Below are 121896 nucleotides of genomic sequence, written 5' to 3'. Positions count from 1 at the left end.
TTGTGCGATGATATTACAAACGATAACGTCATAACAAAATATCTTACTTGTAATTCAAATAATAAAGTTTTTTTTCTTTTAAATTACCGAATTTTTTACATACTCTCTTAAAACGTGTACCTAAATTTAATAAGTTGTATAAATTATACAACAATGACTCACTCTGTATAAATTTCCGGAGAATATCGTTGTCGGTGGTAGGTAATAATTTATTAAAAAGCTAAACTAAATTTAAGTTTTTATTAAATGATACTGTTTAACTCAATTTTAAATATTAATCTCTCATTGCCCTTCTTAGATTTCGTTCTGAGTTGGGTTTTTACGTCGACGGACGTTTGAATTTTGCTCAGAACGAGCCTCTTCGACTTGTTTTTGCTCTTCATTGGCATTTTGAGTTTCCGTAAACTCGTCCAAAAGGAACACGTAATGGGGCGTATTGTTCTCAACTTCTTGCTTATTTTTCGAAGCAGCGACGATGCAGGCTTTTCTCAATTCGTCATCGTTTTTGCAAACTTCGTAATGCGTGCGATCTTTAACCGCAAACTTAAGAAGCTCAGCTGCGCCTTGCTCGCTGGAAAAAATTAAGAAACTTTTGTTTACACATTTTTTTTACTTACTGCAAAACTAGCAACAGACGGAGGCGAATGAATTCAGAGTCTTCTTCAGCCTCTTCATCATACTTGGAATACGTTGCCCCCATTTTGCTTCCTTCCAGGTGTACGCTCAATAATCGAATAAAAAATGACACTAATATCTTGCATTACGCTTCAGTTGATAAAGAAGCAATGGAAAACATTTAATCTAACGAAATGGCAACGGTTACGTACGTGTTCCAAGAAGACTCGTCGTAATAGGAAAATGATTTAATCAAACACTATTTTTTAATAAAAGCCGAACATTTATTGCGTTTTTGATTTAATTATTTTGGCAAATATTGACAAACATTACCCAAAAATTTGATTTTGGCCGAAAAATTTAGTTCGAAAATACTAAATCACCAGAACAATTTCTGACCAAAAACGCAACTGTTTTGGCAAATTTTGTCAAAAATTAGCTGATAAGACACTAATTGGTGCTATTTCTTGCTCCAGTTTCTATTGTAATAAACTGAAGTATTTTTCACCACGCATGACTAATTGGTGAAGTTTGTTTAAATTAATTTATTTTCATCAATAAAAATATTTGATTCTTTATGGCTGTGGTGTCTTTGAGACAATAAATGCCTGTTGAGGATGTAAGATGCCGATAGATTAAAAAAAATATAATTTTAATTATTCAATTGTTTTTCAACCAAATTCTGTGGTGTTTATTTTCCAAAAATCGGGAAAAATTTCGAAGTAACGTAGCCGCGGTCGAGCGTCTTGGTGAAATTTTGACCCATAAAGCTAAATTTTCGGAATTGATCGCTATTAACTTGGGGGAAAGCGTCATCACGCAATATTCCGCGCGGAGTTAAATCAGCGCTCGGTGGGGTTGTGCAGTCTACCCTTTGCTTTCTCAAAGACACAGTGTTAAGTGCAGTGAAGAAAAAATGACTCGGTTCTGTTCATTTTGCTTGTTTACGTTTTGGACGTGTTTTGCTGCGAGGGAACCACCCACCGTTGATATCCCCGGGCAGGGGCGCATCATGGGGAAGGAAATCTCCAGATACAGATCTCAGAAAATAATCGGATATTACGGCATCCCCTACGCACAACCCCCAATAGACGACCTCAGGTTTGCGCCCCCGGACACCTCCAACCTGGTTTCCTGGGAAGGAGTGCGCAATTTGACTGATTACATGCCTGCATGTCTCCAAACAGAGAGTGACATTCGAGAGGAGTCTAAGCCCTTCCTTCAGCTCATCTACCCTTCGTACAGCAATCTCACGACAGATGAGGACTGTCTATACCTCAACGTTTTCGTTCCTTTCGGTAGGGAAAATCCATAAACTCTGAATTAATTTCGAATTCATCATCGGACCCTAAAGGAAAATATGACCTATAACGTAACACCACGCACGGGTGGGAGCATTTTTTAATGGCTTTGGTACTTCTAGCACTGCTTTTAGAATCGAAAATGCGATTGTTCTTGCTTTTTTAACATTTCATGTCATAAGGACGTAAATTGTGGCTGGTATATGTTATCTTAAATCAATAACTAATTTCCATTCAGAAAGCTACTGCAGTGCACTGTTAACTTATTCTTATTTTAATAAAACCCCAGATTTGTGGAACTGCAAAAACTGTGTCAAGTTTAAGTCCGACTTGGCCAAATTTTTCCGGAGGTTGCATGGGTGTTATCGCAAAAATAATCGTACATATATAATTTCAATTTCTTATATCAAAATACATTTCTTTAGCCTTGAACTCGTGGCTGGAATATTTCGTGTCGTTTTAGCATATCCCGTCGCATAATTTGATTTAGATTAGTAATAGAGAATTGTAAGTCCGGTCCTGGTCTACTATTAATATTCCCCGATCTTCGATCGATTTTAAAGCAACGTCTTGTTGTTTTCGCAAAAAGATAATAATCTCTTCCTTTCCATTTCCTTTACTAGAGTTGTCCAAATCGCATGAACATAAACCAAACATAGGCGAACAGGACCGGACGTGGGTAATGCTAAATGCCGGTTTATAGCGTGTCTTTGGCTCATTAAAGGCTTTGGCACGCATCAAAAAAGTCAAATTTGCAGTTGAGTTCTAAAGCAGAAATCGCGTGCCGGGAATTTGTCTTGATCTCAGAGTTGACCATCTACACGTCAAAAATTGCTCCTAATTGCATCACACTTTAAACGATGGAGAAAGAAACGAGACAAGTCGAAGAGAAATTGGGTTTTTTAAAGTCGCTTAACCGATCGATTTTTCCTTTAAAATTAAATCCACAAAGGAGGAATGGCGTGACTCGCTTGACATTCTGAGAATTTCATTACATGGGCGACAAATTGAAAGATTCTAATTGCGGCGGCTGCTTTATTCCGAATTGTTTGCCTTGCAAATTTGCAAGAAGTGGCCAAAACCACCTTTTCTTGCGAAACAAGAGTACGCTTATATTTTTAATTATCCACATCACATTTCGTGATTAGATTAAAATTTAAAAAAATGCGAATCTCAGGCTGTAATTTCATTAAACTCTTCACCGCAGTTTCCCACATAATCGTGAAACAAAATACCGAAAAAGATTTGGTTGTGTTCACATGAGGCTACGTTTCCTCCGCATATTTGAGAAAACTGGATTTTGCTTTCAGGCAAGCCCCCTGCCAGCGGCTTCGCCACCATAATGTGGTTCCACCCGGGCAACTACACGACGGGTTCGCCCTCCATGTGGAACCCCCACACCTTGGTGTACCGCTACCGCGTGATCCTGGTCACGTTCGCTTGGCGGTTGGGCATCATGGGGTTCTTCACCACCATGGACGGGGAAGCCCCTGGCAACTTCGGCCTGATGGACCAGCAAGCGGCGATGATGTGGGTCAAGAAAAACATCAAGCTTTTTGGCGGAAACGAGGACAACATCAGTTTGATGGGTTACGGGACCGGGGGCGTCAGTGTCGGGATACATATGGTCAACACCCAGTCGCGCGAATATTTCCACAAAGCGATCGTCATGAGCGCGAATTTTTTGAACCCTTCTGTCATCAAGTACCCACAAGAGGACAAGAGTTTGTTGGATCATTTAGCGAAATTCTCCGGGTGTATCAGAAAGCCCACCAGTCGGTTGATCGAGTGCTTGAGGCAGCTTGATGGCAAGCCTCTGGTTGAGCAAACCTCCAATATCAACTGGAGGCCGCTCCTGGACGCCGGTTTGAGCAACACGACCACGTTCTTGCCCGAGCTCCCGAGGAATTACTTCGAAAGGGGGGAGTTCCATAAAGTCCCCTTCCTGACGGGTTATACCAACAACGAGGATATTTTAGCGGTGACCACGATAATCGATGAGTTTGAAACCGGTAACATCACAAACGAGAACCTCCAAGAGCTACTTTCGGAAATTATCAGTAGTGACATCCCTGTTAACAACAACACGGACTCTTGTGCGAACAACAACGACCATTTGACCGACTCAGTCATGTTTTTCTACGGCCCTGATGCAACCAACAGCGTCAAAGACGTGGATTCTTTGCGAAAAATCGTGGGTGACTTCACCACGGAGCGAAGTCACGGCGCTTCGACTTTCCTGCATGCGACGTACGTCAGTCGGGAGCAACCGACTTTTGTCTATCGGTGTGACTTGAAACCAGTCACCGAAAAGGCAGTCAGTAGTATACCGGCGTGGGTGTCAGTCCCGCACTTGTATGACTTGATTTACGTCTGGGGGGTGCCCTATTGGCAGGAGTTCGACGGGAACATCAAGTGGGAATTGAGGGATAAACGCGTCTCCGAGATCATAATGACCTTTTGGACGAGCTTCGCCAAAAGCTCAGACCCCACAAATGGGAGTCTGTACGCCATACGGTGGCTGCCGTTCACACAGGACAACCCGCAGCTGATGATTCTCGACGGCTCGTTTAACATGAGCGATAACAAAGTGTTGAATTACAAAGCGTTCGAATTTTGGAATAATTACTACCCGAAAGTGCTGCAAATTGCCACACAGTGTTGCAATGCCACCGATGGGTCGTCCCACATTCAGGCTTCCTACAACGTACCAATCTTTTCCCAAGTCTTTCTATTACTTTTACACGGTTTAAATTGTGCCTTCCTCATGTAAAAATTTCAAATGTTCGGAGAATTTCTAGGATGTAGATAATAATAATTGTCACAATGTAAATAGTCGTTTGATGATTCCTTAGACTGTGGTAGCTACGACACCTCAACTTTATCACAACATAAACAATTTTGTTTGAGATGAAGTAGCTATTTATAAGTGGTTGAATTTCATGTTCTCACGCATTTAACTACTTATAACAATGGTAATTGATAACACAAAGGTCGTATTTTTCTGATGTAAAAATTTGCTAAATATACTATGATAATTAAATGATTCATCGTGCTCTCGCATTTATTTACTAACCTTGGTAAGAAATTTAAACCGTTGATTTTTAGTTTTGATTTTGGCAAAAAAACCAGTATTTTTTTAACAATTTAATATTTGAATGGTTGATAAAACAGAGTGCGTGGTTTGCACGCCAATTTGTCTGGTAGATGGCGGTGCGTCAAATTGTTCTTTTCGTTCAGTGTGTGGGTTGCAAAATTCGAATTATAGGCCTATAAATCATAAAAATTGTTTTTAAAACTCTACGGGTGAGAATAGTATCTCACGTTAGTGTTTCTAGTTTATTTATAATTTTGGACTAAATTTAGTCGAGTTGTTTTTGTTTTACGGAAGCATAAAAATGTCAGTGGTTACTAGTGGTTAGGGATTTTTTGATTGGAGAGTGTAGGATTTAATTCCATTGCATTATTTTTTGGTGTAATATTTGTACAACAATCGTGTTCTGGGTTGTTGTATTTGTTGTTTTGCGTTAGTTGCGTTGTTTGTTGGGTTTTTTGTGGGTCTCGTGTGAGTATAATTTGAGTTTAGCGCGCGGAGAAACTTCATTGATAACCTTCAAAGAAAGTGAAATATCCCTAAAAGGTCTAAATTAGAAGTGTCGGCCGCAAAGCGTGATTATCGTATGAATGAGTGAAAGAAAGAACTTTTCTATTCGTTTAGGTGTAGTTAGTTAAAAGTTGTTCGTGAACATTAACTACGTGTTACATAACGTGGTTTGAACAATAGTTGTAAATGTTGTCGTGTGACGGTACATATTATCAAAGTGTGGTTGCCATGCTTTCATAAACCAACATGGTTACACTCCATATTGTTCGTTTGAACGTAAAATATCATTAAACCTTGAAGATTTGCATTTAACCGTCGAAGATTAAATTGAAGATGGAAGCACATTGTGTAGCAACACCAAATACTGCCTCCAAGGACGCTGACAATAAGGCTACGTCTTCAGATAACCCTGGAGCTTCTTATGCACATGCTGTTTTGAACTTCAAGCAGAACCACAACAGCAACAAGGAAAACATCGCGGAAAGGCAGACTGAGCACAGTGCGGCCACCAAACCGGAGAAGGTCTCGTCCCCGGAGCCCCAGGACCCGAAAGACGATAGTGATAACTTTACCCCGGTTCCAACACACAGTCGCAAGGACCGAAAGCATGATCAGTTAAAAAAAGACAAACATAAACATTTAGTGAACGGTAACGTTGATAAAAAGGACAATCACGATAAGTTCAAGAAACCAGCCAAGCACACCAAAACCAAACCGGAAACCCAGCAGCCCCCGAAGGAACCCTCGAGCAGCAGCACGCAGACGAAGGAAGAAACGGCCGAAACTAAAAAAGTGTTTGTTGCAGCACCGATACCCAAAGTGAACGCGTGGCAAATCAAAAATGCAGCGCCTGTTGCAGCAGCTAAGGAGCCCTTGAGTGATAAGAGGGTCCTGCAACCGCAAAAACAGGAAACTGTCCAGAAGAATCAAGCAGCGGCTGTGGTTAAAGCTCCCAAAGACAGGCGCAAGTTCAACAAAAAGGTCAGTCACAACCCCAAAAATTCACAACACAATCGCAGACTTCAATTTGACTGAGTAGAATTGCCGATTTTAATTATTAATACACACCAACACTTTGATAAGTTCGCCACAATCATCACTTATCAAAGGTGGAATTAATTAAAATTGACCATTGTGTTCATTTCGCAAGTGTTTTTTTCTCCTAGTTACAGTTTTAATATTTGTTATATTATTTTTAAATTCATGATCACGAGCTTGATAAATCATACTATTACGACGCAAAAATGCACCAAACCGGAAGTGGAAATTCCGTTTAACCCATTCAATGGTTTTTTTTTTTGTTTAATTTATTGCAAGCAAAATTCGCTATGAAACCAGCGATTGTCAAACACCTCAAATGCCGAAGAAATTCGAAAATTGGGTCACATCACATTTAAAAACATTACGAAATTCCTATATCACAAAATACTATAATTTCACTTTTATTCCGAGTTTCGAAATACCACATCGTGAATTTTTTATTATAATTAATTTAATGTTTTTTTCGCAAATTCCACTTGTTAAATAATGTCTAGGACAGGTTTTAAACCAGTAGTGTGATTCGATTTGTATCGATCGCAAAGGGCACTGTTTCTAATTAAGTGAAATTGTTGTAAACTGACCCGAAAATATTTCATCAATTAAGTGAAGGAACTGAGGATGAGATGTAATAGCAGTCACCAAACCGTGACACTGTTCAGGTCGGCGCTTCTCGACGTCAAAAATCAAATATTTTATATTCTATTATGCAATTAAAATATTCGAACAGGGCGTATTTTTATTGGCACATATTCAAAAGATTTGGGTCGCAGGTTTGCTAGATTCGAACCGGAAGTCTTTTAAATGACATTATTAAAAGTAGACAGGCGTTGTTACCCACTACAGGATCATGTTAACCTTGACTGTAAAAGGTATTCACTTAATTGAGAAAACTAAATCAATTTTTTTTTCAAATTTTTCGTTGTTTCCACGAGCCTGAAAACTCTCTAATCGTAAATATTTAATACATACATAACGCACAACGGTTATATTTTTTTCTATGGTCTCCTGATAATTTTAATGAGTCGACTAAGTGTAGTTTTATGGTGAACTGTATACGTCAAATTTTACGAATTTCTGCAATTCCACACTTGTAGGTTGAAGATAAAATACGGCCACGTGAATTCTACTGCTATTGTTTTTAGTTATGCAGCTGCAGCGCACCGAAACGTCCAAAAATATTTTCAAACGATTTTTTCGCCCAAAAATTTTCAATGAATTCGCGTGGAAAGTTGGTATGTAAATATGTTAATTAAAAAATGGTATTACATCACTTTATTCGCATAAATCTTTTAATATCACACTTAATCGTAGCATTATCATTCGCAAGAACAGATATGTGACCGTCATTAAATGTCGTGTATTTGTATTTTGGTTCAAACGACCTTGAAAGTTCTATATGCCACTGATTAAATATGTTACAATTTTTCCCCCAATAATCTCGTTGATCTTTACGTTATCAAGTCATTTCTTAAGCAACTTAAAATAGAAATCGTGTGTGAAGGGTTAAGTTAATTCAAGCATGCGTGCTGTCACATTTCCCCAAAACCAAATAAAATAAGTTTCATTCAAGTTGATCACGCATTTAACAGTTAGATCAATTTACATATGTAACCAATAGGAGTGAGAATTCGTGAAACTTGACCTTCCTGTAGTAAAATCGCAGTAAACATGATTTTGTCGTTTTTTGACGCGAGCGTCGAACTAAATTAAAAAATTGCGATACGATGTGTTTGCTTTGTTATTGATTAGAACTTATTGCAGCCGAGGTTCTAATTTTACATGTGGGTCAGTCAGTAAAATGATGACATTATTTTGCACTGTTGGCAAGAAATTCGAGCAAAATTATCATCTCACATTTTCTGTTTTTCGTGCTTTTAGGCCAGCAACTTCTCGGATATTTGTGATTGGCCAACGCTGAGTGATAACGTCGCGCCGGAGGTAACCGCGGTCGGAAATAGGGGCACATTGTTATTTTTTATTTTTAGTCCAAGAAAGCGGCGCCTACGCCGACCCCTGGTCAGTCGTCGACGGCGTCCAAGGAGAAGGTCCAGCAGCAGACGTCGCATGAGGAACACGACGACAAGAAGAAGTCCACCAAGCACAAGTGGGTGCCGCTGGAGATCGACTTGACTAAAGCGCATAAGAAGGATCAGTCGCCGAGGAGACGGGCTGATCGGGACGCGCAATCGACCGTTAGCGATGGAGATAGGGATTGGAGGGCGGAACTGCGAGATGGTCCTCAGGTAAATGGGAGATATCCCAGACCGGCCTCAGTGGCCGCTAGAGGTAGAGGCCGTAATAGGGGAGGACGAAGAACAACGTTTAATAGACCAACCAATAGAATGCCCACTGATCCAGATTATATAGATTTTCCCGCGGAATATGCCCAGGTATTTCCCTACTCCACTACTCCCCATCAAAATTATTTTGGTAATTTTTTTTTCTTCAAGTTTGCCACGCAAAACTTTGTGCCATACATGGGCACTTTTTACTTCAATAGTAACAGTTACGGTAATTTAGACAAACCGACGCTGAAGGAGTACATTAGGAATCAAATGTAAGTCGTGGTTGATTCACGCCGGTCACTGTTTATTCTATATTTATTTCAGAGAGTATTACTTCAGCGAGGAGAACCTTTCACGTGACTTCTTCTTGAGGCGAAAGATGGACCCTCAAGGCTACCTCCCCATAACTCTGATCGCGTCGTTTCACCGTGTTCAAGCACTGACTGATAATTTACCTTTGATCATTGATGCCGTTAGTAGTTCAGACAAAATCGAATTTTCTTCGGGATTCAAAGTTCGCCCGAAACACGAACCTACCAAATGGCCTCTATTAGACGGTAACACTGATATTAAAAAAGTTGCATCTCAATTAGTTCCTCCTCCGCCGCTGCCGCGGACTTTACGAATAGAAAATTTAAATCCGGACGTGCCTGAATTTATCCCCGAACATAACAATAACAAAACCAACATCAACATGAATAGCACAGAAGACAACGATAACAATAAGGAAAACACTAGTGAGAATAATACGGTCAATAGCGCCGATAGTAAGGAAAATAACGGGTTAAGTACGGACGAGGAAAGTTGGCGGGAAGTTAAGCGAAAAAATAAGGAAAACAAGGGCAAGAAGGAGACCAAGACGAAAAGCTACGAACGAGAAGAACTGGAATTCTACTTCGACGAAGAAATCGATCACTGCGTGCTGAGCGGACGGCAAAACACCTTCTCAAATGAAGGGTAAGACGACTGCTCAATTAATTTAGTTCCAATAAAAAAATTCATTCTAGCGCCGAAGACGACTCAGACGAATTGAGCGACCACGACGTTAGCAAATTACTTATCGTAACGCAAACACCGTCACGTCCACCCAAACACGAAGGTTACGACCGCACTGGTGATAAAACAACACGTGTCAAAATAACACAAGAGTTAGAACAGGCCATCAACGATGGACTCTACTATTATGAAGAAGACTTATGGTGTAACGTAAGTCACACAATCGTGTCAATTAACCCGTAAAAACAAACCACTTTTGTTAGGACTTTTCCTCGTTCGGTAGTTACAAAACCGTTAATGTGATCAGTCAGGAAGATTTCAAAAAGATGGCGCCCCCGGCGCCCAAGAAACAGAATCCTGAAGTACCGCCGCCACCTCCCCCTGTTGTAAGTTAGTTGGGTGTCGTTCGTTCGTGGTTGTAACGTTTTTAACAGGTCGACGTTAGTAAACCTTCCGGTAGTAAAAATAAGAGTCCGAAGACTCCCGGTCATAGAAACGTGCCAAGGTTTTATGCTGTGGTTAAAGACGAAGTTCCTGATCCTCACACGCCTAGGAAACGCAAGACGAAACATTCGAGCAATCCACCTGTTGAGCAACACGTCGGCTGGATCATGGACGTGCGGGAGCATCGCGTTCGTACGAGCTCTGCTAGCAGCAGTTACGGGACAAGCCCGAGCGAAAATCACCTGGGAACGAGCTGTGGAAGCGTGCCGCAGGCGTTGCCCGCTTTCCAGCACCCCTCGCATGCTCTCCTGAAGGAGAACAACTTTACGCAACAGGCTTATTCGAAGTTCAGGGCAAAGTGCTTAAAAGGTACGTTTTTTTGCTAAGTGAAGCGTTTCGTGATTTTCGGTGGTTTTTCCAGAACGTAAACGTTACGGTATTGGTCAAAGCAATGAAATGAATACGCTATTCCGATTCTGGTCATTCTTCTTGCGCGAGAATTTCAATCGCACGATGTACAACGAATTCAAGACAATTGCACTCGAAGACGCGGAAAAGGGTTATCGCTACGGACTTGAGTGTCTGTTTAGATTTTATTCGTACGGTCTCGAAGTTAAGTTCCGGCCGCATCTCTACGAGGATTTCCAAGAGGAGACGATCAGAGATTACGAGAACGGGCAATTGTACGGCTTGGAGAAATTTTGGGCTTTCTTGAAGTATTACAAGCATAGCAGCGACTTGCAAGTGAATGCGGTACTAAAACAGTATTTATCGAAATTTAAGAGCATTGAGGACTTCAGAGTCGTTGAGGTAACTAGTCAAGGTGAGTAGAACGCGGTTTCATTGGTGGTTGTTTCAGCCGATCAACGATACTCAAAGCGGACGTCCTCAATATCGTCAGAAAAACCGAAATCGTAGTCTTTCCGAAACACATTCGGCTGAACCGGGAACATCACGTGATGACAGCACTATTGGGCGACGCTCCTCTGGAAGTAACGTCGCTCATAGGTAAGCTGATTTGGGTGTCGAGAGTCGGGCAGCCATGTTGTGTAATTTCGGCCAGATTAGATTGTTGCTTACTTACCTCACCAGTGATCTATGCAGGCTGAAATGGCGCCGGGATATCCTATATTATATGCTGATACATATTGTTAATAATAGGGAAAGGTTTTGCCAAGGATTTGCTTATAATAATATTGATAGAACGCTGCCAATAGAATGAATAGTGCAGCCTGAGTTAACATCGTTTGATTTTTTGAGGCAACGTTGTGCCAAAAATTGTTGTTTTTTAATCAGTCAAGTTCAGAACGACGCGATTCTGTTTAACTCGCCATTCAATGTATAGATTGTTTAGTCTGCGGTCCGTTACGAAGATTATAAGCCTTATTTATCCTCTTGTCTTATGAATAAATGCGCTGTTATTAATTTATTATTTAAGAAGAGCACCTCAGCCAAAGTTGATTGATTATAGGGGCTCTCCGGAAATGCATTTATTTTAGTTGAGTGATTTTTTAGTTTTTTGTTTGTTGTTAGGGGAACTAGGCTGTTAGTTTGGTGTTAGGTTTCATTGGTGCACTACTGTAACGAATCAAATGGGAGAATCGCCAAATGTGTGTACATTCTCAGTTTTCAGATCGTTTTAAAACTTAATTAATTTTTTAATTCATAGTTGTATGTAATATTGTATTGGAACATTGTTTTTTTTTTTCATTAAATTTTCTTAAACTTTATTCTTTTTTATTTACTAGTAACAAAGCGACACAGTAAAATAAAGTGATTTGAATCGGGAATTCTTGCTAAACCTTGAACTTTCCCTGTTATTTGACGTTTTATTTATATGAACTGTTGGGGTGCATGGAGTTATAAGAGTTCCAGGGGCAACAGTATTTGTTGCGGGCGCGCGTGGGGAGTGATATGATGTATATTTTATTCTAGGCTTGATTTTGCTCACGCTCAGCCTGGAACTAGTGCTCCAGCTGGCACAGGTTTTAGATACGCGGGACGGGCTCGTACTCAGTCTTTTGGATCTGGCCGTACCAAAAGTAACCGAAATACCGGTGAATCTTGGCGACAGAAAGAGCCAGATGGTAGGTTGGGTGGGTTTGAGTGACTTTTGGCCTGAATTGAACTTTGTTACAGGCAAATTTGAAAATTCCACAAACGCTGCTTAAGTTCCAACAAGTGTTCTAGTTAAGTGATCAAGGTAATTTTTCGTACGTTGCTCGGTCTTTTCTTTTGTAAATTTTAAGTGTAGGTTATAATGTTTTAAATTATAGTTATAATTATTATAAAACTATCAAGCACTGATGTTTGTATAAAAATGAATAACTGATGTATAAAAGTGTAAGTAGATTTGCGCAAGTGCCATTGCCTTAAAATAACTGACAGTTTCATATTTTTCTAGTAATTACAAGATGAAGCTATGCAACGCAATATTTTTTAAATGTCAGTGGAGACCGTATCGGTTCTATTATTATATAACGTGAATGATTTAGTCATAAAGTTTTGTGTGAGTTTGATGGTTACATTAATCAGTTGTATTGTAATGACTGCGCTATACTTTGTACATACATATGGGCTCACTCCACAATACTTTCATATATAAAATCTAAAAAATAGGCTGTTTCGTTTTCGCTTTAGTGTGTACCAATATATTAAGCATTATGTAGCTGGGCTACACGTATAACTGCTTAGCTGAGATTTCTTAAGGTTGGTTCATTAGAAAACAATACAATCAATGTACGTTTAGTTGAGCTAAGAATGTTTGCACTTTTCATTGAAAATGGCAATCATACGATGGTAAATTTTACTTATTTACTTAAGGTATGCATTTCCCCAAAAAAATTTAGTTGTAATGTTGTTTCAAGACTATAGATAAACGCCACTCGCCAACTCGTTGTTCTAATACCATTTAATGACACAACCACCGTTTCTTTTGTTATTATATTATTGTTTTTTTTTTGCGCGTAGCCTCGATCTAAAGTAGGGACTACTCTTTACGTTGTTACATTGCCGGATTTTCTTTCACTCCTCCCGTAGTAGGGACTACTTTTTACTTTGTTACGTTGCCGGATTTTCTTTCACTCCGCCCGTAGTAGGGACTACTTTTTACTTTGTTACGTTGCCGGATTTTCATTCACTTCTCCCGTAGTAGGGACTACTTTTTACTTTGTTACGTTGCCGGATTTTCTTTCACTCCTCTCGTTTGATCTAGCTTGAGGATATTTATAAGTTGTGTTAGGACCCCTTGACAACTGGTTTAGGGGCAAGACTAGACAAAGGTGTTGTTACTTGAAACTCTGTTTTTATTAATACGACTAAATCCCATTTGTTTTATATTGTTAACAGTTTTAGGTGTCAACTACTCTTGATATATTTTTATAATGACCTTCCCTTTGGTATGTTTATGAAAATGTAAATCATAGGACAGGCAAGGAGTTCTTTTGTATGTGTTTTCGTAATATTGTATTTAGAGTACTAATTCATCATTTTAAGATAGTTGAAAATCTGCTTTTCCGTCTCGCCTGCAACCAACCACGTGCAATCGACAATTGATTGCAGGCGAGACGAAAAAACACATAAATCTTGTGATAATTAAACGTTTTTTTTGCTCAACTCCTTGCAATTTATTACATAGTTAAGTTAGTTTGTAAAGTGTGTTGTGGAAGTGTGGTCAAAGATTTGTCTTCCTGTAACACGTAAAAAAAATTAAAAAAAATTACAAAACTAGCTCGTCTTTTATTTCGAATCTCCCGGTTAAGGCGGCCCTCAACACCAGTTCCTTCAAGAGATGGCAGGGCAAGCACCTGTCATATTACACCACTCAGATGACTTGATTTGTGTTGTTTCTGTTTTATCCCAGCTTAACATGCTTAGCAACAAATTCCCTTGGGAAAATAGTGTCATAATTATTTATTAAAAGTTCAAACCCAACCGTGTCAATATGGATTTTGATAGCCCCGACGTAATGAAGGATTTCCCAGGCTTGTACGCATCCGAATTAAATAAGCAGTGCAATAACGACAGCGACTGTAATAATAAATTAAGTGAACCACTAATTCCCGATTAAAACTCGTTTCTAGATAGTGACGAAAATGAGAAAGTCTTGAAAAAGGACATTCTCATCGGAAAACGCAAAGAGAAGAAGGATAAAGACAAAGGTTATGCCGCTTTAGAAGGCGAAAGTTCAGCTGATGAAAATTTCAAGTCGAGGTAATCACACCTGCAATCACTCAAACCCTCACTGGGATGTTTCAGAAGCCCGTCGAAAACAAAAAAAGCCAAACCGTTCAAATTCTCCACCAAAGCCAAAGAAAAACGGGACAAATCCCGCGAAAAAGAGAAAGATCTCGACAAGAAGAAAGACCGGGATAAGAAGAATGACAAGAAGCAGGACAAGGAGAAAGTCAAGAGTGAGAAAACGAAGAAACTCAAACAGTCAATTGACGAGACCGCTGACATCGGCGGTGAGAACTCTTACATAATGACAATAAAATTGGAATGAATTGTTCGTTCCAGATATTTTACCGATTTTCGGGGCTAGTTTAGACGTGGCTGTTGAGAGGAGCCGGTGCCATGACGGTGTAGACATTCCTTTACCCATTCGGGAATGTATAGACTATGTAGAAACCGTAGGTATGTCGTTCGAAGGCATATACAAAATCAGCGGAACAAAATCAAAAGTTCTCCAAATACGTAAAATGTACAATCAGAGGGGCAATATCAATTTAAATGACTACGACCCTCCAACCGTCACAAGTTTAGTAAAAACCTATTTAAGGTAACCTTTTCTTAGGTGTAACATGATGGGCAAAAACTCTTTGCAGAGATTTACCAGAACCACTTTTTACAAACGACCTTTTAATACGTTTCGAGGAAGCCGGAGCCATCCTTAATCTCAACACTCGCGAAAAACACTTAAAAATTTTAGTGGACCTTTTACCTCCCCACAACAAAACGCTCCTCGGCTGGCTCATCACCCATTTACACAACGTTTCTCTGAATGTGAGTGCCTTAACACCCCAGCCCCCATAGTATAGCGCGTTTCGCAGGAAAAATGCAACAAAATGAACAAACAAGCCATTTCCACAGCCCTCAACCACACCTTCCACTGCTCCTCGCGCCTCCTCCACGCCCTGCTCCACCACTGCCTCGCGCTCTTCCCCACAATCACAATCGCGCGCTACGTGCCCCCTCTCGAGTCCGGGGCCAAGCTCCCCGAGGAGCCCCCCGAGATCGAGACGGAGCTCAAGAAGCAGGAGTCGCTCCTCACCCAGATCCACAAGGAGATGAACGTCTGCTGCATCTCGAAGCAGCGCGAGGAGCTCCTCTGGGAGGTGCAGAGGATCATCACGCAGCTGAAGCGCAAGCTGAAAACGGCGAACCGCGACAAGGAAGCGGTCGAGAAGGTGGAAGCCCCCGAGCCCGAGGCGCAGCCCGAGGAGGCGGCCAGCGAGGAGGAGTCGGAGCTGGACGGCAGCGTCGCGCTGCTGAAGTTCAAGAACGAGGGGCTGCTGCTGCTCAGAGACTCGCTCCTGAAGGACATCCAGGCGGAGCGCGGCCAGATCGCCGTGCTGCGCTCGCAGATCACGGGGGAGGTGCCGCCCGTGGCGATGGTGCCCAACGAGGACCTGGACGAAGTCATGGACCTGTTCCTCAAGGAGAACCAAATTTTGCAAATCAAGAAGATCAACTTGGTCCGCCAGATCATCGAGGAGCAGGAGATGTGCATCGAGCTGAGAGCGCAGATTTTAGCCAAGTCGTAATGTGTCCAGTATTATTGTAACTGTATATAATAAATGTTCAAATTGACGCTGGGTTTAAATTTAGGTAGACTTGACATTGGAGTGGGCCTAAGGTTACGGTATGCAACTAGCAATGCGCCTGAACTAAGCCAACAGGCGGCGCTAGCACTACTTAAGTCGAGTATTTTTACATGTTTTTGTGCGTGTTGTTTTTATTTTTAGTGGGGAGTGAGTTCGTACTGTTTCATGTCCGATATTATTTTAGAATAGGAAGTGGTTGAAGGTGTTTAATTTTTTAATTGTTATTTGTTGGATTTTTACGACCGTCCCTTGTGATGTTTGCTGGCGTTTGGCAAAGTCAATAAATAAGATAAGGAGTTTCGTTAGTGTTTAGTGTGTATACATTGCTCATTTTATTATATTGTTATAAGTCACATTTTGAATCGAAGCCTCAAGGGACCATCTCGTGGTAAGTCTTCTGTGACCCAAAACCCCATTTATGACTCCCACGTCAATAACAATCATAATCAAGTTTGCTCAACTTTTGATTAAATTGTCGACTTTGTTTACACAGATGATTCCGTTTAACCCAGAAACTTCACCAACCCGGAATTTTAGCCCATTCGTCTTCGGCACCCTTTCTTTATCTTATTTATTGTACGAAATGTTTTTAAAAAGATTAGATTATAATAGTATGTAGGTAGTTTACTTTGTTCAGGTCTTCAAGGTTATAATAAGCAACCACGAAAACATTCTTGATTTGTTTAATTTTCGGATTTGAAGCCGTTCCAGTAGCCGAAGACGTCTGTAATTATTACAGTTTTATTTACAAACTAAAAACACCGACTTGGGCATCCAAGCATGAAATTGATACGATAATCCAGATTGAATCTTTTTCCAAAAGTGGAACAAGAGATTATGTCAGATATCGTACATTTAATTCGAATTGTTCTGCCTTAGGAGGCAAGAAAGTGAAAAAACGAGATTTTAAACTAATTAATGCATTTTCTAAATCACTTTCGTTTTATTGTGTTAATCTGCCCCTCATCCTTATCTAAGATTACGCACATGCACACTTATCAGTAATAATAATTCATTCCAAGCTCTTTAACGTGATTTATTTTATTATCTTTCTAATCTTTTCATCGCTTTCGAATCCGATTCTTTATCCTGATTCGCGCTCCAATGATTCTGGGTAATAAGATTTTTTGTCCTGCTGTGATTACATTTTTTGCTAATTATAGTCAAATCTGGAGAAATCGAAAATGGGGAGAATGTAAACATTTTTCCAGCGCACAATGCCTTTTTAACTGTAGCCGAAACAGTAACCAGTGAATGTAACGGTCAATGTTACACTTGCACTTTAATATTTATAAGTGTTACACAACTAGAAATCAAAAAATCAAGATCAGCTCTCAAGAATTCAGATAAACTGATTAGCGAGAAGTAATTTACGATTCGTTTTAAGTTGCAAAAATTTTCAAATTTGAGTAATGGCTTATGAATATTGATGCTAATCAGCGGTCGAAAACTGGTCCAATTAATGCACCGAAAGTAAAATGAGTTAAATGCCTTCCAAATAAGTACGGTGCGGTCGAGCCGCGGTCTATTTTCCAATTTCCGTTCGATTATTTGAGTCGAGACAAAGCAGCTTTCTAATTTTTTTCTCGATTTGATTGTCTATCAAGGCTGTTGAATTCGCAAGTTTGAGATGAATATGACGTCATCGGGTACAATAACACTGGTAGAGTCGTAGGATGGAAATTATAGTTTGTTGAAAAATACCAAAGAAACACTTCGTTCCAATTTACGGATCGGAGGAAATGTAGAAAGTAGCTAAGTAGTTCATTTATACGATTAGATAACTTCGGTGGCCTTCACCGTTCATAATTTTCACTGTTAATGTTTACAAATTGACCTAGCCACATAAATTTGAGCACAATGCGGGAAAAGCGAAACCGAACACACGAATGTTATCGTCGAGTGGATTTGTTTTGCAACTTGAATTGTTTTGTTTTTTCCTCAATCAAGCCATAGCGGGATGATTAGTCTTACTTACATATTTAGTCGCGCTTAGTCAATCTGCGATAGTTAATTAATTGCCTGATTACCTCCAGGTAGTGTCGTGTAAACAGACTATCCGCATTGTAATAGTAAGATTAGTATTGCTGATCACGATCCTGTAGAAACTCTGTTCGCATCAATTGTGTGGACATTCCTTTGTAGCCTTGTTAATTATGCTTCCAGATGTGTAAAGAAAGAATTGCAATCATGAAGAACATATAAGTGTCCTAGTTATGGAATCAGAAGAAGCGCTCAACTACTACATTAACGAAGTTAAAGACACTAACAATGAGATAGAAATCGAGGAAGAGCAAGTCCCCAATGGTGGAACCTCGGACCGTTTTGGCATTACACGTAATAATTTTCCGCGTTTTAGAAGCCGAACAAGCTGCTGACTTTCTGCAAAAGGTCGGTTTATCCGACTTGACGAAGTTGTACAACCAGGGAAAAGAAATAACAGAAAATGTAGTTAGCGATTCCGTCAGGCAGAAACATTTGACTGAGAGACAAGCCGAAACTGTTAGGTCTAGAATCCGGACTTTAAACAAAACACTGCACAGCAGACAGCCAAGGCGGAAACAACGGCAAGACATTCGAGACGTAGCGTGGAATGTTGAAGTAAAACCAACAGAGTAAACGAATTAGCGCTGATATTTCACCGTTTCAGACATCGAGTACCGGTACCAGGTCTAGAAGTGCTACACCAGATTCACTCGACTCGGTCGGAATCCTAAACGATGACCTAACTTCGGACGAAGACCAGCAGTCGTCTTTACCTCCTTTGTACCCAACCCACGATTTTTTTTCTAAGTGTAACTCGCTCCTTTCTAGCCCACTTGAATCTAGTCAACCAGTATTTAAAGCAAAAGTTAAATGGACGTCCAGTGAACCGCTCCAGAACAAAAAATTGAGCCGTGATAAGGGAGATGTGGCCCATCTTGGATCTGAAAACGTTATCTTGAAAGGTTACCAGCCGCTGAACGAGTACTCGACCCTCCCGCGACCCCAAAGAGAGCGGAGCGGGAGCGACCCCACAACAGAAGTGCACCTCCAGCCCCTCAAAAACCGGAACAGTTACGAATGCAAACCGCTCAACCTCCACAACGAATTCTCCCGCAGCCAGAACAACTGCAGCAAAGTGTACATAAACGGCGACGAGAACGAAATCCTGAGCTTCGAGGGGTTGATGAGGCAAAACAAAGTCAATCAACTGACGTCCGAAAGCTTCGGTTTGTGCGACCAAGGCATCGACATCGACGAATTCACCGACAGCGAATACCAGTACTTAAAGCCCCTACTTTACGTAGAGTTAGTCGCTATATTCGACCAATACAAGATAGTTTTTCTGAAACGGAAGGCCAGTACTAAGTACAAAGGCAATTTTCCAATTTGTTTTTTTCGTTTTGTTTGACTGTATTTTCCAGGTGGGAACGTCTTCGGCGTTAATTTGTCGACTCTGGTAATGCGCGACATGCAGCGACCGACTGATAACCTAATGGTGCCTAAGATATTCCAAAGCGTCGTCAACCAACTGAACACTCGCTGCGTGTGCGAGGACGGGATTTTGAGACTGGCCGGCCAGAAGCAGAAGCTCGAGTTTTTGTGCAACGAGATCGAGTCGAAATTTTTCACAAGCAGGCTGGAGGTGGAGACGCTCCTGGCGCAAGCAACGGTGCACGAACTGACCGGGGTTTTGAAAAAGCTCCTCCGGGACTTGCCCGACCCCGTGTTCACCATGGAGCTGTTCGATATGTTCTACAAAACGAGCAGTAAGTCGCGGTTTTGCGTTTCGTGCCCTAAGTCCCGGTTCCAGTGATTCCGAACAGCGAGGACAAGTTGAAAGCTTTAAACCTTCTCGTACTCCTCCTGCCGATCGAGCACCGCAACACCTACAAATTGCTTCTGCAATTTCTTTTGAACGTGGTCAAGCATGAAAAGCAGAACAGGATGAATTTACACAACGTCGCGATGATTACAGCCCCGTCGTTTTTTCCTGCAAGGCTGCTGCTTCCGAAGTGAGTCAAATTTGGCGTAATTGGACACCTGGCGAAACGCTTTTTTCAGAGATAATAACAGTAAACTGATTATGAAGCAACTGTCGCAGGAAGAGTTGGCCAAACATATAAACGGCGCTGCGGTTTGTTGCGTCATTATGGAGACCATGTTACGTGCAGGATTGAAATTGTGGCTAATTCCGAGCTACCTGGCTCGGCAAGCGAAGGAAGCACAAAAAAGAGCGCAAGACAAAAAGGACAATAGTAGAGATAGAGACAAAAGAATTGTATGTTGTATTATTGACATCATATTATGTGGGTTTGGTATGGGAAATAGAGGTGATGGTTTTTCATTAATGCCGTTTTCCCAAATAACTGTGTCTGTGTGCCTCTAACCCCCTGATACTGTCTCACCGGCCGCTTTTTTGCACTTTTCAGTGGCATTATTACGCTTGGTTTTCATTATTTCTGTTTTCAGCCGTGCGGTAAAACAAAGTTGGTCAGGAGCAGCACTCAGTACGAGCCTGGCCCTATCAACTCGCCGAGGATCAAAAAGGACTTGTTTATCTAGACCCAAGAATCGAATTGTATAACATATTCCTCAATAACGTACCTTATCAACCCCTTAATATCTAGTAATATATTTAATACTTGGTTTACAATTCTCTGTGCCAAAATAAATTTTAATTTTTAATTTTAACCAGTGTTTTATTATTATTACCCACACCCATAAAAAAGTAATATAACTTGAAAAAGACAACAGCGCATTTGCATTTTCTGGCCTGATAAATTTAAAGCAAGGGAAGAAAAATAATTATTAAAGATCCTCGGAAGTTATTTATGCATTTAGCTATCGCCAGTTATGTCACTTCACGTTTTTTCTGTAGAAGTGCACTCATTTCTTGAATTGAATTGAAATGGATTACAAATTGGTTTTTTGCGTTAAATAAAAATCCGGGTTATGTTTAACGGTTTTATCATTAATAGTAAAAGAACACCTAATGGAAAAAATAAATGTTCGGTAATGCAGGCAACCAAGAATACGGCAAAACAAACAAAGTCACAATTTTAAATAAATTACAACCGAAAATAACTTTGCACTCCGCTGGCAATGAATCTAGCTATCCAAAAAACTTATTCAATCCGTTATTCGTTCACGTTTTTTTGCGTCTTTGTTTTTTATTGCAATACCAATTTAGCCCCGATACTAGCCCACATCAATACGTTCCTGCCTTCGACGATTTACACAATTTCTATTTCAACACATCCGGAGAAAAAATACGCAGCGGGAGGTGTACTATACAGGCTGGCATAAAATCCAAGCCACAAACCATCAGAAATGCCTCAACTCTTTTTTCAAACCTCTAATACAATATATTTGAGTCAAAGATTTCAAATAAAAAGTACACCGCTTTTACAGTTAAACCACTCTAATCCGACCACGTGCCAGGTGGATGAATTAGCTTTGTCTCCGCACAGCGCAGCAAAAAAAACTATTATTATAATAATAACCAATCAACAACTTATTAATTAACTTATTTTGGTTATGAATGTTTTGCGAATCTCATAGTAAACGTGTCCAAAAGAATTGAATTTAATTATTGCAATTTATTGTAACGTGTTAGCAACTTCGATTTAAGTCCCTCATATTTTATGACTATGTAATGACTGGACGATTCCGACTAAAAATTTAGTTTTTTTGATAAAAGTGCAGTTGGAGACTTACTTATGTAACATAATATGTAAGCAAACAATCGAACAAACCAATAAATTACCTGTTGAATTAATTTGTGTGTTATTTTACCTTTTGTTGTTCCCTCCTGTTTTAATTATGAAAAAAGACATAAAATATTCGAAGTTCACGTAACTGGTCCAATAGTTGTGGGGGCGCATTAGGCCGGCCTGTATGTTGAATTTTTAGATAAAACTGCATCGGAGCCTGTTCGTCGTGAATTGGAGAGCGCTCGAGAAAAACGCTTGAAAAATTAGCTGTAGCCTGGCATGCTATTTTCGGTAGTCCAATTTAGTTCGGCTAATTCCAGTACAATTAGTAAAATATAGAACAAAACAAGACGACAAATTCCTAAATAAAGCAGTGTGCGAACCGGTTGCGATTTTCCGCAACAATTGTATGTGATAATTTCCTCAGGGCCACTCACCTTTCCGCCATGTGTTTTCCTGTTCAAATTTAGCATTTTTCCGAAAAATCAAGAAAAGTGTCGTGGTTGCCAAATTTTCAAACAACTTTCCTTCTAAAATTAAATACCCATATGGTGGGGTGTTTCAGCAAGGAGATGAAGAGAAAAATCTAAAGTGCGTAAAGAAAAAGTGATTGTTTTGAAAGCGACTGGCGTCAAACACTGGATCGCATACGCTTTCAGGAATGAGTGTTGCTTATAAGATTTATAAATTGTTTGGCGAACATCCCGAAATTAGGTGAGCACGGAATCTGGTTGCGACGCTGACCGTCTTCTCTCGCACAGCTTCAACGTGTGTATATGTTCATATGAAAGTGACCCCGTGCGAATTATCGCCAAATTGTCCGATTTTTTCGGTAATGTGGGAGTAGTGCCGTCGTGCGAACTTTCCAGTGAAGTGATTACGTAATTGATGCACGTTTTCTGGGCCCGATGGTCCAGCGCATCTCCATTTTCTCCTAATCCCAGTTTTTGAGTAACAAATACACAGTAAGTGCTGTTATTCCCCATTCGTGAATTTGGTAAATCGAGTCAGGGTCTTGCAGCAAATACAAATGTGCTGTAGCTATATATAGACGGAACTCACGACCTAAGATGTTGCAGTTGTAAATTGTGAAACCCTTTCACCAATTTTTGTCTCTAGCGCTGAATTCGCCCAATCATGCATCACATGTACCCCCTTGCCAAGGGAGACCCCTTGTGTCCCCTAGGGTTCCACCCCCAAGTCAGGTGGCCCACTAGGTGTAAACGGTGCTTCAGGTACATAATCTAGTTTCGTTTTCCGACACAAACACAATCATTTTAGAGACTATAAGGAACATGGGGGGAAGCGAAGGGACGAAGAACCGTCCCTCCGAAGAGACGACACCACGGCGTCGACACCTAGTCTGTCTTGGAGTTCAAGGTACAAGATTTGCTTTTTCACATCATTCACGTGCTTGGCATCCTTCAGCGGTGTCAATTTTGACAAAAGTCAAATTACTACACGGTGCCAAATTAATTCAAACTCAATTATCTTTTTTATACCCAACTGCACGAGCAGATTTCATGGCAGATCAACAATTCAATCAAAAAACAAAAGTGGGGGTTTTTCTATTTTTGAATTTATCGATTAAAAGGAGGTGTTTTTTTCACTTTTTGTGCAGCCTCTAGCCGAGCGTAACCTTAGCAATGGGTTACCTAGACAATATCTTCATCAGTTTAATAATTATCTCGGTCCGAGTTGATTCAGAGAGTAATTCAGTTGATTTTGTTATTCGATTTAGGGATGCAGATAGTGAGAGAAGACGTAGCTGGGTATCTAGCAGCAACTTAGCGTCTGACCGTGACAATAATTCTGTAAAAAGTGAAAGTAATTATAGCAATCCATCATCTTGGACGTCCACTCCAGATTTAGCAAAATTGGAAGACGATACTCAAGCTGTCACAACAGTTAGCATAAAATTACCAAAGAGAAAACAAAAACCGATCGATACGGGACAAAGAACTGGTAATTAATCCAACACGAGAAACCACCGATCAACAAACCATGTTACAGTTTCTGATAGTTTCTCCATTAAACCCGAAAAGTCAGTATTTAGTAAAAACGATAGTTTAGCAGCACGCGCTAGGAAATTACAGCAAATCAAGGAAGCAGCGGAGGAAAAACACAAACGAATCCAAATAAAAGAAGTCAAAACAATATCAGAGGAACCAACAAATCACGATGTACAATTTCTCATCCAAGTAATTAAATGTTGTGTTGTGTTAACCCTTGCACTCCTATTCAAGTAATTAGAGCTTTGTAGTATTTGGGGCTTGTTACACCCTTTATTTTAAATTTCATAGTTTTGGGGAACCGCACGAATAGGATTGGTAAGACGCATGCCAGCTCATCCATCAAGAAGCACCCAGGACTGGTCAAATCATCGTGTTTTTGTACCTTAACAATTATTTTACCCCGCACTCGCACCGCTTGATATTCATCTAACTAACCATATTAACAAAATTTACTTAAAACACAAGAGTCAATACTGAAGACAATTTACGTTAGGTGAAACGAAAACCTACTGTAGTGGAAGACCATCATTCAGAGCCCGAAGACGACGCTGTAAGTATAGCCGGAACCGAGACAACTGACACCACTTTGGTGGATGCGCACGATCACGAGTTAAGAGAACAGTTAGAGAGTTTAAAAAAAGAGCTAGAAACGACGAAAACAAAATGTGAAAGACTTGAACGCGAAAAGAGTGACATTCTCCTGCGAAGACTCGCAGCGATGGAAACAACAACCAGCAAGACCACTGCTTCGGAAGTCCTGAAACTCCAGCAAAAGTGTAACGAGTTGCAACAAACTCTCGAGGATTTCCGGGACGAGAAGAAGAGTCTAACTTTTAAGGTGAAGGAGCTGGAGGAGGAGTTGGAACAGAGACCTACGGCCCAAGCGGCGCAGAAAATCGCCGATGAGCTGCGTTCGAAGCTGCTCGCGGCTGAAACACTGTGCGAGGAGCTGATGGACGAGAACGAAGACATCAAGAAGGAGCTGAGGGACATGGAGGAGCAAATGGACGAAATGCAGGACAACTTCCGCGAAGACCAGGCCGTGGAATACACCTCACTCAAAAAAGAGTTGGATCAGACCACCAAAAACTGCAGGATTTTGTCGTTCAAGCTGCGAAAAGCCGAACGCAAAACTGAACAGTTGGAGCAGGAAAAGAACGAAGCGGAGCGGAAGTTGAAAGAGGTAGAACGGTTAACACTTGTGGCCCCTTCTCACTTTTTGTTAGATCTCAGGGGGACAGTCAACCTTGGCCAATTTGGAGAAAATGAAACAACTCGAACAGGATTTGAAGCTAGCTAACGAAGTCTCGATTCGGTTGCAAAAGGAGTTGGATGAGACGAATCAAAAGCTTCAAGAGGAGTCCAAGACGAGCAAAAAGAAAGCGCCGAAGTTGGGATCCATCGGCAAATTCCCATCTGCTGATGGAGTAAGTTAGTTGAAAGGTTTGGGCGTGTCTGATCCCTGTTTGTAGAAAGTTTCCCGCGAGTCTCTGACTCGGGGCGGTTCCCAAGACGATCCCGCTCAGTTGCTGAGAGACCTCCAAGATTCAATGGAACGCGAAGCTGACTTACGGGAACAACTGAAATTTGCTGAAGAAGAGGTAATCCCTCCACGTGCCTTGTTTTCTAATTCATTTTTTTTCATTGGTCCAGATTTGTAAAAAATCATGCGGACATTTCAAATCCCCCGAATTGCATATTTTTCAACGCAAATCCCCTTTAGTATTGTTTGAGTCTCAAAACGTGGAGACCAAACTTTTCACAGTATCGACCCAAACTTTGTTAAATCTTGACTCATCTGAAGCAGGAACACAAGCCGCATTTGATATCTGTGACGCCTCTAGTCAAACAATTGAATGGCGACCACAAAGTTTCATTTCTTCCATTCAATTCCATCATCTCACAATGTCCAAAATTTACCAACCAGCGAGACATTTCTCACCAATGGCCACTTTCCTGAACGCAATGGGTAATAATTTTTTCCTACTTGCAGGCTCAAAATTTACGCAAGAAAGTGTCACGGATAGAAGATGATAATGAATCTTTGGTTTTGCAGCTGAAGAAAATGGCTACTCGAGCCAGAAGTACGTCAAAAATGAGCTGTGTATTGCATGATCATTAACAATTATTGGTCCTCTCCCTACTAATCCTTCCCACCATTTTCTACAGTTGCAATTCTCACATTTCTTGCTTAAGTTTTTTGGCTTTGTAGTCGTTTAACCGAATTAATTAATACAATTGGTAGGTCGTAAACTAAGTCCCACCAATAATTCAAGATTGACCCCAGAACCACCTTCTGAGAAAGGTGACGTATCAGACGACGAAGACCCCGCAGAAATCAAATTACAGTTAGAGTTGAGCGAACAAGAAGCTTCTGTTCTTCGACGCAAAGTTGAAGATTTAGAAGCGGAAAACCATAGAATTAAAACCAAAAACAAGGAACTGCAAGACAAACTTACCGCGAAAACTACAACAAAACGCACGGCTGTTGGTGGAGAAAAGGGCACGACACTGCAAAATCAGAAGCTGAAAGTTCTAGAAGACGAGGCGAACGACCTTCGGAAAAAACTCATCGAGAAGGAAAGAGACTGTGAAAGACTACACGCGGAACTTAGTCTAAACCAAAAGAGAAGTAAAAGTGTTCAAAAAAGCAAGTACGTGTTTTTTGGGTGCTTTTACACCAAACTAATTGCGTAAACCCACAGGTCTTTGGATTTGGATCAGCAAACTTTGGACTTGAAACGTCAACTTCAAGTCATTGAACAAGAAGCGAGCATTTTACGAAATAAAATCCAATCGCTTGAGGCAGAGAACGAGAAGTTAATAAGCGAGAATAAAAAGCTTCAACTAGTCCGAGGAGCGAAAAACCTCAAATCTGCGGACAAAAACTTAGACAAATACATTGACCAAATAGCTTCGTTAGAAATTGAAATTTCCGAGAAAAACGACAAGATCAAAGCGCTGGAAGAAAAATTAGAAACGGCCCTTACGCAAGATTCATCAAGTCTTAAAGTAAGAATTGTGTTTTATTCTACCATAACTTCTAAAAAAATATTGACAGGGAGGAAATTACAAACGATTTGTAGAGAGAACACCTAAGAAGGTTTCACAGTTAACATCGAAGGATCAGTTGAAAACTATGGTGCATGATTTGGAGAATGAAATTGGTACCTACCTACAATCAGCAAAGCTGACACTGTTCAAAAATTCTATTTTAGGTGAGATGATTGTGGCAATAAAAACCAGCGAAAACGAGAAGATTAAACTAGAGGAAGAAATGAAGAAAATGCGACACCAGAACGAAGTCAATAAAGCGATGCAAGAACTCGAAGAAATGAACAAGAAATTTGAAGAGATGAAGACTGAATTATCGAAGGAAAAGGAGAAAGTGACTGAAGAGAAAAGTAAATACGACGAACTTAACAAATCTTTGGTCAAAACGAAGGAATCCTTAACGAAATCGAATCAAGAGAAGAAGAAACTTAAAGAACAAATCGAGAAATCCAAGGAAGAACAGAAGAAAGTACAAGAAGAAAAGGATAAACTGGACGAAGAAATAGCTAAATTGAAAGCTAATTTAAGTAAGCATAACTAACGTGTTTGCGGCCATTCATTTAATTGTGACTTTTAGAAACTGCGACTTATAAACAAGATGAATTGACCTTAATAAGCCAGAAGGCTGAGTCGCTAAAATTAGACCTTGACTCTAAAGAAAAAGAGTTAAAAACCATCAAAAAAGAACTTGATAGTAAAATCAATGAGGTAATACGATTGATTGCCACTATTTCGTAGATAGAATTTTAAATGTGTTATAGTTATCTGAAAAAGCTTCGAAGGTGTCTCAGTTAGAACGGAAATTTAGCGAAACTGAAGAAAAATTAAAAATTGCAGAAAAACGTGAAAAGGATTTGGAAGCTAAAGTAGCGTAGTTGGTGTTTAGGAGAAGTAGTTAATTTTTCATTTCAGATTGAGGAAGAGAAGAGTAAAACCAAGTCGAAAGAAGGAGAGCAAAGTAAATGGAACGAAGAGCGCAAAAAGTACAATAACCAAATTGAGGAATTAAATAACAAAATTTTAAGTCTGGAAACCACAGTTGAGAGCAAAAAGAAATTAATCGAGCGATTGGTATTCATGTCGTTGGTATCGAAGTAATTTTTATTGTTTTTCGTAGGAAGAGAATTTGAAAAAAGAGCGAGAATCGTTTTCCAAAGTTGATGAACTGGAAACTCGCGAAATCACAAAATTAAAAGACGAATTAAGTAAGAGCAAAGCTAATTTGGCCGACGTTGAGTCCAAACTGGCATCGTCCCAAAAGAGCCAAAAGAATCTCGAAGATAAGTTGAAAAAATCGGAGACGGACAGTAAGAATGATAAACTGTCTCTTGAGAAGAAGAAAGGAGAGTTAGAAATTGAATTACAAGTAATAAAATGAAAAAATAGAGGCATTGTTAAAGGAAAACTGTTTCAGAACGAAAAGAAGAAAATCGAGGTGATGAAAGGCAACCACGAGAAAGAGAACAAAAACAAAGAAATGGAGCTCGCTTCGCTGAAAAGCAAGATAAAATCACTGGAGTTAAACGCCGGAGCTGGGACGAAAAGACTAGCAGAAATCAAACAATTCCAAGAGACTATAGACAGTAATTTGACACAATTTTGCTTTCTGTTCGTAATGTTGGGAATTTTAGAATTAGAAACTAATCTAAATAAAGAAAAGCAGAAATATGAAGACCTCACGGCTAAGTATGAAATTTTGGAAGAAGAACATGTAGTAACCAAGGCAAAGTTGGTTATGGAGAAAGAAACTATCGAAAAGTGAGACCATAGTTGGAAAAACCTTACAATTGTTTATTTTTTTTTAGTCAACTTTCTAGTACAAGGTCACAACTGGACGAATTGGAAGTTGAGTTAAAAACACTGAGAGAAACGTACAACAAACAACACGATGAATGGATAAAGGAGAAACTGAGCATGCAAGAAAAAATTAAAGAGATTGAGAAACGTAACGGAAACGGAAGCGAATTAGATAAAGTGCGATATAAAGCAATGCTGGACGATAAGCAATCCGAGTTGGACCAGCTGAGGAAGGAAAATGAGGCGATGCACGACCAAATGGAATACATGAGGAAGGAGACTGACGAATTGAGGAAAAAACTGGACGATTACGAAAAAGTGAACAAAGTACAAAGGAACATAAGTGCGGATAGTTCGGCAATGGAGAAGGAAATAAGGCAACTTAAAGCAAAGTCGGTGAATCATTTCCAGAGTTTGGTTTCCAAAAAATATGTTCCAGGTTGAGTTCTATTGAAAAATCCAAAAAGCTCGAATTGGGCGAGTACAAAATGCGATACGACAACCAGCTTTCTATAGTCAACGGCGAACTGCAACAGCTCCAAGGCCAAGTGATGCGGTTCAAGCGCGAACGAGACACGTACAAGCACATGCTAGAGTCGGCTCAGAAAACTATCGGCGATTTGAAAAATTCTCCAAGAAGTGCCAAAGACAATACGAATCCTTCTGCACACTACGATGAGGTAAGTCGCCATCCAGTCAAACAAAACTAAAAAATGCAGTTGGAGGAATCGAAAACAAAAATTGCAACTCTTGAACAACAAATCAGTTGCATGGAGGACGAACTTTCGGAAGCTCGCCTTGAATGTTCTCGACTGAAAACCGAACTGGTGTCGGAAAGGTCCACATGGGAAGTGAAAATGTCTGAACTGCATTCCCGGGTTAATGAACTAGAAGAGGAGAAAATCCTTAGTAGCGGAAGAACGAAAATTGTAGGACTGCGGACTCGAATGGAACTAGCTTGGCAGAAAGAACGCGAGGAACAGCAGAGATTATTGCAGGAAACTGCGACTTTGGCCCGAGATCTTCGGCAGACGTTGTTCGAAGTTGAGAGGGAACGAGACAAGGAACGATTAGAAGCGAAACGCAAACAAGAACAGTTCAAAAAGTCCTCCGAGGAGGATCAAGACGAAAATAAGAAGAAAATAACCGAGCTACAGTGCGATTTGCTGGAACTAAGAGACGCTCACGCCAAATTGCGAACCACAAACGAGAAGCTTCGCCGCGAAAAAGAACGCTACGAGAAAGAAAGAGAAGAATTCAAGTCGGTTATTCAAGGCAAGAAGCGCCTGAACCAAGAAGACGAACGAAAAGTCAACGTCCTGATTGAACAAATCGACTATTTGAAGCAACTAGCACCAGAACTGTTCTTCTCCCGCGATAAGGAAGCCTCATACACTCCAACTCCCCCACGGAGGAGCAGAAGCTCGAAATCGCGCGAGACTTCACCAGCCATCGAGCGCCGCGAGTCGTCTTTATCACCAGAAGACAAGCAACAAGAAATCCAAAACATGATGCTTAAACTGGCAAACACTGCGGAAGACCTGCGCCGACTCCAGAAACTAACCGAAGATGAATACGAACGGGAGAGAATCAAGCGCAGTATGGGGATGAGAAGAGCGACGTCCACTGAACACGAAAATGTCTCCGAAAGCAGATACAAGTCGTACCAGAAACGCAAAACCGACGGGAGCTTACACCGAAAAAGCTTGTCTCTAGAGCACACCATAGCCCAGAACGACCCCAAAATCTGGAAAAACGACAACGACAGCATGTCCAGTCTCCACTCTCTGGACATGTCTTCAGACGTCGAAAGGTGGACAACGAGGGACACGAGTCTAGACAGTCGCCTCTCTGGTGGTTCCACCCAGAGCGAGTTCGCCGGCGAGAAGAAAAAGAAGAAGGGAATCATGGGCAAGTTGAAGAAATTGACCAAATCTCGAAGCATCGATGACGAAGATCCTGGGACTTTCTCGCCCTCAAGATCACTATCGTCAAAGGTTGGTTTTCGGGATTTGTAATTGTTGAAATAACGTAGATTTTAGCAAAATTCGAGTTCCGAACTTCTGGAGGAGAAAGGGAGCAAGAAGGATTTGAGGGAGCGAATCACGGGTATTTTCAAGAAAAGCGGCTCGTCATCACGGAGCAACAGTGTGGAAAGACACGAAGTGAGACACGACACAAGTTCGACACACAGGCCCTTGATGCGGAATGGCAGTGGCGGGAATTTGTCCTCACGAGCGTCTCCAGCTGTAAGCTCTGAGCCCAAACACCCGGCCAAATAATTTTACTAGTTTCAGGAACCAGAAAAGACACCGAACGCAAAAGCTAAGAGAAATTAACATTTGAAACAATTTCCATTTTTTATCCCCCAAATTACGTGTTTTGTTGTTTGAAAATAGTGTTTCATGTTAATAGACCTGTAAATTTATGTTTGTAAAGTGATTCTTTAAATAAAGCCGCTATTCGAATCAGTGAAGGTTTCATTCCGATGAATAACATTTCATAATTGCCGTTTCATGTCTGGACATATTTATGCCGCAACTTTTAATGACACAAAATTACAGCTTGTCAGAGCACAAATTCGGAAAATTTTCAGTCTCATCTCAGCAGTGTCGACACAAAATGAATCTGTAAGTACGTCACACCTAATCACAAAATTTAACAAGTCTTACAGAGAGCGCGAAATAAAACTGTGCGTAAATGGCACCGAACACAAAGGTACAGTCCAACAAGCGTTCAATTTTCAAAAAAAACATTTTAGTGGACATATCTTGCCTAAGTTTGGACACAACTTTAAATGCCTTCCTCCGATCAAAATTAAACCTAACTGGGACCAAACGCATGTGTTTGGAAGGCGGTTGTGGGGCTTGCATTGTAGCAGTTCAGCGTAAAAATCACGTTGCAAAAAAAATAATTACTCAAGCGATCAATTCGGTGATTATCCCCTCTTATTTTATGAAAGTTTTATTGTTTTTTCCAGTGTTTAGTGCCACTTTTTTCGTGTCACGGCTGGAAAATCGTAACAATTGAGGGACTAGCCGGCTCTCAGAATGACCATCATTACTTGCAAAAAGTTTTAGCGGAATTTAATGGCAGTCAGTGTGGATTCTGCTCACCTGGCATGGTCATGAATATGTTTGGTCTCCTACAGGAGAAAAAATTGACGAAACAGGAAGTTGAGAATTCTTTTGGGGGTAATATCTGTCGGTGTACGGGGTACCGGCCGATTTTAAGCGCGTTCAAGTCGGTTTGTGACATTGAGGACATAAAACCCTGCCCCAAAGTTGCAAGTCGAAAAAGCGCCCCGTGTTATTTTAATTTAGGCAAAACAACGTGGATTAAGGTCTTTCTCTTCGATGATTTGTTGCAAGTTTTGAGGACTTTTGAGAGTTCTACGTACAAGTTAATTGCGGGAAACACCAGCACTGGTAATAAAAATGGTACAATGAATTTGTAATCATTATGATTACCACAGGTGTGTATAAATGTGATGGTGGGTATCAGGTCTACGTCGATGTGGCCGATGTTGACGAACTTACATCTTGTAAAATGGAAAAGGGGCACCTGGTCGTGGGTGCTAACATAACTCTCACAGAAACCATGAATTTGTTTGATAAAATTTCGCAAGAGAACGGTGATTTTTCGTATTTAAAAAAATTGGAAAAACACGTTGATTTAATTGCCAATGTGCCTGTCAGAAACGTAAGTATTTATTCATTTTAAAGCCAGAAAAACCAATAGTTTTAGTTGGGAACATTGGCTGGTAATTTAATGATAAAACATCGACATAATGAATTTCCGTCCGACATTTTCCTAATTTTTGAAACCGTTAATGCAGTTCTGTTGTTAGGTCAGTTGAATAGTATGATCTTCAATTTTTGATTCCCTATTTGTAGTCGATACTGACAAAAACGAGAGCAAAATATGTGTAAAAGACTTGCTGAAAACGCCAATGGGGGGAAAACTGATCAAAAAAATCATCCTCCCGCCCTTAAGCCCCAAATTTAAATACGAAAGTTACAAGGTATTTGTAATTAGTGAGTGAGTTCCCCACTAAAAAAAATTCAAGATCATGCCGCGGGCCCAGAACGCCCACGCCCTAGTCAACGCGGGCTTTTTGCTCGAACTAAACGCCCAAAACATAGTGCAGTCTGCTCGAATCGTCTTTGGTTCAATCAACCCCACTTTTGTCCGTGCCACAAACACGGAGAAATTTCTGACTGGGAAAAAGCTTTTCCACGATGAAATTTTGCAATCAGCTTTTGAAATTTTGGATAAAGAACTCGTCCCCGACGCCGTTCCGGGAGAACCGGAGCCGCGTTTCCGCAAACAACTCGCAATCGCCCTATTTTACAAGTATGTTTTGTCCATAACGCCGAAAAATTTGATCAGTCGCCAAAATCAAACGGGGGGTGTTTTACTGGAACGGGGTTTAAGTTCGGGTAGTCATGTTTACGAAAGCGACAAGTCCAAGTATCCGTTGACTCGCCCAATGGCGAAAAGGGAGGCACTTGCGCAAGCCTCGGGCCAAGCCGAGTATGTCATGGACATGCCAGACCGGCCAAAGCAGCTTTTCGGGGCTTTTGTCTTGGCCAAAGTGCGGGCATTGTCAACGGTACGCAAAGTGGACACAAGCCAGGCAATGGTACCACTTTCCGCGTCCGGGCAGGAATTAACTCTAAACTATTTATTTTGTAGAAGTTGGATGGGGTTGTCGCCTTTTTCTCAAGCGATGATATTCCGGGACGTAACAATTTCACGCCCAAGGAGACAAACTCGTTGTTTTTTTCAGTCGAGGAGGAGATTTTTTGTAGCGGACTCGTCCAATATTACAATCAACCGGTGGGTCTCGTGGTTGCCACTAGTCAAGAACTGGCCGAAAACGCAGCAAGTTTGGTCCGAGTCACGTACAATGCTGGGAAAGCGCCACTTTTGACTATTCAAGACGTGGTCAAAGCAAAAAAGGAGAGTTTGGACACGGAAATTGGGCCGAAAAGTCGCGGCAAGGACATTACACATGTCCTAAAAGGACGGTCCGAGTTGTCCTGCCAGTACCACTACCACATGGAGACGCAATGTTGCAGTGTTGTGCCAACGGAGGATGGTCTTGACATGTACCCCTCGAGCCAATGGCTCGACTTATCGCAAACTTCCGCAGCTACCACACTCAACATCCCGATAAATAAGTAAGTTACGAGCATGTGACTTATTTCCATCGAAAGATTTTTGAAGGATCAACGTTGCGATTCGCCGATTGGGGGGCGCGTTCGGTGGCAAAATCTCGCGAAACGCTTTAATCTCATCAGCGGCTGCTCTCGCAGCTTACAAATTGAAGCGACCGGTCAAAATTTGGCTACCGTTCGAGACCAACATGGACATGGTCGGTAAAAGGTACCCCATGTTATGGGATTACGAAATGGGGGTTGACGGTAGTGGCACTATCCAGTATTTGGACCTGACTTTGTACTCCGACTACGGTGTTGGGGGCAACGAGCCCAACCTTCCGTACGTCTTGGACGCAGTTTTGGGAGCTTACAGAACGGATTTTTGGCACGTTAAGGCCTACAAAGTCAGTACTAACAACCCTGCAAGTTGCTACATCCGAGCCCCTGGCACGTGCGAAGGGTTGGCAATCATCGAATCGATCATGGAACACGCTGCCGTGACTCTCGGCATAGACCCGACCGACTTCAGACTTAAAAACATGAAGGCGGAGCACGATTTGCTTGCACAGTTCGTCAAAGAACTGTACAAGTGGGCTGATATTGACGTGCGCAAGCAACAAATCAAGAGATTCAATGAGGAGAACCGCTGGAGGAAGAAGGGATTGGCGGTTGTGCCAATGGTTTATCATTTCCATCTTTTTGGCAACTATGAGGTCGTTGTTTCCGTCTATAAATCGGACGGGAGTGTGGCAATCGCGCACGGGGGAGTCGAGATGGGGCAAGGTATCAACACTAAGGTGACCAGTGACTTTGTTTAAATTTGAACTAATCGTACACGTGTAATTGAAGGTCATTCAAGTGTGTGCCTACAAGTTGAAAATTCCAGTCGAAAAAATTTCGGTCAAGCCTAGCAATAATTTGATCGCGCCTAATGCCCACATGGTCGGTGGTAGCTTAACATCGGAAACAGTTTGTCACGTATTACCTCACTCTTGTTTTTTTTGTTTTTCTCAAATATCTATCACAGGGTGTGATTAAAGCGTGCGATATCCTGTTAGAACGCATGGAACCGGTCAAAAAACAGCTCGAAAATGCCAGTTGGGAGGAAATTGTGCAAGAATGTTACAATCAATATGTTAACTTGTCGGCCTCTTCAATGTATAAGTGATTCGTTAAGTAATTAATTTCCGAATAATGTTTTTAGGGGTAGCCCTTCCGAACTGAAAAATTACGCGATTTACGGCGTTTGCTCCTCCGAAATAGAGCTGGACGTTTTAACCGGGCAATATATCGTGCAAAGGGTTGATTTACTCGAAGATGCCGGTACTAGCATGAACGCTGGTATCGATATGGGGCAAGTCGAGGGCGCGTTTGTCATGGGCATGGGTTATTTCACGTCGGAGAAGATTATTTTTAGCGAAAGCGGCGAGTTGTTGACCAATCGCACTTGGAATTATAAACCACCAGGCGCGAGGGACGTTCCAGTTGATTTTAGGATCAAATTTCCGGGCGATACGCCCAATGGCGTTGGAGTTCTCAATTCCAAAGGTAAATAGCTTGAATATGGAATCATAACTGTGGAAAATTGTAGCTATCGGGGAACCACCGCTATGTTTGGCGTGTTCAGTCCCGTTGGCGATACGCAACGCCGTTGCGAGTGCCAGAAAGGAAACGAGAAATTCGTGCGATGAATGGTATCCTTTTTGTGAGTTTTTTGTTAATTTGTTACATAATTGGATAATGAATACAATTTTGTAGCGGGACCCTCAACTGTGGAAGACGTTTTCACGAACTGCTTACACGATTTTAAGCAATATACGTTGTAAAATAAAAAATTGTATTAATTGGTTTGGTTTAATAAATGATAGCTGCGCAGTTTGAATTTAATTTCGCGCCACTCGCAGGTGGCGCCACCGCTTTTTACAATAAAAACAAGATGGTTGTCGTAAATAAAATTTGCGGTAGTTTAACCGTCTGTTGTGTTTTTGTGGCAAAATATTAGTAAAAACCGTCGTGTTTTAATGTGGTGTTAATGAAAATCAATCGCTGCATCTCCTGTGATTTCTATGGATGCCTAACCAATTGTGGTCGTAAATATGTATCCCAACTTTATGAATAAGCCAGCATTCATGAATAACCCACCGAATTCAACTTTTGGGGGTAAGTTTGCCGAACTGAATCGGTGGTTGTTACCGTGGTTGGTTTTCTAGCGTCCACTTCGACTTTCGGACAACCTGCCCCCAACACCTCTATGTTTTCATCAATGCAGCCCTCGAACATCTTCCAGTCTGCGAGCACCTCGTCCTTCGCATCGGCGCCCACAAGCCAAACCAGCTTCGGTACGTACACCCAACAGTTGTTAAAGTTAGTAGGAAACAGAAGTAGTATAACCTCACACTTGCCCCCATGATTGCCCATTATTGTGCAACACGTTCCCTTTTTGTTTACTAACACCAAATACACTAATTTGTATTTTACTAACCCGTATGATGAGAATTGAGTTGGTTTGCGCGAATGAGAGAGTGATTTTTGACAGATCAGCATTGCGATAATAAAGCGTCTCGAATTTGTATTAATTTTATTATGATTGTGACAGTTGAGCCGCCTCTCCCGCTGTCTCCAGATGAGGAGAACTACCTGACGGCCGCCTGTGAGTTTCTATTTTTTTGTTACTTTCAATATTTTTCATGAATTTTTTACAGATAATCGCGAAGCTATACGTAGATTTGAGGTGCAGGGTGGTGGTGAGTAATATTGTTCTACTACAGCCTCGTTTACGTTTCCTTGTCTTTTCAAAATGTACATTCTTTTTTTAAAAAAATAAATAAATATGTAAAAATAAAACAGATAACGTTTCCTTATGAAGTTATGACGGAATATCCCATACAACTCTTGTAAAAAGACGATACTCTCTAGGTCTTTTATTTTTTGTATACAGGGTGACCTGACTAATATTTCTATGCCGTTTTCATGAATTCATAGATCTACTCCAAGTACAAACTAAACACCTTATATATAACATAGTTACATTCCACGTAAAAAATAATGTAACCTTTATACTTTTATACTATTAATAGTATCTTTTTCCTGGAGATTGTACACATTAGAACTAGAACTCGCAGACGTTTATTATTCTCACAGAATTCAAGAGTTCAACTAATAAAATAAAAAACAAAGTTATAAGGCATTTTACTTGATTTTAGATAGCCCGGGCTTGGTTGATCCAGCCATTTTGAGATACGCTGGTGCTGGTGAGTTTTTTTGTCATAAATTTATCTTTATTATTTTCTGGAATTTTTAGGTGAGATTTCTCCCAGACCACCGTATCCCGAATTTCATTCACCTCGCGCTGCTGAGCCGGGACCCTCTGGTAAATCGAAATTATTGTTAAGTTGGAATTGTTTCTATATTTTTTTTTATTTAGGAGAACAGAGAGTTCCACAGCCATTAAGCCCGTTTACTATTACACGTAAGTTAATTTAAGGTATTACGTATATATTAAGTAATTTTCAATAGGCCAAGATGGTAGACCTCTTAACCGACAATTGACCCAATATCTTCAAAGTAGTAAGTATTGCGACAGTTGAGCTTTTCGATTTTATTTTCTTTTAAGTTGGTGGTGGCGGTATTTCAGTTGCTTCATGTGTTTGTAAGTAACGGTTTGTTATTTTCGGCCAAAATTTTTTTAAATATTTGATAGGTACAACAACCAGTTCTATGACTTATTCTATGGCCAATATTTCCGATCCAGAGTTTGGTAAGCTAAGTCGATTGAAACAATTAATTTAAAAGATTCATAGGTTTAGCTGATGAGACAATGAGCGCCCATTGTAAGTATACTTCTTGTCTCATATATCGGGAGACACTCCTATGATTTGTATTTATTTGGTTATTTTATTTTATTGTTTAGCTAGTTTAACTAGGATGTCTTGTAAGTCGTCGTCTGGTAAGTGAGATATTCAATGATGGTTTTAACGGAATGATGTGTGATCCCTATCCATATCCTTTTTTTTTCCCAAGCACAGAATGGGCAATAGTCCGATATTTCATCATTCAGTTTCTTAATAAATCTGTCTGTAGGCACAAATCCCTTTGGCCAGCAACCACAACCATCAACTAGCGGTTTATTCGGTGGCTCAAATGCATTCACTCAAAATAAATCATTCGGATTCGGCTCGGCCCCTCCTCAGCCCGGATTATTCGGCCAACAGCCGCAACAACAACCCGGAACCTCTCTTTTCCAATCAAACACTAATACAATGTTATTCGGAAGTAACGCTTTCGGAAACCAGACCACCGGCACTGTTATTAAATTCAATCCGGTTACGGGGACCGACACCATGCAAAAAAACGGGGTAACCCAGTCGATAAGTACCAAACACCACTGCATCACGTGCATGAAAGAATACGAGAATAAATCGCTGGAAGAGTTGCGATTTGAGGACTATTCGGTTAACCGGAAAGGACCCCAACAACAGGCCGGTTTCGGAAGCACCCCTTTCGGGGCTTCGACCACTACAACGCCCTCGCTTTTCGGGCAAACTGATAACAAACCCGCCTTCGGACAACAACCGCAAGCATTCGGCCAGGCGCCGGCTTTCGGACAAACAACACCAGCTTTCGGATCGACCAACACGACAAGCACTCCGACTTTGTTCGGAAAACCGAACACTTTCGGCGCTACCACTAGCACCCCAAGTTTTGGGTTTAATGTCACACCGGCAACCAACCCTTTCAGCGCTAATCAAGGCGCCAAACCCTTCTCCCAACCCCTGTTCGGGACACAAACCACGCAAGCGCCCGCCACCTTCGGGGCCGGCGTTTTCGGCCAAACGAACACCCAGGTAAGCGCGGTTTTACTTCAAATTTCCGCGATTTTTGTGCTTTTAAGTGCGATAGTGCACGATAATTTTTACTTTAATTATAAATTTATATATCGTCGTTTATAAAAATTTTATTAGGATTATAATTTTGCAAGATATTCAGTACTTATTTATTAAGTAAAGTATTTTTGACCTTCTAAAGCTTATAAAGAATTATATAATGTAAATTAAAATGCATTAAAAATAAAGTAAAACAAATCAATGCACTGACCTTATGGCATTTCCCATCGCATCATCTTCTTAAACGGACCTACTGAAATAAAAACAATGAAGTTAGAACAATACGCCTCTAAATTAGTTGAAAATATTACAGATTTAATGTAATTTTTATGAAAGTGTTGCAAACTAACCCTTTAATCCGGATTGTTTCTTCCTTTTTCTCCCTGGAAATCCATTCTAGTAGCACACACTAACCACTAGCCGCACACGTTCAACACGCACTAGCAACGAATTTAAATTTTTAAACTACAAAATTTTTATTCACGTATTCGCGACAACAGTAAGTAACAAACTGATTGAAATTAAATGGCACATTAATTGTGTAATGTGGATAAAATGCCACCAACAAAAAATATAATCTGCTAGATAATGAATTGTGACAAGGTGGCAAACAAAGAGGTTGTTAGGACTTCGCTATTTAACGTTTTTTGCGGTACCTACCTGAAACATATACAGGAAGGTGCATTTTTAAGGTCAAGTATTCGTAACTTTATTACTATTAAAAAGTACACAGTTCTACCTGTGTAAAAGTACAGAGATTTTATAAAATAAATATTTCCGCAACTCAGGTATCGAATAACCAAAAAAAAAAATTGCTTTAAAATGAATTGAATTAGAAAGTATGAAACTACTTTGCAATATTTGCGAATAAAATACGCTACGTTGGTAAAACGTAGATCAAAAAATCTAGCTTTTGATTTGTTCCCGTTCTAGAATCCTGCGACCAATTTGTTTCAAAAACCGGCGCAGCCCACCACTGGGTTCAATACCGCCCAGACGGGCTTTTCATTTAATCAAACGGGTACGACCCAGAGTTCGAATTTGTTCCAAGTTTCGAAACCCAACACCGGTTTCGGAATTTTCGGCCAAACTAACACGGGAACGACTGGGTTTGGCCAAACGAGTCAACCAGCTTTTGGCTCAAATTTCGGCAAACTAACCCCTAGTACGTTCACACAACCTACTCAACCTACATTTGGTACGAACTTGACCACCGGCTTGCAACAACAACCACTGTTCGGTGCTGCGACGGCAAAACCGCCGAGTCTTTTCGGCGGCACGACAACCGGAAGTGGTAGTCTTTTCTCTAATAATGTTTTTCAACAAACGCCGGCTTCGTACTCACTTAATCTCAACCAGCAACAACCTGCGTAAGTGGTTTTTGTCGGTTTGAAGAGTTTTATTGAATTTGCGAAACTTTCAGTCACTTTCCGCCAGAATCGGGCGACGACAATAAAAGTATCTCGCTGCTTGCAACTGATAGCTTTCCCGATGGGCCGTTCGTTTACGGTCTGGAGCCTAAACTTTTAGATTCGAGTAAAAGTACCACGAACCCGCAGGATATTAAGGCGCTTTTGGATTATTCGAAAAAGAGGGATGAGAGTGCAGGGGCGGGGTCGAAAATCAAAGTTGACTTGCCGAGACCTAAACGAGTAAGTGCTCGTATTGTTTTTGTCGCTGTGTTACTATAATTATTTGTAGGGTACTAACTACAATAAAGAGTTTTTCGAAACGAGCCAGATGCTTAAAAGTTCACATAAATGCCTCGTTATTCGTAAATTCAACGACAGTAATTCCACTATTTACAATAAATACAACAATGAGCTTATCGAGGAAGCTGAGGAGTGTATCAAAGCATCGCCACCAAGTGAGGCCGGTACTTGTGTAATTTTGAGCCCGCGGAGTCTTGTCACTGAGAATGACTACACGGAAGATCTGACCGAGACAGATATCACCAAAAGCAGGAGGAGTTTGAAGTTGCAATTCGACCCATCGGTCACTGACAGCGCCAGAACGAACAAGTCGTCCTATTCGTTCGACGATTCTAGTTACAGTCCCAAAACAGGTTCGAGCAAAACTAGCTTGAGTGAGTCAACGACTGCAAAGTCAACTCCTCGGTTCGGCAACGGGAGTATAGGGATAAACGACGACGAGACAATCACGGACACGGTTCCTGAACTAGCTTTGACTGTGTCGACGACTGACACAGAAAGTACCGAGAATCCCGCCGGTGTGGTACTGACACGACCGGAGTACTACATGTACCCGGCTTTGAAAGACTTGCATCAATACATGGATGAAAACGGCGACTGTATCGTGCAAGGACTGACGATTGGGCGTCGGGGTTACGGCAATGTCCATTTCCCCGACCTGATCAACATCGCCAACATGAACCTGGACGAAATCGTACATTTCCGTCACCGTGAAGTGATTATTTACCCCGATGATAACAAAAAACCCCCAGTGGGCGAAGGTCTAAACCGGCGCGCTCAAGTGACCTTAGACAAAATTTACCCGCGGGAGAAGGGAACCAATAACTACATCACCGACGTCAATCAAATCATCCAAACCAATTTCGTCGACAACCTCATGCATGTCACGCAAAAGCACAACAGCAAGTTCGTCGATTATAGGCCCAACACCGGGTCGTGGGTCTTCAAAGTGAAGCATTTCTCCAAATACGCGTTCACGGACAGCGACGAGGAGGAATGCGAAGTCTCGGCGGATAAAACCGTCACTAAGAAGGCGCAAGACCTTTTGAAAAAGCTTGATGTAAGTAGATATTTTCCTCTGGGTGTGGGGGTCTTATATCTGTTGAAGAAGGTGGACGAGGTGCCGCCACTTGGGTTAGGGGGCAGTGCCCAGGTAAGCAAAACGCGACTCATGCAGGACTCGGAGGGTTTCGCCTCCGAGCCGACGTTACTCGACTTCTGGCCCGAAGAGGATCAATACACCATTTCGGAGGAGATGTACCACACAGAATCGTCGATCCAGACGCTCAAGTCGTCGCTTTTTGTCAATTTGGAGAGTCAAGAACCGAAGAAGACGCAAAGTGTTCTCAAACAACAGCTAATCCCGAGCAAGGTTATTGTGACGCCTAAGGTCTACAAACTACCGGATATCAGACGTAAGTGTGCAGGAAATCAGCATTCTAAAGTAGATTATTTCCATGGCCCTTAAAACAGCTCGAATTGTTCCAGTAACTATTGTGTTACCAGTTTTTTCTAAAATATTACAGCGTGTCTATTACGTACGATTAAATAATTTTCAGTTTGTTATATAATATTTTAATAGTATTTTTGTTTTCTAAGAAATAAAGCTATATTTGTTTATTTATTTAGTGGCAATCGTTCCGGAAAAAGTCACCACAACTCAAAAGTGTTACACGGAGATGGGCGTCTTCCGCTGCAACACGTATAAAGTGGGGTGGGGGAAAGGTTTCAATTTCTATAACTATGATCCTGTTGCTGACAACGAGGTGGTTTATGCCCTCACTCATTGTAACGTCGATGTCATGAATGCGAACTCAGCAATGGTTAGTTGTGCGTTTGTGTTATCTTATCATGTGTTGTATAATTTGATTGTAGCCAAACTTGACTGATTTACTTAAAGTAACCCTTGAGGAAAGTGATATCGTGCTTGATAATAACCAAATACCAACTCTTCGTATTAAATGCGACTTGAATTACCTGCAAAAACAAACCGATTTATTCAACGATTACGTAAAAACTCAGCCACTGTCAGGCCGGGAAAAGTACTATTGTAGCGTTTGGAATTTGTGTTTGGCGCTGTGGGGACCGGGCGATAACACGCCTTGTATGCGAAGACAGTACGTCAGTGACTGGTTGAGAAAATTTTCGTACGAGTTATCCGGCGACGTAACTTTGCATGACCGAATCGGTCGTGACGAAAGTGAGGCATTTAAAACGATTTTCAAACTATTGTCATTCCATAAAATTGCTGAAGCGAGCGAGTTGGCCGGTAGCAACAATTTGAGTCAGTTGAGTCTGCTGATCAGCCAGATGAGTGCCAACGAGAGGGTGAAAGCCTGGTTGAGGAAATACGTGGAGAGTTTTGAATGGAGGGAGAGGGATGTAATCACTGATGATTTCAAAAGATTGTATTTGCTTCTTGCCGGCATACCGGTGCATGAAATTATAAACACTTGTGAGGATCTGGACTGGATGAGGAGTTTCGGGGTGCATTTGTGGTACGTGGCCCCAGCTGCAGCTCCGATTAGTGTGGCGTTTAATTTGTATAAGAAAGCGTTTGAGGAACTTGACTATGCAGCAAAGCCGGTACCGCCGCACTGCGAGGCTGATTCGCCAGTAAAACACTACGATATTCTCTACCAAATTTTGACGCTTTATGTTGATGGTACGCATCAATTATGTAATGTTTTGCATCCCGAAACACACACTGATAATCTCATGGACTATCGGCTTAGGTAAGTTTGCAAAAAAACAAACAGTTTTGTGTAAATTGAATATTGTAGTTGGTTTTTGCTTCAATTGTTTGCGTCATTGCGAGTCGGGTTGATTCGCGAGTCGGAAAAGGATCACTTGCACACAACGTTCGCCACCCAGTTGGAGAACTTGGGCCTTTGGAAGTGGGCGATCTTCTGCCTCCTCTTCCTTGAAAACAACTTGTTGAAAAAGAATCTGGTGATGAGAATCCTTGATAGGAATCTCTCGACTCGAACCGAGTCAGTTGAGAGAGAACTTGTGAAGACTTTCAAAATTCCCGCATCTTGGATCCACGAAATCAAAGCTACGAAAGCCAAAATCGCCGGTCGCTACTACGAGTACTTCCAGCACTACATCTACATGGGGAAGTGGCAAGAGGCCAATGCCGCTTTTATTGACAATATTTTACCCGAGCTGTTCATTAACGAACAGTACGACTATTTGAATAGCTTTATCAATAAGATCCAACCGTATTCCAATCTCCTAGTGAACTGGAACACGCAGGTTGGACTTGTTAAGGAATTTCTGGAGTTGCAAGAAACATTGGGTGGAAGTACCGAAGTGTCGTCCGTTGGGGGAAAACTAGCTTCCTTGTTCCGAAGAATTAACTGCTTTCCGACTAATAACGACAAACAGAAGCTGTTCGTTGTTGAACTTTCGCGAAAATGTGCCTTGCTGTTTAAGATTTTTCACAAGAGTTTAGATAATCCGGTGTTCCAAGCCAAGTTTGTTGAGATTTTGAACAATCTGGCCATGCCTCCTGATATTAAGCATTATGAGTTCTTTCATCTGTTCAACAAATTCACCGTAGAGGAGCCAGAAATTCGTTAGTTATGTATTTTTAATAATTGTCATTTTATGTTTATTGTAATTCCTTTCTGCTTAATAAATATGTTATTGTGGACGAGTGGTTTTAATAAAAACGTACGCGATGGATTAAGGAGATTCATTAAAGAAGTACATACATTAAAAAAATAGTATTTCACACACACATTTCGTTTATTGGAAGTCATTCTCGAGATCATTCTCGTTATACATCTTGCTTTCTTCTAAGTAAACACTCGACTTAAGGCTGTGGTGAACTTCAATCAGTTCAAACAACGACTGGAAAAACTCTATTGTGCAAGCCAACGTTCCGTCCCGCAGTTTTTTAAACCCTTTATCTGCAACCACGGCCGGTTTGTGTTCAACGCGGCAAATGCAAAAATACAAACCTATCGGTTTCATCTTCCCTTGGATTAGCAAAGTTTGCTGCGAGCATGCGGCAATTATCCGTTTTATCAAATCCTCCTGATTCTCTTTACTAATCGGGTTAATTTTACTGACAAATCGGAGCAAATATTCCATGAAATAGCCTTCTTCCTGGAACAAAAAACTAGTTATATTGCGTCCTCACAGAGGATACATACAGCTGGAAACTTCTGGAAGCAGACTTCAGGTTGCTTGTAATTGACGACAATGTTTTCAAAAAACTCGCGTTTCATGACCGGATGCTTCAGACTCTCGATCCACTCAAAAAGCAGCATCGCTAAAATCCTCAAGTCCGTCTCAATCGCAAGCTTCGCCCACCCGACTTGGGACGAATTAATTTCGATTTGAAACTGTCTCACTTTCTTTTTGATCTCATTCGATAGCGTTGAATAATCCAGTAATAGTGCATCGACTGCGACATTTATGTCTTGGATAACTATTGATTCCTCACTCATTTCTTGATTGAAACACTTTTGTGTTTCCAACTCTTGAAAACATCGATTTTCTATTAAAAGTTCTTCCCTTATTTCGTCACCGTCTAGGGTGCTCAATTCGGAAAACGAGTCGCTCGGGTCGCCATTCTCGGAAGGGTTTGGACTAGAAGGTGAAGAGATTTCTTCAGGAGACTTTAATTCGTTGGAAAAGAGCGCTGAAAAGCGGCATAAGCCAAAATAAGCGCACCAAACGACTCACAATCGGAGTTCGTGCTGCACAAGCTGTAGGTACTTTCGTATCTTTTGATGTTCCCGTTGAGTTTCGTGTAAAGGAAATCGAAGGTGAGTGGCGTGTTTGACGAGAATTCGTCAATCCAGCAGCCACACAGCTTCAAAATCCGCTCGCAAATGCAGTGGACGATCTTCGGTATGAATTTGAAAGTGCGTTCCTCGTAGCCGTGGAGGATGACCCTCTGCCTGTGCAGGAACCGCACCAAGCTAAACTCACTCATATATTTGTTTTTGTTGATGTTTTCTCTGAAACGTTAATTTTGGTTTCGGGACAATACCCAGTTAACATACTTGAGACAGTAGGTTATAGTTCGGGGAAGTACAAATTGTGCGAAATGGCGGACACATAAAATTTGTCCCCGGGTTTGGACCGACCCCGGCCTTTTCAACCGGACGTATCTTATGGCATCGTTTGCGCTAACTCGAAGCGAGTAAACCAAGTAACACGCTATCAGAACCCCAGTTCTCCCTAGACCTGAAAGTTGATCGTTTGATCAGAATATTTAATGCCCGTGGCCTTGAAACAGCGATGTTGATTATACATCATGTCAACACAGAAAATAAAGTTTTCTTGATAGCAATTAATAAAAAATGAACGTGGTGTTGGACCAATAAATATGATTGACGGCGTGTTTACACTACTTAATAAAATCAATACCAAATACAGAAATAAAAGTAACAAACTCATCAACTCGGTCATATCGCATGTTGCTTATATTCTTACCGGCGTGGCAGTGAATAGCCACGCGTCCTTCCGTTACGGCAAACGCCAGGACCTTCACCATGTTGAGGAGGCCCACCAGCGTGGCATCCCCGTAGTCCTTCCAGGCGAAATTGTAATAAAAAACTGGAAATGGGCATGGATTTTAAACTGTGCGACTTGAGTGTGACTAAAAATCCCCCATTAAAATAAATGAGGCTAATTAATTATGGAAAAAGTCGATATCAAAGCGCACTTTGCACGTCACGCGAGCATAATTGACCGGGAAAGGAATTTCCCACGGGATAAAAACCCTAATTCCCTTCGGGTAATTGGAAGCTTATTGGGTTTGTCGATTTCGGCCAAAGCTCGGCCGGTTTATAGTTAGAACAATGCGTAAATAATTTACCCTAATCGAATACGGTTCTTCATTAAATAAAGTTCAGATAGGGGTATTCAACAAGTCGATTCATTTACGAATCAATTCTGCCCGATTTAAATAGACAGTTGGGCTCAAGCACCAATTAATGATTAATTCGATTTAAACACGTTAACGGGGCGAATTCACGCGATTTTATGTAGGTTAACTTATCAGGTTTATACCCCTATGTTGTACGACCCGATTTCCTTATCAACGGACGAGAAATTTAGAAAATCTACATACGCGTAATAACTGACTGAAAGATTTATGACGGGGGTTTTTCGCATTTGCATTTTCCGGAAACGCTATTTTTATACTTTGTTGTTTTCGGGGGCCGATATTGTGGCAATGTTTTCCATTCGCAGACGTAATTACAGTTTTTTATTTATAGAATATTTTCTTTTCGGAATCAATACAGATAAAGTCTTTAGGTAATTATTTCGTGTAATCGCGATTGCCCACGAGGGAATTATCTCTAATTTCAGTTAGTTTTGTTTTTCGTGCAGGAAATGGTATTTATGTTGTTATGTCAACGAAAGCTCATGCACATTATTGAATAAATTTACTTATGGGTTTGAGTAGGTGAAAAGTAGTTCAAGTGTAAATATCGGATCGATTCCTCAACCGAATTAGCAATTAACATGCACACAAAAAGATGCGGTTGATAACATTGTTATGACTTACTATTGTGTTCCATGAATATATTTGGGTCGTAAGAAAAGCCCGATTCTTCCAGCGGTTGCCCGCAACTTGCATGCTCTCTCGGTGATTGTAAATTAATTATCGATTTTATTCCTAAACTAAAGAGGTATCATAATAACTAAATAATTTAGGAGCTCGGGTGTACCTTTCAAATTGTTGAATTATATTCTTTTGTACAATCACCATAGTACTAGGACGTGCCATCGCTAAAATATCGTCAGTTATCCTGCAAAAACGTGCCTCATGATTTATCACGTTAATTGCGCAATTTGAGGATTTTTATTCCAGGAGATACTCACCAATGTGAGTATATCCCCTGTATGGCCAAACTGTCGGCTTTCCAGTTTTCCGGATTTTCGTATTTACAATTAGTCCCGCCACAGAAAACGCTACACTGAATACCTTGCGGTGTCAACCGTCTTATATGATCAGATAATTTACTGTAGTTCGCTTGCACGGTTTCATTAGTCGCACTTTTAACTTCGTACAGTTCCATGGTAAAAAACTACATACACCCTCACCGCTTTATTTCAAAATGATACAATCAAACAAGCACATTTTTAATCGAGCTTTTAGCGCATGCTTGAATTTATTATTAGATATTATCTGCATAAAAGCTGAAGAATGGTCGCTAAGGTAAATATCCGACACGTCAGAAACACTGAAAAATAAAAATTATTTGCGCACTGCGTATACGGACGATTCGCCGATTTTGAATTAGTCATGTGGGGCAGGTAAACAGGGGCTGTTCGGGTCATAAGAAATATTCAAAAAATTGCGTACCGCGCTGTATTTTTTGTGCAAATAACAAACAAAGGTGAATTTTATTAGTTATTCTACTGGTTAATTAATAAATTAATAATGATTTGAACAAAAAAGTGTTAGTGTAGGCAACCAATTAAACACGCACTGCGCTAAAAATTGGAATTTTGGCGCTTGAAGAATAAAAACATGAAACCAGATTTAATTGAGTTTTTTATTGATTGAGTACCGTTTTGCATCACGTTGAGTAAATATTTGACATTTGGGATTCGAACATTGCCCAAGACCTGTTTGCATCAATTTTAATAAATTACGATTTCGCAATGCAAGTGATGAGCGAAACAATTAAAACCTGACCCTGGCTTACATTGAACAATTCCGACTTAGCGTTTGTCTCACGTTTAGCTCAATTTGTTTATACTCCAGACGTGATTAAATAAACCAACATTCCAAATCGGTTCGTTACAATTACATAATTGTAGCAGAAATGAACAAATCCATGGCGTAAAAGCGAAAGTATTAAATAAAACAGCGAAGGTCGTCCAGGTATAGCCGACTTGCTCAGATTGTACAAACTAGTCTTTGTGGGAGAAGTTATTTTGTGTGGTTCTTGTTGTGATGATCACGTTCTTTGGAATTATTCAAACTGCGACCAACACTTAATTATGTTTAAAGTGCTCCCCAAAACAAACTCTGCAAATAATCCAAGGTAGTTTTAAAAATTCATTCAAAACTTGTGAATTACCGTACTCGGCACAATTCACTTTCGAATTTAGATTAACAATAATCGAAATTATGTCACACTTATGTCATTGGATAAAGTGGGTCAGAGATGTGTAATGCGGGGCGACACATTTATCGTTATTTATTCTAAACAATTAACAAGGGCATTTATACATTTTTTTTTGCTTTTTTTTTCAGGGGGCATGCTGTCCATAGCAATGTATGATGACACCTTTCCAAAATCCCTTTGGAATTTTATCGTGTACATAGTATTTATCGTATTAGGCCCTATTCTCCTATTTATCGCAATTTTTGTCCCAAATATACCCCTCTCAATTGTACGCAGAATATGTTACATACCGTTCGAGTCAGTCTGATTTTATAAAATTAAGTATAAGTTATTTGTATTTATGTGTAAACCATGTAAGCAATAAATGTGATATTATTTGTAATCGGTGTTTTAATTCCGGACCTATACCATACATTATCTAGTATACAGAAATGTAGGCCAATAAGTCGCTTAACAAACAGATGCCTTCCGCGGCGCCATCCAGTGGCGAGTAGCAAAACCGTATCAGCCAATTACAGAACTATTTCGAGACCACTGAAACTTTCTGTTACGCTGCCAGCATGTGGCGCCTTTTACGAAAATCGAATATTTTTCAAAAATTTGAACATTGGTTGTGAACAAAATCACAATTGTGTTCGTTGTTTTTTGGTATTTTTGTTATTTGACTGAAGGGAGAAACGGTGTGGAGCTCCTAGAGCGCGTTCGGAGCGGCTTGAAAGTAACCGGTAAAAAAGGACGCCATACAAAATGGAGCTCGGGGTAAAACTCCTCCCCTGCAATTAATATTTCCCGCCTCTGTCGAAGAATTCGTAAAGATCCAATGAGAACAGTCGGTGCGAGCGCAAGGCTGGGCTTGAAAAGGCCTGCGTACCCATAACTTTTCTAGTATGATACACATTTTTGATCACACTCTCTTAGATAAACCGATTTGTAAAGTTAACTACAAAGCTAAGCCGACAATCCCATCAGAAAATAAGCCGACAGTGATTTTCTTTGTGCGGTTGCTGAACACCATTATGTACACTGGTGCGGTATAGTGTTTGTGTACGAAGGACTGTACAGATTTATTTATTTAATTTGTCATGTGGCACAAATGGATAAAGGGGACAACTTAAAAGTCGTCAGCAGGTAAAGGGTTTTTTACAAAAACTGGATAAAGTTTCTGGCCCAGTTGACCGACTGATTAATCCACTAGAGATAAATTGTGTGGAGGAATCTAATTTAACTTCAAAGTTGATGTGATAAATGGTTTTGGTTTGTCCCTCTATTTTCCTGCTATTAATTATCAATGTCAGCTGTATAATCGAACATAAAAGACCTTATTACATACACCGTATAGATAACTTTAATAAATTTCACGTGCACAATAGCGCCGTGCCATAAATAATTAATATTTATTAGTGCAAACACTTTTCAGTACCGGTACCAACCGCAAACAAACGAACAACTAATCGCACATTTTCCGACCACTCTCTATCTCCAAACTATTAATCAAATATTTGGAAAGTGCCTCACTGGCCGCCGCTTTGATCTCAAACGGACTTAACAAACTAATCTTCAATTCCTACACCAGATTATTTTTATAGTTCCACAAAACTGAATCTTTCTATGAAGCGGCCGATAATTTATGCACCATTAAAGTCACATCCGACATTATTTATGCGGGCCCACTTTTGTCTAATTTTCGGCAGAAATACCAGGAGCTATTATCCAATCGCACTAGCCGACTGCTTTTACTTATTAAAAAACTGACCCAAAACGACTTTTTTAAAACTTATTCTGTGGATGTACTGACTAGTAAATAACTCAAAGTCATAAAGAGATTTTCTACTGAAGAAGCTTCTTCTAAATTTGCTTTAATAACAACAGATTTAAAAATTTGCAACTATTTGCATCTTTTCACACAGTACAGTGAAACCTCCATTAACGGACACCTCTTCACAACGGACACTTTTGCAGGAACGTAACGTAAATTTTCACCTCCCATTAGCGGACACCTCTCCACAACGGACAGTTAAAGGTTTCCCAAGGGTGTCCGTTGTTGAGAGGTTTTACTGTAATCGTATTAATTGCAGTAGCGACAAGTGACGTGAAAAGAGTTATCCTTTTTGGCTTTTAACCTGGTGGCGATCGGGCCCAGCAGTCTCTGTTTTTGAGCATTTGCGACGGTTTGTCCGTGTGTAAATAGACAATAATCGCGCTGGTCATTATTTTAATTACTATCTGTCGAGCGTAATGGTAATAGAATTATAATAGCCGGCGGTATTCGTGGCATATCATTAGCACCCGCTTAATTTAAACATTGTTTTCGCTACTAATTACGAAATGGAGTAATTGTGTGCAACCCCGGGTGAATAAATTTGGGACGTCTTGAGGTGATGAGGACCCCATTAGTGGGCGCGTGAGCGGCGGCTGATTCTTTCGTGTTGGTAATATTCCGACATCAACTACTGTTTACATAGTTGTAATACTACATGTTGACTAAGTTTTAATGGGATGGTGCGACCCTCCGGGGGCTGAATGACCCCTTAATAACCACACAATGACAATATCTACAATCGGTCCCCAAGCCGCCGCAGCACGTGCCGTGAGTGCACAAAAAGCAGCTCTCTATTCTGCGTTTGCAAAAACTTAGTAATAGCGCCGTTGACAGGAGAGATTTTTGCGATAATTAGAGCGAATTGTTTTAATGTGTATTTTGTCGAGTGAGAAAAATTGCTGTTGCCGGGCTCCCCTAGCTGTTACAATGCGTCGCATTTGCCCTTTTCCCACTAATGCACACTTTGTGATCGCGGGGAAGTCGTTCATTGTGCAATTTGTGAAATTGACTCATTTGATACACTTTTGCATTGTAGCTGACTTTGTAGCGTTCTTTGCACATTTATTGCCACTAAACAAATCATTCTGATTTATTGTAAGTCTGTATTTTAATAGTAAATTGATAAGTGACATTTTAATACTATAACTAATCAAGTTAATGACAAACAGTGAAAACTATTAACCATAATTCACTCCAGCATTGTCTGTGTTATTATATTTTTCAACGCTCGATATTAAAAAATACGCTTTGTGGAATGTATTGGGTAATGTAAATAAGACTTTGCAAGAATCCGACTATTATTGCTCGAGAAATAATGAATAGTTATTTATATGCATTTGCAGACATAAATCATTTAACATAACTACTAAACTACACTGTTGTAACATTCTGACATTTACAAAGCTGGAAGAGTGTAACCACATTACTTTGTAATTTGTTCGCCTAATCAACTTCTATTTGATTACCTCAAATGGTGTCAAAGTTTAGAAAAATTTCCTCCGTTATTTTATAAAGCAAAAGTTTGTTTATTTCTATAGCACAACAAATAAATTTTAGATTAGTTAACACGACAATCTACTCAGAACTTGCTAAATCACTAATTGTGTAACTAAGTGAATTTATCAGCCTCGTTAATCAAGTTGTATTTTTGCCAGGAAAAAGAGTGTACTTTACTTTTATATTATTTGCAATAAAATTGTTATTTTACAACAAATTGTTGAGTTTATTTTTAACTATGACTAAAAACAGCGAGATTCGTTTTAAACGGGTTCTGAAACTTGTGGCTGTTTTCAAATGTTAACAAAATGCCAAAAGTGTTTCATTCATGCAGAATTCAAATTTGAAACCAGTTCCTATCAATCGATCATTTTGTCTATATATTATACAGTTCAATAAGATATAAAGAAAATTGCTTTTTTATACTCCGATATTATTTTATTTGACAATTATAAAGAAAATCAATTAAATTCACAAAATACGTAAATATACATAAATTTACCTGTAAATTTAAGTTAGTATTTAAATTAATTTAAGTTAAGTATTTTTTCTTGACTTTGTAAAAAGACAGAAATTTGTTAATATCTTGTATTGCCACTCGCTAAAAAATAAATTTTCTTTTATTAGTTCAAGTCAGTTCTTTTTTCTAATGGAATAGTCAAGTCATTTGGTTCCAAATATTTTTTAATTCAGAAAGAAAGTTATCTTGCGGCTCACGTTTACGTTTTAAGTTATGTTACGCTGATATGCTTACGTCCCTTTTCTTATATTTATTCAATAATCACGTTGATTGAACGGTATTTATACTTTTATTTAGTTGTGGTCTTTTGTGTGTTTACCTTTCGCTGCATTAGTTTCTTGTTTTTGTGTTTACTTCCATCATATTTTACTTATTTCTGCTTTTTTTGTAGAAAAATTGTCATACTTGTTGTTTGCACTCTTAGTTTACATTTTTTTGTCTTTCTGATTTTTTTTTATATATTTTCAAGTTGATTAAACTATTTTTAAACTTCTATTAAACTTGTGGTTTCGTTTCCAGCGGTTTAGCGCCTTTATGTTTGCGCTTCCCTACCTTTAGCTACCTTATTTCTGTCGGTTCTTTTATACTTGACCTCTCTTTACGTTCTTCTTTTTTTGTATATGTGTTCTTATCTTTCTTTATGTTTCTGTCATACTTTATTTATTTCTGCTTGTTTATAGTTAAAATTTTATAAATGTCTTAGTGGAATAAGTCGTGTATTTTTATTGTGTTATATATTTTTTTGTAATTAGCGGTCAAAATATTAAAAATTTCGGTTGCAGATCTCCAAGTTTGTAACTTGAACTAGACCAGGAACGGGTTTTGCGCACGTGATTATAAACTTTGATTGGTTTTGGTAAAAAACGCCCGTTTTAGAGCTCAAGTAGCGCGATAATTGAACTCTTAATACACTTCTGTTAAACAATCATTGTCAGTCTGATTTATAAACTTTGTTTTGTGTTTTTCACCAGATTCTGGTTATTATCTGCACGTTCAAACAAATCGAAAACCGCAAACATGCGACGCTCTTTGTTCGTCGTGTAATTTAATGTCAGTAAATTTTCGGGGATATTTACACCAATTTAATTTGTTTTTTGATTACTCTGTACCAGTTATGAAATCTGGCGTTATTTTCAAAACAGTCAATCAAATGTGCATGAAACCATATTAAAGTTCGTTTTTTGACATGTTAGGAAAGTAATTAAGTGGGACCAAAAAGTGCAGTTTCTTGTCAAATATGGAGTCAATTAAGAAATATTTACTGAGCTTTCCGATGCGTTCTAAACTGCGAGTCTATTTGTTAAAAGTGTCAGTAAATCTCCTTCCTTATAGTCTGTTATCTGCTTTGCTCTACCCTGTAATTATTTCGAGATTAGCTCCAATATTTTAACGCAGGAAGTTTTTGATCTTTGAACTCGGATAGTGAACACCGACAATAGCTAAATAAATTGAAATTAAATTCGTATTTGTAAAATCCAAATTTACAATCGGTGGTCGGTTTGTTCTTTGTGCAGCGCGTTAAGGTCATGTTACTGTGCTGCGAAAAATATAATCCACAAATTTATTACCTGACTTTATAAGACATCAAAAATTTAACGATCATTTTATAAAGCAAACACCATCACTGGGTTATTAGTGCTGTTTCTGGCCATCATTTTTTATTTCGGTCCAATTCCTTAGTCGATAAATGTTTGGGGTCGCATGAAATAATAATCCCCCAACACGAAAATAAACCCGACTTTTGTAAATCCAACGCAAATATTGACTTTCCTTTAGAACGCAATCACGCGGAATCATTAGTATGTTAATTAGGCATAAAGTTTAAGAGATCGTTAAGTAAAAATGCGTTTTTAATTAAAACAAAAACCAGTAGTGGCTGAACAACTGACCGTGCATTAAATTTTATAGTCATTAACCTGTAGGAGGCGTCGCTAATATCCACAATTTCGGCCATTTATCTCCAAGAAACAAATTAATGCAAACATAAAAAACACCTTCAAACCACTGTAAATTTTTGAAATTAATAAAGCCATCGTAAAATATGCTAATTATTATTAGCACAATTAAATGTTTCGCTCATAACACGTGTTACGTGCTTCATGTAAACAATAGTTACTTTTAAAAATCCATAATATGGTCAGGAGATCTCTGATACTATTGTATGTAATAATTTGTTTGATAAACTCACTTAATTAGAACGATCTTTATCGAAAGCAAACTTTACACGAAACCCGAAGCTCGCCAACCAGCAAACGAAAAAAATCCATAAATACGAACGATTTTCGTTTTATTCGCTCATTCATCCTGTCTTATCTACTCGCTCAAACATAAATACGATTTTTCAACAGCCGCGCTGCTTGAGTTATTGTAACACAAAGACTCATCCTTACAGCTCATTTGCATCAAAAAGTACTATTTTCCGCCCTTGTTTCCAGCGCTAACAACGCCACAACTCACCAGGAAAACGCTTTCCTCCCGGTTGCAACTAACACTGGTCCTTAGCCACCTAATTTAATAATATTATAATTTTTTTTTTGTTGAACTTCTGTTCAAATATGTATAGGATCAACCGATGGTTTAGTGATTAGGAAACTGTAGAAAATTGATAAGAAATATGTTTCATTTTTTATTTCTGAGGTATATTCTGAAAATTTTTTTTAAAGGGCTCTAAGACTCAGAAACACATTACAAAATATATTATAATATCACAGGCCGACATGTTTTTTTGAGTTTTTTTAAATTAAAACTAGCAAAATGGCAAGAATTTTTTCGAGAAAATCTGCAATTATTTTCGAAACTAATGTCACAAGAGAGTGGGCATAAATAGAAAATACTTTAACTAACTTTTCGAGATCGTATTGCAGTCAGTATTATTATTTATTAGAGGCTTACATTATAAAAAAATTAGAAACACTAAGTAAGATAAAACTTAATTTTTAGTAATGATTACCATTTGCTAGATTTTTTCAAAAAAATATTTAGTTAATCTTCGGTTTTCGTATTTTACTTGAACACTTTTAAGTCATTTATATATTTAGTATTGAATCACACGATTTCAAGTTAAGGAGTTTAATCTGAGCGCAGAGTTTATGCAAATTCTGTTTTGTTTTGAGCGATTGGGAGTCATCGTGTGGAAACGTAATGATATAATTTCCGTCGAGGTTGTGATAGACCAATTCCATGAAAGATAATCTTGTGTAAAGACACCGCATATGCATAAACAATGTTGATCAGCCCCCATGCGTTCCTGATTTGTGTCTAGTAAATTTATAGCTAGATATTCCTGTCAGTTGATTATTAGCATTAATGTGGTCTGAAAGGACAGCGGTTCTGATTCAAAGCATTTGCTGAATAAGAATTAAGACCACTAAACAACCTACTAGGTATAATCATAATAAATTACCTATGTATGTATTACACCTTATAAACCGTTTGCTATTAAATTCAAGTTTAATATTTGCTTTGACTTAAGTTGCGGGTATAATTCTTTAAAGCGACTTCCTTTGAAGTTACGTAAGTTATCAGGTGGATGGAATTTATTTAGCTCACCAAACGCATTATGCGAATTCCAGCTGTTAATCCTCACTACACGAAAAAATGGAATTGTCGGACGGAAGAAGCGAAATTAATGTGGGGTAAATTATATACGGGCGAGATTACAAATAGAACATTGTTAACAGTTTTTTCGATCACCCATCGATGACATTTATGATTAATCGGGGTGCGTTTTCGTTGCAGAAATGCCAAGGCCACCTCGTGAAACATACGGGGACCAGAAACCACCATACTCGTACATATCTCTCACAGCGATGGCCATCTGGAGCTCCCCGGAGAAAATGCTACCCCTTTCGGAGATCTACCGATTCATCACCGACCGCTTCCCCTACTACCGGCGGAACACCCAGAGGTGGCAAAACTCCCTGCGACACAACCTCTCCTTCAACGACTGCTTCATCAAGATCCCGCGGCGGCCCGACAGGCCCGGCAAGGGCGCCTTCTGGGCCCTGCACCCCTCGGCCCTGGACATGTTCGAGAACGGGAGCTTCCTCAGACGGCGGAAGCGCTTCAAGCTGCCCAAGCACGTCCACGAGGAGCTCGACAGCCTCTCGAAACTGAACAGTTCCTTCATGGGGGGGCAGACCATCAGCCCGACCCCGTCCGCCTGCCCCCCGATCGTGTGCCCCCCCGAGCTGCCGCTCCCGCCCATCACCCCCGTGGCCACCACCGCCCCCAAGTCCTTCAGCATCGACAGCATCATCCAAAGCGAGCCGAAGTCGCCGCAGTTCCCCACGAACGTGCCCCCGATCCAGGCCCTCCCTAGCCTGTCCTGGGTCAACATGATGACCCCCTCCACCTCCCAGAGCGAGCTCCAGAGCCGAGACGACTTGATCATGGCCCAGAAAGCGGCGTTTTTCGAATACGCCGCCGCCATTTTTTCGATAAATGCCTCGACGAGCGCGAAGACGGGCACTGGGGTCATACGACCCCTGCCCATCATGCCCAACGCTCTCTACCCGGCGACCTGCCATACGGTACCGGTACCAGTGCAATACTCCTTCTGCATGCCCAATATGCGCAACTTGGAATTTGAGACTGAGCACGAATGTGATAGAACCATCATGGACAAAAATATCTCACTCAACTATTTAATCGCCCAGAATGGCCAAGAGGACAACATCGAAATCTCCTCCTCGTCCTCGGAGGAGGCCACCAACGTGTAAATACTCCGTGTGCAAACTGTGTTAATGTATTTTAGTTCTTATAGTTATATTTAAATAAAAGTTGAGAAGAAAACGCTGTTTTTTTATCCCCACTCTTTGCCTTTTTTATAATTTCATACAAAAGTAGAGAAAACTTTGACCACTATCATAAAATTTCTCTTTAAATTCTTCAAAGTTGCCAACGTAATATGTAGAATCAATGGTAATATGAGAATTACTTACGAAGGTATTTCAAAAATTATTGTGCCTGACAACGACTTGAAACAGATTTTTTTATTTTGTAACTTTTTTTTTTAATATATATTTTTTTAATACATTAAAACACTATATAATGGGCTCAAACCACTCCTAGTCACCTCTTAGATGACCAACAAAGTTATCTACCTCAAGTCGGCAATTTTTGAGTTTTTATTCAATTTTTTAAAGCAAAAACGGAAAAAAACTCTCGCGAAATAATTGCCTTTCCGATGAAAAATATACCAATCAACAAGCGCATAATAATTTCATCTTTGAGTCAGTTTAATGAATTTCCAGCTCGGTTTAGCACTGTTTCTCAAAAATCTGCTTAATTTAATCTTATAATTAATTTTTCGGTTGATTTTGAATAAAAGTTCTTAATTTTTAGCTCAAAAAGACATTCAAGCGCTGGATCAAAACAAGTCTAACAAAACTGTCTAAACAATTCAACATTTTTTTTTTGGAAAATTTTTGACGAAATTTTAGAAAAATATTGCGTTTTTGAAGCCAAAATTTGCTTGAACGCTCGAAAAATGCGTCTCGAACTCAGTTTAGCAATTTTCTGATCATTTTTTAAATCTCTATGAAATATACAAAATAATTCGAACTTGCTTACATCTAATCCAAGAATAATGGCAACCTGATACCGAAATTTCAAAATAAATTTAGTACAAGTACAAGATTCGTTTTATATTTAATGTATTTTGCAACAAAAAAATTTTTGTTGTGGATTTAAAATCGGAGAGGATAATCATTTAAATTGAAGTCATCGGCTTCCAAAATATACATACATGGGCTTGTAGCCGATAACATAAGATAACTGTCTTTAGCTGATGTACTACAACTGTTGAATAATTTTTGAAGAACGTTTTTCTAGTTTCTGATTTAAGAAAATGGAAATCGGTAAGTAAATTAATTAGTAATATTACTTTTTAATCTTCGTAAATTTTATTGTCCCGTCCGTTTTTGCAAACATGTAAGTGCCGCTCTTATTTCTTAGTCGTTAAACTAAACCAAAAAATTTTAATTGCCATTGTCTAATTTTGATATTGTTAAAGTTTTTAATAATTAAAACCTGTCTGAATAAATTTTTTCGAGTTATTTTTATACATAAGATTTTTGTCCCGTACGTCAAGTGTAAACAATAAGTAAATCAATCAAAAGTCGTTACACAGTTTCAAAAAGTTCCACCTTTTACTTTAATAATAATTGTTGGAATTAGTGCCTTTAAATTAACAGAATTTTAAAACGATTATTCAACGATAAATATGTGAGGTTTTTTGTGTCCCGTCCGTCATCAATTTATATTTCGTTTTCCTGCTCGTATTTAAAATTTTACAAATGTGGCTCCAATTATAGGTTGCAAAGTTTGTGCAAAGTGTCCCGTCCGTTTTTCGGCTTGTTTTGACGAATTTTTTTCGAATTTTGACGAATTTTTGAGACAATTTACTGAATTTAAAGACCGGTTTAGCATAATTTCGGAAGTTTTGTTTTAAAAAAAAGAAAAACTGCGTAGTTTTCCAGTTTATTTATTTGAATTTTTGGTTGAAAGTGTCCTGAAACGCACGAGTTTTCGGTCCGATAATGCAGTCATGCATTATTTAATAAAATCAATGTAACCGGGCCATAGGTAAATATTTCGAAATCTAGTCAACCAATTTTATTGAAATTTTTAGCACCCATATTCTATTTATTTATAAAACGCAAAAATGCAAGCTCTACACAAAATAAGTATGAGGTAAAGTGTAGGGGCGGGCAAAGCGGTGACGCGGAAATGTCTAATTCGGGGGTGAAGCATAATCCATTGAATTAATAACACATTATTGTTCCCGCTCGTTCGTCTATTAGCCTTATCTGGAGATATCGGTAATTCCGCTAAAATGTCTGTTTTCAATACACCAGCAGGTCAATAATTATAATAGACCCGTTTTTATCTAACAGCCCATTTTTCTTGCCAGGTGTTAGTGATTTAATTTGCGGGCCCGTTTATTCGGTTCCGTAAAACGATCACCTTTTTTTAAACGCCATCCAATTTAAATTCAAATTATTAAAAAAATTTCTACACTGTGGCTGCGAGAAGAAGTAAGACAGATGCAGTCATTATTGAAGATAACAAAATGCGATTTTAGAAAAGGGGTAGGTCAAACATGACCACGGCGATCTTATTTCAAAAATAAACATCGAAAAGCTCTCAGACCGGCTACCCGGTTTTTATCACCCACACGGTGTAATGGGTGGCTCACAAAAAATACAAACACTGATGATAACTCATTTAAAAATTTAGACAAATATGACTTTCAATTATCGCCAAGATTGCACCTCTATAATTTGCAAAAAGCCACCTGATGTACAATCCCGCCCGCATTTCATTGCCTGAACAATTTGTGTTCTATTGGCCGTACATTGAGGCAAAAATTATTATTGCAATCATTATGCACAAGTCGGCTGATGGCTTCTTTACACGCAATTTCAACGACGAAACGCCGAAAAAGCAAAATTATAGCATAACACTATTAAAGTGTTACGTAAGGAGCGAATATGATAAATAAAAATAAAAGCCGACCTACATGCTCGGAAATGAATTGATTTAACCGCCGTTGTATTATTTCGGGCAGAAAATCGTATTATTAATACATTAGTGACGCGATATTAACTTATTTAAATAAGCCTGAAACTGTCAAGGATAATTACTCGAAATGCTCTTTTTGTTCAAACATAATAGGATTTTCTGATGCAAATCCGGCAATGTTAAGATTCTTGCAGTGCTCCTGAATTAATTCTGTTAAACGAGATGGCGAGGGAAAAGCTTTTGTGGTTTTTAAATGGCTGATATTGAATTAATTCTTTTAGCAAGTTGCCACAGCCGGAAATATTATTAAAACGTGAATAATTCATTATTTTTCTAAAAGCCAAGTTGCACACTGGAAATTTAACAAACATTTTCTTTAATCGAAGCTTTTATAAATTATTGGATTATTCATTAGACGGCGTCCATTTCGGGCATTCCTTGATAATCGTTAAATTGTCACCGAACTTTTTAAATTACTGTACCATTAATAATAATTTAATTACAGCGGCACTCTCAATTGAACTTTTAATGCAACTAATTCTGGATTTTAAATGACTTTAATTCCGCTCGGAATTGTGCTGGTTTCCACAGAACGGTTGTTCCCAGAAGCGAGCGCAAGTTTGGTATTAAACAAACTAAAGTGAATAATTGCAGAGCAAAGAAAAGTGCATAAGTAATCTCAGATTTAATTGGTAAATTACATCTCGGTACTACTTGTTTTCCTTCACAATTATGAATGTGATTAATTACGAATCTGTGTTGAAGGAATGTCAAACTATCTCTCGCTAATGATATCAGACGAACTGGTGTGAAAAATGGATGACGTCAGTTTGTATAATACGATGTAGGTCTATTTATTCTAAGCTTGACCTATAATTAAGCGCAATTCTAAATTAAATTTAATTTTATTCCAAAAAGTTTTTAATTAGTGAAGGTGTTTATCATGTCGTATTGTTAGCATAATTGCATAGTAGGTACATTTTAGTGGTAGTTACATAACAATAAGTATCGAAGTATGCAATTAAATGAAGCATTTGCCTATTTAATTATGACAGATAACCAAATTTGAGGCAATAATTTACGTTTAATTACCGCGCACTTGCCTCTTTGGAAAATTTTCAAAGACAATGGTCCAGTCCCTCGCAGTCGCAGAAACAGAAAAAATAAATTTAAGTGAAGAAGTACCGTGTAATTATCTCACCCCGCGAGCTTTTTTACCTTTTGCAACGACGCAGTCTAAACTACAAGCTGATTATTGATGAAATACTGTTATTAAAATGAAGCAAAACAAAACGCATAATCCTATCAATAACTTAATGACAATTTCCTGTGAGCATCTATCCTCGTCAAATGAGAAAATTAAATTTGCGCTGTATTTTAAAACGCGACGACCGTACCTTCATATTTCACTAAAACGCATACAAAGAGTGCCACATAAATTAAGCGGGGTTAAATGTCAAATATTTTGAATTGTGCACTTGTAGGTTTACTGGCAAACCTCAATATAACTATGGCGGATTTCCTACAATGTATGCACAATAGTCAGCGATTTTGAACCGACTTAAAAAGATTTATGGCTCATAGGACGGCTTAAGCCCCACCAGCGAATTAGCAAATTTCTAGACGATTCGTCAAAACCCCAACTTTTTTTGACCTTACAGCCAAAAACTCGGAATGTGCGTTCCGCAACGTTTATTCAAATCACTGCAAAAACTCACGAGACGCCGTTTCAGAATATCTAATTTCCTGCAAGACACTTTTTAGCAGGATGTTCTAACAGCTGTGCTGTGAACTATACCCAACAAACTGTCTGCGCAATGCAAGGAACCGACTAAACCGATCAAAAAATAAGCAGTGCAACCAAAGTTTGCGATTAAAGAATTTAATACGAAAAACGAAAATTTTATTCGATTTTTTTAGGTACATTTTTACATTTTTAACTCTGAACATACCATTATTCCTTCCTTCCTTTTGTCAAAAATTCTGAAACTGTGAATAAAGTTTTTCAAGATTATTATGCAAATAAAAAAAAACAGTAACAAGTAAGGATTAATGATAAACTACAATAGGTAGGTATATACAGTGGAGTCCGGTTATAACAAACTTTCGGATATAACGAACTAAATTTGACTTAAAAAAACATTTTCAAAAAAGTGTGCGAGTTATTCTCGGCCCTATCTACAAATAAACATTTAAAAATTTATATATTATACAAAATTATTCGATATTAACTTCTTGCATTAAGTACCTGAAATTATTTTTAAACAAAATAAAAACCAATTTGTGTTATTTTTTGAGACTCTTTATAAGTATAGTATCAGTGCAGAACTGTTTGTCAGTAATTCAGTCAAAAGCCACTTCTGGAATTTCAATTTTTGTAAAAACGGAGAAGCAAGCAGTTGGTTTTTGGTGTTCTGGTGCGACTGCCATGCCGATTGCATCTGGCGTTTGAAGAATGAAGGTGATTGGTTTCGGTGGTGTACCCAAAAATAATGGTGGTGAAAAAATGTTGACTGTTTGATGAAGCGTCTATTTAAAGTGTGAATAAAAGAATGAAGAAAGGTTCTTTTATTGTGCATTTTGTGTGAAATAAAATAAAAGTGCGTTGTAAGAGCGGGATTTGGGATCAATTTGGTCGGAAAAGCGCCGAAAGGAGCATGTAATAGACCATAAAATGATATAAAATTTCAATTTGTGGGTGAATTAAAGAAGTGTGTGCGATGGCGCGGTATGTGCGCGTTGTTTGTAATTTTTGTGGAGGCATTCGTTGCCACATGACTCTCGTACGGAATGTTATTTACGAGCAATAGGTATGCATTGTTTTAAATTTAATCTTGTGATGAAACCGGCCCTGTAATTGGGGTTGATGAGACCGAGTGAGGTGTGAGTTGAAACGCTAACACCTGTGCAGGCCCGAGGCGTTCGATGCGTGTTGGCATGCTTAGGATACCTAAACTGGCAGTGCTTTAAACTCCATCAGAGGCAAGGCGGTACACATAAAAAGATATTTATAACCATATGCCACAAACATTTATAATAAAAATAAGCCGATATTAATTGAAAATCTTCACTTAATCATTTTGCATGCCAATTCTAACGCCATTCAAGCCACAACCACCGATCGTTTCCACACAAAAGCGCCATAATTGCTATCCCGATTTTGTCATTACTTAGCCCCACTGGAGCCAATTAAACAAACACAACGCCGACGCGCCAGCGGACCTTTCTCTGATTGCATTTTCGAAACTGTCGCTCTGCCGCAATGCAATTTCACGCCTCACCCACGAAATAGCACCATTTTAGACCACGGACCAGATAACCAATTATTAATTACCTACCCCACCCAACGACCGAATCGCAATTATTCCTCTCAACAAATAAAACAAACACAGAACGAGTTTCCGAACATATCGATTTTGAAAAAGTCAAATTTCAATAAACAAGGTAAACTGCTAAGTACACACCATTATTTGACGAGATAATTTACATTCCGATTGCAATTAATTGCATCGACATGAGCGTGTTCCATTGATGGATTTCCGCGCAGATTTCACTGATAATAAATAATAATTGTGTTCTGTAACAATCTTACAACACACTCGATGTGATACGTTTTAAATGATTGTAATTTAGCAATTAAAACGGCTGTAATGGCAGTTCCAGGCACCGATTTGAAAAAGCTGATTTTTTGCTTAAACCTATAATAAATATTTTTCTTGTGTTTAACCTTTCAAGACACCGGGTATGCCTACAATGATGAAGACCAGACTTAATCTTACCCCCATATCTTTCATCAAGAATGCGATAAGAATCCAGAAAATTGCTAATTAGTGGCTTTTACGAACGAGGGTTTGACTCCACCTACTAACGCTTTGTAGAATCAGGATAATTTCTACCATGGGCCGAAATTTTATGCGTCTAATATAAGTAAAGTAAGAAAACGTAAATAAATCAAGGTGTAATTACGATAAGCCATAAATTTCTGCTCAACATAGGGATAATCGGTCTGGAATTATGTGTCGATTAAAGTCGTGTCGTCCATCAGTTTGCAAACATGCTAACTAGCAGCGCAGTGATGTCGCTTGAAATGGCAAATTGTTTTTGATGCGGTTTTTGGTTTGCGCCGCGATTTTGAGTCGGAGGTGCAAAAAACGAAGAAAGTAATAAAGACATGTAGAGACGAACCGGTTATTGTTGAACAAAATGATTGCATTAAAACTGTGCGCAGTGATGAGAAAATTACTGACATTTAAAACTGTATTTTGAAGAGCGTATGTGAAGTATGTCAAAATAGTTTGTCATAGAGTGAGTACTTAATAAAATCGAGTTATTCTCGAAAGCACGTGCTGAAACACGTCGAAAATTCTCGAGACTGGTCGGCTCGCCCATAATGATAGACAAGCCATTGTCCATCGGGAGTAGCCCATTTAGGGCCGAGCCATCAAACGAGAAACAATTGCATTAAGAAAATATTTCACCTGCCGTAATCGTGATATAAAATCTTTTACAATACGGCCATTTGCATTTTAAGTAGTCATCAATAAGGAGCGCGTACCTTTCGACAAAGCCGACATAAAACTTATCTCAGACTGCTTGGCGGCGAAACAAATAATCACTTTTTTCCCACTAATTCACATTCCATAAGCCCATTAGAACCAGGTAAAGCCACCTGTCATCTACATTACGTTTACCGATTCTTCAAAATTATTACCGACGCTCAAAAACATACATAAATTCCCCGGCTTTATTGTCAAACTTCCTCAATGGAAAAATTTGATTATATTTTATTTACTTTAGCTTTGTTGGGGACTTAATACCGACTTTAATCTTCCGAGTCGACTACGCTTGAATAGAATTCTTTCACTGAACAAACATTCGGATTCAATTCAAACCTGGCATTAAAAAATTTCTTTTTCTGGATATTAACACAGTTTTGTCTGCAGACAGGAGAAAATTAATTGCCAGAAAAGCGAAACAATAAGCAATTATCATAATTGTGGAATCGAATTAATTAAGAACAATATATCAAGTTAAAAAATTAATCTTTAGCAAAACTAGAAAGAAAAATTCAGAAGCGAAATAAACTATAATCGGTACTTGTTTCGTTCAAAAAAAATCATGTGGTGCACCTGTATGGTAGAAAATAAGGACGATTATTAAACTAAACGTTTTTAAGAAGCATAAATGAATAAACATGTTTTAGCATGTTTTGTTGTTGGCTTAAAAAGAATTTTGTGTCGCTTTCTTTAAGCTGCCATAAATCCACTGTCTTAAAACAAATTAAATTAATTTATTACATTAATCGTTATTAATTTGGGCAATTAAAGAATAAGTACTGTATACATCAGCCCAGCGTTAATTGACGTATCACATGTCAGGAACATCTGCATCTGGAATTAAATATAATTATCCCAAAATTAATACTCTTTGTGGAGCGGATAGGTAAAGTAAGACTGGGAGTAGTTATTTTTCGAAAATATCCCCGACGGTTTAATTTGGTTTTGTAATAATCAGTGCTAAAATAATGACTTTATAATTGTGAGTGTTTTGAGAGTAACGATTCGGTGTTTTTCTTGTTGTATAATCAGCGTAATAACAATAAATTATGGCGTGTTATTATTGTGTTAAAAGAGACATGTTGTAAATTTAAATTATGAGCCAGGTTTTTTTTTCAAATAAACCGCCTATAAATAACGCTAAAAATGAAAATTTCGTAATAATACAATGAATTAAAATGGTAATTAGAAAATGAGCGGTTCAGTAGATCATCGACGAAAAAGCCAAGAGAAATGACATCGTAAATATTAATTATTAGAGTAAATAAATCATGGCAAGGTAAAAGCCCCTCTAATAGCGTTTCATAAAATAACGGCAACAAGTGAGCTAATTTGTGCCTTTAATGAAAAATGTTGTGCTTTAAGCGCTGGTTTTTTGTTAAAGTCACATAAACGTTGATGCTTTTTCTCGACTAAAATGGATTCAATTTTATGATGAAAGACGTTCACGCCGTTTCAAAAGCTAATTTATTTGTTTTGTGTCGGTAATGGTTGAAATAATTATGTTAGCAATTTGATGCTATGGGTTTAGATAAATGCCCTCGTAATGATGTTGTTTTTGGAAATATAATAATGGAGCCAAATATCCACGAATTGGGTGACCACCGGAACGAATCTGCGGACGTTCGACGAAAAAATCTTACACAAAGAGCACGTTTTTGCACTCTTACAGCGATTTTATCGAAACTAAACCAACATTTGCAGTAACAACAAAATTATAGGGGGAAAAAATAACTAAACGCTTCAACAGAAACAATATTTAATGTTTAAAATTAAATACATATATTTGCCGTAAGTATTTTTTTAAAGCTTTTATTGTTTTTTCTTTTTTATTTCTCTGTCAATTTCGGGAAGGTTCCTGTTGTCCGAATGAGTTGGAATTTTGCATACTTACGTAATCTACGTAGCAATGCAATTCTATACTAAGTAAGGTTGAAGAAACGCATAAAATTAATATTTTTGTTAGAAGAAAGTACCCGAATTTTGGATACCTACTTTATTTAAATGCTCCGTCTAAAAAAACTTACGTTTGTATTGAAGCTAATTGAAAATAATTCGAGGTAAGTCAGAGGTTAGTATTTACGCCTTTGGTAAAAGTAACAAATTGCTCGGACAATCTGTGTGTACTTTGAGTTTTCGAGAACTTCTGCTTTGAATATGTATATTTGGGAAGTTTTTGTTGTGACACCCCGTGTATTTGTTTGAGGGGATGTAGCGTTTTTCCGGTGTGTTGCCCGAAACGCGAGTGGCTCGTCTCCCATTGGAGCGGATAGAAAAAAGATAATTTATCGTTTAAGGCGGACAACGTTTTGATGCTTTAACGTGTAATTTATAAATGATTTTGTTTTATAATGCCTTTGTGTATCTTAAAGTCATCACAGCAAAGCGAGTACAATCGAGTCGGACGCTAGATAGAAGAGTAGGCAGGCAATTTACCTCATGATATGTTTGCTTAGGGGCAAGGCCTCGGAGAGGCGTCCGAGCCGAGCTGCGACCGGCCCGCGCGGCGGGCGGAGGCGAGCGGCCGAGCGCGAGCACGTCCCGAGTCAGGTCGCAGCTCGGTCGGCGGCCCGAGCGGCCTAATACAGAAACGAGTTGGTCCTATAATTAAAGGAAACTCATTTGTGTTGGCCTGACACCTTAAAGATAGGCATTTAGTCAGCCGTCAGCGGCACCTTTGTAGCCGCGTACCCCACTCAACCCGCGGACGCGCGAACTCACCTACCTACCTGCTCTAAAACAATTCAACGGTTAACAAACTGCTGGATAACACGGAAGGCGGAGCCGATATCTGCAGAAGCGAGAGAGATAACGCTAGGGAACGCCCCCGGGGGGCGTGCGTCGCGACACCGACTAACGACGCCCAGCGTCGCTCCAAAGCTCACCCCAGCGCCAAGCGCTCGATAATAAGGGCTGACATCCGCCACCAACCGCTACAAACATTGCAAACCGACGCACCGCGACCAAATTTGCACACTCTCCCATACCAAGGTTCAGGTTGCAGGTTGAAGAAAAACATGCGCTAAGTCATATTTTTCTCTGGTTTCGCAGAATCATAATGAAAAACCAACTGTTTTATAAATTCGATAATTTATTCAAATTTCTGGGGCTTTTGGAACAAGATAGAATACATGTAATAAAAAATAGAGTACACAAATCTTAATTAATGAATTTAAAACAGAGTAACATCAAAGAACATCCTAAATATAATTTTGTATAAAATACTGATAGCAAATTAATTACGAATGAAAAGAATTCGCTGTGCTTAAACACTGGTTTTGTCAGAAGATCTGCTAGAGGAAGATGACGGGGCCAACTTGAAGCAGGGAATAATTTCACAATCCTTTGGGAGATCGTAAACTTTGGCTTTGACATAATTTCAAAATATCTGAGGCTTTTGGAACAAGATAAAATACATGTAATAAAAAATAGAGTACACAAATCTTAATTAATGAATTAAAAACAGAGTAACATCAAAGAACATCCTAAATATAATTTGGTATAAAACACTGATAGCAAATTAATTACGGATGAAAAGAATTCGCTGTGCTTAAACACTGGTTTTGTCAGAAGATCTGCTAGAGGAAGATGACGAGGCCAACTTGAAGCAGGGATTAATTTCACGATCCTTTGGGAGATCGTAAACTTTGGCTTTGACATAATTTCAAAATATCTGAGGCTTTTGGAACAAGATAAAATACATGTAATAGAAAATAGAGTACACAAATCTGAATTAATGAATTAAAAACAGAGTAACATCAAAGAACATCCTAAATATAATTTGGTATAAAACACTGATAGCAAATTAATTACGGATGAAAAGAATTCGCTTTGCTTAAACACTGGTTTTGTCAGAAGATCTGCTAGAGGAAGATGACGGAGCCAACTTGACGCAGGGATTAATTTCACGATCCTTTGGGAGATCGTAAACTTTGGCTTTGAAGTAGTTTTCAATTAGTTCATTTGAATATCCAAAGCCAGAAACCTCTCGAATTTTCCTTATCAGTTTAGCTTCGTCCAAGGGTTGGGGCTCAACGAGCTCACCTACAGGAACAACTCGACCCCAAATGTAGTCGTCAAGATCACTGTTCAAAGGTTTTCGTCTGTTTTCTTCCATTAGTTTCCTGTATTGTAAAATGGTCTCTGGGACTTTACGTTCACGGGAATCTTGACCGTTTTCCAGAGGAACAACGTATTCAGCCATCAGGCGAATATCCTTTTCGACGTCCTCTTCGGTTTCCCATGTCTCTTGCACCCACATTTTGGAGAAGTATTAATTTATTAAAGAATAAATAAATAAAACAGAAATTAATTTCGGGTTTAATGCAACTTGAGCTAACCTTACAAAAACTTACGGGCGCATGCGTATTAGAATTGTTGCGGCAAACACACGTAGTTAGAAACACTTTTTCCATTTTTTCTATTCTCTGTTACCCTCTGATCTTCAAAAGTAGTAAGAGCTTTAGAGTATAACGAGTGACCTATTCTCGAGCTCGCTTTCTAGGAAAATAATTTTGGTCAAAACCATTTTTAGTAGAGAGATGGCTGCGCCACAACTTTTAGCCAATCGGCAGACGGCGCGCTAAATATGAAAATATGCATGTTTGTGTAACTTGGAGAAGAATCAAAATTTTAATACAGAAGATTATTCCAAAAATACATTGCCACATTTTAAGAGATTATTGCAGTGGAAAGTGTTTGCATATCAACCCCTAGTCGAAAATGAGCCTCTGGAGCCAGTCTTGTTATACGTATTGCTATCTTGTTCACATTAAAATAGTTCGATATTTATTAGCAAAAATATGCGTAATATAGAGTTTTTGAGTTAATTATTTTTTTTGACATTTTTAGTCATAATACTTTAATTTTAAGCCAATTTGTTTGCTTTTTAAACAAAAAAATATAGATTCGTGTTGGAAGAGGAGAGTCTAAAACTAGCATAAGGCCTAGCTACCCTTAATTAAAAATTTTAAATAGTGTTTTCTGCTTTTTGAAGGCACACCTACTCAAAAACAAATCAACAAATATTTGTTTTCTTCACGATTATATAAGTTCTTCCCTCTTTTATAAAAATATTTCAAAAAAAATATTTTTTTTTGTGTAAAATTTTTTTATTTTGTTCGCACATTTTCAGTTTTAATAAAATTTTCTATAATTTTGTCAGCCACTGCAATTTGGGGGATAGGTATAAATAAGTTTCTAAATCGTCTCGTTTGAACAATGGAAAGCGGCAAATAAAGCCATTACACTACACTTTTACGAGCAATTTTTATCGAGAAAATGGAGGGAAGACACATCGCGTGCGAATTCTCGATTGTCCCATCAGTTGTAATAGTCATTACCTACTTAAAACTCTTTGCGCTTCCGATTATTTGCATCAAACGGCAATTTCATTCTGCCATAAACTAGTGATTTAATTTTTTTCAAGGGGTACAAACTACACGTTTAGAATAAAATCAGAATAAAATGTTGCTTTTGAATACTCAATTAATCGGGCGCTGGCCGTTGATAATTGAAATTATAATAATGAGTTTTAAGGCAATTGAAACGATGAATAAAATTCCGTTGTCACCATTGTTGAAGATGAAATCGAGATCTATTCAAATTTTGTGTCGAACTGCTCTTTGATTCGCACCGCTGAATTATTCAAACCAAAAAATGTTTCATTTTGCGGGAAATAATAATGCAACAATTTCCAATTTTTAGTTTCCAGGAAGTTATTTTACTATTTTTCCCAGAATCGAAATTGCAAAATAGACAATTTCAAACAACAAGTTCCTACTTTTAGTTATTTATAAATAAAATATACAACTGTGAAGTGACTTTATTAATTCATGATTTTGTGAAAAACTTTATAAAGTGTAAAAAAAAGTTCAAGCAGTCAAAAAAAGGCAAATATCCAAATTATCTGCACACTAAGTGAAATCACGCTTTTGAAAATTTTTAGTTTTAGAAATTTTGATGTTTTTAATTTTTGTTGTGTTTGATCATTTGTAATATTAAAAATAAACAATTTTCCGATAATTTAATGCATTTTTATTGAATTAAGCTGTTTCCTTTTGTACTTATTCCCAAAGAATAAACCGGTGAAGAAAAATTAAAAATAGCTTACAACTGCAGTAATATGGTGGTTACTTGAACGCATTGTGAAGACAGTGCTTTTGCAAAGTTTTTGGCGGAGTAGCAAGGTTGTACAGTGTGTCCCGATAGTGTCAGTCCGTGTCGTGTCCGATAAAAATCGGGTAATAAAAATATTGAGTTTGAATGACTTTATCAGGTATCGGTTTTATTAATTGTGTTTAGCGGTTGTCGGTTTATCAAAAATAGTATAATTACAATGTGTAAGATGTGGATTTTAAATAATGGCTGTGTAAAAAAGCGGTCTGTTGTTGGTTAAAAAAGGCCGTTTAGACGTAATCGTTTAGGCTGTGTTGTGTGTATTTATTTAGATCCCAGCACCTGACTCTAACAGAACGAAATGTGGCTATGGAACATAATTAGATTGGTCAGCTATGGTTTGATATATATCCTGGGGCCGCGAATGCTTCAATTGGTAGCTAGGGCCAGAAAGTTTGTCGGCTCGGTTAATAATCACAGAACTGGATATGCGGTTCAAGCTGATCTCAACAGATCAAACGCGCGAATGGACTCGGTAAACAGCAATTAAGCGGCAACTTTAACCACCTTAATCATGGGTCTTAACGTGCTACTTTGGTCTCATAATGACAAGCCAGTCATGTTTATAATGCCAGTATATAAAAGTGCAAATATACTCGAAATTTTGCCCACTCTATTCCACATAATTGATAAATAAATAGCCAACCACCAACTAGTCGCTCCTTAATTACGTCGCTTACCGCGACAGACATTGCGATTAAGATGTTACCACCTTAATTAACCGACGCAATTATGCCTCATTCCCTCAAAACTTATCCTTATCGCACATTTGAGCATTGTTTGAGTGCTCCAAGGCAACGTCTTACACCTCCGCCTTGACATGAAATGCGCAAATAGATTGCAGATAGAATTACGCATCCAGGCATTTTCTTTATTACCCGTGCACTTCCATAACCACGACCCGACCAACAATTCAACTCGGAAAAAAAACGCACAAATGCACTCACATTTTTAAAACCGATGCACATTTCGATAACTACGCTATCATTACCAGCTCCTCTTTCATCTGGCCGAACGGCTTAAAAGCTAACAAACAACCATTCTCTCACCTTCCATACCTGACGTGACATGTAAATACCAACGCATGTACGCCAAAATATGATAATTACACGCTTTACTACAGATTTTGTACAAACAAATACGACGTAATTGCTAACTAAGTATTTACACGAACGATACAATTCGCCTCAAAACCAACACGAACAGATACGCCAATTACAACTCTTCCCAAATAAGAGAGTTGCAAAGTAAAGAGGACAGAGTTTTTGATTTTTTGTTGATCAATTTTTTCACGTTTTTGGTGGTAGTGTAAATAAATAACAACTTTATCACAGAAATTTAGTTGGTCAGTTTTAATATAAATTTGGGAAATTTGGACGGAATAGCTTTATTACAAGCGCGGTGAATTAAATGATTTAAAATTGGCCCCAGGAGAGTAATTTGGAGCGAGTAACGCTGTGTTCCTCGTAACATTGTTGACAAATTTGGTTGGAGCAATTCGCGTGAAACGTTCGGGATTTGGGGAAGAGCGTTTCAATGGAAAATGCTAAAATATTTTATTAATATAAATGAGAACAATGGGGAACGGTAGCGAGTACATGAACAAATGATCTAATACAGCAAACAATGTTGGGGCGTTAGCGCGTGACGCGCTTTCTTTAAAATATAATAGGTTTTATCCCCACGCAACTCATATCACTCAACTTCGAACCATATTGCACTCCATCTCGCATGGACCATTACTTAAATAGGCTCTCCACGATTTTGATGACCGACAATAAGCAAAATAAGCCGTCGCAATTCGCATGATTCGATTGCGAGTCGGCCGCATCCCGATGAACAGTGGGATGAAGATCGTGTCCGCGCGGAGCTTTTCCTTCAATTAGTGTACTTTTGAAAGAAGGGTATGGTGAGCAATAAAGGAGAATGAAGTGATGGAGGCTATCAAACATAGGGCAGAACTAACTTACCGTAACCGTTAGTACACATAGCAGCTAATGCATTCTTTATGTTACTCTAATAGAAACAGTGACGCGGATAGCAATCTAAAAGTTGAGGGTGACACACTGCCGCCATTTGTATTCAATATCCAACAATAGCCGCGAATAATACCATTAAAAAATTAATTGTCTTATAAAAACCGCGCAATATTTGCCGCAGACCTATTGTCTTAAATAACCTACTCGAGGAAGGATCACAACTGGATAGGATCAAACGATTAATTATTTCAGGATAAAGAGAAAACGACCGTAATGGACTTCATAGAGATTTCTCATTATAATTAGAACCATCCATCAATTATTACCACAGGCGCGCCACAAAAATCACATTATAAAATCGGAAATTTTATTACTTAAGCACACACAAAAAATCACATTACACGAACAACACCAGACGGTTAATCAATCCTTGAACGTAATAAATTCAGATAAATGCCACGACTTGTGGAAAATATTTACAGCATGCACATTGCCTTAAAAATTAAATTCGTAAATAATAACACTTTTCCCCTCTTATTTTTGGGACGTTTGAGAAAACTTCACTTGTAGAATATTTTCATTTCTACTTTTTTTACCCATCTAAAGTAAATGGCCCTTATTGATTTTTCGGTGCAGAATCCAAATTTGTCTTACGTTTTCGTACAATCAAGATATTTTAACTACAAAAAATGTGTTAAATTTGGAATTCTCGTGGATCCTAGACTTAATAGCCTAGACTTATAAAGCTTCATAGAGTGAGCTTTTTTACGTTTCTGAATATTTAATAGAAAGAGCTTTATGATCAATTTTAAGGAGAATATGTTAGTCTATTACAATGTAATAGATGTGTAAAAAATTAAAAAAATAATTGTGTTTTAATAAAAGCAAACAAAAAATAAAGCCAAATTGGCTCACAGATCTTTTTTTATTAAAAATAAATTATAGATTTTTTTACATTGGTCGTTAATTAAGAGCAGAATTTCGAACATTTTTTATTTTCGAGAAATATGGAGACATAAAAATAGACATAAATCATTATACAGAGATGGGCGAAAGTATGGCCCCAAGCGTTTTGTACCTTACGAAAAACTAATTACTTTATCATCAAATACCTAAACTTTAAAAAATGTGATAATTTTTCAAGAATTTGATTTTTCGAAATTCTTTTTAGTTTTCAAGTTTATTTAAATGACACTCCTGTACGGTGTTTTTTTTTGGGAAAGGAAATGATCTAAAAATGACTTCTAAGCCAGTAATATTGTTCTTGAATTGTTTTTAAGCTCATTACGGAGATTTTTCGAACTTGACCAAAACTGTTGTATCCGTGGATTTTTTATTCGCGAAAAAATTGACAAATTAATTAATTATTCGAATTCGAATAAAAACATCTATGGATACAACCTCTTCGGCCAAATTCGCAAAATCATCGTAATGAGCACTGAACGCAACTTTAATAATTTATTCAAAAAAACACTTGTTTAAAAATAGAACTGTTGCTATTTTAGAGCATAATCTTTAACCAAAAAAAAAAAATTGAATAAGTAATTCGACAATAAAAAAATTCGAAAAAATTCTTGAGAAATGATCACAATTTTAAAGTAGGTACTTGATGATGTACTAAATAGTTTTTTCGTAAGCAGATAGTTTAGGCACAAAACGCTTGGTTCCATACTCTGAACCTAGAAAATGGTGTTACAGGACAAGGGATAAAAATAAAACTATTTAACTATTTATTCGATCATCTTCAGGCTGGTTAATAATAAATAATAAATAAATAATAATAAATTTGGAATTCTCGTGGATCCTAGACTTTATAAAGCTTCACAGAGTGAGCTTCTGAATATTTAATAGAAAGAGCTTTATGTTCAATTTTAAGGAGAACATGCTAGTCTATTACAATGTAATAGATGTGTAAATGCCTGTCAATATCGCAAAAGAAGCAAATTAAAGAAATAATTGTATTTTAATAAAAGCAAACAAAAAATAAAGCCAAATTGGCTCACAGATCATTTTTTATTAAAAATAAATCATAATTTTTTTTTACATTGGTCGTTAATTAAGAGCAGAATTTTTATTTTCGAGAAATATGGAGACAATAAAAATAGGTTTTCATATATAATAGTGCCTATTTTACATGTCATTATACAGAGATGGGCGAAAGTATGGCCCCAAGCGTTTTGTACCTTACGAAAAACTAATTACTTTATTATCAAATACCTAAACTTTAAAAATGTGATAATTTTTCAAGAATTTGATTTTTCGAAATTCTTTTTAGTTTTCAAGTTTATTTAAATGACACTCCTGTACGGTGTTTTTTTTGGGAAAGGAAATGCTCTAAAAATGAGTTCTAAGCCAGTAATATTGTTCTTGAATTGTTTTTAAGCTCATTACGGAGATTTTTTGAACTTGACCGAAACTGTTGTAACTCTGGATTTTTTATTTGCAAAAAAATTGACAAATTAATTAATTATTCGAATTCGAATAAAAACATCTATGGATACAACCTCTTCGGCCAAATTCGCAAAATCATCGTAATGAGCACTGAACGCAACTTTAATAATTTATTCAAAAAAACACTTGTTTAAAAATAGAACTGTTGTTATTTTAGAGCACAATCTTTTACAAAAAAAAAATTTGAATAGGTAATTCGAAAATTAAAAAAATTCGAAAAAATTCTTGAGAAATGATCACAAGTAGGTACTTGATGATGTACTAAATAGTTTTTTCGTAAGTCAGATAGTTTAGGCACAAAACGCTTGGTTCCATACTCTGAACCTAGAAAATGGTGTTACAGGACCAGGGATAAAAATAAAAACTATTTAACTATTTATTCGATCATCTTCAGGCTGGTTAATAATAAATAATAAATAAATAATAATAAATTTGGAATTCTCGTGGATCCTAGACTTTATAAAGTTTCACAGAGTGAGCATCTGAATATTTAATAGAAAGAGCTTTATGTTCAATTTTAAGGAGAACATGTTAGTCTATTACAATGTAATAGATGTGTAAATGCCTGTCTATATCGCAAAAGAAGCAAATTAAAGAAATAATTGTATTTTAATAAAACCAAACAAAAAATAAAGCCAAATTGGCTCGCAGATCATTTTTTTATTAAAAATAAATCATAATTTTTTTACATTGGTCGTTAATTAAGAGCAGAATTTTTATTTTCGAGAAATATGGAGACAATAAAAATAGGTTTTCATATATAATAGTGCCCATTTTACATGTCATTATACAGAGATGGGCGAAAGTATGGTCCCAAGCGTTTTGTACCTTACGAAAAACTAATTACTTTATCATCAAATACCTAAACTTTAAAAATGTGATAATTTTTCAAGAATTTGATTTTTCGAAATTCTTTTTAGTTTTCAAGTTTATTTAAATGACACCCCTGTACGGTGTTTTTTTTGGGAAAGGAAATGCTCTAAAAATGACTTCTAAGTCAGTAATAATGTTCTTGAATTGTTTTTAAGCTCATTACGGAGATTTTTTGAACTTGACCGAAACTGTTGTAACTCTGGATTTTTTATTCGCAAAAAAATTGACAAATTATTAATTATTCGAATTCGAATAAAAACATCTATGGATACAACCTCTTCGATCAAATTCGCAAAATCATCGTAATGAGCACTGAACGCAACTTTAATAATTTATTCAAAAAAACACTTGTTTAAAAATAGAACTGTTACTATTTTAGAGCATAATCTTTAACCAAAAAAAAAATTTGAATAAGTAATTGGACAATAAAAAAAATTCGAAAAAATTCTTGAGAAATGATCACAATTTTAAAGTAGGTACTTGATGATGTACTAAATAGTTTTTTCGTAAGCAGATAGTTTAGGCACAAAACGCTTGGTTCCATACTCTGAACCTAGAAAATGGTGTTACAGGACAAGGGATAAAAATAAAACTATTTAACTATTTATTCGATCATCTTCAGGCTGGTTAATAATAAATAATAAATAAATAATAATAAATTTGGAATTCTCGTGGATCCTAGACTTTATAAAGCTTCACAGAGTGAGCTTCTGAATATTTAATAGAAAGAGCTTTATGTTCAATTTTAAGGAGAACATGCTAGTCTATTACAATGTAATAGATGTGTAAATGCCTGTCTATATCGCAAAAGAAGCAAATTAAAGAAATAATTGTATTTTAATAAAAGCAAACAAAAAATAAAGCCAAATTGGCTCACAGATCATTTTTTTATTAAAAATAAATATTAATTTTTTTACATTGGTCGTTAATTAAGAGCAGAATTTTTATTTTCGAGAAATATGGAGACAATAAAAATAGGTTTTCATATATAATAGTGCCTATTTTACATGTTATTATACAGAGATGGGCGAAAGTATGTCACCAAGCGTTTTGTACCTTACGAAAAACTAATTACTTTATCATCAAATACCTAAACTTTAAAAATGTGATAATTTTTCAAGAATTTGATTTTTCGAAATTCTTTTTAGTTCTCAGGTTTTTTTAAATGACACTCTTGTACGGCGTTTTTTTGGGAAAGGAAATGCTCTAAAAATGACTTCCAAGCCAGTAATATTGTTCTTGAATTGTTTTTAAGCTCATTACGGAGATTTTTTGAACTTGACCGAAACTGTTGTAACTCTGGATTTTTTATTTGCAAAAAAATTGACAAATTAATTAATTATTCGAATTCGAATAAAAACATCTATGGATACAACCTCTTCGGCCAAATTCGCAAAATCATCGTAATGAGCACTGAACGCAACTTTAATAATTTATTCAAAAAAACACTTGTTTAAAAATAGAACTGTTGTTATTTTAGAGCACAATCTTTTACAAAAAAAAAATTTGAATAGGTAATTCGAAAATTAAAAAAATTCGAAAAAATTCTTGAGAAATGATCACAAGTAGGTACTTGATGATGTACTAAATAGTTTTTTCGTAAGTCAGATAGTTTAGGCACAAAACGCTTGGTTCCATACTCTGAATCTAGAAAATGGTGTTACAGGACAAGGGATAAAAATAAAACTATTTAACTATTTATTCGATCATCTTCAGGCTGGTTAATAATAAATAATAAATAAATAATAATAAATTTGGAATTCTCGTGGATCCTAGACTTTATAAAGCTTCACAGAGTGAGCTTCTGAATATTTAATAGAAAGAGCTTTATGTTCAATTTTAAGGAGAACATGTTAGTCTATTACAATGTAATAGATGTGTAAATGCCTGTCTATATCGCAAAAGAAGCAAATTAAAGAAATAATTGTATTTTAATAAAAGCAAACAAAAAATAAAGCCAAATTGGCTCACAGATCATTTTTATATTAAAAATAAATCATAATTTTTTTTACATTGGTCGTTAATTAAGAGCAGAATTTTTATTTTCGAGAAATATGGAGACAATAAAAATAGGTTTTCATATATAATAGTGCCTATTTTACATGTCATTATACAGAGATTGGCGAAAGTATGGCCCCAAGCGTTTTGTACCTTACGAAAAACTAATTACTTTATCATCAAATACCTAAACTTTAAAAATGTGATAATTTTTCAAGAATTTGATTTTTCGAAATTCTTTTTAGTTTTCAAGTTTATTTAAATGACACTCCTGTACGGTGTTTTTTTTGGGAAAGGAAATGCTCTAAAAATGACTTCTAAGCCAGTAATATTGTTCTTGAATTGTTTTTAAGCTCATTACGGAGATTTTTTGAACTTGACCGAAACTGTTGTAACTCTGGTTTTTTTATTCGCAAAAAAATTGACAAATTAATTAATTATTCGAATTCGAATAAAAACATCTATGGATACAACCTCTTCGGCCAAATTCGCAAAATCATCGTAATGAGCTCTGAACGCCACTTTAATAATGTATTTAAAAAAACACTTGTTTAAAAATAGAACTGTTGCTATTTTAGAGCATAATCTTTAACCAAAAAAAAAAAATTTGAATAAGTAATTCGACAATAAAAAAAATTCGAAAAAATTCTTGAGAAATGATCACAATTTTAAAATAGGTACTTGATGATGTACTAAATAGTTTTTTCGTAAGCAGATAGTTTAGGCACAAAACGCTTGGTTTCATACTCTGAACCTAGAAAATGATGTTACAGGACAAGGGATAAAAATAAAACTATTTAACTATTTATTCGATCATCTTCAGGCTGGTTAATAATAAATAATAAATAAATAATAATAAATTTGGAATTCTCGTGGATCCTAGACTTTATAAAGCTTCACAGAGTGAGCTTCTGAATATTTAATAGAAAGAGCTTTATGTTCAATTTTAAGGAGAACATGTTAGTCTATTACAATGTAATAGATGTGTAAATGCCTGTCTATATCGCAAAAGAAGCAAATTAAAGAAATAATTGTATTTTAATAAAAGCAAACAAAAAATAAAGCCAAATTGGCTCACAGATCATTTTTTTATTAAAAATAAATCATAATTTTTTTTACATTGGTCGTTAATTAAGAGCAGAATTTTTATTTTCGAGAAATATGGAGACAATAAAAATAGGTTTTCATATATAATAGTGCCTATTTTACATGTTATTATACAGAGATGGGCGAAAGTATGTCACCAAGCGTTTTGTACCTTACGAAAAACTAATTACTTTATCATCAAATACCTAAACTTTAAAAATGTGATAATTTTTCAAGAATTTGATTTTTCGAAATTCTTTTTAGTTCTCAGGTTTTTTTAAATGACACTCTTGTACGGCGTTTTTTTTGGGAAAGGAAATGCTCTAAAAATGACTTCTAAGCCAGTAATATTGTTCTTGAATTGTTTTTAAGCTCATTACGGAGATTTTTTGAACTTGACCGAAACTGTTGTAACTCTGGATTTTTTTGGAATTCGAATAAAAACATCTATGGATACAACCTCTTCGGCCAAATTCGCAAAATCATCGTAATGAGCTCTAAACGCCACTTTAATAATTTATTTAAAAAAAACACTTGTTTAAAAATAGAACTGTTGTTATTTTAGAGCACAATCTTTTACAAAAAAAAATTTTGAATAGGTAATTCGAAAATAAAAAAAATTCGAAAAAATTCTTGAGAAATGAACACAAGTAGGTACTTGATGTACTAAATAGTTTTTTCGTAAGTCAGATAGTTTAGGCACAAAACGCTTGGTTCCATACTCTGAACCTAGAAAATGGTGTTACAGAACAAGGGATAAAAATAAAACTATTTAACTATTGGTCGATACTTTATTCGATCATCCTCAGGCTGGTTACACTCGTGAAAAAAGAACAGAAGAAGTTTTTTTGATTTATATCATTGCAAATTTTAGTTTTTAATTATTATCACAGGTGTTACAAATGACAATATTTCAAACTATTGAAAACTAAAACAATATTATGTCTTATTATGTCTATTACTTGAAAGGAATAAACGGTTCCAGGAGCGTTATTTGCGATAAGATAAAAAGTTACGTCTTAGCCCCTCAATTGAAATAAAGTGGGTATATGGATGGAAAATAAAGTAGTAAATCAGGTTCATACGTTGTTAAACAATGCGAAGTTTTATGAGCCGAATGTTGTACATATTTTAGTGGAGGGTGTATAATAATACCACATTTTATGAGAACTGTAAAATATTTGCTACTTTCCGAAATAACGTCTGCGATTTATCTTCTCTGCGCTGTTAAGCTCGGTCTCAAAGTTTCCAAGAGTCAGCGAAACGTTATTTCAATAAACCTGTGTCATCTGTATAAAAATAGGGTTATTATAAAACGCTGCTGCAACCATTTTAATGCCCCGCTCGCGTATAAAATATTCGGGATGGCTTTTTCGAGAAAATCAATTAAATTCGGTGGATCAAGCAATGGTAAAAACTTTGTTTGCAAGATTGAGGCGAAGGATAGACAATGGAGCGTATTATTGTTTGGTCGATCGACTAGTTAATAGATAAACTAGATGGCTTCACGCTCAATTACTAGCTGATACGATCAGCTGTGTGCATTGTTATGCCGACATGGACTCTGCTTCTTCAAATTTCATGCGACATTAAGCCAAAATAGTATAATTCATCAGAAAGATACTCCGCCATAGCGAGTGCTTGACTCGAGGCGAAACAAGGGCGGCTTTTCTCTCACAATCACATCATTACGGCCTTTCAAATCATCGCCACATAATAAATAAGCTTTCACACCACCATTCCCAATTGCTTTTTTAATTACAATTTTATGCAACCGACTGACTTTGCTGCGACTTCCGCGACACTACTTGAGACGTCCATAATTGCTTAATAACACACCGAACTGACCATAACAAATACTGAGATACAGATCATGTCTGGCCACTTCGAAACCGGACTATTTTTACGCACAAAGGGCAAAAACCTCGCTTGTATCAATATTGCAAATACAGCACTCGCACTGCGGATCCATCAACTCTTATCGACATTTCTAATTCTCCACCATAAATAATAAATCACAATAATGGACGCTGAAAAATATTTATCTATTAAATATTCAGTAATCTGTCCCAACAACTTAGCTCGAAAAATTCACGATTTACGATGGCTCAACCGCTGTATTAGATAAAATCATTAATCTAATATATATTATTTCTCGCAATAAACTAATCTCTCCTTTCACTACAGATTTCAAATTGTATAGCGTTTATTTTTGCTGTGGCGTTTGTAATCAATTGTTATTCTCCGTCCGATTCGACACAGATGAAAGCTCACATTGTCTAGATTAAAAAATCTAATTGTTCTGCAGCGCCGGCAAAACCTACTTAAAATAAATAAAAAACGCACAAATATAAATTTGGTATTTCTTCAAAGATTAGCCATTAATCCGCGCAATAAGGGTGTGGGGGTAGTGGCAGAAGTGAGATAATGCCAGTTGAGGATGCCGAAGGGTGTGTTTATCTATCATTAGGTGGTGTTCGTTGGAATTTTTTAACCACCCCCGTGCTGTCATTCAGCGCAGCTTCCCTTTGTGTTGTGGTTGTTTGTAAATAATTTAGCTGTTTTGTGTTTAAGGCCTCTTCTGTATGCCGCGCCGCTTCTTTAATCAGCACTTTGACCCGTATTTTACAAATTTCTTCACAGCTCTGGGTGATTTATTACATACAAGTTCCCCTATTGTTTAGCACGGCAAGAAGCAGGTAAAAGTTTGTTGGGCGGCCAGGTGTGATCGAAAAACGACCGCAAAGCTGGTGTTAGTATTTAAAAACTGGAGATGAAACTATAGCGAATTCCGGCGTTTAACCACCCCCGTGATAGAGCAGTCACATTGTCTTGCCCGATTAATAGATAAATACGCGCTTGTGGGCTAGAACCGGCAATATTTCGTACTTTTGAAAGTGCCGCTAGTTAAGTGTCGGTTAAAGCATATTATGATCCAAGCGGGAGGTATGTATTTTTCGAGGCACACAATGAGACTCCCGGGGGAGCTTGGGTGTTTGACATACCGACCTTCAGGACCGTCTTGACCCATTATGCCACTTTGTGGCCGCCGACGCCCGAGATCGGGCACTAAATCAGGTGTTTGTTTAATTTTTGATTGTTTTTGGGTGGGTTTATCCCAATATTTGGCGCTCTTGCGAGTGTCGCTAGTTAAGTGTCGGTTAGAGCGTATTATGATCGAAGCAGGAGGTATGTATTTTTCAAGTCACACAATAAGACCCCTGGGGGAGCTTAGGTGTTTGACATACCGACCTTCACAGGACCGTCTTCACCCATAATGGCTTTGAAGCTCGCCGACAGTGCAGCGAAATAAAACTAAGTCTAGGTGAAATGACATATTATGTAAACAGATTTAAGGCAATTTGCGAACTATATTGAAATTACTCCGGGGGAGGATAATGAATAAGTGCGACCCTGTGAAATTTTGGAGAAATTTTAACCCAACAAAACAACAATGGCCTGACTCACTATACCTTTACATGAATAATGGTAATAAAATGACTTCAACAGATTAATGCTATTATGAACACCGACAACAAAAGAACTTTTAGTTATTGATCTTTTTGATGTGTTTAAAATTAGGTTTGTGGATTTTTTACCATTGTGCCTTATTAATAGAAAATTTTAAATGCTATTCAGGTCAACACAGTCAATTAATTCCTCTTTTAATTTTACGCTAACAAGGAATTGCGAAAAATTAATTCTAATAACGACAAGAAAAGTACTGTTTTTCGTGGTGCAAGCTGCGAAACGCATTACTGAAATGACATGTGGTATCCTCATTTGGGCCCACAAAATATTTATGGGCGTAATTACGGAGACATTTATTTTATATCTGCTTTTAGTTTTTATACACTATCAATATTACTTAAATGACAAATTAAATATGTATCATTATAGTAAGTAAGCGTGTAAGCCACGCCTCCTATATCATTTGACGTTTTTCCACTACAACTTCATGTTAATTTGATTGTGGGTTGTTCCGGTTGTGCTCTCAGTAATAAATTCAAACTTCCCGTATAATTTTCTTACTAATGTCACTTTGATTCCGACCATTAAGTGTTTTTCTAACGCACTTTTTCAATGCTGAAATATTCAAATGTTTCAAAATACAACGAGTAATTGACGCCTCAAAACATTGTGTGACACAACAAATTGTTTCAACATAATTGATAAATGGTCTAATAACTTAACTATCTCCCCACCGACGGAACATGTTTCACAAAAAATCATTTACGGAAATAAAAAAGAACAATAGTATATTTTAAACACGAACTTTAGGTACTTTAGGTTTATATGTATACACCCAACGGCCATGCAAAGACCATTAACAAAATGAAACATTAATAAATAAAAACGAAAACATCAAAAATATGTTTACGTTTGCTGGGGCTTTCAGGTTTGAGCATAATAGCTCAAAACAAAGAAACTTATTTTAATACATTACTGTTTTTTATTTTGTTTGAAATCATATTTTATTATAATTTTCTATTTAAATTGTGAAGGCTTTTGGGCCTAAATTGACCGGTAGGATTTAGTTGTGTACAGATTGTTTTTTTACACAAAAATCAAATGTTTGTGGCTCATTTTATCTCACTAAAGACAGTTCTGACAATGGTATATGTAAATGTGGCGAGTGAAAATTTTCGACGTGTAGTACTATAATTAAACTTTTAAAAAACTAAAGTCCTACAGCAAAAGGGTTTGTTCTAGTGAATTCAGCGGTTAATTTTCTGTATTATACCAATTTTTCACAAAATTTAAAATTTTGATTTTTTTTGGGAAAATAAACAAAATTAAAAAAATTAACACCCCTTCCCCCTGCAAAATGGTCAATTTTAAAAGTGTCTCAAAACCAAATAAAACTTATCCCATTTTATAAATTTTAATGTGCTCTTTTTTTATAAAAAAATTATTAAAAAAAAACTACAAGTCGTAGAGCAATGCGGTTTATTCCATTGAATTCAGCGGCTCATTTTGCGTATAAAACCATCTTTGAACAAGATGTAAATTTTCGAAGTTTTTTGCTAAACATTAAGATAGGCAGTACCTATAGTAAAAAATTTTATTTAACAAAAAAAATTCATAACTCTAAAACTAAAAATCGTAGAGGAATGCGGTTTGTTCCATTGAATTCAGCGGCTCATTTTGCGTATAAAACCATCTTTTAACAAGATGTAAACTTTTAAAGTTTTTTGCTAAAAATTAAGATAGGCAATATCTATAAAGAAAAATTTTATTTACCAAAAAAAATTCATAACTCAAAAACTAAAAGTCGTAGAACAATGCGGTTTGTTCCATTGAATTCAGCGGCTCATTTTGCGTATGGAACCATCTTTTAGCAAGATGTAAACTTTTAAAGTTTTTTTGCTAAAAATTAAGATAGACAATGTCTATAGTGAAAAATTTTATTTACCAAAAAAAATTCATAACCCAAAAACTAAAAGTCGTAGAGCAATGCGGTTTGTTCCATTGAATTCAGCGGCTCATTTTGCGTATAAAACCATCTTTTAGCAAGATGTAAATTTTTAAAGTTTTTTGCTAAAAATTAAGATAGCCAGTACCTATAGTAAAAAATTTTATTTAACAAAAAAAATTCATAACTCTAAAACTAAAAATCGTAGAGGAATGCGGTTTGTTCCATTGAATTCAGCGGCTCATTTTGCGTATAAAACCATCTTTTAACAAGATGTAAACTTTTAAAGTTTTTTGCTAAAAATTAAGATAGGCAATATCTATAAAGAAAAATTTTATTTACCAAAAAAAATTCATAACTCAAAAACTAAAAGTCGTAGAACAATGCGGTTTGTTCCATTGAATTTAGCGGCTCCTTTTGCGTATGAAACCATCTTTTAGCTAGATGTAAACTTTTAAAGTTTTTTGCTAAAAATTAAGATAAACAATATCTATAGTGAAAAATTTTATTCACCAAAAAAATTCATAACTCAAAAACTAAAAGTCATAGAGCAATGCGGTTTGTTCCATCGAATTCAGCGGCTAATTTTCTGTATTATACCAACTTTTCATGAGATTTAAAATTTTCAATTTTTTTGCTCAAATTACCTGAGTAAAACACCTTCAAAGAGATGAAAAAAATTTTTTTTTAAACTCACTCCAGCAAATTTTTGTGGACTTCTATATTGTCTTAACAACCCACAAAAGTTGTTAAAAGTCCACAAAAAGTCCATATGTTCAATTTGTTGATGTTTGATTTTGTCAATTTTCGTCGCAGTTTTAGTCGATTTTTGAGTACCCAGAACATTTGTCGAGCAATAGCTCCGGAACTATTAGAGCTAATCCTATGAAGGGTATTATCTATTTTTAGCTTTTTCTATTATCTATTTTTTTCAAAAAAGATTATTTTTCTCCGACTAATAGTTTTCGAGCAAATTGCAGATAAAAGCAAGAATTGGTAAAATTTTAAAAAATTCATAACTAAAAAACTGTTGGGAATTTGGCAATTTTCTTGATGCCAATCGATTCCTCGGATCATTTTGCATTGTCATGGATCAAAATAGTTCCACTTTTTTGAATAGTTTAGTCGTAATTAAAAAAAAATTAATTTAATGGTCAAGCAAATACCTTCATAAAAATGAAAAAAATTTTGTTTTAAATTTTACTCTAGCAAAGTTTTATGGACTTTTATATATCTTAACAACCCCCTAAAGTTGTTAAAAGTTCAAAAAAGTCCATTTGTTCGATTTTTTTGTTTTATTTTTAAAAATTTTTAAAATTCTGAGAACTCGGAACATGTTTCATGGAATAACTCCGGAACTATTAGAGATAACCCTATAAAATTTATTATCGTTTTTTATTACCTATCTTTTTCAAAAGTCTATTGTTCTTCCACTAATAGTTTTCAAGAAAAGTGCAGATGCATGCAAAAATAAGTATAAATTTTTAAAAAATTATAAACAAAAAAACTATTGGAAAGTTGGTAATTTTCTCGACGCCAATCGATTTCCTGGGTCATTTTCATATAATAAAATTAAAATAGTTTCAGTGATATTTATTACTCATGGTTATTTCGTACCTATGGGCATTTATTTTTGAGTAAACATTTAAATAATACAGGAAATGTTGTGGGGTGTAATTTATATACAGTCCTGTGTTGGGTTCCTGAGGTGTAATAATGTGAGGCGTCAAAAAAATACGGCCCAGCTTTCGTTGTTGGAAGGCATCGCTTTTAAAAACAAATTTGGGAGGTAAACTAGCCGAAATCCTATTTAACACCTGTCTAATTCGTAGCATTAGGTGTAAGAATTTCCGGAAAATGTGTATAATTAAATGAATAGAATAAATTAATATGTGATATTCGTAATGTGGCAGGTAGGCAATTTTTGGCAATAATAACACAGAAAACGGAGAAAAAAGTGTCAGGAGGTGAATTTATTTGGCACTTAGTGGGCAGGTGATCAGAAATTGGACCCACCATTTTGAAATCCGGGCATTCCGGGAACGATGCGAACTTTTTCCCATCGAGATTAGATCGCAGTCGGTGCGCAGAGTTTAACAAAAAACAAATTTACTTTTTGCCTTGTATGTATTGATTGAAATTTTTTTCGATCGATTTATCAAATTTTCACTTTTATGGGTGGTCAATTACAGGTAAGAATGAAATCAAATAGCTATAATGGGCTTCATTTCACACCATAATTAAGTAAAGCACACGTACATTACCTGTGACAACAGCGGACGTGTCGGCTTGCCTTCTTCAGCTCTTTGTGTGATGGGAATGGTGTTTTTCTATTATCTTCATCATTGTTGTGCCCAGTTTGACTGTTTATATACTCTTATTTCCAGGCATTATTTCGCGCTTAATAACGACCCGATCTGAATGCCATTGATTTCTCGCGGACGGTAATTAAGCACGCACGTCACGCCTTGCAAAAATCTAAATAAACATTTATCAAGCATTATCTTTCGGCTATTGATGCGTTCATACGAAACTATTTAATATGATTTCATTTTCCACGTTACGTTGCATATGCTTGTGATTTATGTCGGTTTGGGGTGCATCTGACACTCCCCTGCGCTTATTTTACAAAACATAACCCCAATTCTATTCTATTAGTGACAATATTTATGCATAGACCATTGATAATTGCTTTCAATGCTGATGTGACTTCCATTTGATGATACAACTGTTCGATTAGCCACGGTCTGATCTGTTTGCGACACAATTTTTCAAATTTACACACGTTAAAAGGGACGACCGAAATCAAACGAGAAATAACCACAGCCGATTCTGCTTCATCATCCGAAATCGGCCGTCGGATCACTTATACGCTTTAAGTTTTTACCATTTTTTACCTCCATCTAAAGCACTCTTCGGCTCCTCTTTCTTATCTCCAATCGGAAAGTACGACACGTCTCAACTTCGATAGAAATAAACTGCCAATACCTGATAATCGATTAATCCAATTAATTTAATATTAATGACGTAATTAAAATTGGTTATAACATGAAACCGACTAATTACTTATTATCAGGCTGTGCATCAACAGTTCGACTTAATTATATGATTCTAAACAATACGCTTGATTAAAGTAACAAGTTTTTCTTGACTGGATATTGATAGGAGTTGGCAAACAAAAGCTAGCCCAAATTTAATGACAACTCCATTAATTTACATGTATAAGCTTACACTTTCCCATATTAATTTACATCAGATAATTCCGTTTTTTATACCAGACACGTCGGAACCATTTATAGTTATGGAAATGACCTATTGTCAAACTAAACACCTACGCCGGGATCATCTCAACCTATTTACATTTCGAAATTAATGCAAAAATAATTAGAGGTCTAACAAAGTCGTCTATTATAACTGTACCGGCCATATGGACTCTTTCGGTGCTACAAAGTTATAACACTCGATTAGAATTTCTAATTTAGCCCTACCTTATTTATGGATATTTAACATACATTATAATGGTCTCATTATGTCAAATTTCATTGCGCTATCGGTTCATTTCTACTTCCTTCTAACACCGGCACCCACAACCAGGCGGAAAAATTAAACTAATCAGGCAAATAGCAAATATACACAAATTGTGGCCCATTTTTCGCAACGCGACAACTAAATAAACATGTTTTCGTACAACCACATGTTTGTTTAGCACCTTATCTTAAAATATGCAAATTAGAGTCAAAATTAATGTTAAACCGTCACCACAGTTTGCCAATTTTTGTTTCGGTTTTGTCTTTTATTTAGAAATTTTTTTGTTTATTTTATTTAAAATTCATTTAGAAATACAAAATTGTTCCAGCAACTATTAACTTTTAAACACGTTTAGTTTGTCGAACCAATCTAAACAAAATTTAACGTGAGGCATAAGGGTAAGGATACAGAGTGTCTCAAAAATAAATAAAACTTCAATTTTTTTATTCGCCTTCTAAAGTGTGATGTTAAAATAACAACAAAACTCTGACTTCTTCGTGATTATTAGCTTTTGAGCTAAAAAGTACACTTACTTTTAGCATTAAAAAATGAAAAAAAATGTAATAAAAAAATATTGACAATGAAATATAATAATCCTTTTGTTTTTTACTTATTTTATAATCGGCAATTGTTTTTTAAAATTTTTTTGTATAATTACCATGAAAACACTTAATGAAACACAAAAAAACAAAAAACAATCACTTTTTATAAAATTAAGAAAGACGAAAAAATAAAGCCTTTTGTGTAATATAACTTTTATAACATTTTTATTTTATTTTATTCTTTTTTTATTTTTTTGCTTTATTTTTTGAATTTTTATATTTACCAGAAAGATGAAAATGTGTACCTACTATATAAATAAAACACTACCAAAAATGTGAGTTGTTATTTAAAAAAAATAAAATTGACGTCATTACTCAAAAATATAATGACGTTAGAAATGCCAATATAGAGTCAAAATGTAGCATTTAAAAAATACTATCGGCTTTTTCAAAAAAAATTGAAAAATAACTCATAACGAAGATATGAATTTTGTGCGTTACTTTTTCTGTAGGTATACCTACCAGTGACATGGGTCATTTGCTGTATTTTTAAAATAAAAATAAGAAGTTGTTGTAATATTTTATTTCAAATGACTAAACAAATTACTGAACAATTTAGAATGCACGTATCTCACAAATGAACAAAAATACAAAAATAAATAAAAAGTGGTCGCACTCTTACGGACTTACCCTATTTATATTCACGACCTGTAATAGGGTTTGTAAGTTGTGACGGTATATTATATAATAATAAATATAAAACCAATTTAGAAATAGGTATACAATGAGAAATTTAATGAAATTTTAATTAATTGTTATTGAAATAAATGCAATAGACATTCTGTTATTAGTGTTATTAGTTATTACCTCCGTTCAATCATTTACAGAAAAAAAACAAAAATGGTTATTTTGAATTTGAAACAATGTTTTTTGTTATAGAAAGACCCACTTTGCTATGGTTCACTAAAAATTTAATATTTTTATAAATCAGTGTACTCATCTGCAATAAATAAATCGGTGAAGCGGCATCAACTCATCAGAATTGTTTAAAAAATTCATTTGCATACAACTATTTACAATAAATCATAATACATCAACAAGGTTGACAACACTTTGCGTGGCGTTAAGCCGCGTCCACATCTGCACGTATTATTTATAGTTGTGAAAATTCTATAATTGAAGCTTCTGGTTGTAATTGCAGCTGCCTTTTAAATCCATCCATTGTAGTGGTTTGTAAAAAATCAATGGTTTTTCTATTAATGCAATCAAAAGTAAAGCTGCTTCTTTTTGCTGGCCTCTCTCCAAAAGTCCACTGTCATGGAAACAATTTATTTGTTGTAATTGTTTGCTAAGAGGATCCACTTCGGCGAAAATAACGATTCAATGACTTTGATACGTTTTATTAAGTATATGTACAACACATATTGCATAAATGTTACACTGGCTTGCACAACTTAAACAGCAAATAGTTAAAATACAAATATTTACATGCTCGTATCGTGATAAGAGCCAATTCAACAACGGCCAAATATAATTTTCTCGCGTGCTGGGAAACAAATGAATAAAATACACCTTTGTTCTGTAGTATTATACAACTTAAATAATATCACATTTAGTTTTCTAGTAGCCTATAGTACAGGAACGATCACCTTATAAATACTATGTTCTGCACGTTCACTGAAACACTATCAAATCGAGCGCAGGGCCAACTGCGACAGTCCTATGAGATCTTTGCAGGGCGGAATAGCGTAGCTGCCGTAACAGGGCGATTGCATCAGGTTGGCGGGCGCCACCGCGATGTCGCAGTACGAGGCCATCGTCCAGGGGTGCGGGCGCGCCATTAGGTGCACGTTCGGCGCCTCCTGGGGCTTGTCGGGGCCGATGAGGCTCTCGATCGTGAAGGGCCGCTTGGGCCTGATGCACGTGCCCGTGTCGGTGAGCTTGGTGATGGGCGACGGCTCCCGCGCCGGCTTCGGCGGGCTGCCCGCGAAGTCGGCGCTCTCCGGCGGCGTGAAAAAGAACCGGTTGATGTTGGCCAGGGCGGCCAGCTCGTTGTCGAGCGTCTCCTTGTCGCTTTTCAGCAGCTTGAAGCGCTTCCGCCGCCGGAGGAGGCTGCCGTTCTCGAACATGTCGAAGGCGGCGGGGTGTAAGGCCCAGTACGCACCTTTGCCGGGCCTGTCGGGCCGCCGCGGGATCTTGATGAAGCAGTCGTTGAAGGAGAGGTTGTGCCGGAGGGAGTTCTGCCACCGCTGGGTGTTTTTCCGGTAATAGGGGAACCGGTCGGTGATGAACTTGTAGATTTCGGAGAGCGGCAGCATTTTCTCCGGGGAGTTCCAGATGGCCATCGCCGTCAGGGAAATGTACGAGTATGGCGGCTTCTGGTCCCCGTAGGACTCACGCGAGGGTCGGGGCATTTTCGCTGCTTCCAGACACCACACCACCCGCGACTGCCAACAGTGTGTTCTACCTCTATGACGGGTTTGAACTGAACCCATACAACGATAAATACATATGGAAAACGCGAGCCCCGCCCGCGAACGCCGCGATTGGCCGCCGCAACAATGGCACTTAAGCCACGCCCCGAGAAACGCCCCCTAATAACCTGTTCTCGGCACACCATACAGCCTTCTTTATTTTTCTGAGCAGCGGTTGTCATATAAAGACTTTATCGATGTTATTCCCTTGTGTTGATATAAATACGCACGATTTATTGCATTTTCACACAATAATTGGCAGACTTGTCGCAAATTGGTGCATGCTCAGACAGTTTGAAACAATGCAGGAGTTATGGTTCGACTAACATTGGCTTTCGCGGTCAGACACTTTTTCCTGTATATACTTTGATTTCAAATTTAAATAAAAAGACTAGAACGAATTCGTGACGGTTCTTTAAATTGCCTGATGCAACGAGTCATTTTGCAAAAACTGTCTTATCCTGTTATACACGTGCGAAGCGTTTATGTTATTTTAGAGGTGCCCCAAGTGACCTAGCTCAATACCAACACTAACAGTTAAAATAATATTATTAGGTATATACAAAGAGCAGTAATGTCATTTTTGTTTTTCACTTTGAATGCGTTAACTGGGCAAAATGGATTTTCCAATAAATTAATAAGTAATTGCATTATAACTGTTACAAGAGACACATAATGAATAGAATTTTTATTCAATTAGAACGCCAACTGCGAACCTCAATTCATAATTTAATTTATTCCTTTAGAAACGATGCACTTTAAAAGATTAATTTTTTGCTCTTATTTCACTTATATCGTCTGAAAATAACATTCATTTTCTCGCGCTACAACAGCTGCTAAATTAAAAAAGGTACAATTTCTATTAATACAACGAAAAATTTCACCATCAAACATAAAAAGTCTTAACAACATACTGTTGCCTATGTATTTTTTTATTATTTATGCTGTCTGATTTTCTTTTGCTTTATGAAAATAAATTTTCGGAAAAATTTATTAAAATAACAAATCTTTTATAACTTACCTGAGATTTGTTACGTGTCCACATTTAAATATTTTTTCTTAGGATTTAGTCAAGATGTTAAGTAGGTATTAAAATTTTCTAAAAACTAAGAGCACATAACAGACACCATTGCAGAGTAAAATTCTCCGTCATTTAATAAAAAAAATTAGGGCATTTTTTTGGTACTTAAAGTTCACCAAACGTAACGTTAATTTGGGGTTTGTTTTTATTTTGGGAAATTTTTAATCATCAAGGAGATCTAGGTATCTAAGCTTTTTTTTAAAAGCCTAAATACGATTCCAAAATAAACAAAATTAATAAATAAGTTGCCGATTTTTAAAGGTGCAAACTCAAAACATGATTTTATAGGTTGGCAAATTCATAATAAAAAACAATTTACAGTAGAAAAATAAAAAGGAAAAATAGTAGGTATATTTTATTCATAATAAGAGCCATCTTTGTGGTAGGTAGTAGCCTGTAATGAAACCTTCCAGACCCATCACTAAAACAATAAGGGTTTTAAATCCTTTTTTCTAATAGTATGTAGATATAGTTACTATTCGAGCATTTGTTATTAAAGTAGGCGACTTTTTTCGTGCGGTTATGTAAACTTGTGCAAATTAAGAAAAAAATATTAAATAATTTAGTAATTCAGTAAAATAAGTTAAATTTCTTTTGTAGAAAAATTAGCTTTAGGGAAATATATCCCGAGTTTACTCTAATACGAGGTCGCCATTAAGTGGTATAATAAAAAAATCACTAATACTTTCACCAGAATTAAGTTGGCTTTGCACTTATTTTCAAAAGTTGTACATGAAAAATTGTAAAAAAAACTCAACTTGTTTATATTTCCCTAAAATCTTAGGACTTTTCAACCGGTTCCGTACATAATAGCAACTTTGTATACTCGCTCGATTTTATATCAACATTACCTAAATAGGTACAGTGTAATCATTATATTTATTTTTTTTGTGTTGAATGGCAGAATATCATATGTTACAGTGCTTTTGATGTGATGGACTTATTTATTTTTATTTGTTTACTTTATACACTTTCCGACCAGCTCGTATTTTGTGTTTTATATTTTTTGCAAGAGCCGTCATTACGTAATTTTACGTAAATCATCATGTATTATGTATACCTACAAATCTTACCTATTCGAAATTTTCTAAATAAATTTTATTTTATTCCTGGAAAGTACCAACCTAATCGGTTTTCTTCTTATTTTTTATGAATTTGACCAAAAATCGTACTATTTTATTCAAACTGGAAAGCAATAAATAAGAAAATTACACCCAACAGTATTTCGAGTATTCAGAAAATCTTGGATTAACGTAAATTTACCAATTAATTAATTGAAAATTAATTTGAAAAATTGAAAAGCAATTTTATTCAAATACAATTTTGTTAAACTTTATAGTTCGCAACTGGAAATTTGTTTTTTAAAAACTAAAGAAAATAAAAAATAAAAAACGATCACATTATATAATCCACAAATTAATTTTATCAGAATGTGAATTGGATCAAATACGCTTGGCTCCACGCTTTTTGATGACTGACAAACGTCGTTTACCGGTGTTTGGAATTTAGAAATCCCGAGAATATAATTAACAGTTCAATTATGTTTGAAGAAACGTTGTTAATCAATTAATTACACATTATCTTGGTGCAACTGCAAAATGCAAATTTCAATTTTCCGCTAGCGAACTTCATACTAATCAAATAACGTCACTTGAATGGGTACAATCGAAAACACAACCAGTGATCCGATAAATCAGCTCAAAACAAAGAATTTCAATTAAACCATAAATCAGCGTAATTATTTGTCTGCTAGTGCAATCAATTACTGCGACCAAACTCCAGCATCACATTAAATTGAAAAAGTGCGAAATAACAAAATAAAACTTTGTAAGGAATTTCAAAGTTGATTATGTAACCGTTAGCTCGTTACCGTAATATAATAGGTAATTTAATTCGTCTTCCAAGCCTTTCTAAACCTCATACTTGTTAATTTTATCCAAGCAATCGCGGAATAATTCAATTGTGATCCAACTTTACTGTTGAAAATAATCGAGAACTAACGGTGGTTCTATAATGCTACACATCTGGTAAGTGAAATAGATTACCGGCAAAGTCGAAAAAATTATTTGAAATATTTTTAGCGGCAAAAATTGACGCGTCCTGCCCTCGGCCGGCCGGTAGCGCAGCTACGCCAAACCCAACGCGTTTTACCTCACTGTTCAAAGGTGGCGTTCAGACGCGGCAAATTAAAAACAACTCCGATTAAAAAAGAATGTCTTTATTACTGTTTACTGCTACATTAAACTGCTATAAAAATACAGAGAATGTAATACATGACATCACATACAATAAATACTAATTCATGGACGGATTGGAAGGATCGATGGTGGTGATGAGCTTCTCAGGCTGAATAGTGGAGACGTAATCAGAAGCCTGATCAGCGATAGCTGCCGGATCATCTTGCAATTCATCGTGCGAGTTAAAATTGTCGTACGGACCATTTGTGGCCTGCTCCAAATTCTCCTTGTCAGTCAGAATTGCAGAATCATCCAGTTTGTCCGATTTTTTAGCTGTTTGAGTTGAGCGAAGCTTATTTATAATATTACTAATATGAATAAAGTTATTTTTGATACTTTCGGTCGTCGGAGTCGACTGAGTGGTCGTAACTGTGGGTTTTGGTTTCCTGAAACAACGTGTTTACAAAATGTGAAACAACTGCGCTAGTTCGAGTCCGGTTAATCGAAGCCTTCTCAACCACCAATCACCTGGGTTAAACACTAGCTAATTCTACCACCGTGTTAAAAGTTGGATTATAATCGACTATTCAATTCAAATTAGGTTCGGGACCTTAACGGTTTCTAGAAGCTTAAGCTATTTACACTTAGTAGAGTTACGGGACAAGGTGGTAGTTAAAAATGACGGCACAATTTATAAATAACCCAAGATGAGTCGCTGTTGAGCTCTCACCTTCTTACCCCTGCGCAGTGGACACAGGAATAGAACCATAATTGTAATAATAGCAACGGGTTTGCTCGCAAATGAAATCTTTAATTGACACGCAATCGTCAGTATCCCACTCGAAGTTCGGGGCCTTCAGGACCACGCACCCGTTGGCCGACCCGCTATCGCTACTGAAACAAAACCCCTTGTCAATCATCCATTAAACATCAGTGAAATTAAAATCTGTGCAAGAACGAGTTTAACGAGTGGTCCAAGAATCTATTTAAAGAAAACTGTAAATAGGGTGTCTAAATGTAGCATTAAAAAATAAAATGTATGAAAAAATATATCTTTACTACCTACAGAATGGTCCACCTTTAGTAAAGTTTTAGTTTTGGTAAAGTTGGAATAATTTTTTAATGACATGCTGTTATTTTTGTGCCCCTTTAGCTTCTTACATATGTGACTAAGTCTTTCAGATAGGTTCAGGAATTACTGTTGAAAAAATAAAAACCAAAAAAAAAGTTTTAGTCTTAGTTTTACAAACTAATAAAAAATGCAAACAGTTATTAAGGAAGCACTGTATGTATTTTTTATTAATTTTTAAAATTAAAGGTGTAAAACATTTTTTTTTTATTTTTTAACAGTAATTTTTGATCCAAGTTGAAAAAATAGAGATATGTAAGAAATGAGCACAAAAAATAAAGCATATTATTATGACCACATACATTTTCAAGACATTGTATAATCAATTTTTTTTCCTGAAATGCGTCCTAAAGCATAAATAACATCTACAAAATATCAAAAGTCCAAATTTAATAATAATTGGGCTACAGAAGACAGGAGCTGCGCTGGACACCCGGTATAATAAAAATATTTTGTCTTTCATCGGGTGTTCAAAAAAATATAGACCGATTATTTAAACTAGATTATGTCTGAGTTGGTAATTCATGGAAATTAGGCCGAGTACCTCTCCCTTGCGGTTCTCTGAGGGCTAGTGCTGCCGCTGACGATGTCGGAAATAGTGGCCCCGTTCTCGTCCTCGCCGTCCGCTTTTCTCATGTAGTTGAAAGTGGCGTTAAAGGGGAGTCCGGTGCTCATCCAGAGGAACATGTGAGTCCCGAGCCGATTCCCCGAAGTCCAGAAATCGAATTTGTCGTAGCCGGCGTTTTTGAGGTATTGGGTGATCGAGTCTGCTTTTTCTTTAGTTTCAAACGAGACTAATTGGAGCCCTAAAGACCTGCAGTACTGGTAAGCCAGGTAGTAGTTCAATTCGGGCGAGTAAGGGTTCATCCTGCTGACGAAGTACTGGACGCCATCGAGCTGGATGGTGGTTATTCTTTGCCCTGTTAATTGATGATTAAAATGAGACAGGTACAAGTGAGATAAGACTGGTGTTCGGTTTATCCAAACACGGAGTCAGTGACCTGGTAGAAATTTCGTTGCAAGAAGATCCTCTTTGTTTAAACAATTAAAATATTTGAGCAGTCACGGACTCGTCCGCTTTTTGGTCCATTCAAGGACAAGGAATATGAACAAAAAAAGTCAAAGACCTGCAAAATGCTAATACCGATTTATAGAAACGAATAACTGATCGGACCTGAGCTGAATATTTATTTAGTATTAGTCATATTCCGGAACTAAGCGAGACTCTATCGGATGTAAAGATGTGAAAAACGGCGTTGCTATGAATACAAAAAAGGTCTATATCCAGACAGGATACTAAACCTGTTAAATTTTAAATACATCGCAACCTTGAAAAAATTCAAATGCTTCGCCCCGTGTCGCCGAGCCGGAGAAACCCTTTTTTCCGAAAAAAACCGCGAGACGACTCGCGGCAATAAATATAATGTTTGTGCGAAATCAGAAAAATGAGACCTGCCGTACAAGACTCAGGCCATAAATAGTACCAATTTCCCATTCAAGGGCGATTAACTGCAAAGAGATATTTAAGATTTTTACAGCCGTGGTAAAAACTTGTTGTGCTTTTTACAATTTTTCTCAAACGAAATTGCCCAGCATTCCATGCAATCGTTCAAACAAAGCGCATGTGTGACTTGACAATGAGTTAAGTGCGATTCAAATTTAACGCATAACGAACGCATTCTTGCAAAAATCGCCGCTAATCACTGATAAGCGTGCTAGATGAAGTACTTACCGGTGGACAAACTAATAAAAAATATTAAAACAGCAGATAAACCACTAACGTAACCCATGATGTTTCTTTATCAAAAGCGAACTCGCCGACTGAGAAGCTTTACAATCGCTTGTTGTTTTTGTGGCTGTGATTACCGGATGCAACTTCCCCCTATCCCTCTCCCATGGATATTCCTATTATAAACTTCAGATGGTTATTTTTTGACCTCTTCGTCGGAACGTCACAAACGGACTTTTTATTGCATCATAGAGGCTTCGAAGACATCTTTTTGCAGATGCCTGACCACCAATTTAATTTAAAACATACACAAAACCGGCGCTTATTTACATAATCATAAGCTCATTACGGCAATTTATTTCTCCCCTCTACGCGCATTCTTGCGACTAGCGCGATTTTTTCGCAAATTCTTCCAGAAAAACATGCAAATTAAACTCGTTTCGAAAATGTTCTGTTAGATTTCGAATCTGTGCGAAACCAAGCAATTTTGAACAGTTAGGCAGGGTTAATGGACCCATCGATTTATTGCTAATAAATTTTTTATTTTTTTGATCAAGCCACGAAATTTATGTTTCCTGTGGTCCTGTGAACGAATCTTAAGTCAATGTGCACTGCTGGCGTATAATTAAAAATTACCCAAGATTAATGACTTAAGTAAAGGTGCTCATATTTATGTTAATCGCTGTAATCTTCCACTTTGGGAATTATAACCATTCTGGGAATAAAAATAATTCGGTCCGAGTTATTCAAACCAAAAAATAGACAAGACAAAGAAACCACAACAGCATTATTATAGTTCGCCAAGGAAGTCAGAGATTCATTCTTTTCAAAGTGCTGCCCAATTCTCAAATGGCCCAGCGATTTTTTTGCTCGAGAAGAACACACTTACGTCACCATACGAAAATGTTGGTGCGGGTTGAAGGTCTATTAGGTCCATTAATTTTTTGTTACGATGAATTTAATTCCAAAAATGGAAGGCACAAAACATCCTAACAAAATTTCCGAAGCATTTTTTTAATAACGGTAAGATTTGATAGATTAATTAAAAAAGCGTGTAATTAATTTGAAATTATGTAAAACGGAGAGCTTGTGTGGTCCAATAAAAACCGGTAAAAGTTGTAAAAATGCAAAGAATGAAGAGGAATCTACAAAATAGTACCTAGCTTTGATCATAGATAGACACACTACAAGATCGTGCAGATTCCTGTAATCGCTTTTTATTACTAGTCAAAAAATACTCAAGCAGAACATCCGTAATACGTATTATTACGAAATATATTTTCATTATTTTTTCGGAATACGAGGCCTACTAACTTGAGGACATTTCAGGATGAAGGTAAATTTATTTCAGGAGGCGAAAATGGGTAAAAATTGTAAATAAAACAGAACAAATCGGGTTTGTAAATTTTTTATTAGAATTAATTAATTATACAAAAACGTCTCTTTTACTTCTTGCCTTTTGGCTTAGCCGCTTTTGTTACATCATCAGGATTATCGGCGGCTTCCTTCGCTCTCTTAGCACGGATACCAACAAAGCGAGCATCAGCACGCGCCTAAAAATAACACATTTGATTTACAAAATTTTTACCATTGTAGTTTTTTTTTTACCTTTCTAAGAGTGATAAAAGCGTTGAAGTTCTGTTCTTCTTCAGTTGGAACTCTCGCTTTTGTTCTGACCGCTGATTGGCGGATTGGCAACACTTCAGATGTCAACTGAGTGGCGACCTAACGCGAAAACATACTAATCAAACAAATGAGTCTTTATTCAGTTATTTTAATTTGAACAAGTTGTCTAAAAAATAAACTGATTGCTTCCAAACAAAAAAGAGATTTTATTTTACGCCATTACGACAATACCTCAATTATACAATGGGAGAGTTTGATTAGTTTTGTCTTAGAAAGGGTGTAGGAATTAAGTTTAACGTTTATTTTGGGTATAAATTCTTATAATTGATTAGTTACAAAAATATTGTAACTAACTTGTTTGGAAAGCAATTTCCCACAGCACTCCTGCGCTCGTGCTGCAGAAAAATTGCTCCAAACACGTAAAGCAAATAACTAATGTCGTATTTACGACTTTGAAGTAATTACAGCAATAAGAAAAACAAAACTTTAAACATACAAAGATAAATAAAATGGCATTTAATTATTGTTAGAAAAACAGTAATTATGTACTTAAACAATTAACTATCAAGCCGTGTCATTTTTATTTGATAGTCAATTTCCATTGCAAAGGCAATACAAGTCATAACAATTCACAAAGCTTCATTGTCCCAGAAATATTTCTCAATCAAGCTTGTGAGCAAACTTTGGAAATTACCTTTCTTTCCTCCTCAGTGGCTTCACCAGGCCTCAACTTCTTCTTGTTGTTGATGGGGAACAAGATAAGTTTGGACCTGTATTCCTTCAAACGTTGGGCGTTTAGGAGCACAGATTCAACGGACTTATTCCTCCTTCTGTAATCAACAGCAATGCCAATGGTCTTAGCTAAATTGCTGTTAACTCCGGCAGCCTACCAAAACAAGTCAATAAAGCCAACAACTGGCACAAACTCAACACACCTTCAACTCCTGTAGGGTAAATCCGCGCCCTGCACGCACTTTAGTGTGATACCTGACTGTGGGGCACCTGACGATAGGTCTCAAAGCCCCCGCTGCAGGTCTAGGAGCGACAGCCCTAGCTTTCTTGATACGGTTCTGCTTCCTGCGTATTTTCCGCGCAGGTTGGTTGAACCAAGTTTTAACAAACCTTTGCCAATCCTTGTGAAAGTGACCATTCGGGATCATGTTATTTCCCTTCGGCGCCATGGTTGATCCTTAAATCACACCAAAACTATCAATTTCAGCCACGTTTTAGGCAGCTGGCGAAGCTACAAATTCACAACACTGGCGCACATAACCTTAATTCGGCTTTATTTGGTCGTTTGAAGGGTTTAGGGCGCTCGAAAACGACCAAAATTGGCAAGGTTGGAAGCAAGGGGGCGGTATTTCGGGGCATTTTGTGATTTTAAGGGCGGATGTGAAGGGATTTACCAGATTTTTTGCGAAACTTAAACCAACCTTTGATGGAAGAACCAACGCGGTACAAAACAGACAACCAAATGACAGAAGACAGCCACCAAATTTGTCACGTGACACAAACTATGCGTGCGCAAGAGTTTCAATAACCAAAATGTACCGCCAAATCTAAAAAAATAGTTTTTGGTACTTCGTTTGAATTTTACCTCTCCGAAAGTTGTTAAGTGTCTTTATCTGTCTGGTTTGCTTTGTTTTAATAAATTTGTGTTAAATGAACTCCCGGAAATGGGCTTTAAAAACGTAAAATCTTATTGTGTGATAAATCATAAACGAAAAAAAAGTACAAGTACTTGCTGATTGAAAAAATGTTTTCGTGTTCGGCTTGAGGCGGCAACCAGTAATACCGTTACCGTCATTAACAAAAATTAATGCGTCAAGTGTTAAGGCGGCTTTTTGAATGGGGTAAGAAAAGCGTGCAAAACATTTAAATTTTATTGCAAATACAATGCCTTATAAAAAGTATTTAATTTTTTCGTGTTTATCATTAACAACACGAAGTCTTGAAAGACCAGTGTAACTTTAATACCACTTATAACTTATTATAAGGATATAAAAATATACGGGAAGTATAATATAACATAGAACATATCAAAATAATAATCTTATGCTAGAAACTATGATGATATTAGAGGTACACCAACATCTGCAAGAAAAATTGATCGATAACTAAATGTTAGTCATAAATTTGAATAATGAGATAGTTCTTGAAAATGTGGTAACAAACTAAAACAATTCAGTCCAGCAAAACATTTTAATTAATTAATGAAGATAAAACTACAATATTTTACAATAAATTACCAATTATAAGGCAAATCCGATTTAAGAAAAATATACAATTTAATAAAAATAAAATCAAAGGGAAATGCCTCATAACGAGCGCTGGTCCAAAAATGTACAAATTCCGATCCTATTAAAACAGACAGCAAATAAATAAGTTATAGCAATGTATTTGTCATAACTTCCAAGGCGAACTATATATATATTTTAAAGAATATCACAATTTTTGTGTTCACAACTGAAAATAACAGACCCAGTTACTTGATAAACACACATCCAAAAAATAAAATCGATGAGTATTGTATAAATAAAAATAATTGTATAAATAAGAATGTGTTTAAAATCCGCGATAAAAAGATAAATTGTATAAAGTTACTCTCCTAAAATTAAACCAATATTTACAAAAATTGAAAATCCTGATAATGTTGTTTGTCAATTAACTGACTTCATTATTTTCCCCATGATTGCCCATCAAATGTTAAAATCCCAACATCAAATATGAAAATGTGTTGCCGAACAATGATTTCTTTTTACAAATATAGACTTTCGTTTAAAAAATATAGAACGCTTAAACGTCTGTTTAGTATTTTTACAATACATTTTTGTGCTGTAAAAATAGTAAAAATATCGGTAATCTCCATTTTTTATTCCTTAAAACTAACGTAACACAGTTCCTTATAAACTATCGATGTAAAGTAAAGATGACACGAATGGGGCATGATGAACAATATAAAAAATGGAGACCACTTTGGACCTATCACATTCATATAGCATCACTAAAACAGTCAACAAATATAGAGATACTATCATTTTGTATAGGTAAATCAATTTTGTGATTAAAACGGCCGTTTAAGGGCACATAATCAAGAATTTACATAAGAGTATTTACATTTTTACATTGTTATCTACGTATTGTTTATATACAATGCAACTGTAATAACTCTACGTGGATCTACGCGGACGTTTCACAGCTTTGTCGGGGGGACTAGTGGGAGACACAGATCGCTGCTTCTTTTTGCATGTGGCACATAGGAACACCTAAACCAAAAAGAAAATCTCCATCACCGAATTTTGGGTCACTAAGTATGTTAAAAAGGCGGTTGGCCCAAAACTACCGAAATGGGGGCGCTTACGGCACTGACTTTACGTCTGACTAAACCCGAGTCGAATAAACGAAATTGACTTACTTCTGGTATATTATTTTTTTTAATCCGAGCGCAGGAGAGGTGTATCCATGTTAGACACTCCAAACATTCTATCATAGGTCTACCTGCAAAGGGTTTGCCACAAAAACAAGTAACTAAGTTAAAAGAGTCGCTATCCTCATCGTCTTCACTCTGTTTATCCTTCTGCCCTGAGCTGGTGGACTCAGAATTGACACTACTCCCTGAGCTGTCCAAGGGAGGGCTTTGGTTAGTCTCGTTTCGTAGATCCTGGGGCACAAAGAGTCACAAACGCCAACATGCAGGGTTCAGGCACACTTACGTCTTTTTTCCAGCCTTCGTAATTGGCATATTGCAAAACCACTGTACAAAAATCATAAAAATCGGCACTAGTTCTTGGACGTCTATAACCATTTGACATTCCAGCAACTTCTGTAACAGACTGAAAAAAACAAGGGGAAAATTAAAAGCACGAAGGGAAAAGAGTGGCAGTTTGGTGGTGGTGCAGTTTCGAGATGTGCATATTGGAATGAAATGAAAATTTGCTAAACCTAACCTAGAGTTATTTTAATAACGCCTGGATTAAGGCAAGGGACTTACGTTTTTCTGTTCCATAATTGCGGGGGGTACTGGAAAAATCGCCTTCAATTAGAATCGGATGAAAAATGCCAAATATGATAGCAGAAACCAAATAGCAAAAGTAAATGCTATTAGATGTTTAGCATACTTACATGACAACTCCTTATTTGTCATTACCTGGGAAAGGACTATGTTTTGAAATTTTTCGATTGGTTAAACATAAGATAGGCACTAAGAAGAGAGTTATTTTATTTATATTTATTCGCGTTCTACACTAAACTTTGGAAAATTCTGATGTCAGTCAGGTTGTATGTCAGTAAGAAGGGGCATCAGAGCGAGACAGCCGACTCAGACATAGCCCTGTCTCGCTCCCAAACATCCACGAAACGTATTCAAATAGCGCTATGCCAGCAATGGGCTAGACAGAGACGTCAATATTGACGCACCGCCAACAAAAGTCCGACACCGACGCGGCAAATTTCAAAAATGAAACGAAACAGGCACTTTTTAGTAGTTTTATTTGTCACAGGTATTAAATTTAAAAAACATTTTATATTAAACATATGTTTTTTTCTTCGTTAGGTATAAATATATTACCAAGCACTCTTAAATAGGAATGGTAAAAACACACAACACTTATACACATGTAACCCCTACGCAAAAAATTCGTCCTAACAATCTCATCTGTCCCTGACACTTTAGTAAAACTAAACGGATACAAAATCAGTCTTATGCATAATGGGTTTTATTAGAAACGAAAATAACCTAAGCGGTGCAGTAACACAAGTCTCCAAACTATACATATCACATTTTTCCTAAACAAAACATAAAGTGACCATTATACAACTACGTCGACTGCAAGGGCATCGCGAGCATGTTGCTTTGTATATTAGTGAGCGTCTGATGTATGGTGCGAAAATTCGGCCTGTCGACCGGTTTTTGGGCCCAACAGTCCTTCATAACTTGGTAAATAGCTGCCGGTGTGTTCTCCGGAGATGCCAACACGTTCCCCGCCTTCAAAAACCTGACGACCTCTTCATGCGTCATCCCGAAGTATGGTTGCAACGCAAACGAGAAAATCTCCCAAAGACACACCCCAAAGGCCCAAACGTCCGACTCTGGCGTGTACTTGTTGTAAAGAATGCTCTCCAACGGCATCCACCGCACCGGAATCGCGTCCCTTTCACTCCCTTTGTAGTAATCCTGAAACCACAAACGAAATACTTATTAATGTATTTATCCATTTGCATTAACACTAAAAGCCGCGCAGTTCCTTACCCACAAAGCCCAGCATGTACCTCATATTCTATGTATTTACATTGTATCACAAGAGAAATAATATGTCCAAAAAGTATTTTCACTGTATGGCATTTTTTAAAATCACAGAGATGTGTTTTGTATGATAATTATTTTTTATTAATCATTGTTTTCCTCATCCTTATTTCCTTTTTTCCTGGCAAGAATGCTCTAAACCTCCACGTGGTTCTTGCTGGACAAATTAGTTATTAATTTGACTAATTAGAGCAATCCTTAAATCTTTAGTTATTATTATTAAGAGCTGTTTTTGGAATTAACATTTATTTTTAGAGTTTGTTGTTTAGTTTTCTTTAAGCCTAATATTAAGGAGAAATTTTAAGCCAAGGAAACCCACGAGAAAATTTCTATTTTTGCTCCATTTCACTCAAAAGAATGCAAATCCGTGTTGGAAAATTCTTCTATAAACTCAAATTAGAGATATCTAGTGTATTGGACTCGGATTTCGCCACTTTTGAGACACTCTGTATATCATATCACACTAGCCAATTACCAAAATTTTAGTGAAAAATGCGCCTTTTATAAGTCACGCACGTTAAATTAAATTAATTATCATACAAAAATGAGAACAGTTCTGTTATTTTTGATTGTTTTCTGAAGTTTTGTTCAAATTATGCGACAACCGGTTTATTTTTTAACTAAGGCGGCTGGGAATTTGAATTTGACGTATTATTGACAGCGGACAGTAGCATCAACAAATTTGTTGTTAACAAGTTTTAATTAATTTTCGCAAAAACGTGAGGTGTTGTGTAATTGTGAGTGATCAGTGGGGCGTTATTTAAGCAGGTATGTTGAATTGTCAGTTATCAGTTTACTCACTTGGAGATATATTTTTTGCGAAAGTCCGAAATCGGCGATTTTTACGACCATGTTCTCGTTAATCAAGCAATTTCGCGTGGCTAGGTCCCGGTGTACGAATTTTCGGTCAGATAAATAGACCATTCCTGACGCTATCTGCAGCGCTACTTCGAGCAGCTCCAGGTGGTTCAATTGGTTGTCTTTAAAGACGTCCCTGCTCCCGTATTCGCCGTCCACGACGCTGCGCACCACGTAATTGCTGGGGGAGCACTGTCGCAGAAATTCGTTGAGGTCCCCTTTGCCCATGTACTCGAATAGCAGGCACATGGGGCGTCCGATGGCGCAAACCCCCAGCAATTTCACGATATTGGGGTGGTCAAATTCGGCCAAAAGACACGCTTCTTTTTCAAAATCGTCTTGCATGTCTTCCGACGCGTCGTCTTTCAGCATTTTGACGGCCACTAACGTGAACTCTTCGCCCGAGACAAGCCCCGGGGCTTTAGCCTGGAAAACGCGGCCGAAGGCCCCCTGGCCCAAGTCCTTGATGTAGATAATGTCGTTGCGGGGAAATTCGAGTTTTTCTAACTTTGGGTTCAGGGTTACGCCGTGCCGGTGGTAGGCCATGTTGCTCGGTAACTTGTCCAGGTCGATGTTAACCTCGGCGGTGTCCGTGGGGTTGTACCCCAAGCGGTGTTTGTGAATTCGATGGCAGAGTAAAATTAGTAGAGTCAGGATTATTACGCCCAAAAGCCCGATCACGGAGTAAATAATGAGGAAGGAAGGGGAGAGAAAAGTGTCCATTGCGATAGCTGCATCTTCTGACTCCTCAGAAGTGGAGTTGGGACACCTGGGGATGTCACAATGCTGCCACCGTACCGACGAGTTCGTTGTGAAACACCACGGTTTCTTTTCCTCGCCGCCGGCGTTTCGGCAGTAATTTTCCGAGTTTTTCAACTCGGGGAAAATGTCAGGAGGGGAGTTGTGCGAGTGGGGCTTTTGGGAGTCCCATCTTTGGCAAGCTAGGCCGTCTTTGGTCACGTTCACGTTGCCCTGATAGAAACGACCGCGTCCCTTAATACAGTCGTCTGGAAATTGCAATTTTCACCTAGACTGGCTATTAACCGACGAATAACTTACGTGTTATTTCGTCCACTTTTAGCTCCACGAGGCCGGCGTATGAACATGTCGCTGTGTTATTTACGATTTGATATTTGGGTAATTTTTCGCAAACTGGTAATCTGAAGTGGCCCCTAGATTTGAAAACGAAACCATTGGACTTCCTGTCTTCAATATGTGCCCACTCCTTGTAGCAGAATAGCTGCTTCACTGCAATGCAATCTTCGTGGCACAGTGGAAGAGGGTTGCCCAAGTAGCAGTCAGGAAAGGCATAGAAACATAACAATTTCTGGAAAAGTATTGATAAAGTGGGTTTTTCACACCCGGATGTGTTACTTCAGCTGCTCGGCGACAAGGTTCATTAAAAGTCTCGATAACTTCCCTCCAAAGCGCCTTGGTTATCTCCTCATTCTCAAAACCTCCCGAATTATTGAACCACACCATCTTCGAATGTCCCACGTAATTTTCACATATCTTGCCCCCGTAAATCCCACAATAACTTTGTATTTCTCCATTACTTATACTAAAGACTACCAATAAAATTACAAGGAGGTACATATTTTTCCTTTTCCATTAAACCAGTCATTGACTTTATTTGGTACTCCTGATCCACTAATCACATTTCTACTTTTAAATTATAAACAATTTCATTAAACTGTCAAAATGTTGCCAAAAAAGGAGCGGCTACGACCCCATTCGATCATATCACCAGCTCCTGATAACACCGTGTTGGCTCAGTCCAACCGAAAGCACGAAAAATACAGTCGACCGAATAAATACTAGTTATGCAACCAATGATTCGATTCATCTTTATTAAAACATTACAACTCTCCCTTAAAATCTATATTGCCGATAAGATTAAGTAGCACGTAGGACACACTGATATTTTAACGCAATGCGGGCGGGGTAAATTAACTGCAAGTTTTTCGTTACACTTTTAATTTGATTTGTTTTGTCAGACAGGCTATCAACTTAAAATGGTTAAAATATCAAATATGGGCCTACACACTACCAAGTTAAAATAAATAAAATGTACAATAATGAAATACACAGCAAAACTGACGGTTGTAACATTAACGTGTTTGTATAAAATTTTCTTACTTTTAAATAGAGATCACAGACATTTTTGAAAAATTACTTAAACGTTGTAACAAGTAGGTTTTCTATAACAATGGGCGTCTGAACGATATGTTCCCTAACTGGACGAGGTTCGCCGTATCACTAAAAGCCTACACACACTAACACAAAACAATTTTTAGAGTACAGCGAACCGGCTATCTGCCACTAGTGAGTTAGTTATGGAATATTGCAACAAATGGCTATTTGAAAAGGGCGGCAAGTTGGGCTATTGTGTGTTCTTGAGCAAGAGCGGCCAGTTCTTTGACCCACTCGTCCAACAAAACGGCGCATAATGCCACATGTTGCGCTTCGTTAAATTTCGGATAAAGCAAATTGCAGCTGTATTCTTCAGTCGGAACCATCGCGACGCTGTTTTCGGCGACTTGGCTCGGTCTTCGGCCCAGCATTTTCGTAAGTGATGGCAAATTCAAGCTCCGACGTTTGGGTTCGTTCCGTTGGAACGGCTCCGGTTCCACGTTAAACGAGGATGATTTTTCTAAAGTGTTACGTCTCGCATTTATTAGTCTTGTTTCCCTATCAACGAGAAAGTCCTTCGCTGCCCTTATCAGACTTGCACTATCAGATCGCCTACTCATATACTCATCAATGCTTTGTTTCAAAGAACCAATAATCTAAACAAACAACAGATAATCAGCGATAAGCAGCTGATAGATACTCACTTGGAATAATGATGGCACGTTCGGTTGCAACACTAAGCTGTCGTCGAGTAGATAAGTCCGCAAGAGGGGCTGCGGGTACACCGCCAGCCTCGAAATTAACCCAGTCACATGCAAATTTATATAAAACGAGTTTGAAAGGAAATTTTTCAGTTTCTCGAGGAGGATAGTCAGGAAAAGGCCCGCACTTCCGGAACTATTCAAATGATCGCTGTCTATGACCGCAGGAGTGGCTTTTTTGATTTTATTTGACGATATTTGCCAAACTGGAGTATCATCCGCATCGTCGATTTTTATTTTCAAACTTTCGTAGCCACTACTTTCGCCCAAAGAAGACAAACTATTGCAATTTTCTTCCGTATTGCTTAGGTCTTGAATTTCGTCACACCCCGTATATGAATTATTCCACGACTGACAGGCCGCTTGGCAGCTCGCAATTTTGTTCCTAGCGTCGTACAAATACGCGTGATATTTTCCACAGAGACTTTGCTGTCCCCCGTAGTGATTCCAATGTATGTTGTCGGTCCGCGGCGAAGTCGGTAAATCACAACAAATCGGTGCTAGATTTAACAATTTCTCGAAACTTTGACAATGAGGGTCCAATGGCAACAACATTCTCCTTTGAGACAACATCAAGTGCAGACACGGCTGCAAGTGTTGGAAAACCAACTCAAGCATCATATCCTCGCAGTTTAAATTAACCATGGTCTCGAATAACGACAGAGAAACTAGGCACAACTCGGACGCGGAATTAATTCGTTGTATTAAAATGTTTAGGAGTCTTTGTCCGTCGTAATCCATATTTATCAGAAATTTTAATAAGGCGTATAAAAGACCCGGTTGCGTAACTGTGCGTAAAATTAATTCCAAATAAGCGGTAGCGGCAACTTGCTCGTCAATGTTAGTTTGTAAAAGCGCAGGGCCTAAGACGGGTATCAAAAAACCGCGAAATAAAAATTCCTGTAGTTGTTTTCTAATCATCGGATGTGCGACTTGTGCTACGGCGTTACTGAACTCCAGCGATGTCACAAATGTTGATAAACCCTTAATGTCGTTCACGTCATCGGGAGTTAAGCGACGCCAATCAGGTACTGATATATCGTCCAGAATATTTGGTAACAAAGAATATAGGCCGTTTAAACCGCTGGCGGCCAACACCGCGAAGTTCGAACGCTCTACTATGTAAGTAGCGACGTCTTTATTTTTCTTCGACAGCGACATGCAGAGCAACAAACCGTCCCTAGCCCTCATCCCTATTGAATCCTCGCGGTGTACAAACGGTATCAACAGCAAGAAAATTATAAACCTGCAATTGTCAAGTCCAGAACTGGCTTTAATTCAACTTTATTTTATTTACCTTGAGTTATTCTCACTCTTCTGGAAAAACAAATCTATCAAATCAATATTTTGCATTAGGAGAGCGCATAACTGATTTAGCAAGTCAACAAGAAGTTTTTCTATTTCTCTGGAAAACAGCTCGTCTTTACAGGAATTCAGTAGTTTCAACAAGGGTCTAAGAAAAGGTTCATGGACTAAAAGGACGTGTCTGGATCTACTGATCAAAACTTCGTACAACTTCAACTGTTCGCACCTTACGGCGTCTTTAAATCTGCGAAAAGGTGTCATTAGTGTGTTTGTGGTGTCTGGTGACGTACTTTCCAGCACGGACGCCCCATTCAAACAACTTGTCAAGGATATTCTCAGCGAGCATGTACTCCAGACACTGCGAAGACGACGATATTGGAACCCGCAGCTGGTCAATTTTCTTCATATCGTACAATAGGAGCGTAACCATCTGCTCCAAATGATTGACAACCCCCAGAACATCGTCATTTTTGGGCAATTGCTAAAATTGCATTGACATTGACAAGTGACATAACCTCAGTTTTTCTTTTGTCAAACCTGGGTCCGATTGATGATTTTTAGAGCTTGATGCCAGTGTTCCTTGAAACTGTCGTAGCAGGCCTGAGGGTCGCACTCTTCCATTGTGCTGCCCATCAAAGCCCGCGGCTGCTTATTTAGCATGTTGTAACCACTGCGTATCCACTCCATTTTTGGCAACTTCTATTTAACCATACTGTTCGAACCCCATCCAGTTATTATTAATAACACCGACCCAATAAACTTATTTATCTCATTTCAATGCACTTCATTTAAATTAAAGATAACATAATGCTGGTATTTACGCATTTTTTGACGGACCACTTTCTCCGGTTTGAGTCCGGACTACCATACGTCAAAACGCCCACGTGACCGGACGTCACTATCTGGTTGATTGGCGCATCAACCCAGAGATGTCGACACGTTTGGTTGATCACGCGCTCATTTAAATTTGGGTTGAAGAGGTTCAGTAAAACAGGGAGTTTGTTTATTATTTATTCGCTTAAACAGATGATACAAATATACATAAGCTAAGGAATGTAATAGTCTCTTTTCACTTAACTCTAAAATTTGTACATTTCGTATTTACTAAAAATTGCAGATTTTCCCTCTGTGTGACTGCCAAATAAAGAAAATAGGCACTATAAAAGGCAACATGATATACTTTTTAGACCTACAGTTCACAGCCAAACAGATTGAAATAATTTCATAATTTTAAAACTTAAATTAACATCACCTATACGACCTAGTTATTTACAATAGCGCTTCGTAAATCTAAAATTAGCAACAGAATATAACAGAGACAACGTTACACAAGTGTATCTTAAGGTATTGATTTTTCGATATAAAAATTTCACTTCCGGCTACTTTTAATACTTGACAATACTGTAAAAAACATGATCCATTATCGTGTAAGTTAGGTCATACGCCTCTAGTGAGTATCACAAAAACACATTTGTTCCACAGTCATCATACATAAAATTACGAATAAAACATTTAAAAACGTAAATAAAACTTTACGTCGTTAGCATTGAGCGTGAGTTGCTGCCAGAACATCAAGGAATGGCCTCCCTCCATCACCACAGGTACATTCACGTAGTAAAAAGTCGCACTTAAATGTAAGTCTTCTTGATTTTTTGCAAAGTCCCGTCACTCGCAATGTTCAAGTCTTTGCTGACATCGAGATTGTCCTTTTTCGGCGGCGGCGTGCTACTCGACACGTTCACCACCAAATTGACCGCTTTATTGGCCCTCGGAGTCAAATACCCCGTCTGGTTGGCGCTTAATCTGCAAAGAAATCAGTAAAGTGTCGCCGCGAAAGGACAAAGAACCAACCTTTCCAAATGATTGTGCTGCTCTATAAACGGCGCCTCAGGATATTGCGAATGCGAGTGAAATTTTTGCGAAAACAGATAACCCGCTATAAAGCCAAGAAATAAACCCACGATGCTGACGACGACCACGACAATGTGTAGAGTCCCAGCTGTGTATATAACAAGTTGCTGGCGGACGGCGCATCCGCCTATGCTGTTCTCGCTGACTGGATCACAATCGGAATCGTCATCGAGACCAGTTTTGATGAGCGGATCGCTTGAATCGAGATCCTTTTCGTCAATGGAGTTCGTAATCTCGTTCTCAACCTCGCTGGGCTTATTCTTAATCACAGTCTTTTTGTCTGTTTGCGGCGACCAACATTTGTTGTCGTCGCCGCGAACTACGTCCTGGATCAGGAAGCGATACGAAGTGACGGTGTCAATGCTGACACACAGGTTTTGTTTGGCGTCCCAGGCGCAATGTGGGTCTTGCAGTTCCACACAGTCCCTACGACAAACACCGGTAAGGCAACGAAACAAAAAATTCGATCATAATTACTTGCACCGCGTTTTGCTTGCACAATGGTTGAGATTAGCAAGTCTGATTTCGTCTTTCCCGACCACCACAACTTTGCCATAACCGGGAGCGATCTTCAGCTGTTTTACGGGAGCTCCGTGCGGTAGTACGGTATTTTCCGATATAACAATCGCTTTAGCGGTGTCCGCGTTTGGTATATTAACAGCTTTTAGTACCTTCCCATCATCTATAATCACCCACGATATGATCGGGCCGAGTCAGGAATAATCAACTCACCTGTTCCGATATACAAAACATCGAGATACTGATTATTGATTGTTTTCACTTGTGGATCCACTGTTATGGCTGTAAACCGATACTGCAGACTCACTCGGACCAGAACTGGTTTTCCGAAAAGAGCCGGAACGGCGTCCTCCATCAAAGAGTGGGTCTTAATAAAGTTGACGTTCTTGTCGGGCAGGATCCTGCTGTCGCGTACGCACTGCCCGGGCCTGGGTTCAGGGACTAGGTTCTGGGGCACGGGGAGCCAGTTCGAGTTGATCGTCTCTTGGTGCTTGAAGCTCCCTTCAAACACGCGCAAGATGTCGGCCATTTGATACGCGCAAATGGCCGAGCCGCCGATGGCATTAACTGGAGTTGTGAGGATTCCATAAATGATCTTTTTGCTGTCGTCGGAATTGTACCGACCCTCGACTATATCACTTGTTGATTCTAAACGAACCGAGTTGAATACAAATCAACTTTGGAAAAATTGCAATACTCACGGATTTCATCAAAGTAAAAGGGGTACTCGCCGGGAATTGAACAATTGAGACGTGCTTTGAGGAACGACGTCCAGCGGTCGCGTGACTGGTGAGGGCCCCCTTTGTCGTCCTTGCACACCCTGGCGACCCGCGAGTAGATGACTTTTCCGCAGTTCATGTACTCGACGGCGGTTTCACGGTAGAAGAAGAATATGTAGTCGCCATAGGCCACCGAGTTTACGAAATTCGGTGCTAGAATAGCGCAATTAGCCAAATATTTTGTTTGGTTTTGTGGTAGGTACCGTTCAGTTGTTTGAGATCTGAGAGTTCGGTGCGCTGGGGCTCCCTGTATATGAGAGGGTCGCCCCCGGAAAAGTCGGCGACCGTCGCTGAAAATAATTGGCCATTGTAGGAGACAGATGTGCTGTTGTGTTCCGGATTGTATGGACACAAGCCTATCCCTTCTACTTCTTTCTCAACCAGGTACTTTCCCTCCTAGAATTATGTGGAGTGTAAATGACGATTGCGTCAAACCGACTGGACCTACCTTAAATGCGTACGTCCGACAGAGGGGTTTGTACGAATTGGTCCCGCAAATAACTAATTTCCCCGGTTCTGAAGAGTACAGTATTCTAATGTAATTTTGGCAGTCGTCGTCCGTTTTCCCTTTCAATATACACAACTGGCCATGTGCATCGGACGATGGCCAGTCGATTCGCCCCCCTTTACGCTCACTGAGGTCGAATATACTTAAATTGTAAACCCTATTTCTACCGCCTACTAATATCGAAGTTTCGTCTTGATTCAAGACAATAAAGTGATCAGGGAACGTGGCGTTCCCGGTAAAGCTTTTACTTTCAACTGATTTAAAATGGTTTATTAATTTGGAAGAACTATCCGGCATCCAAGCATGACACAGCGCTATCAGACATATCGACCAAACCAAGATCTTCACCACCATGTAGCTACATTGCAAGATCAATTGGAAACCAAACATTTTGTCGATTGTACGCGTCTGAAACGCGTTTCAAAATTTCCTCTTCATTGTAGTTCGAAGATTATCTGTAACAAAAAAAAGAGATAAATTGATTGACTCCGGAGACGTGCTCAGGTAATTTGTCAAAAGTAATGGATTTTAAATTACTACATTATTAACCTTGGAATTTCTACGACTTGGGAAAATTTTCGAAAATATTTATTCGAACTACGTGCTCGGCTCAAGAAAACTAAATTGAAAGTAATCACTCTTCGGGCACTACTTAACAAGCTTTTCGAACCTCATTTCGTTCAGGCATTATACAAATTTATGCAAACGTAACACGATGTGTTTTTTTGATTTTTTAATGTTATTATGAAAGTTATTTTTGAAACTGGATATAAAAAAAGAGATAGTAGACGTAAAAGTAATCAAGCCACTGGCTTCGAGATTGGCTCGAATTTATCATTTTGAGAATGGGATGGTTGTGGGTCGCTAATTGTCTAGCCATGGTACGAAATGGTTGAGGCACGTTCTGCAGATGGCCAAAGAGGGAGCCGCTGTCGATTGAGCTCGGTTGATTTACGTGTGCCTTGAACCTTGCCAATTAATTAAGGATTTACATATTAATGGCATTAGATTGGTGGTCTTTCTCACGATATTTAAGATCGTTTTTGTAATGTTGGAAGACCGCCTTATGAGTCATATTGTGCAGTTTAAGCGAAAGACGTGGTCGTGGTCGTTACCTTTTTGAGTTGGTTGATACACGACGATGCAATAGTGTATTCACATCCAATTAAATAGTAAATTTAATGACGCGGTGTCACATCCTTTAAAACCAGCTTGGAGCTAATCGAAGTTGAAAATTTACGGTTTTAAAAAATATGGTAATTTGAAAATCGAACGGTGGTCACGTTTGCCAACTGAATAAAGTCGTTTGCCAACAAACTCGGCTCGGTCTAGACAACACACTCGCTAAAAATACAACACAATGCAAGTTGCAGCTGCTTAATGTATTATTGCTTGGATTATGACAATGAAAGTTTTTATGGTTCCAATAAGAGTACCGTTCGATTAACAATTTACCGCAGCGAGCGTCAGGAAGTTCCCAAGTGTGCAGAATAGGATATTCATAATTTAGGTAAAGCACACATGTTAGCCAGGGTTGGCAACCTTATCTCGTTAAAAATTTAATAAACACTTTATAATTAAAAAACTTTGTTAATTACTAAAATCGTTAGCTTACGTAACAACAATCAAGTCGCGGTCTAATGACTTTAGCAATGAAATTACTTGTAATTTTAACGAAACGCGGAACGCGAAACTATTTTCATATCTATGCTTGTTAAGGTTTCAATGTTTCTAAATTGTTATTTTATACAATTCGTGACGTGCCAATTGCTTCATTATTTAACGCTTGAAATGGGTGGCGCAGAAAAAGATATGTTTTTTGGTCCCCTTTAAATCTTTGTTTCGGCTGTGGTTGGGCCTCACCTTGAATTTCCCTCTTACTTTTTACAAATCTAAAGGTAAATGACAACAATCGGTGACCTTAGCGAGATATTACCGGCGACCCACCGTGAATTATCTGGTTTTAATGATTTGTGTGCGTTCCCAACAAGTCTAATTACCAAAACATTTAACTACAATCAGTCTATGAGTGATTTATTTGTGTAAACAACGAGACCATGACTAAACAAATTACCAATTATCACCCATTACAATCTACAAGTCTCAGGTTTTAAAAGGAGTATACCCGAGGGTCATTAAAGCAGCAATACTACTGTTTTGAAGCAAGCGTGTAAATTACAGATGGCGTTTTATGCAATAACATTACTGCCTCTCCCAGATTGTAAATAAAACGCGTTCTACAAACAATAAATAATTGTGAGCCATTCTTCAGTCACGTAATTGGAGTATAACGCAACTGGAGTTTTGTGCGTTTAGTTGTCTCAAAGTTGATGCTGATTTACAATATATTGTGTGTGGGAGCTAGATAAAAGCACTCTTGTAATGAAAGGAGCATTTTTCCCACTCCACCATTATAATCCACATCTCTACATGAATCGAGAACTAGATCCTCACTGATAACTGATGTACAGTCATCGCGAAAATCAACGTTCCTCATTATAGTAGACGGCATAAACCTGTTCTTGGTTCGATCCCGACCGAGATTAGTAGCAAACGCTGCACACACAGCTGCCACATCTCGTTACCCATTGGCTGGCTAATACAATTTTTGCACAAGTCAGTCGACGCAAAGGACAAAAGACTGCCAGTCAGTCGTGTGTCACATCCATCAAGCAACTCCCGATTTTTAAAAAGCTCTTACACAACGGAGGGATTAACAGTCATTAACCACACGTGACACAAAAAACCTACTTCCTCTCATTTCAATCGAAGGTTTTTTTACATAAAACTGTATTGTCAAGCGAGATGCCAACTTCCGGTATTACTCGTCAACAGGAAATTTACTGATGTTTAGTAATAAAAATTACAGGCCATTAGAGCCGATCTACGGATATTCCACTTTTTCCATACCACACACATTACCATGGAAAGTGTCGCTCGAGTCGACGATGTCATCATTCTCGCTCAAGCGACTAAAACAATTGACTCGTTTTTCCAATAAGTTAAGTGGGTTAAGTCTGTTTTTGACTACGGGAAATCAATTAGCTGGAAGAAATGTCACATCTAAACTGATGAACCAACAAAGAAAGTCCATCAGAAACGATGCCGGCGAAAGTTTCATGATTGGCAGATTTACGAAACCGATGTTGTGTCTTCTATTGCTTGTTGACTTTCCTATACGCGAATTTTTATATCGACAAACAACATTGAATAAGTGCCAACTTGCAACGCATAATGTTGTTCTTGTAACTGATTTGCATGTTAATACTTTTGAATAATGGTGGCTGTCGAGGAGAACCTTATATTATAATTTACGAACGTGCATAGTCCACATGCAGAATTGACAATTGATGACAACCCAGAATGCAAATTAGGGACACGTACCTGTTTGTAATTCTGCAATCAGAGCGCCGTCTAAGCGCTGCCAACACTCCAAAAAACAACACGCCGTAAACCTCCAACCATTATCTATTTGTATTTGACATATATTGGCTCTGACTGAAGTAGCCGACCATGGTCATTACGATTTTATGACAAACTTTATTGCTAATTAGCATTATAATTATTAACAAGCTTACTTTACCAACATACGTGCTGCCACAAAGCAAAGACAATGTACCTACCATGTGCTCATTTAATTTCCTGATCGCACTGGCCTTTGACTTTGAAATATAACGCTCTTGCCAACTTAATCCCAGAATCCCAACATCAGAAAATTCAAAATCAAGACGTTAATAATAAGAATAACACGGTGAATTCAACACTTTTTATTTAAAATCTTGTCTAAGTAGGAAAATACTAAGCGACTCCATGTATCATGAATGGATAGCTTGGTCACCTCAGTTTATGGCACGCACAAAAATGAGCAATACTTTCGATTGAAGTATTAAATAATTGAATGAGTCTCGCTTTTATTACCAAAACTAATCTATAAATAAAAAACCATACAATGAAAGTACAAGTACTACGCAGCGTTAAGTTCCTCGCTCTAATTCATCATTGTGACAGAAATTATGTCGGGAATTGGATTATATTGTAGGAGCATGCATAACTCATCATGCTCCCAATGTCAAATACTTTCAAGTGAAGCAGTCTTGTTGAAAAGGAGTGATTAGAGCAATAAATCTGGATGTTTTCCTGTGTAAGTGTGTAATTTTCATCAATTTGCAGAAGTCGAAGCTTATAAGCCATGTAGCTAAATAAGTGTATGTGTAATTTAGTAATTATCTGTCGAGGTGCTAATATTTCGTCATCGGAAGAGAGGAGCGTCTAGTCATGAGAAAGCAAGATGGCGGAATATGAGTAAGATCTCGGATTGTTCTCCGAATGAGTGATTAGCGGAATTGATTTCTGGGAGTCATCAGAGAGACCGGTCACGAATCTGTCAAAATCTCGTTTGTATCAGAAGCGAGTGCTCGAGGTGATCTTCGCAAGCCATATAAGTTAGCACAGAGAGCGGTTCCCACCGGAAACTCAAGACATGTTTTATGTGGGCAGATAGCTGGATCGGTTATATCAGGTCATCCGTGGGAGTTGGATAAGTGGTGCGAACTCCCTGAATTTACATAAATTACATTAATACAGAGTTCTTCTAACGCTAAGTGAAGTAAAGCAGAACGTGCCGAGTACGTTTACCTTACACGACGTCCGCTCCGTAAACAACTTGTAGTACCAGTCCTACAGTTATACTTGCTGACAAACTATGATCATCACATATTGGATAGTGCAAGTGGCAACCGCTTGAAAAACAATACCTACTCCTGCATTGACGGTTTTACAACTCGCCGGATTGAATTACACGGAGTATCAAAATTGTGGATGAAAGAAGCCGTTTGATTTCTGTAACTACGTATGATAATCCCTCAAACGACTGGTCATAAATGTCGAGTAAACGTAGGCATAGTACGAAACAAAGAGCTCATGGTTGCTGGTTTACAACTGATTAAAGCCAGTGTTTCTCTGCCTTTTAATTGATTTAATGATAAGTTGGTTTGAGGAATCCGCACAGGTAGCAATGATGCACTTGGAATTATGACAACTGATTTGACATTCAGATGGTGCTTGCAATACACGTGTCACCGCCATGTTTAATGGCGGCCCGTAGTTGTTTAAAATGGTGCGAATCTCCAGCGGAAGACAAGCAGAACCCGAGTTCAATGACAATTTAAACTTTTACGTCTGAACTAGATATGACCATGTATAGTCGTTACATGATTATTTTAATTTTGAAAGTAAAACCTTGGAAATGACTGGTCAGCCGTGCATACATGTGATATATCGTAGATATAGTCGTTGCTTAGAGACCGTAACGCTTTAATCACATATTTTCAACAATTACATTTTTAATACATGCGACATGCCGGCAATCCCTACAGAAACAATTTATTTATCCGTGCTTTTTTGAAAAACTCGACAAAACTTGTTTTTATTAAATAACAGTAACATATTTAGTCACGACCATAAAACCAACTAATTATCATTTAGTAAATAGCGACAGGAATTAATTCAAAATTCATGTAAATCTTGTCTATTTAAAATCTTCTTAATGTCTTTGGCAAAAAAATTAAACAGGTGTCCTGATCTATGATAGTTTCAGTCAACGGTTATCGACACCCAAGCCAATGACAAATCATCAAAAATAAATCATTTGCACACTTGCCGCCAATTATGCAATTAAAATGAGTAGATTTTTCCAAACTGACGTAACTACCTTCCAGCCTATGCACTTGGCTTCAAGGACTTGCTTTTTCCTGGCACTTCAGTCAATAATTATAATAACCTTAATTAAAAAACACGTATATAGTACGTGTCACAATTCACGGTCCAGATCGGGCACTCCAGAGGGGGCCATAACTAACAAGTGACAAATCGGTCGAATGGGAAGTAATTTGAATATAAGTCAGTTTGACAGCATGATATGTTGCTAAAAAACACAACTAAATTTATTCGTTTGAGAAGTTTTGTTTTGTTTGTTTCTTCATGCCGTGCCGATGTATCATTACAAACTATTTTACTACGAAGTCGACTATTAAAAAGGAAAGACGACAATTTACAAGTTGAAAAATAGATGTCAAAGTCCTCCAAACGCTCGAACCGTCATTATTTTAGTCACTTGATTGGCTCATAAAGTAAAATAATTAATTTAATATTTTAAAATGATGATTCGATTTCAAAATGTTTATGGAAATGTGCGTCAAGTGTACATCCTCGTGCTGAAACAATAAACAAACGAAGCCAAACACGCGCAACTTTCCTGCTGATTTTTGAAATTCTACTCGTATCAGCTCAAATAACGACTGTTAGCAAAACGCTTATCACTTGCCACACTATACATCCTTCGACACGCGGCACTTTCGCCTTTTTTGAAAAAAATGGGCCACACACCGTCAAAATGGGTTAGCGTGAACCACTTTGGATAATTTATACCGTTTCTATGCAAATTTTGAACTTTAGCACATTTTTTTTGATAGTCAAACCAAGCCTCCAAATGTATAAAATTTCGGAAGTAATTTATACGCGGTTCGCGCTATTTATCAGCCCTTGGTCAATCTAGTTCTCGCTCTTGACATTTCAGTATGCCAACAATTTACAAGATGCGACAAATATGCATATAAAACAGCGGAATTTTTGACATTTGTGCAAATTTGGGTCAACAATCTTGTAAATCTTGTCAAATCGTATAAACAGAACCCTCCGAGTGTATTATTATAATCAGGTTTGAAAAGACAAACGAACACCGCTAGAATTTGCATACGGCAGTGGCGGCTCGCCAGGTGAAGTAGGTTAATTGCCACTTTACCAAAATCTGTCGGAATTATGCCCCTACCAAGTAATATTAATAAGTTATATAACATATTAAAATTTAATGCCAAAAAAGTACTCCCTTCGTTTCAACCTTATTCTTAAATTATTAGATTATAGCGAAATTTCATAAAATAAGTGAGTTTTTCATTCAGAAAACATGTCGATATTTATTACAACGAAGCCCAAAGAACGTCAATTTCGATCTAATTAGTTATTTTTGACGGAATTTCGCAAAATAAGTTATGTTCGTACTCAAAAACTATAAAACGCAAAAGTTGGCACAAAAATGTTGTAAAAAAATTCATTTATGTTTATAGCATGTTCCAGAGAATTTATACTAAAGTCAGGCCAGTGCTCATAGGAAATTTTGAAAAATACTTAGTTTTTGGTCAAAATGGGATAATTTTCGACGTAATTAGGCGATTTTTCGGCCGGTTTTGACGACTTTTTTGTGTTAGACTGACTTTTATGGCTAGATGTCTCATCGAGTGCATGTTAGCTCACACGTAATTAAAGTTGAGAGAAATGAAGACTGTTCGGGTTCACTTTCTATAATTTGCATGGCGATTTGGCTCAAATTTAAAATTAGAAATTTCTTGTCCTGGAGGTATAAAATGTGGGGCGTAAAAATGCATGACGACACGCAAGAAGGGTCGGCCGAGAGGGTCATCAAATTGCAAGTTGAGGGAGAACGGCTATGAATAGTGCACGTCGAGGGCTGCGAACAATAGCCGAGATCACCAATAAGTAGCGGTGATTTTATCGCACGAAGCTGGCTATTTCCGTTATGAATTTAAATCGGTAATAATCGAAACAATTTGTAAATGTGCCAAAACGAGTCGCGTTCGCAGAACAGCGGGATTACGAAAACGTTATAGATGCCATCGGATTCGTACTTTTTACACTTGATTTGTATATTAGCTTAGGGCGTTTCGTGCATTCGTTTAATTCTATAGCCTCTGGACATACTTGTTATTCCATTTTAAATTTTCCCGTATCACGAAGTGGCTAATTAATCCTCAAGGATTACAAAAATATATGTAACACACCCGTGACGATTATACACACGCATGGATTTTACGTCTCTTTCTGCGTCACTACTATTTTCGAGGAATATTTCATACAAATTTGCAACATCTGGCCTTGTTCCTTTTTTAATTCTACGAGACGGGATTCAGCAAGCGCAAAAACCGCAACAACTTTCATCGATTCTTTCCACAAACTTAGAAAATTATCGCTAATTGGCTGATTGAGCACATGTGCACCTGCAGGGTTTTTCCTTTAATTCTAATTCTATAAATAAATGATATTCTTTCGACGTAACAGTTTTCCAGCTCCTGGAAGTTGACAAAAACTGTCATTAGAGGATTTGCGTGATTCCGCAAGTGAAATTCATGTGAACAGTCGTCGAGAAAATGCCATATTACACTTCCGTCGTTTAATAATTAACAAAAGTAACTAATGAACTTTCTAAAAAAGTGTATTAATTATTTCAGCTAAATCAATTTTACGCTCCGTGGTTGAGTATTTTACAGAGCGCCAAACACCGATTAAAAATCAACGCACGCACCGGTTTATTAATAATAATAACATTATTACATCACTACATTGGCTCAATTAACATTTCAGAAATTCCGAAGGCAAAGACAAGAGTTTTTCGATTTGTTCGAAAAGTTTGTCAAGGTTTGGGATTAGAATTTAATAGTCAGCGTCGGTCTATTGTTACTTATTCACATGATTAAAACGAAATTATTGAGCAAGAATCGCGCGATATGAAAATCACTTGTCCTTAGTTTCCCAATTTAAAAAGAACTTTTAAGTGTGTTCAGATAATTGCAGGTAAGTTTCAAGTGAAAGTTGAAAGGTCAGCGTGGTTACATTTGTTTATTTATTAAATATCGACATTTGCAACACATAAATATTTATAAAAAATGCATTATTAATTTATTATAATTAAAGAAACTGCTGATGGTGCTGTTGCAAAACTGTCAGCGTTTAAGTAAGTCATTTCTGGGGTATTTTGAGTTTGGGTCTAAAATAAGTTGCACAACTTTGTACTTTCACATCATACATAATGAGATTTTTATGTAAGGTGCTCATTTAAATGCACGCCTCTAACTCCCAAGTAGATCATGTGTATTAAAGTCCTTGATTGGCAGTTTTTCTCTTGATTACGCCCAACCAAAACGGCTTGGCCTTTGATCAAACGACATCCAACACTTGTCGCATAATAAGGTGGACAAAATCCCACGCCAGCACCACAACCTACATTCGATAATAGACTCGA

The 121896-nt window shown here is 37.7% G+C and overlaps 17 protein-coding genes and 1 long non-coding RNA gene across 30 annotated transcripts in view; 9 read left to right on the top strand and 9 right to left on the bottom strand.

The window, feature by feature from the left end:
* Positions 1-226: 226 nt before the first annotated feature.
* On the bottom strand, positions 227-1288 carry LOC107399011 (uncharacterized). Its single transcript, XM_015984662.2, has 2 exons — positions 618-1288; positions 227-571 (listed from the first exon to the last, which is right to left on the bottom strand). The coding sequence occupies exons 1-2, from the start codon at positions 698-700 to the stop codon at positions 295-297; spliced, it is 360 nt and encodes a 119-aa protein (XP_015840148.1). The 5' UTR covers positions 701-1288; the 3' UTR covers positions 227-294.
* Positions 1289-1441: 153 nt separating this feature from the next.
* Positions 1442-4966, top strand: LOC657334 (uncharacterized protein). The gene is made up of 2 exons (XM_963799.4): positions 1442-1913; positions 3227-4966. Exons 1-2 carry the CDS (start codon positions 1532-1534, stop codon positions 4687-4689), a joined length of 1845 nt encoding a protein of 614 aa, XP_968892.1. The 5' UTR covers positions 1442-1531; the 3' UTR covers positions 4690-4966.
* Positions 4967-5422: 456 nt separating this feature from the next.
* larp (La related protein) lies at positions 5423-14015 on the top strand. The gene is made up of 12 exons (XM_008195183.3): positions 5423-6501; positions 8440-8499; positions 8547-8951; positions 9012-9118; positions 9171-9803; positions 9854-10052; positions 10106-10228; positions 10277-10655; positions 10708-11096; positions 11146-11294; positions 12222-12373; positions 12426-14015. Exons 1-12 carry the CDS (start codon positions 5854-5856, stop codon positions 12455-12457), a joined length of 3276 nt encoding a protein of 1091 aa, XP_008193405.1. The 5' UTR covers positions 5423-5853; the 3' UTR covers positions 12458-14015.
* A 72-nt stretch (positions 14016-14087) lies between these two features.
* On the top strand, positions 14088-16097 carry Rlip (Ral interacting protein). Of its 2 annotated transcripts, none has more exons than XM_008195182.3 (6): positions 14088-14317; positions 14369-14498; positions 14547-14752; positions 14805-15066; positions 15113-15290; positions 15338-16097. In XM_008195182.3, the coding sequence occupies exons 1-6, from the start codon at positions 14230-14232 to the stop codon at positions 16049-16051; spliced, it is 1578 nt and encodes a 525-aa protein (XP_008193404.1). In that variant the 5' UTR covers positions 14088-14229; the 3' UTR covers positions 16052-16097. The 2 variants fall into 2 exon arrangements, with proteins under 2 accessions (XP_008193404.1, XP_968749.2); XM_963656.4 differs by having other exon boundaries at positions 14544-14752.
* Positions 16098-16229: 132 nt separating this feature from the next.
* Positions 16230-20788, top strand: conu (conundrum). Of its 3 annotated transcripts, none has more exons than XM_008195181.3 (9): positions 16230-16499; positions 18278-18418; positions 18471-18712; positions 18762-18877; positions 18926-19470; positions 19519-19863; positions 19908-20109; positions 20159-20375; positions 20567-20788. In XM_008195181.3, the coding sequence occupies exons 2-9, from the start codon at positions 18328-18330 to the stop codon at positions 20657-20659; spliced, it is 1851 nt and encodes a 616-aa protein (XP_008193403.1). In that variant the 5' UTR covers positions 16230-16499; positions 18278-18327; the 3' UTR covers positions 20660-20788. The 3 variants fall into 3 exon arrangements, with proteins under 3 accessions (XP_008193403.1, XP_015834232.1, XP_015834223.1); XM_015978746.2 differs by having other exon boundaries at positions 20159-20427; XM_015978737.1 differs by lacking the exon at positions 16230-16499 and having other exon boundaries at positions 16506-18418.
* Positions 20789-22359: 1571 nt separating this feature from the next.
* On the top strand, positions 22360-31147 carry LOC657022 (uncharacterized protein). 5 transcript variants are annotated; one of them, XM_015978760.2, is made up of 24 exons: positions 22360-22775; positions 22930-23045; positions 23092-23190; positions 23552-23775; positions 23824-23993; positions 24319-25008; positions 25052-25252; positions 25298-25426; positions 25479-25794; positions 26071-26479; positions 26531-26837; positions 26887-26992; positions 27044-27406; positions 27457-27587; positions 27641-27745; positions 27792-27950; positions 27997-28245; positions 28294-28462; positions 28511-28637; positions 28685-29068; positions 29116-29356; positions 29396-30673; positions 30719-30925; positions 30968-31147. In XM_015978760.2, exons 2-24 carry the CDS (start codon positions 22948-22950, stop codon positions 31013-31015), a joined length of 6210 nt encoding a protein of 2069 aa, XP_015834246.1. In that variant the 5' UTR covers positions 22360-22775; positions 22930-22947; the 3' UTR covers positions 31016-31147. The 5 variants fall into 5 exon arrangements, with proteins under 5 accessions (XP_015834246.1, XP_015834242.1, XP_015834239.1 ...); XM_015978756.2 differs by having other exon boundaries at positions 23824-24011; positions 30974-31147; XM_015978753.2 differs by having other exon boundaries at positions 23824-24011.
* Positions 31148-31235: 88 nt separating this feature from the next.
* LOC656938 (uncharacterized) lies at positions 31236-35716 on the top strand. Its single transcript, XM_015978775.2, has 15 exons — positions 31236-31306; positions 31351-31394; positions 31438-31610; positions 31657-32104; positions 32152-32378; positions 32424-32526; positions 32573-32700; positions 32746-33321; positions 33375-33862; positions 33909-34638; positions 34691-34819; positions 34869-34999; positions 35046-35389; positions 35433-35546; positions 35600-35716. The coding sequence occupies exons 1-15, from the start codon at positions 31299-31301 to the stop codon at positions 35665-35667; spliced, it is 3711 nt and encodes a 1236-aa protein (XP_015834261.2). The 5' UTR covers positions 31236-31298; the 3' UTR covers positions 35668-35716.
* Positions 35717-35745: 29 nt separating this feature from the next.
* Nup98-96 (Nucleoporin 98-96kD) lies at positions 35746-44094 on the top strand. The gene is made up of 10 exons (XM_008195175.3): positions 35746-36001; positions 36052-36180; positions 37922-38685; positions 39658-40094; positions 40148-40376; positions 40426-41496; positions 41545-41851; positions 42066-42259; positions 42312-43171; positions 43220-44094. Exons 1-10 carry the CDS (start codon positions 35938-35940, stop codon positions 44019-44021), a joined length of 4857 nt encoding a protein of 1618 aa, XP_008193397.1. The 5' UTR covers positions 35746-35937; the 3' UTR covers positions 44022-44094.
* Positions 44095-44121: 27 nt separating this feature from the next.
* On the bottom strand, positions 44122-47605 carry LOC656685 (protein tyrosine phosphatase domain-containing protein 1). 2 transcript variants are annotated; one of them, XM_963194.5, is made up of 9 exons: positions 47289-47605; positions 47135-47215; positions 46972-47087; positions 45891-46013; positions 45458-45641; positions 45135-45412; positions 44600-45090; positions 44405-44552; positions 44122-44353 (listed from the first exon to the last, which is right to left on the bottom strand). In XM_963194.5, the coding sequence occupies exons 1-9, from the start codon at positions 47483-47485 to the stop codon at positions 44190-44192; spliced, it is 1782 nt and encodes a 593-aa protein (XP_968287.2). In that variant the 5' UTR covers positions 47486-47605; the 3' UTR covers positions 44122-44189. The 2 variants fall into 2 exon arrangements, with proteins under 2 accessions (XP_968287.2, XP_015834273.1); XM_015978787.2 differs by lacking the exon at positions 47289-47605 and having other exon boundaries at positions 46972-47082; positions 47135-47211.
* Positions 47606-47661: 56 nt separating this feature from the next.
* LOC107397706 (uncharacterized) lies at positions 47662-48926 on the top strand. The gene is made up of 2 exons (XR_001574758.2): positions 47662-48460; positions 48673-48926. It is a non-coding gene; the product is annotated as an uncharacterized LOC107397706 (long non-coding RNA).
* Positions 48927-49389: 463 nt separating this feature from the next.
* On the top strand, positions 49390-57165 carry LOC656599 (protein lin-31). Its single transcript, XM_963118.4, has 2 exons — positions 49390-49672; positions 56119-57165. The coding sequence occupies exon 2, from the start codon at positions 56121-56123 to the stop codon at positions 57099-57101; it is 981 nt and encodes a 326-aa protein (XP_968211.1). The 5' UTR covers positions 49390-49672; positions 56119-56120; the 3' UTR covers positions 57102-57165.
* A 32732-nt stretch (positions 57166-89897) lies between these two features.
* On the bottom strand, positions 89898-90994 carry LOC656430 (fork head domain-containing protein FD4). Its single transcript, XM_962963.4, has one exon. The coding sequence runs from the start codon at positions 90925-90927 to the stop codon at positions 90202-90204; it is 726 nt and encodes a 241-aa protein (XP_968056.1). The 5' UTR covers positions 90928-90994; the 3' UTR covers positions 89898-90201.
* Positions 90995-94270: 3276 nt separating this feature from the next.
* Positions 94271-97264, bottom strand: LOC656349 (uncharacterized). 4 transcript variants are annotated; one of them, XM_008195170.3, is made up of 4 exons: positions 97107-97264; positions 95919-96294; positions 94984-95139; positions 94271-94691 (listed from the first exon to the last, which is right to left on the bottom strand). In XM_008195170.3, the coding sequence occupies exons 1-4, from the start codon at positions 97162-97164 to the stop codon at positions 94364-94366; spliced, it is 918 nt and encodes a 305-aa protein (XP_008193392.1). In that variant the 5' UTR covers positions 97165-97264; the 3' UTR covers positions 94271-94363. The 4 variants fall into 4 exon arrangements, with proteins under 4 accessions (XP_008193392.1, XP_008193393.1, XP_008193394.1 ...); XM_008195171.3 differs by having other exon boundaries at positions 94984-95136; XM_008195172.3 differs by having other exon boundaries at positions 94453-94691; positions 94976-95139.
* Positions 97265-98495: 1231 nt separating this feature from the next.
* On the bottom strand, positions 98496-100306 carry RpL13 (Ribosomal protein L13). Its single transcript, XM_962806.5, has 5 exons — positions 100163-100306; positions 99665-99918; positions 99424-99615; positions 98712-98828; positions 98496-98656 (listed from the first exon to the last, which is right to left on the bottom strand). Exons 2-5 carry the CDS (start codon positions 99908-99910, stop codon positions 98549-98551), a joined length of 663 nt encoding a protein of 220 aa, XP_967899.1. The 5' UTR covers positions 99911-99918; positions 100163-100306; the 3' UTR covers positions 98496-98548.
* A 292-nt stretch (positions 100307-100598) lies between these two features.
* LOC103313029 (PHD finger protein 23) lies at positions 100599-103047 on the bottom strand. Of its 2 annotated transcripts, none has more exons than XM_008195169.3 (5): positions 102852-103047; positions 102721-102749; positions 102443-102562; positions 102145-102390; positions 100599-101995 (listed from the first exon to the last, which is right to left on the bottom strand). In XM_008195169.3, the coding sequence occupies exons 1-5, from the start codon at positions 102871-102873 to the stop codon at positions 101900-101902; spliced, it is 513 nt and encodes a 170-aa protein (XP_008193391.1). In that variant the 5' UTR covers positions 102874-103047; the 3' UTR covers positions 100599-101899. The 2 variants fall into 2 exon arrangements, with proteins under 2 accessions (XP_008193391.1, XP_015840751.1); XM_015985265.2 differs by having other exon boundaries at positions 102877-103047.
* A 153-nt stretch (positions 103048-103200) lies between these two features.
* Nrk (Neurospecific receptor kinase) lies at positions 103201-106623 on the bottom strand. The gene is made up of 4 exons (XM_008195168.3): positions 106264-106623; positions 105949-106216; positions 104833-105896; positions 103201-103902 (listed from the first exon to the last, which is right to left on the bottom strand). Exons 1-4 carry the CDS (start codon positions 106483-106485, stop codon positions 103546-103548), a joined length of 1911 nt encoding a protein of 636 aa, XP_008193390.1. The 5' UTR covers positions 106486-106623; the 3' UTR covers positions 103201-103545.
* Positions 106624-106722: 99 nt separating this feature from the next.
* On the bottom strand, positions 106723-109972 carry LOC103313027 (uncharacterized protein). The gene is made up of 5 exons (XM_008195167.3): positions 109626-109972; positions 109379-109569; positions 109081-109332; positions 107727-109029; positions 106723-107678 (listed from the first exon to the last, which is right to left on the bottom strand). The coding sequence occupies exons 1-5, from the start codon at positions 109773-109775 to the stop codon at positions 107247-107249; spliced, it is 2328 nt and encodes a 775-aa protein (XP_008193389.1). The 5' UTR covers positions 109776-109972; the 3' UTR covers positions 106723-107246.
* A 114-nt stretch (positions 109973-110086) lies between these two features.
* Positions 110087-121896, bottom strand: part of Sema-1a (semaphorin-1a) — a 13350-nt gene continuing 1540 nt past the window's right edge. The window contains exons 2-8 of the mRNA NM_001160248.1: positions 112746-113260; positions 112501-112693; positions 112220-112450; positions 111732-112166; positions 111477-111681; positions 110940-111425; positions 110087-110891 (exon numbers count right to left, since the gene is read on the bottom strand). Coding sequence (NP_001153720.1) covers positions 110717-110891; positions 110940-111425; positions 111477-111681; positions 111732-112166; positions 112220-112450; positions 112501-112693; positions 112746-113195 — 2175 coding nt within the window. The 5' untranslated portion in view covers positions 113196-113260 and the 3' untranslated portion in view covers positions 110087-110716. The remainder of the gene's footprint in view (positions 110892-110939; positions 111426-111476; positions 111682-111731; positions 112167-112219; positions 112451-112500; positions 112694-112745; positions 113261-121896) is intronic.

This window comes from Tribolium castaneum, chromosome 10 (assembly GCF_031307605.1).
Source record: "Tribolium castaneum strain GA2 chromosome 10, icTriCast1.1, whole genome shotgun sequence".
Lineage (NCBI taxonomy): Eukaryota > Metazoa > Arthropoda > Insecta > Coleoptera > Tenebrionidae > Tribolium > Tribolium castaneum.
The sequence above is the reverse complement of the archived record's forward strand: the minus strand, read 5'-3'. Positions and strand labels throughout refer to the sequence as shown.

What these genes read in the sequence shown, in the direction of transcription:
- LOC107399011 (XM_015984662.2), bottom strand. Translation starts at nt 700, where the DNA reads ATGGGGGCAACGTATTCCAAGTATGATGAAGAGGCTGAAGAAGACTCT. An exon ending in CGTCTGTTGCTAGTTTTGCA is followed by an intron (nt 572 to 617) that starts GTAAGTAAAAAA and finishes AATTTTTTCCAG; the next exon opens with CGAGCAAGGCGCAGCTGAGC.
- LOC657334 (XM_963799.4), top strand. Translation starts at nt 1,532, where the DNA reads ATGACTCGGTTCTGTTCATTTTGCTTGTTTACGTTTTGGACGTGTTTT. An exon ending in CAACGTTTTCGTTCCTTTCG is followed by an intron (nt 1,914 to 3,226) that starts GTAGGGAAAATC and finishes TTTTGCTTTCAG; the next exon opens with GCAAGCCCCCTGCCAGCGGC.
- larp (XM_008195183.3), top strand. Translation starts at nt 5,854, where the DNA reads ATGGAAGCACATTGTGTAGCAACACCAAATACTGCCTCCAAGGACGCT. An exon ending in GGCGCAAGTTCAACAAAAAG is followed by an intron (nt 6,502 to 8,439) that starts GTCAGTCACAAC and finishes TCGTGCTTTTAG; the next exon opens with GCCAGCAACTTCTCGGATAT. An exon ending in AAGAAGACTTATGGTGTAAC is followed by an intron (nt 10,053 to 10,105) that starts GTAAGTCACACA and finishes CACTTTTGTTAG; the next exon opens with GACTTTTCCTCGTTCGGTAG.
- Rlip (XM_963656.4), top strand. Translation starts at nt 14,230, where the DNA reads ATGGATTTTGATAGCCCCGACGTAATGAAGGATTTCCCAGGCTTGTAC. An exon ending in GATGAAAATTTCAAGTCGAG is followed by an intron (nt 14,499 to 14,543) that starts GTAATCACACCT and finishes GGGATGTTTCAG; the next exon opens with AAGCCCGTCGAAAACAAAAA. An exon ending in TACACAACGTTTCTCTGAAT is followed by an intron (nt 15,291 to 15,337) that starts GTGAGTGCCTTA and finishes CGCGTTTCGCAG; the next exon opens with GAAAAATGCAACAAAATGAA.
- conu (XM_008195181.3), top strand. Translation starts at nt 18,328, where the DNA reads ATGGAATCAGAAGAAGCGCTCAACTACTACATTAACGAAGTTAAAGAC. An exon ending in GGCCAGTACTAAGTACAAAG is followed by an intron (nt 19,471 to 19,518) that starts GCAATTTTCCAA and finishes TGTATTTTCCAG; the next exon opens with GTGGGAACGTCTTCGGCGTT. An exon ending in TATGTTCTACAAAACGAGCA is followed by an intron (nt 19,864 to 19,907) that starts GTAAGTCGCGGT and finishes TCCCGGTTCCAG; the next exon opens with TGATTCCGAACAGCGAGGAC.
- LOC657022 (XM_015978753.2), top strand. Translation starts at nt 22,948, where the DNA reads ATGCATCACATGTACCCCCTTGCCAAGGGAGACCCCTTGTGTCCCCTA. An exon ending in AGGTGTAAACGGTGCTTCAG is followed by an intron (nt 23,046 to 23,091) that starts GTACATAATCTA and finishes CAATCATTTTAG; the next exon opens with AGACTATAAGGAACATGGGG. An exon ending in CACTTTCCTGAACGCAATGG is followed by an intron (nt 25,795 to 26,070) that starts GTAATAATTTTT and finishes TACAATTGGTAG; the next exon opens with GTCGTAAACTAAGTCCCACC.
- LOC656938 (XM_015978775.2), top strand. An exon ending in TTACTCAAGCGATCAATTCG is followed by an intron (nt 31,611 to 31,656) that starts GTGATTATCCCC and finishes TGTTTTTTCCAG; the next exon opens with TGTTTAGTGCCACTTTTTTC. An exon ending in TGGACACAAGCCAGGCAATG is followed by an intron (nt 33,322 to 33,374) that starts GTACCACTTTCC and finishes TTTATTTTGTAG; the next exon opens with AAGTTGGATGGGGTTGTCGC.
- Nup98-96 (XM_008195175.3), top strand. Translation starts at nt 35,938, where the DNA reads ATGTATCCCAACTTTATGAATAAGCCAGCATTCATGAATAACCCACCG. An exon ending in CTCAACCAGCAACAACCTGC is followed by an intron (nt 40,095 to 40,147) that starts GTAAGTGGTTTT and finishes CGAAACTTTCAG; the next exon opens with TCACTTTCCGCCAGAATCGG. An exon ending in ACCTTTTGAAAAAGCTTGAT is followed by an intron (nt 41,497 to 41,544) that starts GTAAGTAGATAT and finishes TATCTGTTGAAG; the next exon opens with AAGGTGGACGAGGTGCCGCC.
- LOC656685 (XM_963194.5), bottom strand. Translation starts at nt 47,485, where the DNA reads ATGGAACTGTACGAAGTTAAAAGTGCGACTAATGAAACCGTGCAAGCG. An exon ending in TATATTCATGGAACACAATA is followed by an intron (nt 46,014 to 46,971) that starts GTAAGTCATAAC and finishes GCCCATTTCCAG; the next exon opens with TTTTTTATTACAATTTCGCC. An exon ending in GCTTCCAGAAGTTTCCAGCT is followed by an intron (nt 44,553 to 44,599) that starts GTATGTATCCTC and finishes TTTTTGTTCCAG; the next exon opens with GAAGAAGGCTATTTCATGGA.
- LOC656599 (XM_963118.4), top strand. Translation starts at nt 56,121, where the DNA reads ATGCCAAGGCCACCTCGTGAAACATACGGGGACCAGAAACCACCATAC.
- LOC656430 (XM_962963.4), bottom strand. Translation starts at nt 90,927, where the DNA reads ATGCCCCGACCCTCGCGTGAGTCCTACGGGGACCAGAAGCCGCCATAC.
- LOC656349 (XM_008195170.3), bottom strand. Translation starts at nt 97,164, where the DNA reads ATGGGTTACGTTAGTGGTTTATCTGCTGTTTTAATATTTTTTATTAGT. An exon ending in TTTTATTAGTTTGTCCACCG is followed by an intron (nt 96,295 to 97,106) that starts GTAAGTACTTCA and finishes ATCAATTAACAG; the next exon opens with GGCAAAGAATAACCACCATC. An exon ending in CAGAGAACCGCAAGGGAGAG is followed by an intron (nt 95,140 to 95,918) that starts GTACTCGGCCTA and finishes GTTTTGTTTCAG; the next exon opens with TAGCGATAGCGGGTCGGCCA.
- RpL13 (XM_962806.5), bottom strand. Translation starts at nt 99,910, where the DNA reads ATGGCGCCGAAGGGAAATAACATGATCCCGAATGGTCACTTTCACAAG. An exon ending in CCACTGAGGAGGAAAGAAAG is followed by an intron (nt 98,829 to 99,423) that starts GTAATTTCCAAA and finishes TTTTCGCGTTAG; the next exon opens with GTCGCCACTCAGTTGACATC. An exon ending in CTTTTATCACTCTTAGAAAG is followed by an intron (nt 98,657 to 98,711) that starts GTAAAAAAAAAA and finishes TGTTATTTTTAG; the next exon opens with GCGCGTGCTGATGCTCGCTT.
- LOC103313029 (XM_008195169.3), bottom strand. Translation starts at nt 102,873, where the DNA reads ATGACAAATAAGGAGTTGTCAT. An exon ending in GACAAATAAGGAGTTGTCAT is followed by an intron (nt 102,750 to 102,851) that starts GTAAGTATGCTA and finishes CGATTTTTCCAG; the next exon opens with TACCCCCCGCAATTATGGAA. An exon ending in AAAAAAATAATATACCAGAA is followed by an intron (nt 101,996 to 102,144) that starts GTAAGTCAATTT and finishes TTTTTGGTTTAG; the next exon opens with GTGTTCCTATGTGCCACATG.
- Nrk (XM_008195168.3), bottom strand. Translation starts at nt 106,485, where the DNA reads ATGTACCTCCTTGTAATTTTATTGGTAGTCTTTAGTATAAGTAATGGA. An exon ending in CTTGTCGCCGAGCAGCTGAA is followed by an intron (nt 106,217 to 106,263) that starts GTAACACATCCG and finishes ATACTTTTCCAG; the next exon opens with AAATTGTTATGTTTCTATGC. An exon ending in CGCAAAAAATATATCTCCAA is followed by an intron (nt 103,903 to 104,832) that starts GTGAGTAAACTG and finishes TTGTGGTTTCAG; the next exon opens with GATTACTACAAAGGGAGTGA.
- LOC103313027 (XM_008195167.3), bottom strand. Translation starts at nt 109,775, where the DNA reads ATGGAGTGGATACGCAGTGGTTACAACATGCTAAATAAGCAGCCGCGG. An exon ending in AAATCATCAATCGGACCCAG is followed by an intron (nt 109,570 to 109,625) that starts GTTTGACAAAAG and finishes ATGCAATTTTAG; the next exon opens with CAATTGCCCAAAAATGACGA. An exon ending in ACGTGCCATCATTATTCCAA is followed by an intron (nt 107,679 to 107,726) that starts GTGAGTATCTAT and finishes TTGTTTGTTTAG; the next exon opens with ATTATTGGTTCTTTGAAACA.